This window comes from Schistocerca americana, chromosome 11 (assembly GCF_021461395.2).
Source record: "Schistocerca americana isolate TAMUIC-IGC-003095 chromosome 11, iqSchAmer2.1, whole genome shotgun sequence".
Taxonomy (NCBI): Eukaryota; Metazoa; Arthropoda; class Insecta; order Orthoptera; family Acrididae; genus Schistocerca; species Schistocerca americana.
This window is the reverse complement of record NC_060129.1, coordinates 121,502,808-121,646,986: the sequence shown is the minus strand read 5'-3', so window position 1 is coordinate 121,646,986 and position 144,179 is coordinate 121,502,808. Positions and strand designations below refer to the sequence as shown.

At 41.3% G+C, this 144,179-nt stretch overlaps 2 protein-coding genes and 3 non-coding genes across 6 annotated transcripts; 2 read left to right on the top strand and 3 right to left on the bottom strand.

The window, feature by feature from the left end:
• Positions 1-4,916: 4,916 nt before the first annotated feature.
• On the bottom strand, positions 4,917-15,369 carry LOC124554151. 2 transcript variants are annotated; one of them, XR_006968263.1, is made up of 4 exons: positions 15,237-15,369; positions 14,988-15,139; positions 7,713-7,859; positions 4,917-7,581 (listed from the first exon to the last, which is right to left on the bottom strand). XR_006968263.1 is itself a non-coding variant. In XM_047128218.1 (3 exons), the coding sequence occupies exons 1-3, from the start codon at positions 15,249-15,251 to the stop codon at positions 7,426-7,428; spliced, it is 318 nt and encodes a 105-aa protein (XP_046984174.1). In that variant the 5' UTR covers positions 15,252-15,369; the 3' UTR covers positions 4,917-7,425. The 2 variants fall into 2 exon arrangements, 1 of the variants encoding a protein (XP_046984174.1); XM_047128218.1 differs by lacking the exon at positions 14,988-15,139.
• Positions 15,370-45,983: 30,614 nt separating this feature from the next.
• Positions 45,984-46,058, top strand: Trnal-caa. The gene has a single exon. It is a non-coding gene; the product is annotated as a tRNA-Leu (tRNA).
• A 4,868-nt stretch (positions 46,059-50,926) lies between these two features.
• Positions 50,927-51,001, top strand: Trnal-caa. Its single transcript has one exon. It is a non-coding gene; the product is annotated as a tRNA-Leu (tRNA).
• On the bottom strand, positions 50,963-130,622 carry LOC124554149 (zinc finger protein 62-like). The gene is made up of 6 exons (XM_047128217.1): positions 130,090-130,622; positions 120,104-120,184; positions 109,305-109,379; positions 109,149-109,223; positions 100,814-100,851; positions 50,963-52,179 (listed from the first exon to the last, which is right to left on the bottom strand). The coding sequence occupies exons 1-6, from the start codon at positions 130,129-130,131 to the stop codon at positions 51,162-51,164; spliced, it is 1,329 nt and encodes a 442-aa protein (XP_046984173.1). The 5' UTR covers positions 130,132-130,622; the 3' UTR covers positions 50,963-51,161.
• Positions 110,360-110,434, bottom strand: Trnat-ugu. The gene has a single exon. It is a non-coding gene; the product is annotated as a tRNA-Thr (tRNA).
• Positions 130,623-144,179: the final 13,557 nt, after the last annotated feature.

Here is a 144,179-nt window from a genome sequence, read left to right as displayed (position 1 = left end):
AGTCCTACTATACGTGGTCATCACAGATACTATTACTTAAAAGTTTCTGAAAGTCATCAAAAAACTTGTGATCCTTTCAAAAAACACAAACAGTTAAATATTTGAGGTCAGTTTGCTTGTCTAAAACATTAAGTGCTAAATTAATCTATATGAATCCAAACCAAAAATTGTGCATAACATGTTGTAAGATTTGTGAACAGAAAACTGACATCAGTAATAGAAATTAAAGTGATGCAGATGGCCCAGAGGTGACATTTCATGAATCAGTACTAAACAGTCTTCTAATCTAAAACATTAGAAAAGTAACTTCTTCTGAAAAGCCTTCATTCAATGAAAATGCCTCACAATTAACATGCACTCATCCTCAACAAAATTCTTTTGTAGAAGCAGTGTATGACAGGTGGTACTTTGCCTTTGTCAGAAATGTATGTGATGAAGAAGGAAATGTTGAACTACTTTTTCTGCACCCTCCTGGTCCAGCAGTGTCATTTTTTTGGCCTGTGAAGGAAGACTTGTTTTGTTCCTTTGAAAAACACTTTATGTGCTGTTGGTGTACCTAAATCAACATTATGCAAAAACGTGTTACTTTCATGAAAAGATATGAAGTTAACAGAATATAATTTGTCACAGTGGAAAAAAATCAGAGATGCTATTAAGAAGTTTCATAGTTTCAGGGATCTCCACTGCTGAACATTTACATTTTAAATTAACATTAGTGTGGCTAGAATAATTGTTGTTTAAATATGCTAATTTGACACCCTAAATAAAGTTTACCTGTGTAATGAAAATGTTTCAGTTAAATTTATAACTTTTGGCTCTATTTTCATGAGCCACCCTTGCTATAGGTTGTCATTTTACACAATCTGATTTGAATGATCTTCTGAACAATGATGTGACATGCGTTAAATAAACATCCAATATCTACCAAAACTCAGGGTGCCACTGCTTTTTTCTTTAAAAAAAAATCAGTTTCAACAAAAATAAATCTTGTATCAACCGTCAGAAAGTGTTTTACATATTTAAAATTCATTGTCGTGAGAACAGCTTAAGTTGATTTTCTATATTCCCATTAGTCAAGAATACGTATTAATTTTTTTCCCAATAAAGATACATCCCTTCTGTCACATCTCGGAAAATATGGTGTGTGATGAAAATAAGATGTTATTTTTGTATGAAGTAATGCAACCCAAATGACTAACTTTAGTTGCAGCATTTAAATTTGTAAAAAAATTCCAGTTTTTCCCCTCAAATTCATGACGTGGAGAAATTTTGCACTACTGCCATGCAGAGTAACACGTAGAAAAAGTGCATGTCATCTTATATAGAATTTTTTTTTCCTACGCAATACAAAGTATTGTGATTTTGCATTTGTGTGCCCATTTGAAAAACCCAGTAGTAATTTTATTTTATAACAGTGTTTACTGTCCTGTTATTGTTATTTAAGATCAATTTTAAGTTCCCACCAGGGTGGAGAAATGTGACAAGCATTTTTCAAGGTGTCTAGTTTTTCCAGAACTTGGAAAGTGAGATTAAAACTTTCTGTATTGTTTTTTTTTTTTTGTAACTTTAGTGCTTAAATAATTACATGCCAGTTTAAGTATGTGCATCTCTCAACTTATGAAAAAGAATCCAAATTGAAAGCTTCATAAACACCTGAGTTTTGGGCATTTATTTAGATATGTACTACTTTGCATTAACGTTCTTGCAGAACCCAGTTATTAGAATATCACTACATTTAAAATCCAATATAAAGAAATTTTTAGTCTGAGGACAAAAAGATTTTGCAGAAGGTGTTATAAATATGACCAAACATGCAAAGTGTCACGAAAATCAGAGATGAGTGACATGACCTGCGTGATTTGACATGTAATGGCCCTGAATTTGTATTTTGTACACAGCTTTAGGCTCAGAATGTTGGTTTTCAACAAAATAACACTTTTCCTAATTCATCTCATGCTTCACATTTTTCCACAATTTGCACGTCTGCAAAATATTACCTTATATAAGAATGTAATAATTTATGCCATCAATATTACAAAGTATTTAGAAATGAAACAAAAAAAAAAAAAAGAATCAAAATTTGGTTTTATTGGACAAACAATATGATTACAGTTTTCATTAAAAACATGGTATACATCCATAACACAAATTTCAGATGTTACACTGCTCATCTGTACAATTTATTATGGTGTGAGACATGCCACTTTATTTACAAAAACAAATACATTTGTAGTTTTTTAAGAGTTCATTTACACAAAAATAGTCTATAGTAATAAGTACAAAAAAATTCTTGTGTGTTTAACAGTTACAAGATTATTAAATTTTAAGTATTAAGTACCACTTAGCTACATAAACCAAATCCACGTAAGCTTACAGAATGTACTTAGTCCCGTTGACTTCACTAGAGAAATCAAGTGACACCATGACCACACGAAGTTTTACTTCACAGACAAGACAATTTGCAATGTGAAGAAAATTTAATACAGATTAATGAGCACAAACAGAACCTATGGATGTGAACCTTTTCCTTGCCGAGTCTGAATCCCAATACCAATGCAGTACAGAACAGTGACACAAAGCACTGCAAGTTAATTTGCTAGATATATACAAAATGACTTTCCTATGTTTTGCCTGACACTCAATGCAAAGATGTGGTGTTTAGTGGTTGGATTTTTCTTTTCCTTGACCCTCCTTTTAAGTTGATTGTATGAGTGCCAATTTATGAAGTTCTACAAATTTCCAAGAGATGGAACAATCGTCATCCACAGTTAATGGGTTGGGTGCCAGTTTTTTAGAGTTGAAGGTAAAAACTATTAAGGATGCATTTCCCTTTTGGAAAAAGCTATTTACATTATTTCACTTGGACGCACTTGACACTTCTGTCTTAGGAACCAGGTTATCTAACTGTAGAAAATGGGAGTGCATTACTTCTTGTGGTGACATGTTACATCATCTGTTGTTACAGAATCATTAAAACTTAACGGGGCACAAATTTTGGCAATATCCTTGCATGAAATTTTGTTGGTTCATATCTAATTCTTGTCTGTGGGGAATATATTAATTTTTATGTTGCGATGCGTACTACTAGCCAGCTGCATCTTTAAGGATAATTAAAGAATATCAATGTGTGTGTGTGTGTGTGTGTGTGTGTGTGTGTGTGATCCACAGGACTAAATGGTTGAGGAACTGCTTCTGGAAGTAGACACACACACACACACACACACACACACACACACACAAATGGTGTTGAAACATTACTGGATTTATGGTCTTAGCAATAGTTTTCTCTCTAACCTCATTCCAGACTGCCAGAAAAATCCTACCATTGAAACATATATCCCTGAGCCTGCACAGAAAGATGCAACAATGCCATGGTGTCATATGCTTTAGAAATTGACTTTTGTACTGAATCAGTGCAAGTAGTAAGTTTGAGTATTTTGTGTGGAAACTGTAGTGGAACATAAATGAGTGCCAAACCCTCACTTGTTGCAAAAGAGACAAGAAAGCCCTGTAAACATTACTAATTTTTACATAAATCCTACATAAAATTTAGTTGGAATGGTCAGTCATTTTTCAGTAATGGGAAATGAACATGGCACATGTGCATATGTATCTGTTTCCTGTTACAATTACATACACACGTGTGCATCTGTTTTACACGAAAAGTGTTGTTGTTTAACTTCTGATCGAACATATACGAGGGTTATTCCAAAAGTAAGGTCCGGTTATAAAAAAAAATCAAAACTAAAATGTTTTTTTCAAAACAATTGTTTTATTTACATTCCTTACATCTTTATCTATTTTTCTATATAACTTCCATACTTATTTAAACATTTGTCGCATCGTTCAACAAGCTTTTGAATGCCCATGTTATAGAAATCGGCCGCCTGTGACGATAACCAGTCCTTAACTGCTTCTTTCACTTCATCATCTGTGTTGAAGCGCTTGCCGCCGAAAAACTCCTTTAAGTAACGGAGCAGGTGGAAATCACTTGGCGCCAGGTCCGGACTGTAAGGAGGATGGTCCATCTGTTCCCATCCAAATTTCTTGATCAGAGCTTGCGTTTCATTTGCAGTGTGGGGTCTGGCATTGTCATGCAACAACAAGATTCCAGACGACAAAAGACCACGTCGCTTATTCTGGATTGCACGTCGAAGTTTAGTCAGGGTAGCGCAGTAGGCGGCTTTATTAATCGTTGTTCCTCTCTCCATAAAGTCGACTAACAATACTCCACGTCTATCCCAGAACACAGTCGCCATAACCTTACGTGTTGAGATTGTCTGCTTTGCCTTGACCTTGACTGGTGATGACGTGTGACACCATTGCATTGACTGACGTTTAGACTCTGGAGTGATGTGAGAAACCCATGTCTCATCCCCTGTGACAACATTGTCAAAGACTGTCACCTTCCTTATGATATCGCTCCAAAAAATCAAGAGCAAAAGCCATTCTTTTCATTCGTTGGGGCTCAGTAAGCAGCCTGGGAACCCAACGGGCACACAATTTGTGAAACTTCAAATGTTCAGACACAATTCTGTACAAAGTTGTTCTACTCACATTCGGAAAATGCATGTCTACGTCTGTAATAGTGAATCGGCGATCTTCACGAATTTTTTTGTCAACCGCATTGACCAAATCGTCTGAAATCACTGATGGTCGGCCACACCATGGTTCATCGTGCACATTATCCCGTCCTTCATTAAAAGCTCGCACCCACTTGCGCACTTTACTGTCGCTCATTATGTTAGGACCGTACACTTCAGTAATCTGCCGATGGATTTCCGCCGCTGAATTGTTTCTTGCAGACAAAAACCGTATCACTGCCCTTACTTCACAATCGGCGGGCTGATCAATTGTCTTAAACATTGTAAAGTGACACTGTGAACTACACTCAGCAACAGTAACAAAGCGAATGGCAGCGTTTGACGCGCAAGGCTTGCCGGGAGTCGGCGCGCATGCGTGTTTTGTCATTGGCGCCAAATTTCAATAGTTACGGCGAATCGGACCTTACTTTTGGAATAACACTCGTATAAAAACAACACTTTTTAACATTAAACAGGTGCACACATGGGTCGCTAACTCTAATATGAAATAGGCACTTCTGCACAGGCGCCATGACATTTTCATTACCCATTACTGGAAAAGTACCATACTGAATCGTCAAACACTACATACAAAGTCTTAGCTATAGCATTAAGGAAACTCTCATGCCAACAGTGGTGACAGTTTTTACTCCTGTATATTTACATGTAGCTTTCTGTAAAATTTGATCAGATCTGCTTTTTAGGAACCATTCAGAGTTTTACGTCTCTTGTATCAACCTTCAGTAATGACCATTGGTACCACCTATTATGTATTTCTCCAATAACTCTGACAATGTTTGTAATAAAGTGTAATAATAATTATTATTATTGTTATAAGAAATAAAGAAGAGCTTTTTGGTACTTCCAGTCTTGCTTCATGCTACCAATACCATTTAACAAAAAAGTATCAGTAGCAGCACAATCAGCACACAGTTGGGTATCTACTTTAACTATTGATGGTAAAATGTATTTATGAGGGTATGGCAAGTTGTGTAACCATGACTTTCATTTTGGTTGGGAAGTTCTTCCAGTTTTAAATTTGCTGTACTACCACATATTTTAATGTAAAACTGAAAAATCTCCCAATGTAAGTGATTGCTGTAGACACTTAACTCACCATACTCTGATCAATCCATTTCATTTTTAAATCTATATGAACATCCAGAAAAGCAAAAGGTCAAATACGTGTTTCACAAATTCTGCCTCCATTTAAATGAGTGTTCCTACATTTTTGAAGATGATGTCGCTGTTAAAGGAAGACGATTTTCTGTAGGGTTCGACAACCTTCCAATATGTTCCACATTTTTAAGTGCCTCTAACACTTTTTTATCGTGTCATTGTCACAACTGTATGTGAGAGTTATAATATTCCGACGTCTCTCTCTTGCCTCTCGAAACAGAGATGAAGGAGAAGCTGATGGTTCAGGAATGTTATGCTCTTCATTCATAGCATCATCACTGCTGGACTCCTCTAATTAACGCAGTGCAGAATCAGTCTGTGAAATACAGCTGCCACTTGCACCATACCCACATGTCCTATCCAAACAAATTAACGGGCTATTTCTGTACTTTTCATTTACTTTGTCAAAACCCCATTGAGGATAGAAAATAAAGATGGCACAAATGTTTACACATATATTTGTGCTTTTGGTAATCTTCACATGTACAACTTGGTTCCACAAAGTTTACAGTATACCTAAGATCTTTTGAAGTGTCGCTTTTCACGGAAAAAACACCCTCACTTATTACTGACACTGACTCTTTACTGAAGCTTTCTTCTGCAGAAGAATATCGTTTCCACACGTGTGTTATATTTTCCTGTGTCTTTCCATGCAAAAATGCAGGTACAACTTCATTGTTCTTTCTAATAACAGAATTCATTTGGCAATACTTTTTCATGAGGCCAGGAATGAAACTATTTACTAATACCTTCTTGTTCATTGTTTCAGCACCGTTTGTGGTTCTAATATTGGCAAATGTGCCAATATTCTCGAAAGCTCTCACCCACTTTTCAGCAACTGAGAGCCATTGATTTTTAAAATAAATAAGTGGCTTGGGGTTCCTACGAAAAACCTCATGAGTCTCTAACATTTCAACATTGAGTCTGAACTGTTCCTCAGATGGAGACGCTGCAACATAGCGCCACAAGCTCCAGAACAGACTCCTTATCAGTTCCTACAGTTAGATTCCCTCCCTTTTTAACCCATCGCCCCAAGCCTGTTCCCTGTGAAATGAACACAAGTACACTTTTGAAAATGGAAATATTTCTTTAATTGCTGCTATCTCGGACTCTGAGAAATCAGTAACCCAGTAGGTTGGGTTGAAGTCTGTATTCCACCTCTTGAAAACAAGTAGCGCTTCAGCAATTGACCTTGTATCTTCTACCTGAATAAAGAAAAAACCTACCACTAAACAGCATCTGTTTGCCTTTACTGTGACAAAAAATAAAGGAATGTCATATTTTGTTGTTTTGTAGGTGGCATCAAGCAAACATACATCTCCATATTTTTTTAACATATCCTTCTGCCATGCACTCTCGTAACAAAACAGCAATGGCTGTATTTCTCCATCAACATCTGAAAAAGGTCTGAAAAAAATATTGTCACCTCTATATTCTTTCTGCCACTCATTAATCTGCATTTGCAAAGCCTCTTGGTCAAATACACTTTTCTTCCATTTCTTAAGGGCCCTGTATACATGACTATATATTGTGAGATGTTTGGGGTAAAATGTAGTGTTCATATTATCTGGCTTGTGTGGTCCTGTGAAGGTTATGTTCACAAATCTTTCAAGATGCAACTTTATTATTCTCACAGATGTAGTTCCATCTTCAACAACTTTTGCTATTCCACAGCTAGCAAGGGATGTATGTCTCCACTTGCTTTTATGCTTTCTGTGCTGTGGGTATGGTGGTCTGGTGGTGACGCCCTCACATAAAAGCGAAGAACACTTTCAGGCTTATTGGCTGCCTCCAAAGCCTGTTTTAAACTGTGGACAACCTTTAACACAAAAATTATTATAATTAACAAGAGACAACGCATTAAGTACAAATAGTTTGTGGAGCAATAGACTATTTCTAGAACAAATTACATAAAAACATCAAATTACAGAATAGAAACCACATACTTACTTTCTTTTTAATTTCACGATCATCTACTGATTGAACAGAATAGCCTGGATACACTTTAACACATTTAATTGAAAAAGTGGCAGGGCAATCGCTCTTTTTCGTATCCATAATCAACAATCTCTTTTTTGCTGGGTTAACATGGTCAGCCTGAAAGTATAAAGAATATTAAATATAACTTCAAATGCTACATCCAGAAGAGTCACATACAGGGTTTTCTCTAGGCCAAAATAATTTGAATTTTACAAGAAACCTAACCGTGAACCCTCGATTAAAAGGTACATAAAACTATATGAACAAAGTACTCTAAATCACAATCAATATTTAAATCTCAGACTTAAGTATTGTTGCCTAACACTTTTAAACTCACTGTACCAATGTACACACCAAATGTGATCTCTCCCCCCCCCCCCCCAAATGCGGTAAAAAGCTAATATTAAAATTACAAAATTGTAGAAAATATGAAACACATAACAAACTGTAACAAGAAAGGAAAAGAACACTGAAATATTCAAACAGTGACATCACACCCAATAGTACTACAGGATGGCAGATAAAAATAATAACATGATAAGACAGGAATATGAATCATCAGTGTAGAGGCTATGCTTTAAATGTTATGGCATGTACATAACCACTTCATAATTACTCATGGCATCGTTTTCTGGAGTACTGTACAGATGGTACAACCAATATTTAAGTTATGAAGTACGGATACAAAAAAGAGTAGTGCTCTGTTCAAAACTGCTGAGAGTTCCATGCCAGTATATCTTTCGTACAGTGATCAAGGTTTAAAATGACAGTACCCCAATCAGTCAAAATCTGCAGGTTACTTTCAAAGTGCAATAACCTGTAAGCCTTTAAGGGCTCACTTTCATGATCTATGCTTCATAACACTTCATTTCATATAATCACCGTCATAATCACTGTATCACGTGTCTTGCATTGTACTTTACAAAACTTTTCGACAATTTAAGCAAAACAATTAGTAGGGTTTTTGCTACACCTATCAAGTTTTGGGACGTGCAGTGCCTTTTGCTTAAAAGTTAGTGAAAATTTACCATAAAAACATTTGGCACCTCATATGGACTACACTGATGAAGGTATAACATGACTTGTTAATATGTGTAATGCCTGTGATCCACTGTAGTTTCAAACTGTAATGTGAAATCTTTGTAATTACTGCAGAATCAAATACTTCCTACAGAACATCTTTCATACACAAAGATGAAATTAAATCCGACCAACACTAAAATCTTAAAAATCTAAGGCAAATGCCAAATTTGTGTCCTGCACACAGTTAAAGGCTGTAATAAGCTTCCACAATTAGACCAAAAATACACTCCTGGAAATTGAAATAAGAACACCGTGAATTCATTGTCCCAGGAAGGGCAAACTTTATTGACACATTCCTGGGGTCAGATACATCACATGATCACACTGACAGAACCACAGGCACATAGACACAGGCAACAGAGCATGCACAATGTCGGCACTAGTACAGTGTATATCCACCTTTCGCAGCAATGCAGGCTGCTATTCTCCCATGGAGACGATCGTAGAGATGCTGGATGTAATCCTGTGGAACGGCTTGCCATGCCATTTCCACCTGGCGCCTCAGTTGGACCAGCGTTCGTGCTGGACGTGCAGACCGCGTGAGACGACGCTTCATCCAGTCCCAAACATGCTCAATGGGGGACAGATCCGGAGATCTTGCTGGCCAGGGTAGTTGACTTACACCTTCTAGAGCACGTTGGGTGGCACGGGATACATGCGGACGTGCATTGTCCTGTTGGAACAGCAAGTTCCCTTGCCGGTCTAGGAATGGTAGAACGATGGGTTCGATGACGGTTTGGATGTACCGTGCACTATTCAGTGTCCCCTCGACGATCACCAGTGGTGTACGGCCAGTGTAGGAGATCGCTCCCCACACCATGATGCCGGGTGTTGGCCCTGTGTGCCTCGGTCGTATGCAGTCCTGATTGTGGCGCTCACCTGCACGGCGCCAAACACGCATACGACCATCATTGGCACCAAGGCAGAAGCGACTCTCATCGTTGAAGACGACACGTCTCCATTCGTCCCTCCATTCACGCCTGTCGCGACACCACTGGAGGCGGGCTGTACGATGTTGGGGCGTCAGCGGAAGACGGCCTAACGGTGTGCGGGACCGTAGCCCAGCTTCATGGAGACGGTTGCGAACGGTCCTCGCCGATACCCCAGGAGCAACAGTGTCCCTAATTTGCTGGGAAGTGGCGGTGCGGTCCCCTACGGCACTGCGTAGGATCCTACGGTCTTGGCGTGCATCCGTGCGTCGCTGCGGTCCGGTCCCAGGTCGACGGGCACGTGCACCTTCCGCCGACCACTGGCGACAACATCGATGTACTGTGGAGACCTCACGCCCCACGTGTTGAGCAATTCGGCGGTACGTCCACCCGGCCTCCCGCATGCCCGCTATACGCCCTCGCTCAATGTCCGTCAACTGCACATACGGTTCACGTCCACGCTGTCGCGGCATGCTACCAGTGTTAAAGACTGCGATGGAGCTCCGTATGCCACGGCAAACTGGCTGACACTGACGGCGGCGGTGCACGAATGCTGCGCAGCTAGCGCCATTCGACGGCAAACACCGCGGTTCCTGGTGTGTCCGCTGTGCCGTGCGTGTGATCATTGCTTGTACAGCCCTCTCGCAGTGTCCGGAGCAAGTATGGTGGGTCTGACACACCGGTGTCAATGTGTTCTTTTTTCCATTTCCAGGAGTGTATTATTGTCATCAGGAGAGTTCCAAACTCTATTAAAGAGCTACTAAATATTATTGATCCAACTTGTGGTTAAGTATCACATTTAGTTCTGTTCAATAGAACAGTGTCAAACTATCCTAATAAACAACTGTTTTAAGCCAACATATGCTGAAAATACACTCCTGGAAATTGAAATAAGAACACCGTGAATTCATTGTCCCAGGAAGGGGAAACTTTATTGACACATTCCTGGGGTCAGATACATCACATGATCACACTGACAGAACCACAGGCACATAGACACAGGCAACAGAGCATGCACAATGTCGGCACTAGTACAGTGTATATCTACCTTTCGTAGAAATGCAGGCTGCTATTCTCCCATGGAGACGATCGTAGAGATGCTGGATGTAGTCCTGTGGAACGGCTTGCCATGCCATTTCCACCTGGCGCCTCAGTTGGACCAGCGTTCGTGCTGGACGTGCAGACCGCGTGAGACAACGCTTCATCCAGTCCCAAACATGCTCAATGGGGGACAGATCCGGACATCTTGCTGGCCAGGGTAGTTGACTTACACCTTCTAGAGCACGTTGGGTGGCACGGGATACATGCGGACGTGCATTGTCCTGTTGGAACATCAAGTTCCCTTGCCGGTCTAGGAATGGTAGAACGATGGGTTCGATGACGGTTTGGATGTACCGTGCACTATTCAGTGTCCCCTCGACGATCACCAGTGGCGACTCTCATCGCTGAAGACGACACGTCTCCATTCGTCCCTCCATTCACGCCTGTCGCGACACCACTGGAGGCGGGCTGCACGATGTTGGGGCGTCAGCGGAAGACGGCCTAACGGTGTGCGGGACCGTAGCCCAGCTTCATGGAGACGGTTGCGAATGGTCCTCGCCGATACCCCAGGAGCAACAGTGTCCCTAATTTGCTGGGGAGTGGCGGTGCGGTCCCCTACGGCACTGCGTAGGATCCTACGGTCTTGGCGTGCATCCGTGTGTCGCTGCGGTCCGGTCCTAGGTCGACGGGCACGTGCACCTTCCGCCGACCACTGGCGACAACATCGATGCACTGTGGAGACCTCACGCCCCACGTGTTGAGCAATTCGGCGGTACGTCCACCCGGCCTCCCGCATGCCCACTATACGCCCTCGCTCAAAGTCCGTCAACTGCACATACGGTTCACGTCCACGCTGTCGCGGCATGCTACCAGTGTTAAAGACCGCGATGGAGCTCCGTATGCCACGGCAAACTGGCTGACACTGACGGCGGCGGTGCACAAATGCTGCGCAGCTAGCGCCATTCGACGGCCAACACCGCGGTTCCTGGTGTGTCCGCTGTGCCGTGCGTGTGATCATTGCTTGTACAGCCCTCTCGCAGTGTCCGGAGCAAGTATGGTGGGTCTGACACACCGGTGTCAATGTGTTCTTTTTTCCATTTCCAGGAGTGTATTTTCTGTAAGTGACTGTGCTTTTCATGTACCAGAAAGTAGACATTGGAGGAATCTTTTATTGAAAACACAGTAAAGAAATATGTTACAGCCTATTATCAGCCATTATTAGGCACATGAGCAACAGATGTGTAGCCATATATATTTATGCAACCATAAGCATCATATTTGTTTTAGTGACTCTCTCTCTCTCTCTCTCTCTCTCTCTCTCTCACACACACACACACACACACTCACACACACACACACACACACACACACGATTGCAAGAGTTCCATCCTACATGGACGGCCAACAAAATGAATTAGTATGGTGTAATGTAACAAAAAATCAGAAAGTTTGCATTATACAGAGATGTGGAATAGGAACTGGGATATTTCAGCCAGTATCTGCGTGCACAATGTGGGGTGAAGTGAAAGGAGTCTGAACTGAAGAAGTAAATGAGACAGAATCGAAAGTACAAAAACCCCTTCCCACTCATCACCCGAGTAGGGCCCTATTTACAGAAGGAACTGATAAGCTCTCTGGTGGCTAGATGGCCAGACTGCACAGAACAGACACTTTAGGCTGCTTCTTTCACCCCATGAAAAATAATATCCATATTTTAAAATATGGGACCTGATAAAACTTCTGACATCACTCTCTCTGCACACTACCACTGTCTACTACTAAGCAAGTTAGTATGACACCTCTCAACACCAATAGTCTTGATGATATAAGACACTGCCTCTGTTCATTATGGGCTTCCTTCTTAAATGCCAACAAAGATAATTGCATGTAATTATTATGAATCAACCCAGGTCACTAAGAGCAACTTTAGGTACATCAGAAATTGAAGCCTTCCAGTAATACTCTGGAAGGAACTTTAGCACAATTGTGAATTTTGAAAAAGCATTTCTCATAAACTATTGGAATTTTGAGTTCTTTTCCTGTGCTTGCAGAAAAATAATTATGAATTAAACATGGGCCCACCTTTTAGCATACACAATTATTGTTTTAATATCCAAACATTTATCACAACAGTTGTGGCACCTTCAATGGTTTATTTCTTGTTATCTACTTTCTGTGTGTCCTGCATCCCCCAACCAAAATGCTGGTGGTGGTGATGATTGGATTGTGGGGCACTCAAATGTGTGGTTATCAGTGCCCACACAAATTCCGAACCTTTGCTCAGCCCAATCACACCACTTTCAAGATGAAATGATGAGGACAACACAAACACCCAGTCTTCTCGAGGCAGGTGAACCAAAATGATACACATGTCTAAATTAATACACTTGTCTTTAGACCCATGGCTGATTTTGGTTTGTCAGTGACAGGAGATACACACAAAATAAATAAAAGAAACTGCTGAGGACACCACAACTATGGTGATACATATTTGGGTATTAAAGCAATACAATAATTGTACACTTTCAAAAAAGATGGACCTATCTTATGTGTAGTACCTCATCTTTTTCGTGTTCAAATGCCTTTCTAATCCAGAAGTTGTTTGTATTAGGCCTAGATCAGTTGCTAGAGAAGATGTGCAATACACTCACTACCTTTGTGATGGTGACTCTGAAGGTTTTAAGTGTTGAGGTTGCTAAACCATATGGTGAAACCAAAAAACTTGAATTTATAGGACACATGCAGAAGAGAATGGGAGCAAGACTTCAGGAACTCTGCAAGGACTTGCCAGGAAAAGAACACTCTGATAGTGGAGGGATTGGTAGACAAGGCAGACTCATGAAATCAGAAATACAGAATGAGGATGTTCATGAGAAACAGCAAAAATGTCGGTGAGGTGAGAAAAGAAATTTCAGCAACTCTTTTTCACTGAAGATCCACAGCAATAACTCTGCCAAAAAGAAAACACTTCATGGTGTTAGTATACTAACTGTGAAGCACATGGACAAAGACTCACACATGCATATCATGCCAGAAACTACTATGGTAGAACTAAAGCCAACATATGGAGATCTTTCAAATACTAAACTCCTGGAAAAATATTGACATGGCAAAACACAGAATGCAAATGAAAGCTTCAGTTGTTTCATTTGGGAATGCTTGCTAAAGACTATTTTCGTTGGCATATCAGCTCTTCAGATAGGTCTGAAGGACACAAATATGTTGGAACGACTTAGTAATGAGCAGATTAACAATGAGCAGACCAGGCATCAGAAATAGGGACAACATGAAAAGTGGGCTGCTACAAGTAGACAGGCAATGTGTTGCTGAAGCAGAAAAAGCTGCTGAAAGCCTGATAAAGGAGTCCACAACAAAAAAGAAAATTAAGAATGCTATATGAGATGAAAAGGAACTCAGAATCAACAAAATTATGGAGATGGAATGTTTTGACGTGTTATCATAAAGAAGAAAATGATAAATCTTCAGTTTCAATTTCACACAAACAATGTTTCTGCTTAATTAAGCATCTATCATCTCATCCACTATTACAATTATAAAAGCTAAATTTTGCATGAACAATTATATAGTACTTGGGTACAGTGAGAGTCATATTAATCAACAATGTATTAAATATTTTATCCTGGAAAATGTCATTTTTTTAAAGAGGGGGGAAAACTGACTTCTAAAAATACTTTTTAAAGTTAAACAAAACAAAATATTGCAAGAAGTTAATAATTAAAAGAATACATGTATTTTGACCTTTATTTTGGATACTATGGAAGTACAGTGTGCCTAAAATAAAAATTGCATGTAATTAGGTACATAAGATGAAAATCCTTTTCATTCCACAGTTTCTAAATTTAGTCACATAGGGGTCACATTAAACTAATTAGGTGATTAAATTCTGGTTTCAATATCAATTTTTGGGATTGTTCTATTTCAAAATAATAGCAAAAAATACCAACCATGATGCCCCTAATTCATTTGTATTTATAGTAAATGAATATAGCGGAATTGTAGCCAAGTAATGTAGCTTAAGAGCATTAGCCCAGATGTACATGTGTGTGTGTGTGTGTGTGTGTGTGTGTGTGTGTGTGTGTGTGTGTGTGTGTGTGTGTACTTCAAAGGATCCCTACATTGGATAAACACGTATACAAATAAAAATAAGTGAAGACAATTTCATATAACTTACCAGGTGACTTGGAACAACAGTCTCCTTTTTACTGTAATATTAGGGGCCCAGGGTGCATTGTTGGTAGCTGGAATATTCCACCGAAAACGGATATCCCATAAATGGGATTTCAACTTTACCCTGAAATTGCTGGAAGAAGATTCGTGGGTTACCTGGAATAGAAACAAAAGTTTTCTAAGAAAGTTAACAGAAAATGCGACAACACTTATTTCAGTTACATGAAATACGTTGAGACACTAATTTACTTACTGGTGGCGGTTTCATGCAATTTTTGGCGATGGTGGCTGCTCCTTACCGAGTATGAATACCCTATGCACTTAAGACTATTCTGTAGTCTTTTGATCTCTTCCTCCGAATCACAGTAGCCACAGCATTTGCCGTCGTTACCAACGAGTTAAAATTTCATAGAGTGGCTATAGGTCCGCCATGTTTGAAGCAAATTGAAGTTCTGTCCGCCATGTTTTCTTTAGTCAAGGCCTTCGTCTGCTGTGTCCCGCCCCCTTGTAACTGCGTTTAACTTACGTGAAATAGCCCATACTAGCTTTATTTTTTCTAAAACAAGCTATAGACAACAGTGATTTCTGTGTACACTGATAACAAAAAGTGATGTTTTTGTCGAAATATGGCTAAACTTTTCGATGTAGATAACACTACAAGATAAATCAAATAAATCCGTCCATCCACTATAACGTCACTTGTTGCCCATAAATTAATGCAATTAGAGCAGGTACCACCAGAATATTATGGTGAAACTTATAAACATGCTGTGGTTAACTATTAGAAACAGTAACTGGCGCAGAAATGAGATATTTTTGTCGCTATTTCAAAGTAAACAGTCAAAGCCTCAAGAACCACTACACTGTGAATGAGAATATTATTGAAATATGTGTTACAAGTAGTTAACACACACATAGTAATTCAATAATAATAATAATAATAATAATCTACAAGAAAAGTAAAATAATTTATTTACATTTAATTTTTACAATGTTTTAACTGACATTCGAATTTTGTCAGTCTTTTCACTGCCCTTTAAATAAAATAAGCTTGGTGTATAGTTGTCTCACAGCTTTACCCCTCTGCTCAGAAGATTTTGAGTTGCATAAGTGATTTATTCGACATATAAAATAATGCTTGAGCAGCAGTTTTATCAGTTTAACATAATGGGTTTCTTCACCAAATTCAGTTTCTGTAAAAAGATGTTCATTTTTTATAAGTAAGGAGCCTCTCACCAATTGCAACACTTCTGTCTGGAACCTCAACAAAATGTTTTTCTGACATTTTTAGGATTATGTCATTATTTCTGAAAACCTTCTCAGCAACATTACAAAGTTTAACATCATTAGCTGGATTGATTAAACTGGTTTTCACATCTTTCACTGCAATCAATCCAGTTCTTTTAGCCTCAATAGAAGCAAAAATAACTTCTAAGCAGTCAGTACAGTTAATTTTATTGGTCACCTGTCTCACTATAGTTCCAGCTATGTTCTCAATGACACATTCAGAGTACATATTCAGTGAGGCATAATCTGGCACATAATCATGGTCTACAGCTGCAGGGCTTACCTTAGCAAAAGGAAATGATGGAATGGTAGCAGGAGGTAGCATACTAGTATTTGATTCTTGGCAATTCCCATTTTGAGAACCTTCTATCTGTGCAATTAAGTATTTCCTGTATGCTGATCTAAACTGCACAACATTTGGGTTATTTCTGTTTCCTCCTCTACTACAAATGCTGGAGAAAAATAATTCCAAGTTATCTTGACTTGATCTATGGGTCAAAATATAATTGAGCTCTGCATTTTCTTTCCAAACATACAATTCTGCAATTTACCTTATGCTCATTAAATTCAGCATAAGTCCATGCAGAGGCATTTTTCTGTTAGACAGAAATAACTGGACTTCCATCAGAAATCTTTAAAGACTTGAAATAATTAATGTATCCATTGATCCTTTTAGAGATTGTGTCTCTGTTCCCTCTGAAAATTGGTGCCTTAGTGCCCTTGCCCATTGTGTGACAAGAATTTAATAAATCAATGGCACTGTCTAACATTTTGATATATTTAACTGTTGCCTCACACCCATAAAATTCTTTAATGCCTAAATCTTTGCAGAACAACATGGCATTTGCAACAGAATTGCTAAGGGTTTGTGCTGCCAAAGCCACTTTCATCTTTTGAGTATGGTACAGAATATGCTGCCTCCTAAGTTTGTTTCCAGCATGCAAACCTTCCCTTTCATGCAAGTCCACTAACTTTTAAAAATATTCCCATTTAATTATGTTATCACTGCGTGAAATGCTACCATCTAACAAAAAATTATTTTCTGCAAGTAAATTACGTGCCAGCTTTAGCATGTGAGCTGTGTCGAACATGCAAAATACCCTCATATCATTATTTGAAGGGTGGGGAAACCAACACTGTGCTCCCTGTTCATCACATCTGATCCCTAAATTTGCCAGTAAAGATCTATTTGTGGCACTACCATCGCAAACCATAGCTATTGTAGTAACATCAGTGTCTTCAAGTTTTTGGAGATACTGTTGTACCAAATTTAGCTTTACAGTAGAAGATAGGGCGTGAACTAAACAACAACCCACAGGAATTTTCCAATTTCTATTTAGCGCTGTGACCATGAACACAAGAGCCTCTTTTGCTGCCTCACTATCATCACTTTCTATGCCACCCTCAAGAAAATCAACATAGACTCTTATTTTTTCCCCATCGCAAACAAGGTCCTTCTTAATAGCCATCTCATCAAACATCAATGTTGCAAACATTTGGGTTGTGCATTTCTCAACTTCAGAGGCAATTTTAGTGAAACACTCCTCAGTAAAACCTGGATGGCCACCCACTGACATTGCCCAACGGCAAAGCGTTCTTGGGTGAGGTAATTTCACAAATTTTCGTAAGTATGTATATGCCTTGTCAGAATAAAAGTGTAGGGTCAGGGCAAATTTCCTTATTTGCTGAGAATAATGGCATACTTTACCACTGCACTGAAGTTCCAATAGCTCCTTCAACAAACCAACTACATGTTCACCGTTTAAAATATCAGAAACTGAACTACATAGCCTTCTTCTCAAACCAGCAACTAAAGTCTGTAACTGCACTATTCTTCTTTTGTGTCGTACACTAAGTTGCTTCATTTTCTTTATCCGCTTTTTTAGTCGCACATTCTCTGCTTGTACTCTGTTATATTGTGTTTTCAACTTCTTAGGGCTTGGTAGATAGTAATTGTGGTCAGCAGAAACAGATGTGGGTCCAATAGGCACTGAAAGAATGCAGTTACATCATAAGTTTATAACAGAGTTACACCATAAGATTATAATAGAAACTAAGTAATTCAAAGTAATAAGAACGTACAGTAAAATTAAATTACTGACTTCCTTTGTGCTAATGATGTCACATTAACAACACTCTTGCAAATAGTCGAAAGATTGGTTTTTGGGTTGTGGTCGTAATACTTTATCTTTTTTTTTGTAAATGTGGTGGAAAATTAAAGATAGTTGGTACTGCTTTTGACAAAAGGCGCCTCTGGACATTTGCGTGGTGCATATATTTCTCTTCAAAATGAGCTGAACAGAGGCAACTGGCTGTAGTAGAAAACCAGTTTTGTCACTTCATATTTATAACCCATCTTTTTGTAATCTCCTTATCTTTTAAAGGAAATCTGTAATCAACGATAAATAAATTACTTTGCTGCATTTGCCTTATGCATAATTATAGTTCCAATGCAAATGACTCTTTAATAAACATTAAAAACGTGTGTTGTATTTCGGTACTAATAAACTTACTTATAATATTAAATATTTGTTGTTTTATCGCTGCGATTTGTGCAGTTGAACGCTGAATACACTGCAGGCATGTTGACTTTATATTTTGTAACTAAAAATTCAACTAGAAAAGTTAAATATTGCAGTAATATCACAACAGTTGACACACTTCCAACACAAGCAACAGTAACACTTTCGTAATGTTTTGACTAAGGAGAACATGGCGGCCGAGTTAGTGTTGGTTGCCGCTAGGAGCGCTGTAACTAGTATCTCAGCCACTCTATGAAATTATAACTCGTTGGTCGTTACCGACAGCGAAATCTTTCAGATTATCTTGAAGGATCTGTTCGAAAGCTTTCTCATCTCCGTTAGAGCCCATGTTCAGAACGACGTTCACGCGAGCAATACCGGACACGCGGACAATGAAACCACACAAACAAATAGCAATGCAGATCGAAGATGCACACAACAGTCGATGTATACAGCATTCACACAACAGTCGATCGGACAACTCGTGGCACATGCGATGACGCGTGCCTACGTCACGATAACGGCGACACGAGCCAGGGATAAAACGATCGCCATGTTTTCCGGACAGCGTTTCGAGCTGACATCTGTCGGCGACGTCGAGCAACACTGCAGGACGTAACGGCTGTGTACTGGATCTCGCAATAAGCTGTTCAGCAGGAAAATGCTTAAAATAAGAAAGATGTCCTTACTGATATCAATTATTTGTTTCTAGTTGCTTCAGGAAATTGGAATAAATGTTCATACCTATGGTCAACTTGTAAGGAATGTACTTCACACCCAGCAACGTTCTTGTTAATGTGTTTCTTATATATGGCAAATCGTTACGTTGCATTCGGCAATGCGCAGCAAACAAGAAAAATAAATCAATTTTTCATCCTAGTTTCCACGCCTGCATAACGTCCACCACCCTTGACCCAATGGTGCGCCTTCCTGTTCCCCCATTTAACGAGCACCGCGATATCTCGTTTCTAAAAGTCAACCTCGTAGTTGCACTGTTCACATACCTTCTATTTTGGACAGGTCGGAAGTTTAGTTTTGGAAACCCCCTGGCTTTACAGGTCAGCAGCCCCAAGTCATTTCCAATCTCTTGTTTATTTTCTTTTGCAACTCATCATCTTCAGTTATTATAAATAAGACACATTCGTAGCTAGTTATGAGCTTCATCAATTCGTTGTTGTACGTTACTTTAGTCATGTTCTAACTGAATTTCGGGTACACACTCAGTGTACTCCAGTTTTTTTTAAACTAGATGCCGACAGCATAGCGTAGCCAACTGTTAGGCGCCTGCGCGTGCTCAATATTGATTGATAATAATAGTTTGTCAAACCTGCAATATACTGAAGTGACCTCACATAATCAATAATACTGAAAAAAATCCTCAGTTGACAGCCTAGTTTTACAAGCTAAGATGTCGAACACGGGAAAGGAAGAGTGTGTGTTGCAATTATATTACCTACAGCTTCCAAGCAATGGATGACAGATTAAAAAGACGAAATGGGTGTGAGAATGGTTGAAAAAAGGGCCGGCTGTCCCGGTGTTAACTTACGGATAACCAGAACCATGGACCCAGAAGTTTTGTCTCTGGTGAGTCCTGCACCATACCGGTACAACAAGTTACTAATGTTGAGACGAGATAAATCAGAGAAGCAACCTACGTTAACGAGAGAGTCAGTCTCAGTTGACGAGAAATTACGAGTAACAAAGAGATTTCTGGCGATATGTAGGTCATTCGAATGCTCAGAGTCTAGTTCTGTAGTAGCAGCAAACATAATTACTAAAATTTTAGGGGAACTTGTGAAGCAATTATATCTGCCCAACAGGGATACGTCTAGGCAACAGACGTAAAACTTTTTTTTTTCATTTTTAATAATTTCGAGAAACTGATATGCATTTCGCAGATTTCTTACTAATCATTTCAGATATATGACGTATTTTTGTAAGAGAAAGGGCTTTTTCGAACTGTTATGTAATTCATCAACCGATACTATACTAAGGTAAGAAGTGACGTAGAGAATCAATCATGCGTTGACCATCCTAAAGTGGTATACACAGTGATTACATTCACATCGGTCTATTAAAATTGTTCTATGTTAAAAGATCACTTCAAAAATTGAATTTTAGGTGTGATACGAACAAAGGCGAATTGAAAGCAAGCAAAGAAAACTAATTCTGAGTGGCCAATACGTGAAGCTCTGTCAACATCTGAATATAGAATATTGTCAAAACCGTCAATACTTAACCTCACAGTTTCAGTATGTATTAACAATACCGAGAATATTTTGAAGGCCATCAATACAGCTCATCAGTGTACGGGCTTTCAGACGGTCAGTATAGTGACGGTTTGACAGTATTACTGGACGTGTGAGGGCCCCTGAAGGGGCCTGCTTCACATAAAATTATGTCCGGTTTTTCTTCGTTTCACTCAATGAAATTCGCTGCACCAATGACTACTTTACATCATAAAGTGGTAGATAAATTACTGTTTTCGGATCAGCTGGTTCAGGGTCAGCCATCTCCCGCTAAAGTATTGTTACGATGATAAAACGACGTAGAACAAAATGAATCTTTTACTTAATGGCGTCAGTCCGGTCGCCGCATTTAGCTGTGGCGTGTCAGGCTCACAGACAACAGAGGCAGGAATTTACACCTGGCTGGCTCCACGTAGTGTCGAGCAGCGTCGCCAGAGAGCTTGTGGTGATGGTGAGCCGCAGCGACAGAGAGCAGGCAGGAACTACAGAGCGGACTCATTGCGTTCACACACGATAGAGGTGGGCCAAACGGTTATTCTGGAGTAACCGTTATCGTTAACGGTTATTAATAACTGCCAAGTTATTTTTCGCTAGCGAATACCGAATAGGCCGGTATTACACTATCAAATTTCTTTGTCCAATATCTTTGTCAAAGATATTTGATAGAGTAATAGGGACTTTGTCAAATGTCGTCCAATATTTGATGAAATCTAGGGCCTCGCTGTATATTTGATCAAAGAAACCGCTTGTCTTCTGTTCACTGCAATGTCACACTGCAAGTCACTTGTTACCACATGGAGCGCTAGCATCGCTGCAGCGTACTGTCACAGGCGTCTAAAGCTAGCAAAATGAGGGATGCTCAACTACCTGACCTACTGATAGATGGCTCTAGCGTCAAGCTACCGCTAGCTTTAGACGTCTGTGTCTGTATGCGCCACAGAAATAGGTGCCCATTTAAGACAACAGAAACCGTACTTATCAGTATACCTTAATTTAGCTGCTAACGACTCTTCACTGGCAGTATCCGCCAAAACCACAGTTATCCTATCTTCTCTGGTGATGTAGTTATTTTTCATAGCTGTGAATGTTGATTCGTCGCGAATGATGTTGCCGATCCTTTGCTTGAATCTATTCCGAGTGATTTTGTTACATTTTTAGTTCCCTTGCCCGTCAAAGTATTTCTTCTCCAATAGTTATCACATATCATTTTTGTGTGTGTGACGGTCTTGATCCATATTGTAATACTTCAGTTATAATTACAATGCCAAATGTCCTTAATGACATTGTAGCGGAACGACTACAATTTTTGGCTAGTAATGTCGAAGTCCTACGTTTAGTACCCAGTTAGTACTCATTGAATTTTTTTATCTGGTGGAAAGATCTGGAAGGAGGTTCCTTCCGCCTTGGGAAACCAACAGAAAAGCTACTTGAATATAAAAGGAGCGAAATTGACGCGCAAATCGCTAACGTAACGGTTTATGTCGAAAGGCTTGCTTCAGGATTCGTGACACATTTGTTAACAGCAGAGGCATCAGCCTTTATTTTTTCGGGTTGGCGAGTGAGATGCTCTATGCATTACAACTACAGATCTTATTCTTTCCAAGATTCCAGACCAGTTCTACAGAATTTAGGTCGAAACTGTGTGGCGGAACTAGGAAGGGAACCTTTCCTTGCAAGATTTTTTCACTATAGTTAGGGTCAAGCCTGTTCTGCGCATCTACGTCACGCATTCTCCGACAACCAATATGCGCTCAGCACTGTTCTCAGATCTCTACTGTGAAAGTGGTTGCCATCGTGAGCATTAAACGCGACCGTAGCGAGTTATTTGGTAAACTTTTATTCCATTTCTTGCGAGTTGTCATTTTTTTCCTTTATTGAGTGTCGATTCCCCCTAAAGGGGGCGGGCTGGCAGCAGCTTATTACGCCGCTCTTCAGCCTACAGAATTTGTTTTAAAAAGATGAAGATAATAAAAAAATAATAACAGTTGGCGATAAAATCGGTGACTTAAAGGTAAAATGGCAGAAAATTCTGGAGCTTAAACATAAAACACAGGGTGGATGATGCTAATAAAATACACAGGAAGCAGAAAAATAATAGACAGACAATTAAAAAACATGGCGACAGTCTGGCTTCTGTTCGTAAGAGATATAAAAAGCACACCCAGCGACAGCATGATTTCTGTTTGCAACACTGTGGAAGGACACACAACACTGAACGAGTTGTTTTTTTTTTTCTTTATTGTGATTTCATTCCAGGGCTGTCAGCAGCACAATCCGCCGCTCTTCAGCCGAGTGACACGACAACTAAGACAAGAATAAAATAATACATACATAAGGAGCTAAAAAAGGGGAACATAAAACAGAGTAAGGGGAGAAAATGGAGGTAAAAAGACATGGACATGTAGACGTTCATGGGGGACAGTTAAAAAAGTCACCAGAAAGTTAAAAAATACAGTTGGCGATTCTTAAAACACAGAGAAGACACTGGATGCTCATGCACAGGTTAAAAGTTGGCCACAGTATTAAAAATACTACGAAACAACACACTTAAAACCCACTTGGAGCACATACGACGAAGAATAAAACTACCAGGTGGCACCTGCCGAAGGAAAGGTCAGAGAAGATGGAAAAGGAGGGGAGAGCATGGGGCAGCTGAGGAAGTGGCGGGATGAAGAGAGGAGGGGCAACCGTGGGTTCACGAAGAGGCAGGAGACACGTGGGGCGGGAGAGGAAAAGGGAAGACAGGGCAGGAGGGAGCGCAGAGACACTGAAAGAAGGCACAAGAGATGGACGGGGAGTAGGAGGGGAAATCCGCTCGGGAGGAGGGAGGGGGAGGAGAGGGAGCCCGCAGGAGGAGGCAGGAAGAGGGGGTTAGAGTTGGTAGGAAGGGTAGATGTCAGGGCAAAGCTCATCATCCGGGAGGAGTAGACGGTGGAAGTTGTGTTGGGAAAGGAGATGGAGGGTGTGGAGATGGAGAGAGGGAGGGACACAACGGTAAAGGCGCGGCAACTGGTTGGGGGTGGAGAGGAAGGGAGACACCAGGGGGTGAGGGGGATCAAGGCGGCGGACAATATAGAGTGTGCGGATGTGTTCAAGGGAAAGGAGAAGGTGGGGGAAGGGGATGAGGTCATAGAGGATGCGCGTGGGGGACGGAAGGCGGATGCGGAAGGCGAGGCGGAGGGCATGGCGTTCGAGGATTTGGAGGGCTTTATAGAACAGGGAAGGGGCGGAAATCCAAGCGATGCTGGCATAACAAAGGATGGGGCGAACGAGTTGTCACGGTCGATGGTAGAGATAAGCAACAAATTCGCACAGGCAAGTGAGAATCATAATTTGCAGCAAACACGCTTTTTTCTAGCGCAGAGCACGTGTATGCGCTTACGGCAATCGTCGCTTGAAACCGGCAAACAGTGCAATCCCCGTCCATATCTCGATCTGCGCGAACAGTTATCATTCATAGATCAGACTGTAGAATAAGCAGGAGTTGGAATTTCCTTGCCGCTCCGTATTACAGGCGCCACAAAGGATCATGGTAACGTGACCATAGAGTCATCTATCGTTTGATCCTGTAGTTGAGCGTGACCCGAGACACCTGGACTCGCAAACGATCATGGAGGCTTGACGCTACAGCCATCTATAGGTAGGTCAGGTAGTTGAGCATCCCTCATTTCGCTATCTTTAGACGCCTGTGCTTCAGTTAGGGTGACCATACGTCCCGATTAATCGGGATTGTCCCGTTTTTTGAGGCTCAAAAATTTGTCCCCACTTTTTTTTAAAAACAAGCAATTTGTCCCGATTTTCAAGGATTACTTTCAGACATTTACAAAGTACTTAAAATATTCTCTGAGTGTCGATTTCATAAAATATCAACTGACATTCCGTACGTTGGTACCCCCTGATAATGTACAGCTTAAGCACTATAATTGTTGCGTACCCTTATTTTCTTTGCATCCTTCCAAGACCCAGGCAATCATCGTAGGTCGTACCACTCGCTCCTTCCGGCTCCTGGATTTCTCCCCTACTGTCTGCGCCCATCCTGTCCGCCTCACCCACACCCTCACCTACCTTGGCCTCACCATTGACCGTCACCTCACCTGGATCCCTCATCTCCGCTCCATTCAATCCAAAGCCCACAACCGCCTCCGACTCCTCAAACTCCTCTCTGGCCGGACGTGGGGGTTGCACCCCTCCACCATCCTCCACACCTACAAATCCTTAATCCGTCCCATCCTCTGTTATGCCAGTCCTGCCTGGATATCTGCCCCCCCCCCCCCCCCCCCCCCCAAATTCTATAAGTCCCTCCAGATCCTTGAGTGTCATGACCTCCGTCTCGCCTTCCGTCCCCCACGCGGATCCTCTATGATCTCATTCCTTTCCCCCATCTGCTCCTATTCCTCGAACATATCCGCATCCTCTACACCTCCCGCCGTCTTGAACCCCCTCACCCCCTGGTTGCTCCTATCCTCTCCCATCCCCGCCCCCTGCCACGTCTTCACCGTTGTGTTCCCCCTACCCTCCATCTCTCCACCCTACATCTCCTTTCCCAAGGAGGCTTCCATCAACTCCCCCTCCCGGACGATGCCCTCTCTCCCTCCATTTATCCCTCCTATCAACTCTGATCCTCACCCCCCTCCTTTCCTCCGTCCTTTCCCTGGGCTCCCTCTTCCTCCCCCCTTCCATCCTGTTTTTTCTCCCCGCCCACCCCCCGAGTCCTTTTGCATTCACCTCCTCTGCCTTCCCCACTCCCTGGCACATCTGCTCAGCACCCCCCACCCCTCTTATGGGTCCTCATTCTCCATTGGCTTCTTTCCCCCCTCCCACCCTTCACTTTTCCTCTCCTTCCCCCCCTTTTTAATTTCTCCATCATCTGTCCAGTTTCCCCCCCACCTGCTCTCGGCTGTGGTATGTCATATTTGTGCCAACTTTTTAGTGCAGTGTTTAAGTGAGTGTTCAGTGTTGTGCGTCTTTCCACAGTGTTGCAAACAGAAATCATGCTGTTGCTGGGTGTGCATTTTATATCTTGCGAACAGAAACCAGACTGTCGCCGTGTTTTTTGACTGTCTGTCTGTCTGTTATTTTTCTGCTTCTTGTGTATTTTCTTAGCATCATCAACCCTGTGTTTTTATGTTTTAAGTTCCAGAATTTTCTGCCATTTTAACTTTAAGTCACCGATTTTATCGCCAACTGTTATTTTTTATTATCTTCATCTTTTTAAAACAAATTCTGTAGGCTGAAGAGCGGCATAGTCAGCTGCTGCCAGCCCGCCCCCTTCGGGGGGAATTGAAATTCAATAAAGAAAAAAAAAAAGAAAAAAAATTTCGTTGCTTTTGCTTTCCACTGTTGTCAGCACTCAGTATCAGTTTCGTGTAGTGCTAGCACGTCGTGGCGATGCCGAAACGAAAATCAAAGTTTTCGGAAGAGCTTCAGAGGAAATTCCCTTGCTTCACTGCTACAGACAATGACTGTTCAGCAAAATGTGACGTACGTAACTGTGCCGTATCCGTGTCTCGTGGTGGTGCTGCAGATCTCAAGCACCATGTGGAATCAGAGAAACACAGGAAGAATCTTCGATCGGCAGGTTCCTCGCAAAAAATGACGAGATATTTTGTAACTTCAAATACACAGGAACAGAAAAACGTAGCTGCAGCAGAAGGAACCCTGTCATTCCATGTTGTTAAACACCACCAAAGCTATCGTCCTAATGACTGCAGTGTTCAACTAAACAAAAAAATTTTTCCTGATTCTAAGATTGCAGAAAATGTTTCGTGTGGAAGAACAAAGTGTGAAGCAATTATCAACAATGTTATAACTCCGCATTCCCAGAAACAGGTAATAGCTGCTGTAAACAGTGCAAAATACTTTTCAATGTCTACTGATGCTAGCAACCATGGGCATCAGAAAATTTTTCCTGTGGTAGTTCAGTATTTTTCTGTAAGTGAGGGCAGACAAAATTACTTGAGCTTGATGAATTGCAGAACGAAAAGTCTGAAACAATTTCCAATTATCTTTCTCATGTTGTACAGTCATTCAGTATCTTCTCAAAGTGTGTTGCATTTGGTGCAGACAATACTAACTGTAATTTTGGGGGGTTTAATGAAGAAAGAGGGTAATAATGTTTTCACACATCTGAAAGAAAAATTAAAAAACTCTAACATTGTTGGCATAGGTTGTCCAGCACATATTGTTCATAACACACTTCAAAGTGCTTGTGATGTTTTACCTGTTGACATTGACTGCATTGTCATGAAGTTGTACAACCATTTTCATATTCTACTCGTGTTGCAGAACTCACTGAATTCTGTGAATTTGTTGGTGTCACTTACAAAAATTTAGTTTTCTTTTCCAAAACAAGGTGGCTTTCATTGTTGCCAGCCATACAAAGGATCTTGAAAATGTATGAAACTTTGGAATCTTACCTTTTGTCACAGTCAAACTCAAAGTGCCCTGTAATCTTAAAGAGTTTTTTCAGTGATCCTACAAATGAATGTTATTTACTTTTTGTACATCCACAAATGAGTGTTTTCCAACAATCCATTCTGAGCATTGAGAAACAGAATAATTCCATATATGAAGTATTACCAGTCTTAAATAAAGCTTTGACAAGTCTAAATTCAAGGAGACATGAACATTTTGTACCACTAAGTGTAAAAAAAAACTGCTGAATGATTGTGATGATCAGTCTGTTAAGAAATTTGAAATAGCAGTATCAACGTTTTATTATGCTTCAGTAGACTATTTATCCTCATGCTTACAGGGAATAGCTGAGTTTTCTGTATTCTCATGGATGATGCTCACAGAACCACCAGAATGGCCAGTAGTTGAAAATAATGTGGCTAAATGAAAAGGGAATTCTAGTAAATGACAGCCTCTTATTTGATGAAATAGTTCATATACAGTAATTTATAAAACAAAAAGTGGAAACAGACAGTGAACAATGGAATGAGTTGATGGCACATGAAAACTGATGTAGGTTTTTCAGATGAACAGTTCAGAGAATCGCTTATAAAGCGCAGTACTTCTTTTCACTCCCTGCCCACAATGCAAATGTTGAAAGAGTTTTCAGCTTACTATCGTCACAGTGGACAGATGAGAGGAATAGATTTACGGTGAGATGCGTTATTTTACTGACCTGTTTAAACTTCAGTAAATACAGTTGCACTGACTTCTATTCATACCTATTGAGCAAACTTGAGTTGCTGAATGAAATTTCATCTTCGAAGAAATATGATTGCAGTGTGGAATCCACAAAACCATAAATTTCTTGTGTTCACTAAGAACTTTCTTTGTAGTGATTGTTACTGTGTCTTTCTAGATTGTGTGTTATAAATGTTACATTTCTTAATAAGTAAATTTCTGAAAATTTGAAATGTACTTCTTTCCAGTCTTTCCATTCTTTGTTTGGTTTTGTTCACACACACACACACACACACACACACACACACACACACACACACACACATACACACAAATATCAGTGAAGGCTATATTTGCAGAGGAAGAAGAGATGTTAGCATTAAAAGTGATATTTAACAAGAAATAAAAATTGTCCCACTTTTTGGCCAAGAAAATGTATGAACGTCCCACTTTTTTCTGAAGAAAATATGGTCACCCTAGCTTCAGTGCATTTTTAAGGAGCACTCACACCTTCAATACTGCTGTCAATATATCGACAATGTGCCAATGTACTGACCGTCTGAAGGTGAGTATTGGCGTACTGTCAATACCGGAAATATGTACAGAGCTTACCGTGTTTCTCGAAACAGCTGCAGAGTGATAGCTTGTATCAGAGAACTACTGTTTACATTTGCACTTCGTATCATCCTTGAATCCACGTCGAGAGAGTTAGGTAGAGAAGTGAACAGACAATTAACGTTGCAGTAATCCTTGTCAATGGAATCAAAGGTCACTGGCATCGATGGGCAAGAAAATGCTTGATGGATATCAGCTGTTATTAGACATTTATCACTTGCAATATCGGGGAGAAATAGAAGATGTGAAAAAGAATATTAACATAATGTGAACAGATATCCGCAAGGGGCTGAAAAACTGAAGGATTACAAGAGGTCGGGTTTTGGAACGTCAGACTTTTAATTATACACCAAAGTATTGGACAGAGCTTCGCATCCTCACTGCCACAAGGGGATACGTGGCATCGTAATAATTGAGTTTTGTTTTTCGATTTTATCATTACAAGTAAGTTGTCGCATGATTCAGGTCTCATACGAGAGTACAGAGGAGCCAACAAAAATATAGACACTATTCAGTGGTTAAGTTAATATCGTTGGAACAGAATGACATTTCGTTGCAATTTTGCGCCGTAGTGTAGTCCATCGTTTCGTCAACAGGTCTTGAAGTGGTACTGGAAATACAACGGCAATGGCATAATGTGTGCAGAACTCAACCACCAATATGTACAGGAATTTACTCCAGATGAATTTGAAGCTGATGGTACTGTTCAGGATGTTCTACATCTACATGACTACTCTGCAATTCACATTTAAGTGCTTGGCAGAGGGTTCATCGAACCACAATCATACTATCTCTCTGCCATTCCACTCCCGAACAGCGCGCGGGAAAAATAAACACCTAAACCTTTCTGTTCGAGCTCTGATTTCTCTTATTTCATTTTGATGATCATTCCTACCTATGTAGGCTGGGCTCAACAAAATATTTTCGCATTCGGAAGAGAAAGTAGGTGACTGAAATTTCGTAAATAGATCTCGCCGCGACGAAAAACGTCTTTGCTTTAATGACTTCCATCCCAACTCGCGTATCATATCTGCCACACTCTCTCCCCTATTACGTGATAATACAAAACGAACTGCCCGTTTTTGCACCCTTTCGATGTCCTCCGTCAATCCCACCTGGTAAGGATCCCACACCGCGCAGCAATATTCTAACAGAGCACGAACGAGTGTAGTGTAAGCTGTCTCTTTAGTGGACTTGTTGCATCTTCTAAGTGTCCTGCCAATGAAACGCAACCTTTGGCTCGCCTTCCCCACAATATTATCTATGTGGTCTTTCCAACCGAAGTTGTTCGTAATTTTAACACCCAGGTACTTAGTTGAATTGACAGCCTCGAGAATTGTACTATTTATCGAGTAATCGAATTCCAACGGATTTCTGTTGGAACTCGTGTGGATCACCTCACACTTTTCGTTATTTAGCATCAACTACCATCTGCCACACCATACTGCAATCTTTTCTAAATCGCTTTGCACCTGATACTGGTCTTCAGATGACCTTACTAGACGGTAAATTACAGCATCATCTGCGAACAACCTAAGAGAACTGCTCAGATTGTCACCCAGGTCATTTATTAGATCAGGAACAGCAGAGGTCCCAGGACGCTTCCCTGGGGAACACCTGATATCACTTCAGTTTTACTCGACGATTTGCCGTCTATTACTACGAACTGCGACCTGCCTGACGGGAAATCACGAATCCAGTCGCACAACTGAGACGATACCCCGTAGGCCCCTGAAGTAAATGTCTGGCAGACAAAAATTATCAAGTCCAGCTTCCAACGCTGTTGTATTCCTTTACTAGGTCACCTCAAAAATCTATGAAGCAAGGTGCACGTGAAAGTGGGTCAAGACAATCAACTGTATCATGAATTCTGAAGGCTGAAAAGTGGAAAGTGTGCATTACAAGGTCGCTGTGCGCATACGAACGAGGACGACCCAGATTGAAGGACGGACTATTACGAGTGGTTCGAAGGAACGTTTCGCAAGGATGAACGGGGATGGTTATCTGATCTCATGAGGCACAATTCAAACAGAACGGTACTGTAGATCACTGCAACTGCATGTACTACGCTCCTGAAAATCCACACATTCACGGGGACAAACATGTTAACCTACCGGGTGTTAATGTGTGGTGTAGTCTGTCATCAGACAGTTTGATTGGCCCATTGATTGAAGCCACTGAAACTGGTGAGGTGTATCTTCATATGCTGCAAACATCAATTATACCTACCATGGGAGAAGTGTTTCCAAATGAAAGATTTTACCTACAACAAGATGGCGTTCTCCCTCAGTACCACAGAACCATCAGACCCTACGAGGATGAAAATCTACCTGGACAAGGGATAGGTGGAAGAGCAGCTGTTGAACCCCACCTTCGACCTCTTGACTTCTACATATGGTGACCTCGAAAAATGAAGTTTATCAACAGAAGCCAGCTACACTGAATAAGACACAAGCAACCATCGAGGCATCCTGTTTAGCTATCACACCCACGACACTGAGAGCCATAGTTTGGTCAACAGTTCAGTGGAATCAATGTTGTTTGGCTGCTAATGGGGGTCAAATGGTTCAAATGGCTCTGAGCACTATGGGACTTAACATCTGTGGTCATCAGTCCCCTAGAACGCTTTCTCCTGGTTTGAAATGTTGTCTTCACGAAATCATATCACAAATTGAAAATTATGACAATATTATATGACAGTTCTCTATACAGGGTGTTACAAAAAGGTATGGCCAAATTTTCAGGAAACATTCCTCACACACAAAGAAAGAAAATTTGTTATGTGGACATGTGTCCGGAAACACTTGCTTTCCATGTTAGAGCTCATTTTATTACTACTCTTCAAATCACATTAATCATGGAATGGAAACACACAGCAACAGAACGTACCAGCGTGACTTCAAACACTTTGTTACAGGAAATGTTCAAAATGTCCTCCGTTATCGAGGATACATGCATCCACCCTCCGTCGCACGGAATCCCTGATGCGCTGATGCAGCCCTGGAGAATGGCGTATTGTATCACAGCCATCCACAATACGAGCACGAAGAGTCTACATTTGGTACCGGGGTTGCGTAGACAAGAGCTTTCAAATGCCCCCGTAAATGAAAGTCAAGAGGATTGAGGTCAGGAGAGCGTGGAGGCCACGGAATTGGTCCGCCTCTACCAATCCATCGGTCACCGAATCTGTTGTTGAGAAGCGTACGAACACTTGGACTGAAATGTGCAGGAGCTCCATCTTGCATGAACCACATGTTGTGTCGTACTTGTAAAGGCACATGTTCTAGCAGCACAGGTAGAGTATCCCATTTGAAATCATGATAACGTGCTCCATTGATGGTACATACTGACGAAACTAAAATGAGCTCTAACATGGAAATTAAGTGTTTCCGGACGCATGCCCACAAACACGCAGTGCCTCTTTTTATATATATATATATATATAAAGAGGCACTGCGAGGTGCATGGCAGAGGGTACATTCCATATATATATATATATATATATATATATATATATATATATATATAAATAAAAAGAGGCACTACGAGGTGCATGGCAGAGGGTACATTCCATTGTATTAGTTATTAAAGTTTCTTCCCGTTCCATTCACTTATGGGTGTGGGATGACCGATTCTTTGAATATCTCTGTGTGTGCAGCAATTATTCCAGTCTTATCCTCATGATCTCTGTTTGAGCGATATACAGGATGTTACAAAAAGGTACGGCCAAACTTTAGGGAAACATTCCTCACACACAAATAAAGAAAACGTGTTATGTGGACATGCGTCCGGAAACACTTAATTTCCATGTTAGAGCTCATTTTAGTTTCGTCAGTATATATATATATATATATATATATATATATATATATATATATATATATATATAGAGAGAGAGAGAGAGAGAGAGAGAGAGAGAGAGAGAGAGAGAGAGAGACGTGGATGCATGTGTGAGTCTCATTAAAATATATTGAAGATTTGACAGTATATTACCGGTAGTGAGAGTGTTATTCTGAGTAAATATTGAACATTTGAGGGCCCTTGACTTCGCTGGGGGAATACTGAAGTTTCTTGATCTTGACTAGTAGACCTTGCGTTAAAAATGTTATATTTTCATAGTTACTATTGCATGTTTTTACTACGTTTCGAGGATATATACACTCATCAGTCAGGACATTATGGCAACCTACCTAATAGCCGGTACGACCACCTTTACCACGGATAACAGCGATGATGCGTCGTGGCATAAAACCAATGAGGCCTTGGTAGGTTGCTGGAGGCAATTGACACTGCATCTGTACAAACAAGTCACCTAATTCCCGTAAATTCCGGAGAGGGGCCCAATGAGCTCTGACGCCATGTTCAATCACATCCCAGGTGTCTCCGTTTTTCTTCAGATCTGGGAACAGGGCGGGTGGGTGGCAACACATAAATAGGAACTCGCCACTGTTTTCCTCGAATCACTCCATTACACTCCTGGCCTTATGACATGGCGCGTTATCTTGCTGAAAAATGCCACTGCTGTCAGGCTCTGAGCACCATGGGACTTAACATCTGAGGTCGTCAGTCCCCTAGAACTACTTAAATGTAACTAAGCTAAGGACATCCGTGGCCGAGGCAGGATTCGAACCTGCGACCGTAGCAGTCGCACGGTTCTGGACTGAAACGCCTAGAAGCGCTCGGCCACCGTGGCCGGCCTGCCGTCAGGAAACATGATTGTCATGGAGGGGTGTTGTCACGGTGCCTTGCATGGGCTCCACTGGACTCAAAGATTTCCACGTGAATGTTCCCCAGCATAACAGCGCTGCCACCAGCTTGTCTCCATCCCGCAGTACAGGTGCCCAGGAGCTGTTCCCCTGGTAGAAGAAGGATTTACTCCCTCCCATCGGTATGATGAAGAAGATATTGGGATTCATCAGAGAGTGCAATACTCTGTCAATGTGCCTACATCCACTGCTGACGGTCGCTTTCCCATTTCAGTTGTAGTTGCTGTCGTGATGTTAACAGTGGCACATACACGGGCCATTGGCTGCGTAGGCCCAGCATCATGAGTGTTTGGTGTGCTGTGTGTTCAGACACATTTGTACTCTGACCACCCTTAAAGTTTGATATTGCTTTCACCACAGTTCATCACCTGTCCTGTTTCACCAGGCTGTCCAGCCTACGACGTCCGACATCTGTAATGTGAGGTAGCCGCCAAATCCTGTGACAACTGGACGTGGTTTCACCTTGGTTTCGCCATGTGTTGTAACCACTCACCACTGCTCTCCTTGAACACCTGACAAGTCGTACAGTTTCTGAAATGTTCGTGCCGAGCCTCTAGGCCTTCACAAACTGCCCTCAGTCAAACTCAGATAGATCATGCGCCTTCCCCATTCTACACCTGCACAGCACGCTCACTGAAACTACACTAATGGCCATTAAAATTGCTACACCAACAAGAAATGCAGATGATAAACGGGTATTTATTGGACAAATATATTATACTAGAACTGACATGTGATTACATTTTCGCACAATTCGGGTACATAGATTGTGAGAAATCAGTACCCAGAACAACCACCTCTGGCCGTAATAACGACCTTGATATGCCTGGGCATTGAGTCAAACAGATCTTGGATGGCGTGTACAGGTACAGATGCCGGTGCAGCTTCAACACGATACCACAGTTCATCAAGAGTAGTGACTGGCGTTCTGTGACGAGCCAGTTGCTCGGCCATCACTGATGAGACGTTTTCAGTTGGTGAGAGATCTGGAGAATGTGCTGGCCAGGGCAGCAGTCGAACATTTTCTGTGTCCAGAAAGGCCCGTACAGGACCTGCAACGTGCATTATCCTGTTGAAATGTATGGTTTCGCAGGGATCGAATGAAGGGTAGAGCCACGGGTCGTAACACACCTGAAATGTAACGTCCACTGCTCAAAGTGCCGTCAATGTAAAAAAGAGGTGACCGAGACGTGTAAACAATGGCACCCCATACCATCACGCTGGGAGATATGCCAGTATGGCGATGACGGATACACGCTTCCAATGTGCATTCTCCGCGATGTCGCCAAACACAGATGCGACCACCTTGCTGCTGAAACACAACTTGGATTCATCCGAAAAAATGACGTTTTGCCATTCGTGCATCCAGGTTCGTCATTGAGTACAGCATCGCAGGCACTGCTGTCTGTGATGCAGTGTCAAGGATAACTGCAGCCACGGTCTCCGAGCTGATAGTCCTTGCTGCTGGAATCGTCGTCGAACTGTTGGAGCAGATGGATGTCGTCTTGCAAACGTCCCCATCTGTTGACTCAGGGATCGAGACGTGGCTGCACGATCCGTTACAGCCGTGCAGATAAGATGCCTGTCATCTAGACTGCTAATGATACGAGGCCGTTGGGATCCAGCACGGCGTTCTGTATTACCCTCCTGAACCCACTGATTCCATATTCTGCTAACAGTCATTGGATCTCGACCAACGCGAGCAGCAATGTCGCGATACGATAAACCGCAATCGCGATAGGCTACAATCCCACCTTTATCAAAGTCGGAAACGTGATGGTACACATTTCTCCTCCTCACACGAGGCATCACAACAATGTTTCACCAGGCAACGCCGGTCAAGTGTTGATTATGTCTGAGAAATTGGTTGGAAACTTTCCTCATGTCAGCACGTTGTAGGTGTCGCCACCGGCGCCAACCTTGTGTGAATGCTGTGAAAAGATAATCATTTGCATATCACAGCATCTTCTTCCTGTCGGTTAAATTTCGCGTCTGTAGCACGTCATCTTCGTGGTGTAGCAATTTTAATGGCCAGTAGTGTACATGCACTGTGCATGTGTCTGACTAGCAGACATTCCTTACCAGGTGACACTGCTATCGGTGGATGGGTTTATACCAGTCTTAAGTCGTTGGCCATAGTGCTCAGGGTGGTCAGGGTAAATCTAGATGCTCAGGTGAGACTATTAATTGGTTCCAGTTCTAACAACCCTACCACAACAAAGGTCAAAATTTAATAATAATTGTGGTGTTGCTCACCCTGCTAAATACTGCATTTTCGGGCAACAACAAAGTTATATTATGTGGCACAGTTAATAAAGTCATTTCATGTAATAATGAATAAACTAGGCATTCATCTTTTCGTGTTTCCCACGCTGGTCTCGTTGTAAAATCATGACTCAATCGTCGAAAATCTAGGTGGTGATGATTCCAAGCTCAGATGCAAAGAGGCCTAGGTTTTATTCTGCTATATTCAAAAGTTTTATAGATGCGCTTCACAAACTATTCTTGAAGATTACACTTTTGCAGGACAAAGGTGATGTAAAAAAAGTAATCAGCACTCCAAATTTAAGTTACACTTCCTTTTTATTGCTTTTGTTGCAATATAACGTAACACACAAAACATCACTTCACAATACAAAACATACTTGAAAACATCTGCCTCACTGTTAAAGTTCACATTTTTATAAACTGGCTACAGCATGCGTCTTTCCAACATGACTTCCAAGACTTGACTTTCTCAAGGTCCGACTCTCTAACTAACTGCTAACCGCTTACGCGCCCAAAAATCACAGTTACAAGTACGTCAAAGATCATATTGACAAAAGCAAGAATACACATAAGAATAATATCATCCCAATATAAACATATTGATGTATCAAAATACCTCTACATTAATGAAATCAAATATGTATGTTGTCTCAGAAATATGTCACCTACTTTACAGAAACACAGTAGAATATTGCTGGTATCGAGAGGTTGAGTTGAGGTGCCGTAATGGTTACGTAATTCAAGTACCATTACACAGTCATGATGTACAGAATACCAGAATTATTTAACTAAGTCTCAGCCTAGTTAGAATGTGGACCAGTTCTGTAGTATAGGTGATACATGTACATTTTTGCCGGCCAGTGTGGCCGTGCGGTAAAAGGCGCTTCAGTCTGGAACCGCGTGACCGCTACGGTCGCAGGTTCGAATCCTGCCTCGGGCATGGATGTGTGTGATGTCCTTAGGTTAGTTAGGTTTAATTAATTCTAAGTTCTAGGCGACTGATGACCTCAGAAGTTAAGTCGCATAGTGCTCAGAGCCATTTGAACCATTTTTTTGTACATTTTTGAAAGTGGCCAAAACATGTCTCTACTTACGTGCTCAAGCATGGCCGTAAAAGGGAACTGAGAGTAAGTATGGGTCTGTTACTAAACAGTTTAGACAAAAAGAGAATAGAAGCTTTCAAAATGTGGTGCTACAGAAGAATGTTGAAGATAAGATCACGTAGCTAATGTTAAGGTACCGAACTGAACTGGGGACGGACGAAATTTGTGGCACAATTTGACCAAAGAGGGGATCAGTTGGTAGGACACATACTGAGACAACAAGGGACTTCCGACTTAGCATTGCAGGGATGCGTAGGAGGTAAAAATTGTAAAGGGAGACCGAGAGATGAATACAGTAAGCAGATTCAGAAGTTACTCAGATGCAATAGTTACTCAGAGATGAAGAAACTTTCACAGGATAGAGTAGCATGAAGAGCTGCGTCAAACCAATCTTCAGACTGAGGACCACAACTACAACAACAATGGCGGTAGAAGCTGAGCGATATGTTTTTGGATTGTACCATATTTAACTTTTAAGAAATCAAAATATCATATTTAACCTTACCTCTCAACAAGCTAAGTTTCCTGTAATGTTTAATTTAAATATGAGAAACTGATTACGTGTTTCTCAAAGAAAAAAACTATGAAATTCCGCTTCCTCGACACGGATCTTTTCTCAAAATTATGACTCCACAAAAGAACAAATAAATAATGCAGTGAACAGCACATTTCACATTGAAACTTCCTGGCAGATTAAAACTGTGTGCCGGACCGAGACTCGAACTCGGAACCTTTGCCTTTCGCGGGCAAGTGCTCTACCAACTGAACTACCCAAGCACGACTCACGCCCCGTCCTCACAGCTTTACTTCTGCCAGTACCTCGCCTCCTACCTTCCTTGGAAGTCGTGCTTGGGTATCTCAGTTGGTAGAGCACTTGCCCGCCAAAGGCAAAGGTCCCAAGTTCGAGTCTCGGTCGGGCACACAGTTTTAATCTGCCAGGAAGTTTCATATCAGCGCACACTCCGCTGCAGAGTGAAAATCTCATTCTGCAAACATTTCGCATTGTTTATAATAAGCTGTTTTCAGATCAACTGGTATTCAAAAAGAAGCTCAAAAATTCTAAATTGCATCGAGCTGGTCCTGTGTGTGGTAATGTCAAACCTGGACCCTTGACCCTACTTGCGATGTTGCCGAACTGTGCTTTACATTGTCTACTAGAATCGCTCAGTGATAGTAAACGAAAATGCAGTATCAGCGCAGCCTATAGTCACGACACACTCTGCTGCGAAATTTGTTGCCGTGCGACAACTGGTGCGACACTAACGCTTCAAGTGGTGCGAAAGCGCAGTCCCATGCATCGTCAGGGTAATATTTATTTTTCATCCTTTTTCTATGTGATGTGCGAAATATCTATTTTATTATGTTGCCTCCAAGTCTTTGTGTAATATCGGCAGCCGTGTTCTATTGCAAATTAAATGTAAAAAAAATCAAATCTTACTAATTCAGTGACATAAGCTACAACTTACACATGAAGAAATACCGGGTGTACATAAAGTCTGGGAACACTTTCATTCATTTATTGCACAAGAACCCAACATTGTACAGATATCATACATATGTCATACTGAAGAGAAACCCTAAAAGGTGTTTCATGTATACCGCCACATTAGTTCGGTAATTTGCCGATAGTCAGCGCTAGTCGCAAACTTGGTGAGTTCATGTGTGGAGCGAGCTTTCTGTGTGTTGTTCGGCAAAAACAAGTGTTCTACATTTGTTCAACGGACGTTTAGAACCAAGTACAGTAACAAGCCACCAACAAGGAAGCCTATTTACCACTGTCACAACAAATTTTAATTTCTTGTAGAACCTTAACATACATAGGATAAGCTGACATATCCATTCCATTAAATAAAAGAGACACCTACCACTATTGGCAAATGTAAATATAAGTTATGTACATTTAAGAACACTACGTCTCCATCCCATGTCAATATACAATGTGGGGACAATTGTGTAGGTACATGGTGAAAGACCCCTGAGTACGGTAAAGTTAAAATTTATTACAGAATGAAACAGCAATAACAACAGAATCGAAGACCAACTATAAGCTTCGGCAAAGACATTGGTTACGAATGCACAATAAAGTGTAGACAAGTGACCATAAAACATCATTCACTTTTTTGTATGTGATTTTGTTTCACTCTCTCGTATGTAAAAGTTTTGTTAAGATGTACTGCTCCGAGTATGATGAGCTATGGGTGTTTTGTATCATAGGTGTTTCTGAATAAGAGAAGACTTAATAACAGTATTAAGTAATTTTATTAAAGTGTAACAGAACCAAGTTAAGAAGAGTACCTTCATATTTTATATCATCTTGAGAGGCACTTGTGTTCCCTGGAGTTGGCTGCCTGCATCTACAATTGAAGTGGAGGAAAAGAAGTCCACAGTCATATTTTGTAAAATTAACAGAAGGAGAAACTTTCAAAAGACAACAAATATAATTAAAATGTATACAGTGATGGACATAGAAAAGGGAATGCAAGGTAAAGTGAGTGAACAATAGCACAATTTCGTACGTGCAGAATTATCAATCAATTCCTTTAATTTTTCCTTTTAATTACATATTTTTTATTACAATACCGCTTCTTTGACAAATCTGTGACTAAGTAAGAGCGAATTTGACAGACAAATTTCCTCTTTTACACGGGTTTTTAAAAGTTTCATTCTCCATTCGCAGAAATTTGATGTAATCATCGGGTTCTAAGAGTAATATTTCTTTTAGTAGATATTCATCGGTAAATCACTATCTCACTTTAACTCATTCCCTGGACCATCGTCTTGTTTTCCTCTTCTTCTTTAAACACAGTGTGAAAATCAATCCCAGGACTGCTTTGTCTGCATTTGTGGCCATTCTCACTTCTGTCAAAATATTCACAAACATGAACAGTGCCTGTTCCAAAGTGAGGTTAAACTGACAAACTTTGTGTGGGTACTGGCTCATTTGACGATTCTCCGGCTAGACGAGGCCTCATTTGACAAACGGGGTTGCCCGTTTACGGAAGCCTCTGTGCTATCAGCTAGCTGTGAGGGTGTTCTCCCACTGCAGCAATGGTAAACTCCTTTGCAATTAAGCTGTGCACCACTGGGTAATTTCCAAGAATGATTGCCTATTGAAGTTGGAGGGCTCCAAATGATACATATCGAACGTACGATAGTAAATCGATTGTGGAAGTTTCGTGACGCGTCTTATGATCAATTATTTCTGATCGTCATTTTTATCAGTTTTCCGTTGTTTCTTCAGTTCGTGCACACTACATTCCCGCCGTAATTATTTGTAATTTGATTGGGAAATCCACAAGGTTTTCTATTGATAGCGAGTGTAATGTGTGCCTCTTCTCACATTTCTTCTGCGGATTGTCTGACATGCAAAACTCTAATTCCGTGCATATCCAGGATATACAAATGTTTGAATTTTTGCCACAAATATGGACTTCTGCCGGTCGAGGAAAGCAGGGACTGTGTTGACTGCGGTGCTGCGAAGTCTGTAAAACTTCATAAGAGAAGTGTGGGCACAGATTCCGTTGCAATTTCATTGCGGACTTTGCGGAAAGCGAACCAGCATCAGTAAACATACGTGGTTCGAGTCCTCCAAATCATTGATTCAGATGAGCGTAATGTCGTGCTGGATTCGAGATTACACGTTGCAAGCCACAGAAACTGGCTTATCGGCAAATACCGTATGTGACTATTTTGGGTTTTGCCGAGAAGTGTGTTACGTGATAGTGACAAATGACAATGTGCCAATTGGTGGACCAAATAAAATAGTAGAAGTAGACAAATGTCATATTGCTAAACGAAAGACCCAGAGAGGACGACCTTCTAAAAGTGAAGTAGATCATATTTGGGTTTTTGGTGGGATAGAAAGTGTGTCCTGCAAGTGTTTCGTTGTGAGGGTAATGTCCTGAGACAAGGCGACTTTAGTGAGTCTCACAAAACACTTCATACTATCTGGAACAAAAGTCGTGCCACACACTGAAAGCTGAAGGGTTCGACCACAAATTCGTGAGCCACTCTTTGGAGTTCGTCTCTTCGAATGACGCCAGTGTCCACACCCAGAATATAGAACGGCTGTGGAAGTCTGTCAAGTCTACCATAAAAAGTACAGAGGGACGAGATGTACTTCTTCCAGTACCTGTACTTCCACAACTTGCGTTTGCAGGAAAATGTCGACGCACGTGACACTCTGCCGATATTCCTGCGCGATATTGGCAGAGTTTACCCCGGCTACGGGGAAAAAAGGAATTACCCCTGTACCTTATACATCACACGGACTGTTACGAGACGATAACACCGACGACGAGTAAGGTAAGTCGTCTCCTTTGAATTTACAAGTGCTTCTTTTGTGGTTGCTGTAGTGAGAAATCGAAACATAACACACGCCACGAGACTTCTATAATCGATTTACTATCGTACGTTCGATATATATCGTTTGGAAATCTCCAACTTCGATAGGCAATCATTCTTGGAAATTACCCACCACTGGGTGGGAGTCAGGGAGGGTGTCCTCAGCAAAGCCGGGGACTGGCGTTGGGCAGTCTCACTGCAGCCACAGTTCTTTTGTGCTGGCAGCAGGTGTCGGAATCAGACTGCCATATGTCAGAACGATGGTGAGCAGAGGTGCCACTGAATTAACAGTTCTGTATGGAACCACTGGCTCAGGTGTAGTATCGACTATCTCTCTTGAGGCCCATAGACAATGTCTATGAGGAAGAGTTGGTATCTGTCAGTTGTGTCCTTAGAAGGTCTTTGCTTTTATTAATATATATATTTGAAGACTTCAAATATGTCTGCTTGTGTCTGTATATGTGTGTGTGTGTGTGTGTGTGTGCGAGTGTATACCCGTCCTTTTTTCCCCCTAAGGTAAGTCTTTCCGCTCCCGAGATTGGAATGACTCCTTACCCTCTCCCTTAAAACCCACATCCTTTCGTCTTTCCCTCTCCTTCCCTCTTTCCTGATGAGGCAACAGTTTGTTGCGAAAGCTTGAATTTTGTGTGTATGTTTGTGTTTGTTTGTGTGTCTGTCGACCTGCCAGCACTTTCATTTGGTAAGTCACATCATCTTTGTTTTTAGATATATTTTTCCTACGTGGAATGTTTCCCTCTATTATACACTCCTAGAAATGGAAAAAAGAACACATTGACACCGGTGTGTCAGACCCACCATACTTGCTCCGGACACTGCGAGAGGGCTGTACATGCAATGATCACACGCACGGCACAGCGGACACACCAGGAACCGCGGTGTTGGCCGTCGAATGGCGCTAGCTGCGCAGCATTTGTGCACCGCCGCCGTCAGTGTCAGCCAGTTTGCCGTGGCATACGGAGCTCCATCGCAGTCTTGAACACTGGTAGCATGCCGCGACAGCGTGGACGTGAACCGTATGTGCAGTTGACGGACTTTGAGCGAGGGTGTATAGTGGGCATGCGGGAGGCCGGGTGGACGTACCGCCGAATTGCTCAACACGTGGGGCGTGAGGTCTCCACAGTACATCGATGTTGTCGCCAGTGGTCGGCGGAAGGTGCACGTGCCCGTCGACCTGTGACCGGACCGCAGCGACGCACGGATGCACGCCAAGACCGTAGGATCCTACGCAGTGCCGTAGGGGACCGAAGCGCCACTTCCCAGCAAATTAGGGACACTGTTGCTCCTGGGGTATCGGCGAGGACCATTCGCAACCGTCTCCATGAAGCTGGGCTACGGTCCCGCACACCGTTAGGCCGTCTTCCGCTCACGCCCCAACATCGTGCAGCCCGCCTCCAGTGGTGTCGCGACAGGCGTGAATGGAGGGACGAATGGAGACGTGTCGTCTTCAGCGATGAGAGTCGCTTCTGCCTTGGTGCCAATGATGGTCGTATGCGTGTTTGGCGCCGTGCAGGTGAGCGCCACAATCAGGACTGCATACGACCGAGGCACACAGGGCTAACACCCGGCATCATGGTGTGGGGAGCGATCTCCTACACTGGCCGTACACCACTGGTGATCGTCGAGGGGACACTGAATAGTGCACGGTACATCCAAACCGTCATCGAACCCATCGTTCTGCCATTCCTAGACCGGCAAGGGAACTTGCTGTTCCAACAGGACAATGCACGTCCGCATGTATCCCGTGCCACCCAACGTGCTCTAGAAGGTGTAAGTCAACTACCCTGGCCAGCAAGATCTCCGGATCTGTCCCCCATTGAGCATGTTTGGGACTGGATGAAGCGTCGTCTCACGCGGTCTGCACGTCCAGCACGAACGCTGGTCCAATGAGGCGCCAGGTGGAAATGGCATGGCAAGCCGTTCCACAGGACTACATCCAGCATCTCTACGATCGTCTCCATGGGAGAATAGCAGCCTGCATTGCTGCGAAAGGTGGATATACACTGTACTAGTGCCGACATTGTGCATGCTCTGTTGCCTGTGTCTATGTGCCTGTGGTTCTGTCAGTGTGATCATGTGATGTATCTGACCCCAGGAATGTGTCAATAAAGTTTCCCCTTCCTGGGACAATGAATTCACGGTGTTCTTATATATATATATATATATACATGCACAGTGTTACACCGTCCGGGTTATTTGGATACTTCCCACTGACACCAACCGATCAGAACTCCAGAGATCAATATATCCTCTCTTCCTGTTACCTACCAGGCCTCAACCTCTGCTAATTTCAAGTTGCCGCCGCTCATACCTCACCTGTCATTCAACATCTTTGCCTCTGTACTTCTGCCTTGACTGACATCTCTGCCAAAACTCTTTGCCTTTACATGTGTCTGCCTGTGTGTGTATATGTGCAGATGGATATGTGTGTGTGCGCGAGTGTATACCTGCCCTTTTTTCCCCCCTAAGGTAAGTCTTTCCACTCCCGGGATTGGAATGACTCCTTACCCTCTCCCTTAAAATCCACATCCTTTCGTCTTTCCCTCTCCTTCCCTCTTTCCTGATGAAGCAACCATGGGTTGCGAAAGCTTGAAATTTGTGTGTGTGTTATTGCATCTATCAACATCATACCAACGCTTTTGGTTGGTAAGTTACAGCATCTTTGTTGGCCCCAAAGATAGGCACAAAGTTTGGGGATTGGTGGTAGTGTCGCGACAAGAGGTGGTCCCGAGGTCTGAGCAGAGCTGCTCAAGGATGCCTTACATTTTAATTATACTTGTTGTCTTTTGAAAGCTTCTCCTTCTATTAATTTTACAAAATATGACCGTGGACTTCTTTTCCTCCACTTCAACTGTAGATGCAGGCAGCCAACTCCAGGGAACACAACTGCCTCTCAAGATGATATAAAATATGAAGGTACTCTTCTTAACTTGGTTCTGTTACACTTTAATAAAATTACTTAATACTGTTATTAAGTCTTCTCTTCTTCAGAAACACCTATGCTACAAAGCACCCATAGCTCATCATACTCCGAGCAGTACATCTTAACAAAACTTCAACATACGAGAGAGTGAAACAAAATCACGTACAAAAAAGTGAATGATGTTTTATGGTCACTTGTCTACACTTTATTGTGCATTCGTAACTAATGTCTTTGCCGAAGCTTATAGTTGGTCTTCGATTCTGTTGTTATTGCTGTTTCATTTTTTAATAAATTTTAACTTTACCATACTCAGGAGTCTTTCACCATGTACCTACACAATTGTCCCCACATTGTATATTGACATGGGATGGAGACGTAGTGTTCTTAAATGTACATAACTTATATTTACTTTGCCAATAGTGGTAGATGCCCTTTATTTGTCGATGTCTCTTTTATTTAATGGAATGGATATGTCAGGTTATCCTATGTATGTTAAGGTTCTACAAGAAATGAAAATTTGTTGTGCCAGTGGTAAATGGTCTTCCTTGTTGGCGGCTTCTTACTGCACTTTGTTCTAAACAACCGTCGAACAAATGTAGAACACTTGTTTTTGCCGAACAACACACATAAAGCTCGCTCCACACCTGAACTCACCAAGTTTGCGACTAGTGCTGACTATTGGCAAATTACTGAACTACGCTGTGGCAGTATACATGAGAAACCTTTTAGGGTTTCTCTTCAATATGACATATGTATGATATCTGTACAATGTTGGGTTATTGTGCGATAAATGAATGACAGTGTTCCCGGACTTTATGTACACCCGGTATTTCTTCATGTGTAAGTTGTAGCTTATGTCACTGAATTAGTAAGATTTGAATTTTTTTTACATTTAATTTGCAATAGGTCACGGCTGCCGATATTACACAAAGACTTGGAGGCAACATAATAAAATAGATATTTCGCACATCACATAGAAAAAGGATGAAAAACAAATATTACCCTGACGATCCATGGGACTGCGCTTTCGCACCATTTGAAGCGTTAGTGTCGCACCAGTTGTCACACGGCAACAACTTTCGCAGCAGAGTGTGTTGTGACTATAGACAGCGCTAATACTGCATTCTCGTTTACTATCACTGAGCGATTCTAGTAGACTATGAAAAGCACAGTTCGGCAACATCGCAAGTAGGGTCGAGGGTCCAGTTTTGGCATTAGCACACACAGGACCACCTCGATACAATTTTTGAGCTTCTTTCTGAATACCAGTTGGTCTGAAAACAGCTTATTATAAACAATGTGAAATGTTTCCAGAATGAGAGTTCCACTCTGCAGCGGAGTGTGCGCTGATATGAAACTTCCTGGTACATTAAAACTGTGTGCCAGACCGAGACTCGAACTCGGGACCTTTGCCTTTTGCGGGCAAGTGCTCTACCAACTGAGCTACCCAAGCACGAGTCACGCCCCGTCCTCACAGCTTTACTTCTGCCAGTACCTCGTCTCCTCCGAAAGAAAGGATATTGCGGAGACATGGCTTAGCCACAGCCTGGGGGATGTTTCCAGAATGAGATTTTCACTCTGCAGCAGAGTGTGCGCTGATATGAAACTTCCTGGTAGATTAAAACTGTGTGCTGGACCGAGACTCGAACTCGGGACCTTTGCCTTTCGCGGGCAAGTGCTCTACCAAATGAGCTACCCAAGCACGACTTGCAAGGAAGGTAGGAGACGAGGTACTGGCAGAAGTAAAGGTGTGAGGACGGGGCGTGAGTCATGCTTGGGTAGCTCAGTTGGTAGAGCACTTGCCCGCAAAAGGCAAAGGTCCCGAGTTCGAGTCTCGGCCCGGCACACAGTTTTAATCTGCCAGGAAGTTTCATACAACGTACCATTAAAGTGGAGGGACACATTCAGCAGTCAGCATCTTCAAATGAAATGGGATGCGTGTCAACATATCTTAACGTGTTACGTATGCTGGTGCAGTGACAAAGCCCACATATGGGTTTGTTTTTTCATATACACTGAATTCATCACATGTTGCATTCGCAGCATTGATGTGTGGAATACAGCAGGCTATATATGTGTAATATCTACTGTGGTGTAATTTGATAATGCACAAGCAGGCAAAAATAGCTAACTACTACATTATGAAATAACAGTTTATTTTCAAAATAAAACAACAGCCGACAATGGAAAATTAGTTTCCTCACAGAATTCACAGCAGCTATGGACCCCTGCATACACTGACTCTGGTATAGAGAAAGTTGGTTTTCATGTTGACGATTGTGCAAGTCTACTGAATTCCATGATGGGGACCAACTGGCTGCCAAGCATTCCACAGCAACATGCACAGTGGCCGTAACATTGTCAAAGTGCTCACTTGATGCAAAGCTGTCATAAGATGCACAGCAGGTTTACAGGTTATGTCCCAAAAGGTTCGAGAATAACGTTTTTAAAGAAGTTTATTGCTTTTTTAATGAAAAATATCTTATCTATGCATCACTGTAACAGTTTCGTCCAGTCCACACAGGCTCCCTGGACAGTATCACTGGGAACGTCCTTAAGACTGGTCATCGAAGCCTCTTTTTACCCCCCCCCCCCCCCCCCCCCCCGATATCTCGTGAGGATGCACCTTCAACCTTGTCTTTCATTCTCTGAAACAAAAAGAAGTCAGGGTGGTTGTTGTGTACACAGTTCCGCGTAGTCAGCGCGTACACAACTTTCCCACTAGAGCGCGCCCTGCTAAGCACAACAGCGCAGGTGCAGCGCTCGTCCATCTCCGCACTACGAGATGGCGCTGTCTTAGAGACGGACCAAATTCTGCTTCTGCCGATCCGCGTATTAATATGTAACGCAGCCAGTGAGATTGCTGCTGACGTAGAACCTTTTCTCCTCGCGGATCACACTCTCGCAGTGATACCTGAATGCTCGAGGTATTATAACGAGTGTACAGACCTCCGATCAGTCAGTCTGCATTAGTCTGTACCAGTCTATAGTCGAGTTTCAGTCTGCGCCTAATAAGATTACCACATTCCTGTACATAGCCATGAAGATAAATGTATACACACTTTGTCAAGTATCAGAGATATGTGAGAATAAGATTAACGTACCAAGACCAAAGGAACTTAAGATTATCAATTGTAAACTGCATCCAGAATCAAGTTACGTAATATCGATACCTTATTATTATTTTAATAAATGTGAGTCAAAATTAATCAAGTTCTGTTTAAAGTTGGTCACCGTCAATCTGCTACTCTAAGCGTGCAAGTGGCATTTGTATCGTCTGACCTAACGGCAGAAGATAAACACGCCACGATAAGACCATGAGACATATTGCTGACACTCGCCTACTTCGTTAGAGCGGCAAATCAAATAATCTGATGGTGTGTGTACCGAAGGTCTTACAGTACGCACACCACAGTGGTACAGTGTCTGAGGCAGTCCGTTCCTGATCAGAAACTCTTGTACAACAAGGGCAGTGTTGCTCGGTGCATTGCCGCGATGCTAAATCCTGTTGTTTGTGATGTCTCTCACCTGAGCTTTTTACCCTATCCCACAATCGGGCGAGGATCTGAGTATGAAACTGGCCATTAACTTTTGTCCTCAAGGCAGGAATTCCCTGTGAATCATACCTTTGGTGTCAAAAACGACAATGAGCACCAGCTTCGCACCAGATTTGCTCGTGTGTGCCTTCTTCGGGTGAGGTGATATATCGAGCGCCACTCACTGCTTTGTCACTCAAAAACCCATGTCTTGTCACCTGTCCTAACTCCGCCCAAAAAATTATTGTTACTTCCACAGAATTCCAATGATTTAATCGGCACTTCCGCACATGGACTTCCTTCTGTTCATCGGTCAGTTATTTGAGACCCTCTACCTGCACACCTTTCACATCCCTATTTCATCTCTCAAAATGTGATAAATGTTTTATTTCAGCATACTATAGTTCTCCGCTATCATTCTTACACTCAGGCATTGATCTCTGTTTAAAACTTTTTGCAGTTTCTCCAAATTTTTGTGAATTTTGGATGTTGATGGATACTCAAAGGGCTTGTTGTCATTGACATTTCCTTGGTCCTCATGTATCATCTAGTGTGTCATAAACTCTCAGCATTTTTTTTTTTTTTTTTTTTTTTTTTTAAGGCAAAAGTAGAATGCATATCACCCCCCAATTAAGTGCTGCATCTCAAATCTTGGAATGTCACCAAGGAACACTGTATGTGAAACGTAGTCCTCACTCTGTCTCTGTAAGGAGGCAACTGAGCCAAGTCGCATTTGTTAGCCATAACACCTTACCACAGTTTCCACAGAAAACTACATCACTCTAGCCACTGTGGTTTGCTGGAGCATTTTACTTCCAGAGTTTGAACTATGTTAGCAGAACCAACCAATCAATGTACACGATGACAAGAGCCCTGCCCAGGTACACAATACACAGATTTTGGATGTCACCCAACCCTGATCAGTTCCCATACATAAACAAATGCAAATATCGAAATTACTTTAATGCAATCTATAACAAAATTTAGCAAAATTGTTTGTAATGTAGACAGATGCCATATTTACCATTTTCAGTAAAAATAGTAAATAAAAACTTGATATAAAATAATATGAATTGTAATAAGAAACCACTACAATTGGTGGGAAGAAAAATTATAATTTAATTATGTTTGGAATGAACATTTTGTAAAATTAATCGTTAAGAACACTTTATGGTGTAAATTTTTATTTAAAAGAAGGAACATGTATTAAATTTAAGTACAGAAGTTGAATTTATACTTTGTCATGGGCACCACATCTACATCTACATTTATACTCCGCAAGCCACTTACCGGGAAGAACGACTGCCGGAAAGCCACCGTGCACGCTCGAATCTCTCTAATTTTACATTCGTGATCTCCTGGGGAAGTATAGGTAGGGGGAAGCAATATATTCGATACCTCATCCAGAAACGCACCCTCTCGAAACCTGGACAGCAAGTTACACTGCAATGCAGAGCACCTCTCTTGCAGAGTCTGCCACTCGAGTTAGTTAAACATCTCCGTAACGCTATCACGGTTACCAAATAACCCTGTGACGAAACGCGCCGCTCTTCTTTGGATCTTCTCTATCTCCTCCGTCAACCCGATCTGGTACAAATCCCACACTGATGAGCAATACTCAAGTATAGGTCGAACGAGTGTTTTGTAATCCACCTCCTTTGTTGATGGACTACATTTTCTAAGGACTCTCCCAATGAATCTCAACCTGGTACCCGCTTTACCAACAATTAATTTTATATGATCGTTCCACATCAAATCGTTCCACACGCATACTCCCAGATATTTTACAGAAGTAACTGCTACCAGTGTTTGTTCTGCTATCATATAATCTTACAATAAAGGATCCTTCTTTCTATGTATTCGCAATACATTACATTTGTCTTTGTTAAGGGTCAGTTGCCACTCCATGCACCAAGTGCCTATCCGCAGCAGATCTTCCTGCATTTCACTGCAATTTTCTAATGCTGCAACTTCTCTGTATATTACAGCATCATCCGTGAAAAGCCGCACGGAACTTCCGACACTATCTACTAGGTCATTTATACATATTGTCAAAAGCAATGGTCCCATAACACTCCCCTGTGGTGCGCCAGAGGTTACTTTAACATCTGTAGACATCTCTCCATTGAGAACAACATACTGTGTTCTGTTTGCTGGGTGCATGTTTGCTATTTACATGACGATTTAACTGTAAATAAATAAAAATTTTACAGTCAATAATGAATTAAAACAATATTTACGCTTAGGTGGTTGCCTCTGCCAAACGAGTAAACTACGTACCTGCCACCAGGGTACACTGCAGGCCAGTAAAAGTACTGGCAGTTCAGTTCAGGTAGTTACGACAGAACACTATGTGAATAGGGTTTTGTGGAAGTTTAAAGCAATAAATGTGGAAGTGAATTTTAAAGTGCTATTTGAGTTTTATTTAACAATTATCCAGTTATACAACACAAAATTAGATGCTGTAATACTCAAAATAAACAGTACTCTTTACTTTTGTTTTCAGTAGTAAGCAGATGAGACCACTAATATTACAAGAGGACTGAACATACAAGTTAGCCGGCCGGAGTGGCCGAGCAGTTCTAGGCGCTACAGTTTGGAACCGTGCGACCACTACGGTCGCAGGTTCGAATCCTGCCTCGGGCATGGATGTGTGTGATGTCCTTAGGTTAGTTAGGTTTAAGTAGTTCTAAGTTCTAGGGGGCTGACGACCTCAGCAGTTAAGTCCATAGAGCTCAGAGCCATTTGAAGCACACAAGTTACGTACTTTTGATAACAATGTGACACATTATGTTCTAAAAAAATTTAAACCTGCAAATAAGCTTCACATTCTACCTGAAGCTGCTGTAAATAATTAATTTGGTGTGATTTGACTTTATAATGGAATTCCTCTTACAGCAGTAATAATTAGAATGGGGACGTTTCAGTGTGAAATTGTAAGATGGACGGCAAGTTTATAAAACTCATCTTCACTCTGTCGGTATGATGTCTCTGGTGGTGAAACTTCCTGGCAGATTAAAACTGTGTGCCAGACCGAGACTCAAACTCGGGACCTTTGCCTTTCGCGGGCAAGTGCTTTACCACTGAGCTACCCAAGCATGACTCACGCCCCGTGGTGTAGGAAGGTAGGAGACGAGGTACTGGTAGAAGTAAATCTGTGAGGATGGGCCGTGAGTCGTGCTTGGGTAGCTCAGTTGGTAGAGCACTTGCCCGCAAAAGGCAAAGGTCCCGAGTTCGAGTCTCGGCCTGGCACACAGTTTTAATCTGCCAGGAAGTTTCATATCAGCGCACACTCCGCTGCAGAGTGAAAATCTCATTCTGGAATCTCTGGTGGTATTTCTGATAGTACGGAGGCACAAATGACGATTCAGACTCGTCCTCCGTGCAAAGTGCTTCTCGAAGACGGTGCAGTTTCAGGACTCCTCTCGCATTGGGACGCGCCCAGGTTTTTGCGAGGTCTCGCCACTGACGAACGCCTTGCCACACGCGTTGCACGCGTACAGCCACTCACCCGTGTGCGGGCGGTGGTGTACTTTCACACTTCTACTTCGCGTAAATGACTTTCCGCAGGTGTCGCAGCGGTACGGCCGCTCACCCGTGTGGATGCGCGAGTGCTGTGCCAGGTTGCTGCCGTTGGTGAACCGCTTGTGGCAGACGCCGCACTCGTGAGGCCGCTCACCCGTGTGCTGCAGCGAGTGCTGCCTCAGATTATTGCTGCGCGAGAACGCCTTGCCGCAGATATCGCAGCGGTAGGGCTGCTCACCCGTGTGCCGCAGCGAGTGCTGCCTGAGGTTATCGCTGCGCAAGAACGTTTTACCGCAGATATCGCAGCGGTAGGGACGCTCACCCGTGTGCTGCAGCGAGTGCAGCCTCAGCTGATCGCTGCGCGAGAACGTCTGGCCGCAGGTGTCACAGCAGTAGGGCCGCTCGCCCGTGTGCGTCCGGTAGTGCACCTCGAGGCCGCTGGCATCGCGGCAGGTCTTGTGGCAGATGCCGCATTTCAGCAGGTGCTGTTGCACGTGGGTCCTCAAGATCCTCTTGTCGACAAACACTTCCCGGCAGACGTCGCACGTGAAGACGTCCCGTTCGTCGGGCGAAAGCGACGGCTGCCCGGCGACACTGTCGTTCGTCGAGGGGGAGAGCCTCTCGCAACTGTCGTTTACCTGGCAGCAGTTCGAATTTGCGTCAGAGGTGTCCTTGCAGAACCCGTCACTTAACACAGTACTTGTAGTAGAATAGCTGTCTTTATGGGTATTATGCCTCTCCGAATCCACTACCTGTCCTGAGAGTAGGTGTGTATTCCTTTCATTTCTGTCACATTCTTTCCAGCTGCCACTGCGATTACTGTCACTAAACGGTATTTCGTCAGTTGTGGTGCATATGGTGGCACATTTTCCAGTAGTGCAACCATCCTGGCCTTGTGGGATAAACCTGAAGAATTGAAGAGACAGCATTAAAACATCTGGTAATGATAACACATTTCATATTCATATTAATGTAACTGCCAATGTTCAGTAGTATTGCATAACATAATAAACAACACCAATATAAAACCCGATACATATATTTCACATACAGGGTGGTCCACTGATAGTGACTGGGCCAAATATCTCACGAAATAAGCATCCAACAAAAAAACTACAAAGAACGAAACTCGTCTAACTTGAAGGGGGAAACCAGATGGCGCTATGGTTGGTCCGCTAGATGGCGCTGCCACACGTCAAACAGATATCAATTGCATTTTTTAAAATAGGAACCCCCATTTTTTATTACATATTTGTGTAGTATGTAAAAAAATATGAATGTTTTAGTTGTACCACTTTTTTCGCTTTATGATAGATGGCGCTGCAATAGTCACAAATGTATAAGTACGTGGTATCACGTAACATTCCGCCAGTGCAGACGGAATTTGCTTCGTGACAAATTACCCATGTTAAAATGGACCGTTTACCAACTGCGGAAAAGGTCGATATCGTGTTGATCTATGGCTATTGTGATCAAAATGCCCAACGGGCGTGTGCTATGTATGCTGCTCGGTATCCTGGACGACATCATCCAAGTGTCCGGATAGTTACATTATTTAAGGAAATGGGAAGTGTTCAGCCACATGTGAAATATCAACCACGACCTGCAACAAATGCTGATGCCCAAGTACGCGTTTTAACTGCTGTCGCGGTTAATCCGCACATCAGTAGCAGACAAACTGCATAAGAATCGGGAATCTCAAAAACGTCGGTGTTGAGAATGCTACATCAACATCGATTGCACCCATACCATATTTCTATGCACCAGGAATTGCATGGCGATGACTTTGAATGTCGTGTACAGTTCTGCCACTGGGCACAAGAGAAATTACGGGACAATGACAAATTTTTTGCACGCGCTCTATTTAGCGATGAAGCGTCATTCACCAACAGCGGTAACGTAAACCGGTATAATATGCAGTATTGGGCAACGTAAAATCCACAAGGCTGCGACAAGTGGAACATCAGTGACCTTGGGGGGGTCAATGTACAGTGCGGCATTATGGGAAGAAGGATAATTGGCCCCATTTTATCGATGGCAATCTAAATGGTGCAATTTATGTTTATTTGTATGCTGAAAGTTGAAGGATATTTGCTATCGTGATCCACCGACAACGCCTGACAACATGCGTCAGCGCATTGTCAATGCATGTGCGAAGATTTATTTATTTATTTAACAATACGGAAGGCGAACTACTCGCTGTTGAGAGGAATGTCGTTACACTTATTGCCAAACGCATTGAGGTTGACGGACTTCATTTTCAGCATTTACTGCATTATTGTGGTATTTACAGGTAATCACGCTGTAACAGCATGCGTTCTCAGAAATGACAAGCTCACAAAGGTACATGTATCACATCGGAACAACTGAAATAAAATGTTCAAATGTACCTATATTTTGTATTTTAATTTAAAAAACCTACCTGTTACCAGCTGTTCATCCAAAATTGTGAGCCATATGTTTTTGACTATTACAGTGCCATCTATCACAAAGCAAAAAAAGTGGTCCAACTAAAACATTCATATTTCTTTATGTACTACATGAATATGGAATAAAAAATGGGGGTTCCTATTTTTAAAAATGCAGTTGATATCCGTTTGACCTATGGCAGCACCATCTAGCAGGCCAACCATAGCACCATCTGGTTTCCCTCTTCAAGCTAGAGAAGTTTTGTTCTTTGTAGTTTTTTCGTTTGACACGTATTTCGTGAGATATTTGGCCCTGTCACAATCAATCGACCACCTAGTATGTAATTTATTTCCTCAACCTCTGCATTGCCATTTGATTTTACATAGATATTTCTCAACTTTGATTATTCTTCACAAAATTTTATCTTCACTGCAGTCTTGAATGTAGCAATGACAAAAATAAAATATGGATGTGTGGGGCAATCTATTGCTTACCTAAGTTAAATTTCAAATTTTTAATAATTTCTCAAAGTAATATGAAAACAAAATTAACTTCATAATCCAATCAATGCTAAATAAACTGATGTGGGCAACTATTAAAACCTGATATTAATGAAGTAATTTTTAATATTCGAGAAAATGAAATCTGATATAACAAATTTAAAACTAAACAATAGTAATACTACTTTGTCACAAAAAACACTGATTGTTAAGAGAAAAAAAAGGAGTACTTTACGATCTAGCAAATGATAGGAAATTGGTGTAGAATAACAAAAGCAGTTCTACAATGTAAATAGATAGATATAAAGATCTACTCACCAAGCGGTGGCAGGGGAACACACACACAAAAGGATTTAACTTCTACAAGCTTTCAGAGTCAGAGACTCCTTCTTCTGGCAGAACAGTTGAAGGGGAAGAAAGAGGGGTGAAGGAAAAGGACTGGAGAGGTTTAGGGAAAGGAGTGCAGTTCAGAAAAGTCACCCCGAACCCAGGGTCAGGGTAGACTTACCGGACAGGAAAAGCACCCAGTAAGTCTACCTCTTCTTCCCCTTCAACTCTTCTGCCAGAAGAAGGAGCCACTGGCTCCAAAAGCTTGTACAAGTTAAATCCTTTTGTGTGTTGTGTTCCCCCGCCACCGCTTGATGAGTAGATTTTTTATCTATCCATTTACATTATATGATCAATAATTGATTATTTTCATTGTTATAAAAACAATTCTATGTAATCCAAACAGTAATACGCAACAGTAAGCTAACTGTTAACTTTTTTAAAAATAGGTATATGGTGGAGGCCACTGGGCGCGCTGTTTCAGTTGATGTACAAGTTGTGGCCTCTGTGTTGCTGGGCACTCCACTTACAGCTACGGCATATGTATAACTTAGTCTTGAAGCTCCAAAATGTAAATTAAAATCCCAATAAAAATGTGTCAGCATATCACAGAATTCATGAAAGGAGAAAATACAAAAATGCAGTAAGTGAAGCAGGCAAAAAGGAATACAAACGTCTCAAAAATGAGATCGACAGGAAGTGCAAAATGGCAGGGATGGCTAGAGGACAAATGTAAGGATGTAGAGGCTTATCTCATGAGGGGTAAGATAGATACTGCCTACAGGAAAATTAAATAGACCTTTGGAAAAAAGACAACCACTTGTATGAATATCAAGAGCTCAGATGGAAACCCAGTTCTAAGCAAAGAAGGGAAAGCGGAAAGGTGGAAGGAGTATAGAGAGGGTCTATTCAGGGGCGATGTTCTTGAAGACAATATTATGGAAATGGAAGAGGATGTAAATGAACACGAAATGGGAGATATGATACTGCGTGAAGAGTTTGACAGAGCACTGAAAGACCTACGTCGAAACAAGGCCCCGGGAGTAGACAACATTCCATTAGAACTACTGACAGCCTTGGGAGAGCCAGTCCTGACAAAACTCTACCATCTGGTGAGCAAAATATATGATACAGGCGAAATACCCTCAGACTTCAAGAAGAATGTAATAATTCCAATCCCAAAGAAAGCAGGTGTTGACAGATGCGAAAATTACCGAACTATCAGTTTCATAAGTCACAGTTGCAAAATACTAATGCGAATTCTTTACAGACGAATGGAAAAACTGGTAGAAGCCGACCTCGGGGAAGATCAGTTTGGATTCCGCAGAAATGTTGGACCACGTGAGGCGATACTGACCCTACGACTTATCTTAGAAGAAAGACTAAGGAAAGGCAAACCTACGTTTCTAGAATTTGTAGATTTAGAGAAAGCTTTTGACAATGTTGACTGGAATACTCTCTTTCAAATTCTGAAGGTGGCAGGGGTAAAATACAGGGAGCGAAAGGCTATTTACAATTTGTACAGAAACCAGATGGCAGTTATAAGAGTCGAGGGACACAAAAGGGAAGCAGTGGTTGGGAAGGGAGTGAGACAGGGTTGTAGCCTCTCCCCGATGCTATTCAATCTGTATATTGAGCAAGCAGTAAAGGAAACAAAAGAAAAGTTCGGAGTAGGAATTAAAATCCATGGAGAAGAAATAAAAACTTTGAGGTTCATCGATGACATTGTAATTCTGTCAGAGACAGCAAAGGACTTGGAAGAGCAGTTGAACGGAATGTACAGTGTCTTGAAAGGAGGATATAAGATGAACATCAACAAAAGCAAAACGAGGATAATGGAATGTAGTCGAATTAAATCGGGTGATGCTGAGGGAATTAGATTAGGAAATGAGACACTTATAGTAATAGATGAGTTTTGCTATTTGGGGAGCAAAATAACTGATGATGGTCGAAGTAGAGAGGATACAAAACATAGACTGGCAACGGCAAGGAAAGCGTTTCTGAAGATGGTAAATTTGTTAACATCGAGTATTGATTTAAGAGTCAGAATGTCGTTTCTGAAAGTATTTGTATGGAGTGTAGCCATGTATGGAAGTGAAACGTGGACGATAAATAGTTTGGACAAGAAGAGATTAGAAGCTTTCGAAATGTGGTCCTACAGAAGAATGCTGAAGATTAGATGGGTAGATCACATAACTAATGAGGAAGTATTGAATAGAATTGGGGAGAAGAGAAGTTTGTGGCACAACTTGACAAGAAGAAGGGATCGGTTGCTAGGACATGTTCTGAGGCATCGAGGGATCACAAATTTAGCATTGGAGGGCAGCATGGAGGGTAAAAATCGTAGAGGGAGACCAAGAGATGAATACACTAAGCAGATTCAGAAGGATGTAGGCTGCAGTAGGTACTGGGAGATGAAGAAACTTGCACAGGATAGAGTAGCATGGAGAGATGCATCAAACCAGTCTCAGGACTGAAGACCACAACAACAACAACAACAACAACATCACAGAAGAAGAACCCACAGCCTGTTAATGCTTGATCCAAGTATAAACTATGATCACAAGAAGCATTTCATTATTAATCCATCAATTTCTGGTTCGTTGCTGGCACGGTGCAAAGTGTTCTGGGTCATTTGGTCAAGTAAATCACCCACAGAATTAATTTTTCATGTAAGTTTCCAACTTTTTAAATGTTTTAATGAAGTAGGATACTTTATAAGCTGTCATCTGCAAAAGGTTCGGTGAGATTATAGATAGGACTCGTCCTGAGGCATCAAGGAATTATCAATTTGGTAGGCAAAAATTGTCGATTCGACTTGTCGTAGAACTATGCAACATTTTTCATGCTCACACATATGACACCTTAGGGAAATGAGGAACTCTATACAAATCATTAGCAATTCCACAAACCGAGATGTTGCATAACACAACTAGCTCAGTTCAATCACAAGATCCACAGCGTCACAGACAACAGCACCCACATTCCTGCCATGTTCCTTGATATCCAGAAATCATTCAGTACAGCTCCTGCAATGTCGTTTGGTGTGCAAAATTAATTTCCACAAAAATTACATATCTTAAATTAGTCGCTAAAATTAAACATTTTATGAAACAGAGTGTGGCAAAGTTCTGTACTTAATGGATGTACAGGGGTCGGACAAAAATACGGAAACACTGCGACAAATGCACGATCGGACACGAATGCCGATGCTAGCCGAGCCTGCAGGTTGCGTTGTTATATTAGACCACGAATGGCTCCTGCACAATGTCCTCAATATTGTTACAAGCGTCAGTCATGGTCAGAACATTCTTCTGTACAGTTATGAGTGCATTACGTGAGAGATAAGTGAATTAAAACACGTGCAAATTGTTGTTTTTATGACGAGTGCTTCTGTAACCGAGGGAGCGAAGGGTTTGGTGTTTTAAGAGGCACCGCATCAAAGATTTATACCGCGTGCAGGGAAATTGGAACTGTTCGTACACTAAGTCGCAAAATAGATGAGAGTGCATGCCGAAAGTTTGTGGCAGATGACTGCTGAAGAGCATTGTGACAAAATATGAGAGGACAGCTGCAAAAGTCTCTGCTCAATTTGAGAATCTGAGATCTTAACAAAACTTCATTCTTGGTCAATCTGCTCACCAGAACTAAGTTAGATGGGCTCCATGTTCGTGTTAACAAGAGATGCATACACAGTCATGTCACTCCCTCCTGTTGTAGCCTTTTTTGCAACTGTAACCCCCTGAGTGTCATGTCACGAGAAACCCTGAATTAACAGTACATCTGGCTTCAGAGCAATAACCACCCCAGCATAGTCGTTTAGGTTTATTTTTCTTTTTCATTCGTTCAGCTGAGAAGTCACCTTAAAGTGCATTACTCCGTATGCAAAGTACCCTGCTGCATTGCACTATGCGTTACCTTGTGGCCAATTACAGGAGTCGACAAGTACATATAGTCAAATGTTGTGTTTTGCATTGCCGTGCTGTGTTGCTGGCCTGCAGTCTAAGAGTCACTGACACTCCTTTTTTCTGTTATGTTTTGTAATAGTGACACACTTCTAGGTCAGGATCAAATTACTGGAATGCGACACTAGCTGTACTGGCTTCATAAATTTGTTTGCTAACAGCAACAGGGCACTGCACGTGTCGACGGGTCCGCCATTATAAAAAATGTGGCCTAGCACTCACCTCACTCTGCTTAAAGGTCAAGAATCAATCCCACTTATTACTGAATATCTCTCCTCCTTTTTTGAAGGTTTTTACTTTTTGCAATGTGAAGAAAACAGCCTGGTTTACTGATGAACAATGTAGTATGTAATACTGCACCCTCCAATAGTCTTAAGTCACTCACAAGGAAAGCCACCTTTTTGGGAAGTGGATGACAATCTTTTGTAAACAATGCAAGTAACCATATCTGTGAAAGGGGTGAAGGGTGGACATGTGGCGACTGCTTCGTATGAAAGTTAGGGAATTTATTACGAGCTATTTTGCTCCATGTTGCGAGCTACAGAAGGAAGGCTGCTTTGTAGTTTGCCCTGGTATTGCCTGGCTAAGTGTGGTTCCCACAGTTGGACACTACTGGTGAAGCAAGTCTCAAAACCTCACCTGCTGTTCACACCCCCCCCCCCCCCCCAAGACATCCCCCCTAAAATGGCCCAGTGGATAGCACATCAAAAACTGAACACAGATCAAGCATGAAAAAAGGAAGAAGGTGCACTGAACTGTGAAAAAAGAAGCAAAAAACACACACACACACACACACACACACACACACACACACACACACACACACACCAGCCACTGATCTGTGAACAGGCTTCCTCTCCTAGTGCACATGACCCCACTAAGCCACTGGCCAACTTAGCCTCCCCTTTCCTTACGAGGTTGGTTTGATAAGTCTGGTAAAAAAAGCAAGGGGGAAAAATGTTCATTCCATAAGCAACTCGCCTTACTTCTCAACAAAGTCTCCTTTGAGGGACATATACTTGGCCCAGTCATCCTCCAGCTTTTTCGTCCCATTTGGAAAAACAGGTTCTGTCAAATACTCATTGACTACAAGTATCACTCACTCATTTGAGGAAAAATGTTGCCCAAGCAGGCCAAAGCTTCAAGTTAGGGAACACGAAGAAGTCACTGGGTGCTAAGTCTGTTGAATAGGGTGTAAACCAATTTAAAGCCCTATTCATGCACTTTTGCCATTGATATCACTGATGTTTGATACGGTGCATTATCCTGGCGAAAGAGCACTTTTCTGTGTGCCAACCTTAATTTTTTTTTAGCAATGAAAGTTTCAAACAAATCTACAATGAAGCATAACAGGGTCCAGGCATGGTTCTGCCTTTTTTCCAAGTAATATATGAGCAAGTGACCATCACCTTACTAGTTGACAAAATAGTATTTGCCTTCTTCAGTGCACTTTCATCAGACTTCGTCCATTTTTTTGACTGCCATTTTGACTCTGTTGTGTAATGATGGCTCCAGGTTTCAACAACCGTCACAAACCAGTGCCACAAGTCTTGCAGATTATAATTAAACATTGTCAAATATTGTGTTGAAATGCTGTGCCCAATGCACTTTTCATTTACTGTGAGCAATCACTGCACCCACCTCACACACAGCTTTTTCACAGCAAATTGTATGTGCAGAATATTAAGCACTCACTCGCAAGGGGAACTCCCCCCCCCCCCCCCCCCCCAAGACGTCCCCCCTAAAATGGCCCAGTGGATAGCACATCAAAAACTGAACACAGATCAAGCATGAAAAAAGGAAGAAGGTGCACTGAACTGTGAAAAAAGAAGCAAAACAGAAACAGTGAACAGTCCGAGCTCAAGCTGTGCAACACCAAGAGAACTGCAGGAATCATTGCACCGTCGTCTTGTGTTCACGGCGTTGGACTGCAAAGCAGGAGATCCATGTTCAGATCTCCTTGTGCTTCATTTTTTTTTTTTTCATGAAATTATGAACTTTCCATGTGGTCATTGACGTGTCTGCTTTCCTTCTGTTGTTTATTGTCACATTATACACTGATTATAGAATATAAATCATGTGGTAAGAATACATTATCGCTGCGAGTAAGTGTGATGAATAGCGACCTCTCACAGAAATTAAAACTGCAAGTAAACGAGTGTGTACTATGTTACAATAAAGAACTTCAGCAGTCAAAACTTCCAAAATGGAACACAAAAGTCATAACGTGATATTTGTGTAGAACACGTAGGAGGTACATACGTCTGAGGTTGTCTTCCTTATCCCTAGCTGTTGCAGACAGACATTACATCACAAAACAGACACAAATTTGAATACAATGAACAGACACATCAATGACTCGATCGGCAGTTCATTGTGAAGGGAAGAAAAAAAAAATAGGGGGCACGAGAGAAATTTGAACACGGATCTCCCCCTTCGCATTCCGACATCGCGACCACACAACAGTGATGCAGTGATCCCTGCAGATCTCTTTATGTTGCACATCTTGAGCTTGGACCATTCACTGCTTTGATTTTGCTTCTTTTTTCACACAAATGAAAACAACATGTGTTTCGAAAAAGACGATCCTGTGAAACCCAGCTCGCACTATTCGTCCACGAGATTCAGAGGGCCATAGACACGGGTTCCCAGGTAGATGCCGTGTTTCTTCTCTTCCGCAAGGCGTTCAATACAGTTCCCCACAGTCATTTAATGAACAAAGTAAGAGCATATGGACTATCAGACCAATTGTGTGATTGGATTGAAGAATTCCTAGATAACAGAACACAGCACGTCATTCTCAATGGAGAGAAGTCTTCCGAAGTAAGAGTGATTTCAGGTGAATGTCGTAGGACTGCTGCTATTCACAATATACATAAATGACCTCGTGGATGACATCGGAAGTTCATTGAGGCTTTTCGCGTATGATGCTGTGGTATATCGAGAGGTTGAAACAATGGAAAATTGTACTGAAATGCAGGAGGATCTGCAGCGAATTGATGCATGGTGCAGGGAATGGCAATTGAATCTCAATGTAGACAAGTGTAATGTGCTGTGAATACATAGAAAGATAGATTCCTTATCATTTAGCTACAATATAGCAGGTCAGCAACTGGAAGCAGTTAATGCCATAAATTATCTGGGAGTACGCATTAGGAGTGATTTAAAATGGAATGATCATATAAAGTTGATCGTCGGTAAAGCAGATGCCAGACTGAGATTCATTGGAAGAATCGTAAGGAAATGCAATCCGAAAACAAATGAAGCAGGTTACAGTATGCTTGTTCGCCCACTGCTCGAATACTGCTCAGCAGTGTGGGATCCGTACCAGATAGGGTTGATAGAAGAGATAGAGAAGATACAACAGAGAGCAGCGCGCTTCGTTACAGGATCATTTAGTAATCTCGAAAGCGTTATGGAGATGATAGATAAACTCCAGTGGAAGACTCTGCAGGAGAGACGCTCAGTAGCTCGGTATGGGCTTTTGTTAAAGTTTCGAGAACATACCTTCACCGAAGAGTCAAGCAGTATATTGCTCCCTCCTACATATATCTCGCAATGAGACCGTGAGGATAAAATCAGAGAGATTAGAGCCCACACAGAGGCATACCAACAATCCTTCTTTCCACGAACAATACGAGACTGGAAAAGAAAGGAGAACCGATAGAGGTACTCAAGGTACCCTCCACCACCACGTCAGATGTAGATGTAGATGTAGATGTAGATGTTCAGTACACCTTCTTCCTGTTTTAATGCTCGATCTGTGTTCATTTCTCACAGGCTATCCACTGGGCTGCCTCAGCACTAAATCTGAAGGGGGGGGGGGGGGGGCAAGTTCCCCTTGTCAGTTGAGATCCCAACAGTCTCAGCAATCTGAAAAATTTTTATTCAACAGTCTTACATTACCATGTCATTGATTCTGTCAACGGTTTCCTTTGTGGTGACCTAACTGGACTGCCAGAGCACGCTTTGTCTTCGGTGCTTGTCTGACCACGTTTAAATTCATTAATCCAAAGGTAAATGGTCTACAATAATGGTGCAGAGTCCGCACGAACTTCATCGAATCCTGTTTTGATTTGTGCAGCAGTCCAGCCCTTCCAATGAAAATGTCTAACAACAGCTCGAAATTCGGTTTTCTCCATTTTCAATCGCAGTCTCGCAGTCAACACATGGACCAATTCACATGGCTGTCAACAATGAACTGGACATTGTCCACTGTTGATTTTTTTGCGATCCTTCGAATAATCGAGCTTAAGGGGCTCCGGAAAGGCTCAAAATCATGAAAAGTTCAATTTTTACTTTCTTGCGTTTTCTGAATCTGCAGACTATTACCTTTTAATAGATATATAATTTATTCAATTCCGAAGACTGCAACTATTTTTAAATTTTTTTTGAAATGTGTACTACATGGGCGTGACCGACTGTGGCGCCGTTAAACTGCTGTCAAATGGTGTTATTATTAACGTCCGTGTTCATCAGGTACATTTTAGTGATGTGAGATAAAGTATGTGTTGTGGCTAACCTGTGATGGATCAATATATATCGCTGGTGTGATTGTCGATTGTTTCATGTTTATTTACTCTTTCGTTATCTCGAAAATATTCGTAATTAATTCTGTTTCTTGAGTCTCTGTTTTGTTGAAGTATAATAATGAGTAAAAGTAAAGTTATTAGAAATCCTCTGAAGGCTCTTAAGAAAAGGAGAAATGTTGGAAAGCCAAAGGTATGTGTTATTACTGTAAACAATAAAGACGATAACCAAGTGAGTGAACCTAACCTCTCAAGTACACCTGCCCATAGCAGTCAAAGTGGGAAAGAAAATACTTCACAGAAGAAGCTTGGTTCAATGAGTGAAAACTATGAATGTTTTGTGGGCGAATCGGATGTGAATGAAATATTTGATATGTCGGTTCTCAAAGGAATTTTTTCAAACTGTGTAAGATGTATTCATTGTAGTGAAGTTGGTCTGGACTCTCCATAATAAAGCACGTAGGACTTGCTAGTGAAATACAACTGAAATGTGATAAGTGTTCATACATGACCACCTTTTGGAACAGTGTTGCAGTAACTGCAACTGAAGAAAATGGTAGCAAAATCTACCAACACAACAACGAGCGATGCTTGCTTTAGACAAGGAACGCCTTCGGGCTGCAGACAGGGCTGTAAAGAGTCTAGAAATACAAGCAAGAGTAAACAGGAGGAGGAACAAGAGGAAGCTGGAGGAGGAGTTTGCAGAGGATGAAGATAATCCATCCTATGGACCTGGAATGCACTAAAAAGTTAATCCAATCTTTGTCGCTCGATTCCCAAAACTTTTATTTTCTCATACTAATTACATGTTTTCTAAGGATCTTCCAAACATATTTGTTTCAAACTTTCAGTAAATGTTACACAGTACCTTCTGCATAATTTAACACAGCCTTTTTCCAAAAACTGTATATTTTTAATATATAAATAAAAAATTGCAAAAAAATGTTGTGAATTTCCATTACAATTGAAAAAAAAAATCATCTTTAATAACTGAACTAAAATTTTGTAAAATCCCTGTGTTAAGTTGTAGCCCATATTCCAATAAATAATCTGTAAAAAGTTCAACTTCCTACCTCAAATACTTTGTGAGGAAAGATGTAATTTATAAGCGTTATTTTAACATTGCAAGTATAGGGCGTTTCGGAGCCCCTTAACAATCCTGAAGGCACAGCAAAAATGTTCCACTCTTTGGAGGAAATTTACCAGACTTACAAAACCATCCTCGTACGTATTCCATATACTGAATTGTATGCTGTTCTCTTTGAGCAAAATGCTGTTATTTCAGTGTCCACACTCGGTCCTTCCGACAAGTATTGATGATCCACACCTGTACACTATAATTCAAAATTTATTTGCTGACTAAATTTCAAAGTATACCGTACAGCTCAACGCTGTCTCTTCTGTCGGTCATGAATGTACGTAATACAATCCTACGCGAGCATAAGATGATAACAACAACGGTGTCAATTCCTCGCTGTCTCATTCTCCTCCTTGCGTTAATCTGAGTAAAGTTGCAAGCATTAAGTGATGAAATTAGTGGACTTCAAGACAAGGAGGTTGACAGAGGATGTTTGGGTCGGTACAGGGAGCACATATAGGTAGACGAAGTGGTTAACGTGATTGGTAGTGAGAAATGGGAAAGCCTGATATATATCTACATCCATACTCCGCAAGCCACCTCATGGTGTGTGGCGGAAGGTACCTCGATACCTCCGATTCTCCCTTCTATTCCAGTCTCGTATTGTTCGTGGAAAGAAAGATTGTCGGTATGCCTCTGTGTGGGCTCTAATATCTCCGATTTTATCCTCACAGTCTCTTTGCAAGATATACGTAGGAGGGAACAATATACTGCTCGACTCCTCAGTGAAGATATGTTCTGGAAACTTCGACAAAAGCCCGTACCGAGCTACTGAGCGTCTCTCTAGCAGAGTCTTCCACTGGAGTTTATCTATCATCTCTGTAACGCTTTCACGATTACTAAACAATCTTGGAACAAAGTACGCTGCTCTCCGTTGGATCTTCTCTATCTCTTCTATCGACCCTATCTGGTACGGATCCCACACCGGTGAGCAGTATTCGAGCAGTGGGCGAACAAGTGCACTGTAACCTACTTTGCACTGTAACCTACTTCCTTTGTTTTCAGACTGCATTTCCTTAGGATTCTTCCATTGAATCTCAGTCTCAGTCTGGCATCTGTCCAGCACCAAATTTCGCATGTCACTATTGGATAGTAGGTATGTACCTAATACAGCTGACGTCAAGGAATTCACAGCCAGCAAACAAATTTTGAGAAACAATGTTTGTTTCTCAACAGTGAAGCTGTGTTCCGAAACCACAGGGTCCCTTTCACGCAGCTTGCATCATCCAGGACTAGAGCTGCGAGACTGAGGACAAGTTCTCACATCTCTTCTGGCCACGACAGTCACTAGACCTCAACATTGCTGAGTCTTTGTAGTCTACTTAGGACAGAAGGGTGCACCATTGCCATCCACTTCCACCATCATTACATGAACTTGCTACTATTTCGCAGCAAGAATGATAAGAGTCCCTTGAGAATCATACAGAACCTGAATTTATCACTTCCAAGATGACTGGATGCTGTTTTGAATCCCAATGTTTTTTTTTCCGCTGCACTGGGCATGGTAATGTGTTGTGTTTTTTGGTGTTCCCATACTTTTGTCCATCTCCTGTACATATTTGAAATTTGTTAGCGATTTCTACAGAACATGTTGGCACACTTAAAGCCTTCTACACAATTTCTTTTCTACTGTAAATGAAAATTATAGCAATACAAAGAGAACTGTGTGACCGCTCAATGTCATTCAATACGATCACGACGACACCCCTCGGTCGACGTTAACACTCGTGGTGTCACTCGCCTTCATACATGGCAGTGGACGTTTGAAAATTCGTAACGCCAGCCCAATAGTCGTCAACTGATTTAAATGTTATACCCGGCTGACTCTTAATTCAATTACTGCCACAGCGGTGAGGAGAAAGAACACATCCTGGTGATACCAGCATTATGCGTATTTAGATGTTCAATTAACCTGAATGTTTTGCAATGTTCCAGCGATTCTATTTGAATTCTAAGCTGCTATACCAACAAGGACCATTTTCGCAGATAATCATGCAGGTATGTAATGGATGTTCAGTTTCTCAATGTAGTTTGTGGCACTCACACATTATACATCCGCTATAAGAACAATTTCATGCATTTACATTTTTGGTGTCCCACAATATTGGTTGGCTAAATATTATGACAATACGCTGCATACAACTTCCACAGATATTGTTTATCATGTAGTCAAGACTACGTAATGAACCCAAAATCGTGGATAAAATTGAAATGTAGTTTGTTTATTAACACTTTTCTTCTCACTAACTAAATATGAATTATGAATCGGGATTGGAGGTGATGATCCTATCCTTCTTTTTTAGTATTTTAGGTCCCCATTAATTAATATCTGGTAGTTAATAAGCGAACTATTTTTATGCTGGTGCGTTGTTTGTATCAGTTACCCCCGCAACCGTCCAACGATAAGATTCTCTTAATGTTCTGCGCTCACGCGTTTCACAATTTTAGAAAATGCAGAATTACATAAACTATAGCTTTCCGTTGCGTACAACTTTCGTGGGTTCCACGTCCATAATAGTTTCCCAAGAGTATTTTTACCAGCTAACACAAAGTTTGAATTATGTTGTCGGAATCATTTTTACTTCACCCGACAATAAACACATCTGATCACTTCATCACACGTAATGTATTTTAAACGTGCTTGAAGAGTCTTTAAATAATCTCCTTAACGAATTTCGCAGTCGCGTACCACTTTTTCATCGACTAACCCCATCGCGATAACTGAAGGTAGAGAGCTCAATAATGTGTTACATGTTCTTTTATATGTATTAAAAAACAAATGCGCCCCTATATCTTTCTGCCCGCTTGGTCTTTGCTACTTTGCTTTTTATTACTTTTCATTATACTGCTTCTTAGTAATACTGTGCAGTTATTAAAGTTTCGTATTACTTTCCCCTTTTTAATTCGTACAAAATAAAGTCTATTTATCCCAGATTTTAATTAATACGATGCTAATTGAAACGCCTGCCCGCAAAGTACCGTTATAACTGTCAACTGTTAAAAAAAGCGACAAAAGTCATGGGATGGCAACATGCACAAATAAAGATGGCAGTAGTAATGCATACACAGGGTATAAAAGGGCAGTGCACTAACAGAGCTGTCATTTGCGCTCAGGTGATTCATGTGAAAAAAATTTCCGACGTGATTGTCACCCCACGACATGTGCTCTGAACAACGAACGGTAGTCAGAGCTACGCACACGGGACATTCCATTTTGGAAATACACTCCTGGAAATTGAAATAAGAACACCGTGAATTCATTGTCCCAGGAAGGGGAAACTTTATTGACACATTCCTGGGGTCAGATACATCACATGATCACACTGACAGAACCACAGGCACATAGACACAGGCAACAGAGCATGCACAATGTCGGCACTAGTACAGTGTATATCCACCTTTCGCAGCAATGCAGGCTGCTATTCTCCCATGGAGACGATCGTAGAGATGCTGGATGTAGTCCTGTGGAACGGCTCGCCATGCCATTTCCACCTGGCGCCTCAGTTGGACCAGCGTTCGTGCTGGACGTGCAGACCGCGTGAGACGACGCTTCATCCAGTCCCAAACATGCTCAATGGGGGACAGATCCGGAGATCTTGCTGGCCAGGGTAGTTGACTTACACCTTCTAGAGCACGTTGGGTGGCATGGGATACATGCGGACGTGCATTGTTCTGTTGGAACAGCAAGTTCCCTTGCCGGTGTAGGAATGGTAGAACGATGGGTTTGATGACGGTTTGGATGTACCGTGCACTATTCAGTGTCCCCTCGACAATCACCAGTGGTGTACGGCCAGTGTAGGAGATCGCTCCCCACACCATGATGCCGGGTGTTGGCCCTGTGTGCCTCGGTCGTATGCAGTCCTGATTGTGGCGCTCACCTGCACGGCGCCAAACACGCATACGACCATCATTGGCACCAAGGCAGAAGCGACTCTCATCGCTGAAGACGACACGTCTCCATTCGTCCCTCCATTCACGCCTGTCGCGACACCACTGGAGGCGGGCTGCACGATGTTGGGGCGTGAGCGGAAGACGGCCTAACGGTGTGCGGGACCGTAGCCCAGCTTCATGGAGACGGTTGCGAATGGTCCTCGCCGATACCCCAGGAGCAACAGTGTCCCTAATTTGCTGGGAAGTGGTGGTGCGGTCCCCTATGGCACTGCGTAGGATCCTACGGTCTTGGCGTGCATCCGTGCGTTGCTGCGGTCCGGTCCCAGGTCGACGGGCACGTGCACCTTCCGCCGACCACTGGCGACAACATCGATGTACTGTGGAGAACTCACGCCCCACGTGTTGAGCAATTCGGCGGTACGTCCACCCGGCCTCCCGCATGCCCACTATACGCCCTCGCTCAAAGTCCGTCAACTGCACATACGGTTCACGTCCACGCTGTCGCGGCATGCTACCAGTGTTAAAGACTGCGATGGAGCTCCGTATGCCACGGCAAACTGGCTGACACTGACGGCGGCGGTGCACAAATGCTGCGCAGCTAGCGCCATTCGACGGCCAACACCGCGGTTCCTGGTGTGTCCGCTGTGCCGTGCGTGTGATCATTGCTTGTACAGCCCTCTCGCAGTGTCCGGAGCAAGTATGGTGGGTCTGACACAACGGTGTCAATGTGTTCTTTTTTCCATTTCCAGGAGTGTATTTAGGGAATTCAGTATTCCCAGATCCCAGAGTCAAGAGTGTGCTGAAAATACAAAATTTCATGCATCACCTCTCACCGCGGACAATCCAGCGGTCGATGGCCTTCACTTAATGACCGAGAGCAGCGGCATTTGCGTAGTATCATCAGTGCTAAGAGACAAGCAACACTGAATGAAATAACTGCAGAAATCAATGTGGGACGTATGACGTTCATATCCCAAATATGGAACCCATAATGACCACCCCTTTTTTTTGCAAAAGAAATAGAAAAATTAGTCATCCCGACAGTGACGGCAGCTACTGACAACAAAATTTACACTCTTAACAGTTTGATTAACAGGAATGTTATGTAAATACCAATGCTTATCGTAAAGAAAGGACTGAATGAAAGAATACCATATGATACAAAACAGAAACTTTAAAGAAGCCGCATCAAGCTGTAAATTCGCTGTGACTACAATGTAACTCGGCAATGGAGATGTTAACTTCACTTCTCTGTCGTACTCTTGCAATAGTAGTACACTGGTGAAGCGCTACTAGATTGTTTTAAAACTGATTTGAAGTTTAAAAGTTTTGCGGTATAGACTGCAAGTATTAGTAAGAAGTTGGACTGAAGTAAAACGTTTAGACAGATAACGGGATAGTTGATATATGTGACAGAAAAATAATGCATGTGATTACTGATACTTAATAATCACGAACATCAAAGGACACAGAAAGAGACTGATCACCGACATAAACTCAATTATTAGACTCGAGCAGGCAACACATGAATCCAATCACAAAGAACTTACAATTGCGCCATGTTGTCAGAAGCCATCGTCAAAGTCAGAATTTCTGATGCTAACAGACTCAACTCCCTGAATGAAAAATCGGTGTGTGTGCTCAGTGTAGGGACAAATAATTACGAAGAACAATAAACTTTAATTCAATTTTAATTCTTCGTGTCACCTACGTCATTTAATGGACATTTAAAGTGTATTTGTGGAATTGACTGATTCTTCTGATAATATAAAAGTGAAAGTGCTTTAGTGACATTTTAACAGTGATCAACAGAAAGTTTACTCTGAAATACAAAACATTCTGAACATTGCTCAAGGGTATATTACCTCTGGGATTATGTAGTGTAGTTGTCGAATACGCAATGTAGCGACGCCTTGACGACGGAATAATAATTAAAAAACTGCAACGTTTGAATACCCACTCTCAAACTGGGCATAAGAACTAGTCAGCAAGTTCGCATAGACAGAAAGTCTGTCGCAAACACGTAAAGGACTTTTTGTTATCATTTCAGATCAAGGGAGTCATTGCGTTACCGAGTGGTGCAGTCACTTTATTTGTAAGTGGAGAAGATCGACACACATCGAACACCACTGCTTTAATTACAAGCAAGGGCGGTGCACACACTCCGGAGTGTTGCTCCATCGAGACATTGATATCAGTTTTGAGAGAGAGAATCTGAAAAATAACCAAACCAGGCGAGGAGTTTGTTTTTCTATTAGTTACAGATTGGCGTTATTGTGATCGATGGACGGCTGTTCCACATCATCTCCACTAGGACGACCATCACCGTCAAGCCGAGACAACACGAGACACCACAGTTAGGACACCGTGGTGAAATTTAGTATTAATGCACTATGCCACTGGATGACTGATGAGAGTGCTTTTGCTAAGAGCACGTCATTGCCTGCAGTGCCTCTCCCGGGCTCGTGACCATATCGGTTGCATCCTAGATGAATGGAAAACTGTGGCCTAACCAGATAAGTCCCATTTCAGTTGGTAAGAACTGACGTTTGGGTCCCCGTGTGGTGCAGACACCGTGGAGCCGTGTACCCCAGACATCAACAAGGCACTGCACAAGCTGGTAGTGGCTTCATAACGGTGTGGTCCGTGTTTACACGGAAGCAATTGGGTTCTATGGTCCAACTGAACCGATCATTGTTTAGAAATGGTCAGTTTTGCGTACTTGGAGACTATTTGCAGCCACTGATGGACATCGAATTTTTACGGGTGGCAATGTGCCGTGTCGCCAGACCTCAAGTGTTCGCAACTGGTTTGCAGAACATTCTGGACAGTTCGAGCGAATGATTTGGAAAACCAGATTGCCCGACATGAATCACATCAAACATATAGAGAATATAACTGAGAAGTCAGTTTGCACCCAAAACTACAGCTTTTTTAAAACTCTTATTCTATGTGATTAGCAATTTCGAATTCATTATTGTTTCTTGTACACCCTAAGCATGTGATATTTGTTGCTACAGTAGCGGCCAGTACTATCATTTACACTATCTGTTCTGACTACTTACAGCGTTATTATTATACATCATTGTGTTTTTATTTTCCTGTCAATACATGTCATTGTGTTTAATTACGTCATTATGCTAGACCAAGTGTCTTATAGTTCACGATTTTCGTTTTATGTATTGTTATGTACTGCGCACACAAAAAGTGATGCTATTTATGCATGCATGCTATTCTAGCTTCAGAGCTATTTTTATTGCTTGAACAGTCAACATTTTCCTAGTACAGCAGGTCGCTAATAACACCGCTGATACTTTTATTCCATTTATCACAGGAGACCCATGTGCCTGCACTAATTCTTTATTAAGTCAGATGGACGCCCTTAGGCCCGCTGAACCACGGTATTGCAGATAGCTCCAATGCACTGCCTACCCCTCAATTATTGGACAGGTTGCCTTAGCACTGTCCGCAGGTTGCTCCATTGCCCTGCAAATTATGTAATCATCAATTCAAGTCTGCAGATTGCTCTAATGCACTGCTGAACTTATTAATCGAGTCACTCGCAGGTAGCTCATTCACAAAGCGAACTTGTACTAACACGTCACCGAATATTAGGCTCCTCGGTTGAACATAAAACAATTCATACATCAATTACTGTGAGACAATTTTCACTCACACTACACCTTTGGCACTTAACCACAAACGAACTGAGCCCCAGACAATCTTTTATTACATTTTATACAATGCCATTGTTGTTATATACACACACACTGTTGGATTCTACTGACGTAGTCCCTTATGCACTTCTCCAATAATGGACAGCTACTGTATTTAGTCGCATCTAAGCCGCACTTTTTTCCGGATTTTGTAATCCAAAAAACCGCCTGTGGCTTAGAATCGAGTGCAAAGTAAGTGCAAGTTCTGAAAAAGATTGGTAGGTGCCACCACAACTAACTTCAGCCAATGAATATATGTAGCGCTACACAGGCACAAAGATAAATACTGGCGCCAAAACCTCTGCGTCAGTAAATAAATTTAACAAAAAGGTGGAAGACGAGCTTTTTTTCTCCGCACCGAGTTTTGACCACTGCATTTTCGTACATTATCCAATGAAGTAAATACAAATTCCGTACTGTTCATCTTCAAATGTAGCAGCATTTCAATGTAATACGAAAATTCGACTGGCAGGACTGTTTGGGATGTTTGTCAATATGGCCAACTCTTCGTTCTGAATGTTTTCCTACCTGTGAGAAGAGATGGTTGCTAATAGGAACTTTTATGAATTGTGATTCACATGCAGTATTCTCTTCACCATAAGAATAATACGAATATAAACATTTTGCCATGTATTCTTTCGTGTTTGCTGCTATCTCATTTAAATCCTGTCTGCCTAATAAACTACAAAACTAGTATGAGACAACAGCAAACGTGGGAAAATATACATATCATGTCATGTTTATATTTGTATTATTCTTATGCCTAATGGTGATACAGTCAGAAATGAAACATTTTTAAATCTAAGACGACTCTAATTTCTGTGCAGAATGTAATGTACAAAAGAGGCATCTGCAAAGATTTTCAAACGGAGAAAATTTTTAGCTAAACTCTCATTCAGAACTTCTTCTATAATATGCAGTCTATTACTTGGTTCTTATTGATCATTATCAAAGAAAGCAGCAGTGTAAGTAACAACAAATAGCAGTCTCTTGCCATTGTTTCGCTAATGAGACAATTCCTCTCTTTTTTTATTGTAAGCAGCGGTAGCGCGCACAAAAGCAATCCATGCTGCGAGCGGTGAGAGGCTGTAAACACTCATTATCAGAATGCAACAAACAATGCATGACACAGCACAGTAATGCAGTTTCAGCTTACAGTGATGTAAACACCTATAACAAAGAGAATAGCACTTATCAGATCAAAGAAAAATAAGCAGTCGATTCAAACATGATGAAGCACGTGAAAAAGGAAGGGTACCCGTATAAATACGGACGGAGCGCCTGACAAATAGCAACGGCTACCTGGTAAAGCTTAACTGCTAAGCTTACAACTGGAACCAAACTACTGTAGCTGTATCGTCATTCATTTGACCTAAATTGTGTCTCATATTACAATGGACCAACTTTGTTTCGATTTGGAGGTGCGGCCTAAAACTTTTCTCTCCCCTTGAATTTCGAGTCTCAAATTTCAGGTGTGGCTTAGATTCGGGAAATTTTTTTTCCTTGATTTCGAGTGTCATTTTTCAGGTGTGGCTTAGATTTGAGTGTGGCTTAAATTCTAGTAAATATGGTATATATGCATGGCTCAGTATTTCTGCAGGGGTCTTTCAATGACTTGTCGAGTCTACATCACGTCGAGTTGCTGCAGTACGGTGGGCAAAGGGAGGTCCGCCCTGATATTAGGAGGCATCCCATGACTTCTGTCACCTCAGAGTATACAAGGACCACTGCCACACCATAGAAGAGTACTGGTTATTGTCAGGTTAGTGAGACGGTTGCTGTTCGAGATGTCAATCAGTTGTCATAATGGAGTCAAAGTTTGTGAATAAATTGAGAATTTACAGAGCTTGGATGTCAAAATTATTTAAAAAAGTACCTGTTCCATATAATGTATGAGGGGCAGCCAGATGAAAACTAAACACCTGTCACAATGGGACCCTGGTATGGCTCAATTCAAAAGTAATCACGACATGTGTAAGACATTTATTCCACTGAGAGGCAAAGAAGAAGTATTCCTGTTTCATGGAATGCGGTCGTCTGGTGACTGATCCACAACAGTGTCCACTCTTGCACTTCCTCATCTGACTGAAATGGTTATCCACATGCCCGTCTTCAAATCACCAAACATGTGAAAATCATACTGTGAACGATCTGGGGTGCGTGCAGGGTGCTGCAGTGTTTCCAAACAACATCACTGAAGCACAGCTTCTGTCCTATAGTGGTTTCACGTCCATTCTTGTGATAGCCCGAGTCCGTGTAGCTAGTGGGCGATGAATACAGGCCACATCTGCTACACAGCTTTCTCGAGGATAGTCGTATCGACGTTACAAGCTCTATGATACTTGACCGCTGGACAAAAAAACTAGGCCAGTCCACCAGCAACAAAGGTCACGACCCAATAATTGGGTGCAGCACCTGTGATGTGGCACCATGCCATTCACTACCACAATTGTGAAGTATCGAAATGTGACAACAGTGGTGCCATCGTTTGTACAGACTGTGTGGTATGGCGAGTGTTCAGTTTCCATTTGTCTGCCCTTATATGCAATGGGTCTCTCTGCGAAAATTAACCACAATTACTATCAACAGTTGCCAAGAGCAACTTCTCTTCAAGCTAAATATTACATGTATTGCTGTTCCTGCTCTTGAAATTTTAGCATACCGTAAGAATATTCAACCTAGTTTTTGAGCAAACAGCAATAGTATCTAAATTTCTGTATCGCTTTTTGTCAACACTTAGAGCAGAAGCATTAAAATGGGAGTGTGTGATACATTATGCACTTCGGTGTTATGAAATTACTGAGCTCTGATGACAGTCTTCCCTACTATATACCATCCTATGTCACTCAGCATGGAACTGACACCACTATTTGGAGACATGACTGGGCAGCCCCACTGAGTGGGGCTATCTATGGGGTGGGTAAATTTACTGTGCATGTGGCCAATGTTACGCTACAACAGGGTTGTCTGCATTTTGCACTACTACATAGTCTTCAATATTCCATGTATTTACTATGTTTTCAGACACTTATTTATCAGTATCAGCAATTGCACTTATTTGCTGCTGTTCTTGATGCAATTAGAGAGGAGGAAAAGTTACTTTCCATAGATAAATACAATGAAGCCATAATTGTGGTTCTCAGAACTGGCACTTTGTGTGTTAAAAAATATCAAGATACACAGTAATAGGGTTAATTTATGTTACCGCATGGCCATACATATATGAGATAAATGTTGGATAACTTCTGTAGCTTGAGAATGTAATGCCAATCACCCCATTGCATGCCTGCACATTTCAAGCCATATTCACCTGGAGGTGAGATTTATATCTTACCATCTCAGTCATTACTTCTGGATTTTACAGATCTGCAAACCACCGTGCTTACTTTAAAGCAGCCAAAATAAGGAATTCAGTATGATGTTGAGGACACGTAGATGGGAGATTCCGTGTAAAGTAGGGGATACTTATGATTTTTAAAAGTTTAAAATTTGGTTTATTTTATATATTGTTTAAAAATGCTGGAATTTTATTGTACGGCAACAATGGTTGGTTACCCATTATTGCTTTCCCTCCATAATTTGTAGGCATTTTTCTAAGGCCATATGTTTTTCATGTGATGCGAGTGTGAATTATTGGGGATTTTGGACCTTCATTCCAACTAACTGGCAGGTAATAATTAGTATATTAGTATATACCTGTCCTTTTTTCCTCCTAAGGTAAGTCTTTCCGCTCCCGGGATTGGAATGACTCCTGACCCTCTCCCTTAAAACCCACTTCCTTTTGTCTTTCCCTCTCCTTCCCTCTTTCCTGATGAGGCAACAGTTTGTTGCGAAAGCTTGAATTTTGTGTGTATGTTTGTGTTTGTTTGTGTCTATCGACCTGCCAGCGCCTTCGTTCGGTAAGTCACCTCACCTTTGTTTTATATATAATTTTTCCCACGTGGAATGTTTCCCTCTATTATATTAGTATATGATTATTTCTATTAAATTCACATACACTAATGTATTGTATAAACAGTATAAAATTGAAGTATGTAAATCATAGGTTGCGATAAATAATATAATACATGAACTTCCATGTAACACAAGTTTCTTTCATGTAATTAATTTTTTATATTGAGAGGAATGTAACAGCTAACTTTATCTTGTTCAGTAATTTACTTCTTTGTGTGAATGTGTAACTAATATCACTATTAAAAATTTCCCAATTTCAACCAATACTGTAAAAACAGAAAATTAAATTTGTGAGTCATGTAATTTGAGTCACTGTTATATTTTTTAAGGTTAAAATAAGGGGATGCCCTTAACAGCAGCGGAAAGACAGAAAAGGAGAAGAGAAAAGTTAAAGAGTGAAGAAAATATGAAGAATTTAAGAAGCAGCATCTGGAAGAAGCTAGAAAAAGTCAAGAGAGGCAGAAACAAAAGTTCCTACAGTTGAGCCAACAGAAGCAACTACTGTTATTAGAAGAAAGAAGAGCTAAAACTAGGGAGAGAGTTAGAAAATATATGCAACATAAGATGCAAGATCAGCGATCTAGTAAAGCTGATTTGTCACCGTATAAATCATATAGTGCCCTGGGTAAAGCCATGGCTCAAGCCACTCGTCTCTTGCCATCTTCACCACGGCATAAAGTCATCGTTGTTCGTAAGTTGTTCAGTTATGTGTGTGGAAATTCATCACCTGGAAAGTCAGAAACACCCAGTCATGGCAGCAGTCCACAAAATAGACAATTGGTAACTGGTTTCTACTGCCGTGACAACATTAGTCGCCAGTCACCATAGGACACAATAGTGATTAGAGAAAATAACGAGAAGAAGACAGTTCATATTTGTCACTTAGTCATTTCCGTCATGGAAACATATGATATATTAAAACAGGAACACCATGAAGTTCAAATTGGGAAATCTAAGTTTGCAGAAATACGGCCACCACATGTTCAGTTAAGCAGGAAACTACCTCATAATGTGTGTTTGTGTAAATATCACAGAAATTTTATTAATGCTATCAGTACCCTTCATAAGAAGCATGATAAAATTCCAGCTTACAGCAACATATTTGTATCAAATATCATATGCCTGCCACCCGGAGAGTTGGCAGAATGAATGTAACACATGTCAGAATGGTAGAGGATTCAACAAAGTCTATAAAATTGATGAGTTGGAAATTGTTAATTTATCATGGTATGTTTGAAAGATAGAAGAAAATGGCTCTAAAATTATTGAAGTAAAAGAAGAAGGCTCTACAGCTGATGTACCATATTTACTCGAATCTAAGCCGCACATGAAAAATGAGACTCGAAATCAAGGGAAAAAAAAATTTCCCGAATCTAAGCCGCACCTGAAATTTGAGACTCAAAATTCAAAGGGAGAGAAAAGTTTTAGGCCACACGTCCAAATGGAAACAAAGATGGTCCTTTGTAATATGAGACACAATTTAGGTTGAATGAATGACAATACAGCTACAGTACTTTGGTTCAAGTTGTAAGCTTAGCAGTTAAGCTTTCGTAGGTAGCCATTGCTATGCGTCAGGCGCTCCATCCGTATTTACACGCGTACCCTTCTTTTTCACGTGCTTCATCTGGTATGAATTGATTGCTTATTTTTCATTGATCTGATAACTGCTGTTCTTTTTGTCATAGGTGTTTACGTTACTCTAAGCTGAAAATGCATTATTGTACTGTGTCATGCATTGTTTGTCACATTTTGATAATGAGTGTTTACGGCGTGTCACCGCTCGCGGCATGGCTTCCTTTTGTGCGCGCTACTGCCGCTTACGATTTAAAAAAAAAAGAGAGAAATCGTCTCATTAGTGAAACAATGGCAAGAGACTGCTATATGTTGTTACTTACACTGCTGCTTTCTTTGATAATCATCAACAAGAGCTAAATAATAGTCTGCGTATGATAGAAGACGTTCTGAACGAGAGTTTAGCGAAAAATTTTCTCCGTTTGAAAATCTTTGCAGACGCCTCTTTAGTACATTACATTCTGCACAGAAATTAGAGTCATCCGTGCTTCATTTCTGACTGTATCACCATTAGGCATAAGAATAATACGGATAAAACGTGACATGATGTGTATATTCTTCTGCGTTTGCTGTTGTCTCACTCTAGTTTCCTAGTTTATTAGGCAGACAGGATTTAAATGAGATAGCAGCAAACACGAAAGAATACATGGCAAAATGTTTATATTCGTATTATTCTTATGGTGAAGAGAATTCTTCATGTGATTCACAATTCAAAAAGTTCCTGTTAGCAACCATCTCTTCTCACAGGTAGGAAAAAATTCAGAACGTAAAGTTGGCCATATTGACAAACATCCCAAAGAGTCTTGCCAGTCGGATTTTCGTTGTTGTGTTGTTGTTGTTGTTGTTGTGGTCTTCAGTCCTGAGACTGGTTTGATGCAGCTCTCCATGCTGCTCTATCCTGTGCAAGCTTCATCTCCCAGTACCTACTGCAGCCTACATCCTTCTGAATCTGCTTAGTGTATTCATCTCGTGGTCTCCCTCTATGATTTTTACCCTCCACGCTGCCCTCCAATACTAAATTGGTGATCCCTTGATATCTCAGAACATGTCCTACCAACCGATCCCTTCTTCTAGTCAAGTTATGCCACAAGCTCGTCTTCTCCCCAATTCTATTCAATACCTCCTCATTAGTTATGTGATCAACCCACCTAATCTTCAGCATTCTTCCGTAGCACCACATTTCGAAAGCTTCTATTCTCTTCTTGTCTAAGCTATTTATCATCCACGTTTCACTTCCATACATTGCTACACTCCATACAAATACTTTCAGAAATGACTTCCTGACATTTAAATCTATACTCGATGTCAACAAATTTTTCTTCTTCAGAAACGCTTTCCTTGCCATTGCCAGTCTACATTTTATATCCTCTCTACTTTGACTATCATCAGTCGGATTTTCGTAGTACATTGAAATGCTGCTATATTCGAACATGAACAATACGGAATTTGTATTTACTTCGTTGGATAATGTATGAAAATGCAGTGGTCGAAACTCGGGGTGGAGAAAAAAAGCTCGTCTTCCACCTATTTTTTTTAATTTATTTACTGACGCAGAGGTTTTGGCGCCAGTATTTATCATTGTGCCTGCAAAACATACTTGCGTAGCGCTACATACATTCGACGGCAGAGATTAGTTGTGGCGGCACCTATCAAAATTTCTCAGAACTTCCGCTTACTTTGCACCTGATTCTAGGCCACAGGCGATTTTTTGGATTACAAAAACCGGAAAAAAAGTGCGGCTTAGATTCGAGTAAATACGGTAGTGAAATACCTAATTTCCGTAATTCCTTAGTTTCTTCTTCATTGCTATACAAAGAAAGCTCAGTCTGCATCTTATTATCAGCAAAGGAAATGCTTCTGAGCAAAAATTCTAAGTAGTTTACATTTCTGAATATTGATTTTGCTGAAAATTAAACTTGTGTTTATCAAGATGAGGTGTAAAGTGCACACTGGGCACAACCAGTATTGTCACTGTGCCATTCAGGTTCTCATTACCCAATTGTTGTTGTTTCAGACAACTTAAACCATTCCAAGGATACTGTGATTGCATATATTAGCAAGGTATTGTCAACTGTGCCTGAAAATGTGAAGGTAGTTTCAATCTGGTCTGGTGGCACTACCTCATAATTTAAAAACAAATATATTACTGCTGCTGTACCTCAACATCAATCGTTCCACAATGTGTAAATCTATTGGAACTTTTTTGCTACATCCCACGGTAAAGGAGCTGTAGATGGAATTGGTGCAGTTGGGAACGGCAAGTGTGGAAGGCAGTACGAAGGCGAAAATTCATAGTAGGTGATGCATCAATGCTCTGGCAGGATTTTCATATGTAAAACTTCATCTGGCTCAAATATTTTCTTTAGCACCACCTGTACCAAACTTAAAAAGCACTCACTGCTTTCACTACGAGAAAGGGATACCAAAAATGTCTGCTGTCTCCAAAAAGTTTCCCCGCTGCAGATCACCATACTGAAGTGACTACAGAAGGTGTAAAAATTAGAGACTGGTTCAAAGTAGAATAAAATGGTAAATTCTATGCAATTTTTGGAAACACTTATCAGTGCAATGGAGCATGCTGGTCACTACTTAAAATGGCCTGCAAAATGTGATGAAATACTGTGCACACATGAAAAAATTATAAAGAAAATTAATCCACCTGATGTTATCAATGCAAGAGGATATTTTCAATTCTCTGAATTTTAATTGAATTTACAGTTTATTTTCGGAGATGTCATGCTCTTGCAATTTTTCATAATGTTTACAAAATGAAAACTTTATCTTATTTGGTAAATAATGTCATATTTTTATTTCTCCGTTCATAGGAAAACCTTTTTCCAACAATAAGTAGCAAGTAACATGAGTCACATAACATTGAGTCATGCAGTTTTTCAATGTATTACAATATTTTACATGATATAAATATTTTTAGAAATCTGTAACTGTGTGATTTGAATGTCAACCTAATTTGCATATTCTGTGATAAAAACCAGATCCATACTCGTAGTAGTTTGAGGACACTTTTGACCTAAATTGCACATTAGCAATAGGATGTCCCAAATATGTAACACGAGTCACAATATAAATTACTTTCTTGTTCTTTAATTTTAATGGTCTTCACTTAATTCAACATCTTTGTCTGAATAACACAATGTATGATGAATGATTTACAAAATAAAATACCCATATATATAAAATTCTCGTGTCACAGTGTTAGTTGCCATACTCCTCCGAATCGGCTTGATCGATTCTGATGAATAGGTCGTAATCTATTTTTCATACCCCTAAGTGATAAGGGTGGTCCACCCCAAAAAAAATTTTCTTATTTTTTGGGCAGAACTTTTTATTTTTATTTTTTTTATGATGTGGCATTAAAAAATACACACAACCCTAAATTTTCACCCTTCTACCACCAACCCTTATTTTTTAATAGCGATTTTAGTAATTTAATAATTTTCATCCCCAGTTTATAACTGATCAATTATCACTTGATCAGTTATCCCCACCAGGTGTCTACCGGTGATAGCCTTTCACCAACCCTTATTTTTTAATAGCGATTTTAGTAATTTAATAATTTTCATCCCCAGTTTATAACTGATCAATTATCACTTGATCAGTTATCCCCACCAGGTGTCTACCGGTGATAGCCTTTCACTGTTCGATAGATTGGTAATTGAAGAAAACGTACCAAGAGCAACGACTCAAATATCCCTCTTTGAATCGACGTAATTAGACTGCGAAGTCTAAGTCGGTGGCACATGTCATTCGCCAAACTGACATTTAGGCCTAGCACACACGCATCGATTTAAATATATCGTACAATCAAATTCTTCTAGTGGGACAAAGAAGTTCCTATGCTCTCCTTTGTTCCTCTAAAAGAATTTAATCGTACAATATTTTTACATGCAATAAAAATCGATGCGTGTGCGCTTGGCCTTATTCATAATGCTGGCGAATATGTTTCGACACGAAATTGCCGCTATGTTTGTATGCTCATGGATGAGCAGTGTATCGGCTGCAATTGTTAAATCCACGTGATCTACCGTAGAAATGCTACAACTAATTGTGGTCGATACTGCCAGACTTCCCCCTAAGCCTTTTCTCACTCCCTACACAGCTTTCGGCCATTATTATTATTATGTCACGAGCTCCCGTCAACAACAGCTATAGTGTTACACGTATACATTGTGTTATACATATACATTATTCTTACAGACTAGAAATAATTTATATGGAAAAACAACATTTGCCAGGTCAGCTATAACATATACAGACTTTCAGAGGCGGAACGAAGTTCACTGGGTATAGCTAGTAGGTTTATAGATTGATAAAAAGACAACATAATTAACCACTGATTTCAAAATGTAACATGAGTCACCATGGATTCTCCTGTTTCAATGAATGAATTAAGAACACACAGGAATTCAAAACTGAACTATTTTCACCCTAGAAATATCGCAAAGTGTGACACACTGCTAATTTGCTGAACTTAATAGCTCCAAATTTAGTGTTTTTTGGGATACTTGGACTCTGATGTAAGAAAAAGGAAATGTGCAATGGAGTGGCCTATAAAGTATGGGACTAGGGTCAACAGAGGCGTCCGGTCCCACCCATCAGCTTTGACCCATGACATGCGGGTATTTGGTGTATGACGTCATGACGGCACGGAGTTTAGTTTATGAGTCTGTTGTGTTTGTAGATGTCGTCTTGTTGCGGTTGGTGGTGTCCTCTGGTGGTAAATGGAAATGTCGTGTGGCTAGGGCCTCCCGTCGGGTAGACCGTTCGCCTGGTGCAGGTCTTTCGATTTGACGCCACTTCGGCGACCTGCGTGGTGTATGGTCTGCGTGTTATGAGGTGTATTGGGTTCATTTGGGTGTTGGTGCTTGAAGTGTGCATTTATCGGTCGTGACTGTCACAGAAGAATTGAAATTAGTTTCAGTGAGTTAAGAATCAGGTTTCCGTTGTGTTTATGTTATTGCAGTGTCGTTTGATGTTATTGGTGTGCTGTTTTTCATGTGGTAAGTAATTTAATTCAATTTGTGACTTCTTTTGTTAGGTATGGATATGACTTCTAAGTTTAATAGTGCGCCTCTGCGGGCTGAAATGGGGGACGACATGTTGTCTGTCATTAAGTTTCTGCAACTTTTTGGGCTTGTGGCGGAGACAGTGAGATGCGGCGTATGCAATATGCGAGTTGGAGGTTGTTTTGGTTGCGTTTCTTTTTTTTTTTTGTGTGTATGTATGTGTGCATGTGTGTGATTGGGGTGCCTTCCCTAGTGTGCAGCGCCGGAACTTTTTGAGGTAAGCAGTCGCTTTTTTGGGTCTACTGTTCGCGTGTTATGATGTTCGATGGGGTTTTTGTGTGTTGTTGGGTCAGTGTTATTTACTGCATGTGTTGGTGGTTGATGTTTTGGTATCAACAATTGTGGTTGATTTATGTATCTTATTGGAAGTACTGAATTTCAATTTTTTGGTATCATCAGTTGTATTTGAGCTACATAGGTCACAGGAAGTGACCGATTCCAATGTGTCGTCGTAGCTATGTGTGTTTTGGTATCGTGTGCTACTGTTGACCTATGTAGGTCAAGGGAAGTGTCCGATTCCAATTTTTGTTGTTGTAAGTGTTGGTTTTGTGGTATCGACAGTTGTGGTGTGATTATAATTTTTGGAACAGTTGGTTTCTATTTTGTGGTATCGACAATTGCGGTTGAGCTATGTACGTGAAGGGAAGTGACCGATTCCTGTCGATATTGTTAGTGTAGCAGAATTTGGGTATTTTGTGGAGTTTTTATGTCATCATTTTGTGTGGTTTCGGATCGTTGTGTCTGTGTATGTGTTTATATTTAGTTTGTCCCCACCCAAAAAACCCCCAATTTCCCGTGGTGCTCCCGTTTGTTTGATTATGTTTTTGGAGGGAGATGTGTTTGTTGGTTTTATACGTATTTCCATGTTTGTCGTCGTGTTTATGTAATGATGTCATAGGCGCCATATTGGAGACGTTGAGAATAGTCATTGCCGCCATACTGGTGACGTCATGGGTCAAAGCAGACAGGTGGAATTGAACGCTTCTGTATTACCCGGGACTATTTTCCATGGGTATCAGTTTTTCCATTTTAAGCTGCTGTGTGGCATCAATAATTTCAATTTATTATCATACGTTAAATTATGAAAAATCATTGTATGAAGTGCGTCCAGAAAGTATTGCAATTTTTTTAACGAAAAGATTTATTGCAGATATCATTACATATTCTTCAAAGCCATTTCTTTTGGCATCTACACATTTTTTCCACCAGCTCTATCATGCACAGGAAGGGTTTGACAGCAACCTCAGCAAGGGCCCTCATCACGGGATTTTAGACGGCTATGATCGGCCCAAGATGGATTCCTTTCAGGGCGGTCTCGATCCCCGGGAATTTGGCCGGAGGCGTGCCTGGACATACAAATGGAGAGGGGGTGGCACGGGTGGATGGGGGTGGGGTGACTGCACCAGTATTGCCAAGTTATGCTTCACAAGGTACCCACACATGTGCAGAACACGGAATGTTGTCGTGTTGAAGCTCCCAGGTAATGGCGATGTACTTTGTCACACTGATGACCCTTTTTCACAGCTTTTCCAGCATATCAACGTAGTAGGTAGCATCCACAGTTTGGCCTCGAGGAACGAACTCTTTGTGGACCACGCCTTTGGCATCGAAAAAGGCAACTGGCATCGTTTTCACTTTCAACTTCTCATTCTCACTTCTTTGGGTCTTGGGGATCCTGAGGTGTGGCAATCGCAGCTTTTAAGTTTTGTTTCTGGGTCCTACGTGAAATGCGTTGCATCCCTGGGACAGAAGGTTTAATTTCCACACATTTGAGAAGTTCAGACACAACAGTCATCCGGTGATTTTTCTGATCAGTCATCAGAAGCTTGGGAACCAGCTTCCTTACATGTAATTTATAGGTCACCAGTTTGGGTACAATGGTTTTGGGAATGTTGAGAGTTTCTGCAATCATCTGGACACTCATAATAGTCAGAATTTAACAAATCGTGCGTACAAGCCAAACTGTCATTGACTGTGCTGGTCGATGACTGTCTAGCGTATTCGCCAACCACCTCTTTCTGGTCTTCCTTAAAGACTATCGACCACTGCAAAACTCGCAAATATGACAGAGCACTGTCCCCATAATCTTGTACAATCCATTGGTGGGTCTCCACAAGAGATTTGTTCATTTTAGAACAAACTTTATTGTATGTAAATGATGGAAGCTGTACTTTATTGTACAACATTGCTCGAGTGACAATTCCATCACGTGTCATAATACAGTGTGACGAAGCAAGCTGTGATATTTTTACTTCCCCTCTAGTTTTGCCATCTGCCTCCTTAAAATTCATTTTTTAATTAATTACCATTAACATATGTGGGTATAATCTACATTTTCATAAAAGAAAAAGGTTGTCCCTCAGTTTTCAGAATATAACACCAGATCTAATTTTGTGCTTAGTTTTATGTATTTAATTGATTTTCTAATTTATTTCAACTATTACTAGTTAGTATCTTTTATTATAGGGCGAAATCAGTAATTGTTTCGTAACTTAAATTCTATTGTTGACGTATAAACAAATATAAATTCTGCAATAATTATAAACGTTTGGAAGACAAAATGCTAGTAATCTTAAAGCATCTATTTGGCTCTACTTGAAAACACGTTAGCAAAGCCAGCCTTTCATTAATTGCAAAATAATTAACAATTTTGTCGAAAGTATTGTTTGCGAAACTATATATGTTAATTTCATTATTTAAACAAATTATTCGGCTTAATCTTTGTAGTAGAAGAAACTGTTAAAAGGAACCAATTTTTCGATGTATTCAGTTAATTGAATGAGTTAAGTTTTAATTGTAATTTCTGTAAGTTTAACTTCGAACAATGTGTAGTTTCAGTATCTATTATTGTGAGGATATACAGGGTGATCAAAAAGTCAGTATAAATTTGAAAACTTAATAAATCACAGAATAATGTAGATAGAGAGGTAAAAATTGACACTCATGCTTAGAATGACATGGGGTTTTATTAGAAAAAAAAAAAAAAAAAAACTTTCACAAAATATCCGACAGATGGCGCGTGAATGATCTCTTGCGCACGTCGTTTGGTGATGATCATGTGCTCAGCCGCCACTTTCGTCATGCTTGGGCTCCCAGGTCCCCAGACCTCAGTCCATGCGATTATTGGCTTTGGAGTTACCTGAAGTCGCAAGCGTATTGTGATCGACCAACATCTCTAGGGATGCTGAAAGACAACATCCGACACCAATGCCTCACCATAATTCAGGACATGCTTTACAGTGCTGTTCACAAGATTATTCCTCGACTACAGCTATTGTTGAGGAATGATAGTGGACATATTGAGCATTTTCCTGTAAAGAACATCATCTTTGCTTTGTCTTACTTTATTATGCTAATTATTGCTATCCTGATCAGATGAAGTGCCGTCTGTCGGACATTTTTTGAACTTTTGTATTTTTTTGGTTCTAATAAAACCCCATGTCATTCCAAGCATGTGTGTCAATTTGTACCTCTCTATCTACATTATTCTGTGATTTATTCAGTTTTCAAATTTATACTGACTTTTTGATCATCCAGTATAAGGGCGCAATTTTTGGTCAGGAGACAGTCAGTCCACGGCCAAGTTTCAGATGAGAAACCTGTGTTGGTTAGATCAACAACAATGCTTCAACTTAACAGTGAAAGAAGTGTAACACAATTACGCCATGTGTTAAAACAATTACAGTGTCTAATCAGTACATACTTGATTATTCCAAAAGAACTGAATTATGTGGTTATGTTTTTACTGCTCATAGATATTCAACAGTAAACTATTGTAGCAGTATGTGGATGTTCACTAGAAAACTATTAATGAGGCTTATCAAAAGTTAAACAATAGTGCACTGGCCATATTAAATGTGTATGTTGGGGGGGGGGGGGGGGGGGGTGTTGTGAAATGCAAATGTGAATCTGTTAGCTACATCATTTACAGTAGACAGTACTGCACTTTCACCCCCTATTTTTTCAGCCAGTATGTCAACACCGAGGACAACAAATGAAGAAAGGAAAAAGGCGAGTCATCACAACAGGCACTAATAGTGGTGTACAGAGAGAGAAATCCAAATGCTCCAACTGCTCGGAGCACACTGTTGAAGGCACTGCTTTGGAAATGAGTGTCTGCTCCCCAACCTAACTCAACCGTCCACTCCCCACCCTGTGGACACCTATAATATCCATAATTTTTCCACGAATATATACATCTACATTAATATTCTGCAAGCGACCTGACGGTGTGTGTCAGAGCGTACTTCTGGCACCACAAACTGATCCCCTTTCCATACTCCATTTGCAAATGGCATATCAGAAGAATGACTGTTGGTCAGCATCTGTATTAGAGCTAATTTATTGAATATTCTCATCTCACAGAGTTGGAAAAAAAATCCAGTATTTACAGGGATTGCAAGAGAACAGTATTTCCTGTCAGGCTAGCACTGCTAAACCTACAATTCCATACAGTTGCTGATGATATCCTAGAAATCCTACAATATTCTGTAACAATGAATAAATGGTGTGTTCCGAGACTCCAGGAAGGGCCAAGTGCACCCCCTCCTACCTCCAGCCTACGGATACCGACGCCTAGCTACTGCACACATATTCATCAAGCAGCTACAATGCAACTTTTTGAATGTTATGACTGGCAGCAATTGAAAACATGATGTCTTACTGAAGAAATAGTAAACAGCCAATCAGTCACAAAATGGAAGGTTTATTTAACTCTTCACACTCCGTACAGACAAAGGGTGGCTCCACGGACTCTCATTTAAATCACCACCACCCACACAAAATTGGGCCGTTTCTTTGTACAAAAAATGGGACTGCTGATCAACAATAGGGTATTCATTAAAACAAAAATTGTGCTTTCAGTCAATATTACAGTATAAAACTTTTCAATTTATGAAATTTTTTTAAACACTCACCAGGGTTGAGAGCTGGATTTCGTGTGTATGTTTCGCAGTAATACACAGTTTCATGCCTGCCACCTTTCTTTTTTGCTACTGAACACATTGCACAATCCTTATGCTTGTTCCCAGGAAGCTTGTTGATAATGTACAACTTTCCATTCACGTGTTCCTCATCAACTGAAGTCAAACTATGTCCTCATTTCTCCCCAGGACTTCCTTCTTCACCAACTAAGTCTCTTTACAGCACTTTTATGGAATACTTCATGAGACAGTTTTTTCGAGTTGTTTTTCTCACCGTGATTCTTGTATTGAAGTAGCTGTTTACAAGTTCTATCTCCAACAACCGAAAGTACAGTTTTCGCCATCACTTCAGACTTTTTATTAAAAATGGTCTCGTCAATCAACTACCCGCATCTTCGAAGTATAATCAGTGATCACACTTGGTTTCATCATAGCTTCCCTTTCCTGTCTGTTTCTCCGTTCTTAGTGACACTGAGTTATTTGTTTTTGTAGAAAGCATGAGAACAGGTTTATTGTGCCATGCCAGAACCATCATTTTGTTATAGCAGAGGCATTTTATTTCATGCTTCTTCTGACCCATAACTCTTTTCTTGATTGCAGCAGAAAGGTTTCTGCGACTGGACTGGATCGTTCCTGTAAGATGCACATTCTGGTTCAATAGTTCAACAGCTGATGCAACACCTGTATAAAAACAGTCAATGTACAAATGATACTTTGATTGCCCAGTAGCATTTTATAACATTAGCCAGCAACTGAAGAACCATCCTCTTCGAAAAATTCAAGACTGTTGTTCCAGCGCCAAAACAGGGTATCAAACTGCAAATATAACTGTTTCATGAATCCGAAATCACATAAACTCTGAGTCCCCATTTTGATGCATTTTCAGGACACTACATTTTGAATAACACACGACTCTTGAATGATACTTTGATTCATCAGCAACTAAATACTTATATGGTTGACAAATTCTGGGAAACTTGCAAGACGAATAATCCAACACATTCTTCACTTTACTCAGACATGATCGAACCTGAGTGTTGACATGTGTAGCACACACTGGACCAGAAACACAAAGTGCCCAGAAAATTTGCATATATAGCCTGAAAAGAATTCAGACAATTGTAAACATTCTCTTGGGGGGAAGGGGGGGGGGGGGGGGCAAGGTCATTCAAGTTCTTACACTTGTGTAATGCCGTACTCAGTAGCACACCATGGAAGCGTTTCATTTCTTCCTTGGAAATATTTCTCCAGTCCCACCACACAGGATGTTGTGCAAGTGATGTCACTTCACATATTTTGGCCATAGCATACCTGTTCATTTCATCTTCTGTTTATTGAAATAGGTTGTCTGTAAAAATTAACGGAAAGAAATCAGCCAGCAATGACGGAACATTAACAATTTCAGTGATAAAACAACACGTTGAATCGTCAAAAGAAAAATCTGTAAATTCGGAGACATTTTCGCTCCACATTTGCTACGAATCTTATGCTGAATCACTATAAAGATGCACATTTTTCCCAGTTTTCATTGTCATCTGCACTAGAGTTGTTTAGAAATGAACCGCTCTCATCATCAACATTACTCTCACTATCGTTGTCACTTAGAGATTCCTCTAAAAGCTGTAAAATCTCTTCCTCAGAAAGAACTGAACATGAGGAATTAGCCACTGCGAACATGTGAACTTAAGCGAAATAACTCCAACATTCCTTTCAACACAACTGCTACAGTTTGACACCGAGGTTTCCCTGGATGGCAATACTAAGCACATTTAATACCTAGTACTGTCAGAATCGAGAATTGAGCATGTGGGAGCCGCAAAAAAAAAAAAAAAAAAAACCTGTCGAATGAGGCTCATGCAAAACAAATTTCACAATGTCGAGCACCACTCGACGTTTGAGTGGAAAGGGTTAAATCTCCTGAGAATGGTTTCAATGTTTATAAAAACATGTTCTTCAGAAGGAAATAACTGACATGTTGCGGCAAAGGTACATGAAAACATGGCTGAAAGGTGTCTGCAGTACATAAAATTTCAGCTTGATTATAAATTAAAATGTGCCCAACATGGTGGTTTTCGTTTAGTATTACCTCAAAAATGTACAGGTAGTGCAAGTGTAACGTACACAATGCTTGTGCTTAGGAAAGATTCCGACAAGAGATGTCACTAGTAGTATGAGTAACGAGGGTGCACAATAATGAATGAACCTTTATCGTGCTAAACTTGCTTGAAACATTTTTTGAAAAAGCTCATGCTGTGAACATATTTAAAAATAATAACATGTCAACAAATAACAAGTTGTCATGTGAGTAAGTTACTGTGGTAAAAACAAAATAATGTACAATGTGAATAGTGCAAATAGAAACAATAGTAAAAAGAACTGGAAGGGGGGCTGGAGAGGGGGGGGGAGGGCGATGCATGTAAAGGGAGGGAAAGAAGGGGTATGGAGAGAGATGGTCGTGGTAGTGGATGGACGGAAGATGGTAAAAGTGTATAACTCACATATACTACCTTTCTGAAAAACTGTGAACATCAAACCTCTTGGAATACATTCACAACATAACAAAGAAAAACCCAAGTACCATTACCATTAACAGGTGAGGAAAATGACATATCCTATAGTCATATGGAAAATCAAGCCTTTTCCCTGCTACTTCAATGAAAGAAGTGGTCTGAAAGTATCTAGCAAATTTCTATTTTTGAGTTGCAAAACAGATCCATCTCTGTGAGTAAAATGTTTAAAAATCTTTAATTCTTCTACTAGGTCATACCTGTAACCTTTATTTTCTTTATGCAAAAGTACCAAGTTTTCTAGTCTCACGATGTGTGTTGGACAAGAAGCAGAAGTTCCGCGAAGGTAGAACTGTACACATTTTCCCCCGCTTTACTTACCAGATCCTCTTTATATCTTACTTTAAATGATCTCCCTGTCTGTTCTACATAATAGTTGGGGGCAATCGTTACATGTAACCTTACAAACACCACAGTTTGTGAAACAACCTTCTGTGTTCTGATAGAGTAGGTTACTTTTTGTCTCAGGCTATTTATTACAGAGAAAACAACTTTTCAGTCATATTTCTTACTTAACAGCGGACTTATCATGGACAATACTTTTGCTAGAAAAGGTATAGTAAGAAGCTTGTTACTCACTGTTGTAGGTAATTTGTTTTTTACACAATGACCTATTTTAGATGGCAACCTATTATTTGTTGCCATTTTACTAACTTTAAATATGTACACAGCTAAATATGATCTAGTTTTTAATGTCATGATTTTAATTTTAATGTTAAAAGCAAGTTTAGAAAGAAAAAGTTTCATTCATTATAGCGCACCCTCCTGGAACATTCTCCTAGTGCCCTGTTAGCCAGGAGCTTTCCTTAGCTCAAGGGTTGCGTGTGTGATGCTAGAGCTCTAGCTGTACATTGGTGAGGTAATCCTAAATGACAACCACCATGCTGCACTTATTTTAATGATTATGGAGGTGAAATTTCATATTTTACTGACACATTGTTGAGACAATCACCTCAGTTCCTGAGTACACTCAAGTCATGGTACATAAAACACTCCCACAATACTACAGAACAAGCTCTGGCCCAAACTACAACCCTTCACACATGATGCGAGACCTCTTCCAGCCAACAATGCACTCTGTACCTAACCTCATCTGAGAGGAGGGAAAATCGCAACCTGTCGAGTCACAATATGTGCCTCTGGTCAGCTACTGGCTAGTTTGTGTTTTTTGGCTCACTGAAGGCATCCAACTCCGTGTACTGATTTGAGCAACGGCCTTTTATGCTGTGGTCAACTCCTTATGTCGACTGTGTGACAAAGCAAGCTGGGATAATTTTTACTTCTCCTCTTGTTTAGCAATCTGCCTCCTTAAAATTCATTTTTTCATTAATTATCATTATGATAAATGAGTATAATCTGCATTTTCATAAAAGAGAAAGACTGTCCCTCAGTTTTAGAGAATATAACACCAGATCTAATTTTGTGCTTAGTTTTAGGTATGTAATTGATTTTCTAATTTATTTTGACTATTACTAGTTAGTATTTTTTATTATAGGGCGAAGTCAGTAATTGTTTCGTAACTTAAATTCTTCTTGACATAAAAATATAAGTTCTGTAATAATTGTAAACATTTGGAAGATGAATTGCTAGTATTCTTAAAGTATATATTTGGCTCTAGTCGAAAACATGTTAGCAAAGCCAGCCCTTAATTAATTCCAAATTTAATTTCCAGTTTCATTAAAAGTATTGTTTGCGTAACTATATATGTTAATTTCAACATTTAAACAAATAATTCAGCTTAGTCCTCGTTGTAGGAGAAACTGTTAAAAAGAAGGAAGTTTTTGATGTATTCAGTTAATTTAATTAGTTAAGTTTTAATTGTAATTTCTGTAAATTCGAACAATGTGTAGTTTCAGTACCTATTATTGTGATGATATACAAGGGCCCGATTTTTGGTCACGAGACAGTCAGTCCACGGCCGAGTTTCAGACGAGGAACCTGTGTTGGTTAGAACGACAACAACACATCAACTTAACAGTGGAATAAGTGTTACACCAATAGGCTGTGTGTTAAAGCAATGGCAGTGTGTGTTCAATTTATTTGAAAGACTATGAACAGTGTGGTGAGGGTTTTATTGCTCACAGATGTTCAACAGTAAACTATTGAACCAGTATGTGGATGTTCGCCTGCAAACTATCAATGACACTTATCAAAAGTTAAACTATAGTGCACTGGCCATGTAACTTTGGGTTGTGAACAGTGAAAGTAAGCGACTGTGAAACACAACTGTGCATCTGTCAGCTACATCATTTACAGTAGACAGTAGATGTACTTCCACAACCTATTTTTCAGCCAGTGTAGCAACCAGTACGTCGATTCGAGGACAACAAACGAAGAAAAAAAATGAAGGCGACCCGTCACAACTGTGTGCAGTTCTCTTAACAATATTTGCTCAGAAACTGGTAGAGATAGATGTGCATTCACTGACAGCAACAATTTCTGTCATGTATGGAACCGATTGTCACTGACAATACACAACACTCATCTCTGGTCGTTGTCTGTTACGATATTTTTGCAACCACTGTTCTTACAAGGGAACCTCCCCATCGCACCCCCCTCAGATTTAGTTATAAGTTGGCACAGTGGATAGGCCTTGAAAAACTGAACACAGATCAATCGAGAAAACAGGAAGAAGTTGTGTGGAACTATGAAAAAATAAGCAAAATATACAAACTGAGTAGTCCGTGGGCAACATATGCAACATCAAGGAGAGTGTAAGCTCGGGAGTGCCGTGGTCCCGTGGTTAGCGAGAGCAGTGGGGAACGAGAGGTCCTTGGTTCAAGTTTTCCCTCCAGTAAAAAGTTTTAATTTTTATTTTCAGACAATTATCAGAGTTCAGCCACTCACACATAATCAATTTCGCTCTCCAAAATTCCAGGACGTGTTCAGATTTGCTTGGACATATGCAGGATTTGACGGTCTACACAGGGAAAAATTTGAAAACGTTAAAAACATATGTTTTGACAGAGCACAGAGAAAACTGTGCGACTGTGAAACTGTTGCATTCATTTGTTGCAGTTTATGTGACACACTCTTATGTTTTCATCACTTTTTTGGGAGTGATTATCACATGCACAAGAAAACCTAGATCGGGCAAGGTAGAAGAATCTTTTTACCCATTCGCCAAGTGTGCAAGTTAGGTGGGTCGACAACATATTCCTGTCATGTGACGCACATGCCGTCGCCAGTGTTGTATAGAATATATCAGACGTGTTTTCCTGGATCAAATGTTTTCGGTTCCCATTGGAGAGGCACGTCCTTTCGTCTACTAATCGCACAGTTTTGCTGTGCCGTCGCAAAACACAGGCCCTAAACTTATTACAGTGAATAGAGACGTCAATGAACGAACGGACAGGTCATAACTTGCAAAAACAAAGTAAGTAAACTTTTCGCTCAAGGGTAGACTTGAACCAAGGACCTTTTTCAAGGCCTATCCACTGTGACAAATTATAGCTAAATCTGAGGGGGGGTGCGATGGCGAGGTTCCCTTGTTAAGACATTAGATGGCTCTGATCGGTTCACCATTCCTTTTTGACACATTGGAGAGCCTATGTCAATACACTGACTTGTACCCAGGACATAGTAATACATGTCCCTGGTGTACAATAGGAATTGAAACACTTGAAAACAAATAAGTCACCAGGTCTGGAGAGACATTCCAGTTCAGTTTTACATAGAGTACTCTGCAGTATTGGCCCCTTACTTAGCTTGCATTTATCACGAATCTTTGACGCAGTACAAAATCCTGAGCAACTGGAAAAAAGTGTTGGCAACTCCTGTTTAAAAGAAGGGTAAAAGAACAGACCTGCAAAATTACAGACAGATATCCTTAATGTCAGTTTGCTGCAGAATTCTTGAACGTACTCTGTCTGAATATAATCCTCAATACGAAAATACTTTCATCCACAAATCAGCACGGTTTTAGAAAGTGTCGCCCGTGTGATATGCAGCTTGCCCTTCTCTCACTTGCAAATGGTGGATGAAGGGCAACAGGCAGATTCCACATTTCTAGATTCCCGTAAAGCATTTGACACTGTGCCACACTGCAGACTGCTAACGAAGGTCTGAGAATACGGAATAGATTACCAGATATGGGAGTGGCTCAAGCATTTCTTAAGTAACAGAACTCGAAACAATGTCCTCAATGGCAAGTGTTCGTCAGAGACGAGGCTATTGTCAGGTGTGCCTCAGTGAAGTGTGATAGGACCACTGTTGTTCTCTATTACACAACTGATTTGGTGCACAGAGTGTGGAGTTGTTTGCCGGTGATGCCGTGACATAAGGGAGGGTGCCGTCATTGAGTGACTATAGGAGGATGCAAGATGACTTAGATAAAATTTCTAGTTGGTGTGATGAATGACCGCTAGCTTTAACCCTTTACTACTATGGTCATTCACAGGAACACAATTACTATGGAGGGGTCTCACAGACTGCATTTTTCTGTTTTATATATCAAACCAGAATTTTGCTGAATATATATAGTTTCTTGACTTCCAGTCATTCATTACACTTCTTAGAGGTGGCTTTTGTAGAAATTTGATTTTTTTTAAACACTGCGGTATTTTAAACACTTCGACTATTAAAACAAAGCGACATCTGGAGTATATTTTTATTTTATGAGTTACGAAAATAACAGCAAATAGTTAGCTGTCTACTCACACACAGATTTTCATCAGAGGAATTATATTACAAATTGGCAATATAACTAGGTGGAAAAATCCGACATGACATACGATAAATTGTGTGCGAGGTCAGCTTTCAGTTTACGACTCACTTTGAAATGCAGAGCGAATATTTCAGTCCGTAAGCCTACGAATGAAGAAACTTTGCCACCATTTTACTTCTAAAATTACAAGTAAAAACTAAATACTTGTTCTCCTGTGCCACTGAATCATACTTTAGTCAATTTCCACCTGCAAACACTTCACGCAGACCTTCCTGGAACACTCCAAACAAATCGGAACACCACACTGTTGACACGGATACCTCGTTTTCCTCTTCAGACGAGGAGGGCAAAAGGTGCAAGTTTTTCGATTTTCGAATTCTTCTTTCGGTGTCTGAGGCTCGTCTTGCAAGTGAAGACGTCTGTCTCACATAACACACGTTGCACAGAAGGTCCAGCTTTCCCCGCCATGGAGAGACAGTAGCATGCAATAAAAACGCGGCACACAAACACTGTGCTACGTCTGTGAGACCTCTCAAGGCTAATAATTACAAAACAATGAGCAGCAACAATGCAAGAATGCTGGTACGTGTAGCTTGACAGCCAATAGGAAGGTACATGGAAGAGTCCATTTGGCTTTGCAGGGGTGTGAGAAATATCTCGACACAAAAATTAGTAGCGGTCTGAGAGACGGTCGATAGTAGTTAAGGGTTAAATGTAGAAAAATTTAAGTTAATGCAGATGAGTAGGAAAAACAAACCTATTATGTCCAGATACAGAACCCACTCTGTAATGTCATTTAATATCTGGTTGCACCGATACGAAATGGAACGAGCATCTAAGGATTTGTAGTAGGGAAAGTAAATGGTCGACTTCAGTTTATTTGAACACTTTTAGGAAAATCTGAGTCCCTATAAAGTACACCACATACAAGTAATGCTCGATTATTTGCGATCTGCGCCAAGTTGATCGAAGGAAGACAGCAATGCAATTGAGGGGTGGACTGCTAACTTTGTTAACGGTAGGTTTAAACAACACACAAGCATTGCAGAGATGCTTTAGGGTCTCAAATGGGAATCTCTGGAGGAAAGGTGATGTTCTTTTCAGGAAACACTAGTGAGAAAATTTAGAGAACCAGTATTCGTAGCTGACTGCAGAACGATTGTACAGTCACTAATGTACATTCTGCACAAGGATCACAAAGATAAGACAAGAGAAACTGGGGCTTGTATGGAGGCATATAGACAGTCTTTGTCTCAGTTTATTTCCAGCTGGAACAAGAAAGAAAATGACTAACAGTGGCACAGGGTACCTTCTGCCATGGACCGTACGGTGGGCTGCAGAATATGTACGTAGATACAGATGTAGAACAAATCGGGCAACTTCATTCACAGTGGGGTCACGACCCCACCCAGCGACAGTACTCCCTCTCTGCCACTGTGTCACGTCTCCACTGTGGCTCGTCTTGCTGCCCTGATTCTGTACAATCAACTGGCACAGCTGGAGGGTCACACGACCATCTAGTATCAATTCTGCACCATCTGATGCACTCCAAAGAGAGCAGTGCACTATTTTAATGAGGTGAATAACACAGGGCGATTCAAAATAAAGAACTTCAAATCTTTATTAAAGACATGTACGTAGTGTAATGTCTCTTATTACATCCAGATCCAAGTAATGATAATGAAACTTACATACATCATACCTTGGACACTTTGTACCAGGAGCACAAGGGGGTCATACCTGTCGAAATTACGCCTTTTCGACTTTTTGCAACAGATCGTAGAGATTCGTCTCAAAATTTGGTAGAAAATCCAAAGAAATTCTGGTCGTAGGTAAAGTACACAAGCGGCAAGACGCAGTCAATACCTTCGCTGCGCAGTGCCGATGGTACTGTTACCGACGACTGTGCCGCTAAAGCGGAGTTATTGAACGCAGTTTTCTGAAATTCTTTCACCGGGGAAGACAAATGGAATATACCAGAATTTGAAACACGAACAGCTGCTAGCATGAGTTTCTTAGAAGTAGATACCTTAGGCGTTGCAAAGCAACTCAAATCGCTTGATACAGGTAGGAAGTTCTGGTCTTACGTTAAATCAGTAAGTGGCTCGAAACAGCATATCCACACAATACGGGATGATGATGGCATTGAAACAGAGGATGACACGCTTAAAGCTGAAATACTAAACACCTTTTTCCAAAGCTGTTTCACAGAGGAAGACCGCACTGCAGTTCCTTCTCTAAATCCTCGCACAAACGAAAAAATGGCTGACGTCGAAATAAGTGTCCAAGAAATAGAAAAGCAACTGGAATCACTCAATAGAGGAAAGTCCACTGGACCTGACGGGATACCAATTCGATTCTACACAGAGTACGCGAAAGAACTTGCCCCCCTTCTAACAGCCGTGTACCGCAAGTCTCTAGAGGAACGGAGGGTTCCAAATGATTGGAAAAGAGCACAGATAGTCCCAGTCTTCAAGAAGGGTCGTCGAGCAGATGCGCAAAACTATAGACCTATATCTCTGACGTCGATCTCTTGTAGAATTTTAGAACATGTTTTTTGCTCGCGTATCATGTCATTTCTGGAAACCCAGAATCTACTATATAGGAATCAACATGGATTCCGGAAACAGCGATCGTGTGAGACCCAACTCGCCTTATTTGTTCATGAGACCCAGAAAATATTAGATACAGGCTCCCAGGTAGATGCTATTTTTCTTGACTTCCGGAAGGCGTTCGATACAGTTCCGCACTGTCGCCTGATAAACAAAGTAAGAGCCTACGGAATATCAGACCAGCTGTGTGGCTGGATTGAAGAGTTTTTAGCAAACAGAACACAGCATGTTGTTATCAATGGAGAGACGTCTACAGACGTTAAAGTAACCTCTGGCGTGCCACAGGGGAGTGTTATGGGACCATTGCTTTTAACAATATATATAAATGACCTAGTAGATAGTGTCGGAAGTTCCATGCGGCTTTTCGTGGATGATGCTGTAGTATACAGAGAAGTTGCAGCATTAGAAAATTGTAGCGAAATGCAGGAAGATCTGCAGCGGATAGGCACTTGGTGCAGGGAGTGGCAACTGACCCTTAACATAAACAAATGTAATGTATTGCGAATACATAGAAAGAAGGATCCCTTATTGTATGATTATATGATAGCGGAACAAACACTGGTAGCAGTTACTTCTGTAAAATATCTGGGAGTATGCGTGCGGAACGATTTGAAGTGGAATGATCATATAAAATTAATTGTTGGTAAGGTGGGTACCAGGTTGAGATTCATTGGGATAGTGCTTAGAAAATGTAGTCCATCAACAAAGGAGGTGGCTTACAAAACACTCGTTCGACCTATACTTGAGTATTGCTCATCAGTGTGGGATCCGTACCAGATCGGTCTGACGGAGGAGATAGAGAAGATCCTAAGAAGAGCGGCGCGTTTTGTCACAGGGTTATTTGGTAACCGTGATAGCGTTACGGAGATGTTTAATAAACTCAAGTGGCAGACTCTGCAAGAGAGGCGCTCTGCATCGCGGTGTAGCTTGCTCGCCAGGTTTCGAGAGGGTGCGTTTCTGGATGAGGTATCGAATATATTGCTTCCCCCTACTTATACCTCCCGAGGAGATCACGAATGTAAAATTAGAGAGATTAGAGCGCGCACAGAGGCTTTCAGACAGTCGTTCTTCCCGCGAACCATACACGACTGGAACAGGAAAGGGAGGTAATGACAGTGGCATGTAAAGTGCCCTCCGCCACACACCGTTGGGTGGTTTGCGGAGTATCAATGTAGATGTAGATGTAGATGTAAGTCTTCAGGTCCAGATTGTATACCGATTAGGTTCCTTTCATATTACGCTGATACAATAGCTCCCTACTTAGCAATCATATACAACCGCTCGCTAACCGATAGTTCTGTACCTACAGATTGGAAAATTGCGCAGGTCGCACTAGGGTTTAAGAAGGGTAGTAGGAGAAATCCATTGAACTACAGACCTATATCATTGACGTCGGTTTGCAGTAGGGTTTTGGAGCATATACTGTATTCAAACATTATGAATCACCTCGGAGGGAACGATCTATTGATGCGTATTCAGCATGGTTTCAGAAAACATCGTTCTTGTGCAACGCAGCTAGCTCTTTATTCGCACAAAGTAATGACCGCTATCGACAGGGGATCTCAAGTTGATTCCGTATTTCTAGATTTCCAGAGAGCTTTTGACACCGTTCCTCACAAGCGACTTCTAATCAAGCTGCAGCCCTGTGGGGTATCGTCTCAGTTGTGTGACTGGATTCGTGATTTCCTGTCAGGAAGGTCGCAGTTCGTAGTAATAGACGGCAAATCATCGAGTAAAACTGAAGTGATTTCAGGTGTTCCCCAGGGATGCGTCCTGGGACCTCTGCTGTTCCTGATCTATATAAATGACCTGGGTGACAATCTGAGCAGTTCTCTTAGGTTGTTCGCAGATGATGCTGTAATTTGCCGTCTAGTAAGGTCATCCGAAGACCAGTATCAGTTGCAAAGTGATTTAGAAAAGATTGCTGTATGGTGTGGCAGGTGGAAGTTGACACTAACTAATGAAAAGTGTGAGGTGATCCACACGAGATCCAAAAGAAATTCGTTGAAATTTGATTACTCGATAAATAGTACAATTCTCAAGGCTGTCAATTCAACTAAGTACCTGGGTGTTAAAATTACGAACAACTTCAGCTGGAAAGACCACATAGATAATATTGTGGGGAAGGCGAGCCAAAGGTTGCATTTCATTGGCAGGACACTTAGAAGATGCAACAAGTCCACTAAAGAGACAGCTTACACTACACTCGTTCGTCCTCTGTTAGAATATTGCTGCGCGGTGTGGGATCCTTACCAGGTGGGATTGACGGAGGACATCGAAAGGGTGCAAAAAAGGGCAGGTCGTTTTGTATTATCACGTAATAGGGGAGAGAGTGTGGCAGATATGATACGCGAGTTGGGATGGAAGTCATTAAAGCAAAGACTTTTTCGTCACGGCGAGATCTATTTACGAAATTTCAGTCACCAATTTTCTCTTCCAAATGCGAAAATATTTTGTTGAGCCCAACCTAGATAGGTAGGAATGATCATCAAAATAAAATAAGAGAAATCAGAACTCGAACAGAAAGGTTTAGGTGTTCATTTCTCCCGCGCGCTGTTCGGGAGTGGAATGGTAGAGAGATAGTATGATTGTGGTTCGATGAACCCTCTGCCAAGCACTTAAATGTGAATTGCAGAGTAATCATGTAGATGTAGATGCAGATGAAGTTCAATTACCGCAAACAATGGTGTTGCCGTGTTCTAAAACTAAGTCTGCATATGAAGGCTTACAAGTTGTAGGTACTGCAGCAACTGTGTCTCGGCAACCGTAACAGGAGGTAGGAATTTTGCATTCCAGTTCTTCAGGATACAGTATACGACAGTTTTTCCAAACAACTCATCTGTTTGGACAAATAAACCTTAGGTAAAGTAAACTGCCATGTAGGAATCTGGGGGTCACAAAATCCTGGTGCTGTCGTCGAGTGTGAAAGAGACTCACAGAAGCTGAATGTGTTTTATGCTGATTCTGTTCACAAAGTTCATGGACCTCTCTTTTTTTGCAGGGGATACTGTGACAGGAATGGCATACCTGGAAATGCTGCAAAATTGGTTGTCTCCTCAACTTTACGAAAAGTCCAACAGTTTTATTTTTAAGCACGATGGTGCACCAGCTCACTTTCACCTTATACCAGTGCCCCACAGCGACTGAAAGAAGTAGACAACAAAATTTCGTTCATCACTTTTGGCCTCCTAGGTCACCAGACCTCAACCTTGTGATCTTTTTCTGTGGGTATACATAAAAGACTGAGTCTTTGTCCTGCTTAGGGCAGCTACTCTTCAAGATCTGAGGAATCAAATTGTTGAAGCTGTCAGTTCAATAAACAGGGACCTGTTGATTTGTGTGCAAGATGAAATGGACTACAGTTTCAATATTTCTCGAGTAACATACAGTGCTCGCATTGAGTGAACGGTATAATGTGTGCGCGAACACATAGCTTTGAACCTTTCTCTGTTCAGTACCACGTGCGATGTGTTTCTATCTTTCACAGTTTGTCTGTAATAAACAACTGAAATCTGTCCTTTCTTTTTTAATCGAGCTATATATTGTCCGACGAGGCTATTTTTGTGACAAAAGGCAACACTGTACAATGATGAAAAACGTACTTTCTAATAATTTCATGGCTGTGTCGACTAAAAGTTACCTCCTGTGAAGAGAATTTCCTGTGTCTTTCAAACAGAGTTCATCTTACCTTGCATTGCCCACTGCTGTATCTGCCGATTCAGGTTCCTGGAACAGTTTTAATGCAGAATTAGCTAACATTGATCTGCAAAGCAAGCAAACTACATTGACACAGCACTGCACAACCAGAGTACGGTAACCAATTACAAAACATTATGATACTCCTACTTGTGGTTATTACCACAATCTTCGTTTCTCTACTGGTACAGATACACCCCCCCCCCCCCTCTCTCTCTCTCTTTTTTGTCCGAGTTTCTTTGAGAATTGCATCATACTGCTATAGGAAACTGATGCCCAGGAATGACCTTCACACCTGTACGTTTGGAGAATATCGAAAAAGGGCACTCTGTATGTGTGTGTGTGTGTGTGTGTGTGTGTGTGTGTGAGGGAGGGAGAGAGAGAGAGAGAGAGAGAGAGAGAGAGAGAGAGAGAGAGAGTGGGGGGGGGGGGGGGGGGGGAGTTTTCTGAGATATTTGCTGTTCCAGTGTGTAAAACACACAAATGCCAGTAACCAGTAGTACTGCTAACAGGCTTACACAGTCGAGCACTCACAATGCTGCACTACCCAACACAGGAAAGACTGCTTCTACTACTGCAATGCAAGTTATTTCTTGGGTAACCCAAGAACATTTTGCAGCAGCCCGTGCTAAGATCTGGGAATACCAACTACTGCTTCTTAGTCTACAAGGTGCTTCTGGGAAGTTCAGTGAATGGCATCAGGAAATAAAAGAAAAAGAGAGTACCTTTACGGGTCTTCGAAGTAATCACCGTTAGCTAAAACAAGCTTCTGTCATCGGTTGCAAAGCTGTTGGGAACTGTGGGTAAATGCTTCCAGCGGAATTACTTTATGCACAGTTGGCACACCTTGTTGGATATCTGCAACATCTGCAAATGTTAGTGAAAATAGCGCTTACATTGTCTTTGCTTATCTTTGACTGTTTTGATCTCATTCTCAAAGATAGGTGCCAACTGTATGCAAGAATCAGCTGCACTTGTTCGGTGTTGCCTGGGATTGTGCGTGCCGATCTGAATGTGGGTCGGTCTCAACACTATCGTCTCCATCTTTAAAGCATTTAAACCACTCAAACAAACACTTTTAGTCACTCCTTGAACACTGTACACTGACACTCCATTCCACGAGTCCCCGTCACCGTTTTCCCTAATCTGAAGTAAAACCGCGTGTTAAAGCACTGCTCCATTTTGCAAAGACACAAATGCTTGGATGCTTGCAGATAATCAGTGGCTGTCTTTGAAAATGAGTTGGAATTAAGCAAACACAGTGTAAGCACTATTGTTCACAAACATTTACAGACATTGCAGATATCCAACACGTGACCACAATGCTTCGAGCAATTCCATAACAAGTGGTTACTGACAGTTTCCAACAGCTATACAATTGGCGTAGTGTGTTGTAGCGCGTGGTGATTACTTTGAACACCAGTAAAAGTATTTTGTTTGTTATTCTTGTTTCCTTTATTTTCTGAGACTGTTCACAGAGCTTTTGAGACACACCTTTTACTTACGGCTTAATGAAACTTGTCAAAAGTGATATGTTTCTCTTTCAAACCAATAGCTCAGTGCATAGCACCAGTAAAAACAGTAAGAACAAATTTATATTTACATGTAAAATCACTTTCATCCAGAAAGGTGCCCATTATTAAGCCACATACATTTTTAACAGCTTTGCCATCAATTGTAAAAAGGATCGCTAGCAATAAAAAATAGTGCAAGAATAGCCTAAAGGATTTATTGGTTTCCAACTTGTACTTCTTAACAAAAGCAACTGATGTACTTACAAATTATCTCTTTTACTTATAAACTATGTTGTTTACCTAAGCCTTGCAAAGTGTTTTAGTTCTGATAGTGCTTACCTACAAAAGCCAGGGAATTATCTTATGCACGTTAATGTGGAAATGTTTAAACACTTGTGGTAAGATTTTTCGTGTGTAAATGAAAAATAATACATAATTATTTTTTTTACAATTTTTCCTCGGCCTTGATAACCACCTTCCTAATGAACTGTGGAAGTTCTTCTTCTGTAGATACGCATTACATATTTCTGTTTTTATGAAATGTAAGAGATGACACGTACATTGTAACTTACTCTATTGCAGGTAAACAAACAGAAATAAACTATTACAATGTTAGTCAGAAAAATTTTAAGGGGCTCTCTGGAAATGGACTTTCCCTTCATTTTAGAGGAAAAATCCAAAGAAAAAGTGACGGGCCCCCCACCTCGCTCACTCGTCTTTTTATTGTCTCTTATCAACATACCAACACTTTCGTTTATATATATAATAGAGTGAAACATTCCACGTGGGAAAAATATATCTAAAAACAAAGATGATATGACTTACCAAACGGAAGCGCTGGCAGGTTGATAGACACACAAACAAACACAAACATACACACAAAATTCAAGCTTTCGCAACCAACGGTTGCTTCATCAGGAAAGAGGGAAGGAGAGGGAAAGATGAAAGGATGTGGGTTTTAAGGGAGAGGGTAAGGAGTAATTCCAATCCCGGGAGCAGAAAAAAGGACAGGTATACACTCGCATACACACACATATCCATCCGCACATACACAGACACAAGTAGACATTGAAAAATGTCCATCTCCTTTAAACCATACAACAACCGAATCTTATACCTTTATTGTACAATGATTCCCGGTCATAACAACAAAGGGTGCCATACACATAAAATATGACTGGCTAATGTCCTGGTTGTACACCTCGTTCACTTGAAATGTGCAATAAGCAATCACAACACTACTATTAAAACTCTTCAGACCTGCAACAGCTTTGACTGTATCACCAGGATAACGCACAATTACAGCAATGATTCAACTGTTACCATGAGAAGCTGCATCATTGTTTATAACTGTAAAGTTCACAACACACCTGCAAAATGCGGACGGGCCTTGCTGGATCACTTGTGCTCCCACTTTACTACTCGTAATAACTTAAACATTATCTGGAAAGATGGCGTCAGTCATCGTGCAGCTTCGTATGCAACAGCACTTGACGGTGAACGGAGATGCCACATTATAGGATGAGGTTTAGGAGCAGAATGAGATTTTCACTCTGCAGCGGAGTGTGTGCTGATATGAAACTTCCTGGCAGATTACAACTGTCTGCCAGACCGAGACTCGAACTCGGGATCTTTGCCTTTCGCGGGCAAGTGCTCTACCGGCTGAGCTACCCAAGCATGACTCATGTCCCGTCCCCACAGCTTTACTTCTGCCAGTATCTTGTCTCCTACCTTCCAAACTTTACAGAAGCTCTCTTGCGAACCTTACAGAACTAGCACTCCTGAAAGAAAGGATATTGCGGAGACATGACTTAGCCACAGCCTGGGGGATGTTTCCAGAATGAGATTTTCACTCTGCAGCGGAGTGTGCACTGATATGAAACTTCCTGGCAGATTAGAACTGTGTGCCGGACCAAGACTCGAACTCGGGACCTTTGCCTTTCGCGGGCAAACCAACTGAGCTATCCAAGCATGACTCACGCCCCGTCCTCACAGCTTTACTTCTGCCAGTATCTCATCTCCTACCTTCCAAACTTTACAGGTTATGCCCCATTGTACCAGTTATTAGGGTTTCTTCCTGTTCCATTCACATATGGAGTGCATGAAGAATGATTGATTGAATGTCTCCATGCACGCAGTAAATATTCTAATCTTAGTCTCACGATCCCGATGTGAGCGAGTGGGAGTGTAGTATATTCCTAGAATCAAGATGTAAAACCGGTTCTTGAAATTTTGTTAACATGTCTGTCTTCAAGAAACTGCCAGTTCAGCTCCTGCAGTATCTCTGTAACACTCCCTCGTGGATTAAACGAACCTGTGACCACTCGTGCTCCTCTCCTCCGTATACGATCAATAACTACTGTTAGTCCTATTCGGTACGAGTCCCACAGAACTGAGTAATATTCTAGGATGGGTCGCACGAGTGATGTGTAAGCAACCACCTTTCTAAACTGATTGCACTTCTTCAGTATTCTCCCAAGAAACTAAAGTTTACCACCTGCTTTACCCCAATGTCATCATTCCATTTCATATCCCTACAGAGAGTTACTCACAGGTATTTGGAAGATATGACCAATTCCAATGGTGACTCAGTGATATTATAGTCATAGGATACTATGTTTTTTCATTTTGTGAAGTGCACAATTTTACATTTCTGAACATTTAAATCAAGTTCCCAATCTTTGCACCACATCTAAATCTTATCAAGATCTGGCAATATTTATGCACCTTCTTTCGGATAGTTCTTCATTATAGATAACTGCATCATCTGAAAAAAATCTGGTGTTACTATTGTCTGCACGATCATTAATATACAACGCTGTGAGTTGTTCTATGCTACGATCCTTTACACACTTTACTACACAGTTTAGAAGTGGAATCTGCAAAGTCAAACACAAACGATAAAAAAAATTTGCCACAAGAAACACTTCCTGCCACCGTACAAACAATGCTCAAAGTGCACGCATAAGTTCACGGTAAAAGAGGCAAATGTGGCAAAGAGTAGAGTTACAGCTTAATGGAAGCTTGAGATTCTATTCGGTAGAAAAAAGACTCATCATATGCCGCAAATGCAAGATGACACCCTACTTCTGAGCACTAAATTCTGGGAAATGACCTCATCTTGGATTCGGAGGTATACGATCAACAATAATAATAATAAATAATAATAATATTGATAATAATAATAATAATAATAATAATAATGATTTAAATCCAAATAGAGGTGTTTTGCAGGATATGCTTCCTGCAACCACCCTAGAAGGTAAACAAAGACAGAGGATGAGATGGTCAGATGAAGTTAATCGACACCTCATGTTCTGTTATTACCAAGCAACAAACCTAGGAACCAACACAACTGGATACAGATCACAAGTATACACAACATTTATTACCAGATACCCGGAATTAAAATTTTTAACAGAACGACGACTAGCTGATCAGATCCGTGTAATAATAAAAAATAACAGGATACCCCAGTCAGAATTAGGAAACATCAAACAACAAGTACAACAAATACTGGAACAAAATAATGTGCAATTAGAAGAAGAAGAAGAACAAGAAGAAGAAGAAAATACAGTAATGGACTCAAACATCCCAGAGCAAACAAACAAAGAACGACACGCATCAATTAAACAATCAGAGGAAAACGAAATCTTAAGACAGCCACCAGCACAAGCACAAATAGAACATGAAGTGACACACATGTTATATATAGAAGAAAAATTTCAGTTGACATATATAGAATACAAAGACACAAATACAGACATTAGACCATTCTTGCAAAGACCGCCAAATAACCCACAAGTCGAAACAATAATAAAAGCTATCAACACAATCATACACAACAAAATAAATGAAAACACAACTATGGAAGAGTTACAACTACTGGTTTATATAGGAGCACTCACTACACTAAATATACACACTAGGCAGAGATCAGAACCAACCAACACACAGAAGAAACCCACAAAACCAGCATGGCAACACAGGCTACAGATCAGAATAGAAAAACTGAGAAAGACATCGGACAGCTAACACAATTTATAAGAAATGAAATGTCAGAAAAAAAACGAAAAAGGTTAGGTAAAATCTCACAACAAAAAGCGATAGAGCAATTAGATGAAAAGAAACAGAAATTACAAGCATTGGCCAAACGACTTAGAAGACACAAAAAAAGTGAAAATAGAAGGAAACAAAACCAAACATTCAACACAAACCAAAAGAAATTTTACCAGACAATAGATAACACACACATTAAAACAGACAATCCACCAAACATAACAGACATGGAACACTTCTGGAGCAACATATGGTCAAACCCGGTACAACATAACAGGCATGCACGGTGGATACAAGCAGAAACAGACACATACAAGATGATACCACAAATGCCTGAAGTGATAATTTTGCAACATGAAGTCACCCAAGCAATTAATTCTACTCACAATTCGAAAGCCCCTGGAAAAGATAAAATAGCAAATTTCTGGCTAAAGAAGTTCACCTCAACAGATTCACATCTAACTAAATTATTTAACAGTTACATTGCAGACCCATACACATTCCCTGATACACTTACACATGGAATAACTTATCTGAAACCTAAAGATCAAGCAGACACAGCAAACCCATCAAAATATCGCCCCATAACATGCCTACCAACAATATACAAAATATTAACTTCAGTCATTACACAGAAATTAATGACACATATAACACAGAACAAAATTATAAATGAAGAACAAAAAGGCTGCTGCAAAGGAGCACGAGGATGTAAAGAGCAACTGATAATAGATGCAGAGGTGACATATCAAGCTAAAACTAAACAAAGGTCACTACACTATGCATACATTGATTACCAAAAAGCTTTTGATAGTGTACCCCACTCATGGTTACTACAAATATTGGAAATATACAAAGTGGATCCTAAATTGATACAGTTCCTAAACATAGTAATGAAAAATTGGAAAACCACACTTAATATCCAAACAAATTCAAATAATATCACATCACAACCAATACAGATTAAGCGTGGAATATACCAAGGAGACTCATTAAGTCCTTTCTGGTTCTGCCTTGCCCTGAACCCACTATCCAACATGCTAAATAATACAAATTATGGATACAATATTACTGGAACATACCCACACAAAATCACACATTTGCTATACATGGATGATCTAAAACTACTGGCAGCAACAAATCAACAACTCAACCAATTACTAAAGATAACAGAAGTATTCAGCAATGATATAAATATGGCTTCTGGAACAGACAAATGTAAGAAAAATAGCATAGTCAAGGGAAAACACACTAAACAAGAAGATTACATACTGGATAACCACAGCGACTGCATAGAAGTGATGGAAAAAACAGATGCCTATAAATATCTAGGATACAGACAAAAAATAGGAATAGATAATACAAATATTAAAGAAGAACTAAAAGAAAAATATAGACAAAGACCAACAAAAATACTGAAAACAGAATTGACAGCAAGAAACAAGACAAAAGCTATAAATACTTATGCTATACCAATATTGACCTACTCATTTGGAGTAGTGAAATGAAGTAACACAGACCTAGAAGCGCTCAATACACTTACACGCTCACAATGCCACAAATATAGAATACATCACATACATTCAGTAACAGAAAGATTCACATTAAGCAGAAAGGAAGGAGGAAGGGGATTTATCGACATAAAAAACCTACATTATGGACAGGTAGACAATTTAAGAAAATTCTTTATAGAACGAGCAGAAACTAGCAAAATACACAAAGCAATCACTCATATAAATACTTCGGCTACACCACTGCAACTTCATAACCACTTCTACAGCCCTTTAGATCACATAACATCAACAAACACAAAGAAAATAAATTGGAAAAAGAAAACACTACATGGCAAGCACCCGTATCATCTAACACAGCCACACATCGATCAAGACGCATCCAACACATGGCTAAGAAAAGGCAATATATACAGTGAGACGGAAGGATTCATGATTGCAATACTGGATCAAACAATAAACACCAGATATCACAGCAAGCATATTATTAAAAATCCCAATACCACAACAGATAAATGCAGACTTTTTCAAACAACAAATAGAAACAGTAGATCACATCACAAGCAGATGTACAATACTAGCAAATACAGAATACCCGAGAAGACATGACAATGTAGCAAAAATAATACATCAACAACTTGCCATACAACATAAACTAATAAAACAACACGTTCTCACATACAAGTATGCACCACAAAATGTACTGGAGAATGATGAATACAAATTATACTGGAACAGAACCATTATAACAGATAAAACAACACCACATAACAAACCTGACATCACACTTACCAATAAAAAGAAGAAATTAACATAACTAACCGAAATATCCATACCCAATACAACAAATATACAGAAGAAAACTGGCTGAGGAAGTCAAGGACTAGTGGCATCAGGATAAAGTTGACATTATACCAATTATACTATCAACTACAGGAGTCATACCATACAATATCCACCAGTACATCAATGCAATATAGCTACATCCAAACGTATATATATAACTACAGAAATCTGTAATTATTGATACATGTTCAATTACCCAAAAGTTCCTAAATGCAATGTAACATATACCGTACAGTTAAAAGGAAGTCACGCTTGATCAAGGTCTGCGTCACTTTCGATTTTTAACCAGACATAACGTCTGAGAAAGGAAAGAAATAATAATAATAATAATAATAATAATAATAATAATGATTGTTCAAGAAAATTCTCAGAAACACTATAGTCCCAGCTACCCTACCTCCAATATGCGCCACTCAGATGGCCGTGTTTTGGCGTGAATCCCATCTTCCTCTACAGCTGCATTCTCAGGCCCCTGTAACAGAACCCACACCTTAATGGATTGACCAAGGAGAGGCAATGCGCCCACATACCTTTCAACAATGAGGAGACCAACCTGAGCTTCATTCCAGTCGTCATCCTTCACATCATCTTCGACCCATTCCTGTTTGACAGCCACAAACTCAAACATCTGCAACACAAATAAATTGCTACTTATTTATTAATACATTTATTTCATGTGGCAAGGTAGGTACCTTATCACCCTCTCTTACATCTAACTAGACACACTTAGCAAGTCAACATTACAATATGTATAGTACATGTGCAGTATACACTGATAAGCCACTACCCACCACGACACTGGATTCCATGAGGTGGTGGTGGTGTGGGCACTTGATGAAGTAACAAAAATATGTAAGCAAACTAGACATGGGTGGGGAATCACCCTAGTTAAGATATGGGCGGCAAATGGGGGAATCCACCAAGATAAGCAGTTTTGACAAACGGCAGCTTATTATTACACAGAACCTGTGAACGAATATCTTGAAAATGACAAAGGTGATCGAATGTTCACATGCTACTGTCGTGGACATCAACAGAAAGAGGTAGGACAGTGAAACTACTACTTGGCGCTAAATGGTTGACCGTCCACGACTCTTCGAAGGGTTCAGAGGCTTGTCTGCTCTGTAAAGTAGGATGGGTGGTAATCTGTGACAGACCATCTCTACTTGTTCACATGTTGACCCAACAGCATCTTCAATTAAAATTGCATTGGGCACAGGACCATCAGGATTCAACTGTTGATCAATGGAAACATGTCAGCTCTTAGCACGAATCACATTTTTGCTACACTGGTTTGATAGTCGTCTCCACAGATGCCGTCACCGAGGTGAACGGCGGCTCGACACATGCAGTGTGCCATGGATGCAGGCTGGTATGAGGAGTATTATGCTATGGGACACATTCTCCTGTGCTTCCATGGAACCTGTGGTAGTAATCGAAGACATGCTAACAGCTAACAAGAAGGTGGAATATGTGCTTTTGGACATGTCCGAAAGAACAGATACCATCGGTGACCGTGCATCTTGTTAGGATGAAATTACAATGAAATGAATACCCCTAGCTGCATACAGGCATTGATATAAGTCAACAGGGACAGTTGAAAATGTGTGCCCTGACCGGGACTCGAACCCGGGATCTCCTGCTTACATGGCAGACGCTCTATCCATCTGAGCCACCGAGGACACAGAGGACAGTGTGACTGCAGGGACTTACGTCTGGCATGCCACCTGTGAGACCTACTTTCCCAACTTATTTGATGCTTCCAAAACGGTCGACTCACAAAAAGTGATGATCTGGTGCGGTGTGTGGGGTATCAAAGTCGTTTGACCTTTTTTTATTGATGGCACGTTAACGGCCAACAGTTATCTGAGGTTATTGGCTTCCCTTGTTGTTAACGGAGGACAGGACATTTCCGGAATTATTCTAGCATGATGGAACCCCACCACATTATGGGCACAATGTGCGAGCATACCTGGATGTGCAGTTCCCTCAAAAGTGCATTGGTCGTAGGGGTGCTGTGGAGTGGCCACCACATTCACCAGATTTGACTCCTTTGGATTTTTATCTTTGGGGTCATGTCAAAGCACTGGTTCATTCTGTGAAAATACGATATTTGCATCATCTAAAGCAGCACTTTGGTCAAATTCACCCAGATGTGTTGGTCAAAGGTCATCAGGACTGGGTTCGGAGGATAGCATTAACAATCCAACATAATGGACAACATATCGAGCCATTCCTATGACTGTTGGTCGTCTCTCGGGACTCTGTAACATTGGTGTAATGTCTCTTCGGCACATAACACACATGCTGCCGACCGTCCCACCGCTGCCACATGTAACTGGCTATAGCCCAAGAATGAATAAAGCTATGTTTAAAATAACAATGGAATTGTTTTTCTGGTGAGATTCGCTATCTGTTTGATATGTCACACGACCACATTCCCATTTGAAATTTTGGAGTTCAATCCAAGATGGCGGATTTCAAGATGGCCGCCATGTTGGTGGCATAGCCTATAACGTTTCCCCCTTCCCGTTCCTCGTGTGTAGGGACTCTGTTTCCTTGTCTGCTACTCCATTTGAATTTTATGAGGGCGTTTCCAGACTTTTGGACCACCCTGTATATAGTTAAAGGCTCACTCGCCATTTGACCATCTGCTTCTGTGCGGATGCATAAACAGTGCCCGAACTCTCACGGGAATCGGCAGTAACGCTGCGAGTAATGAGTATGATGGGCAGGGGCACTATGAATATGGTGCAGGACAATAAGTTGCGAATGTGGGTCTCACGGGAGGCGTGCCAGAGATAAGCCCCTTCAGTCGCACCATCCTCTGGGTTCTCGGTGGTTCAGATGGATAGAACATATGCCATGTAAGCAGGAGATCCCGGGTTCGAGTCCCGGTTGGGGCACACATTTTCAACTGTCCCCGTTGACACATATCAATGCCTGTATGCAGCTAGGGGTATTCATTTCATTGTAACATGCTAACAGCTGCAAACCACCTGTATCCCTTCATGATTGACGTCTTTCCCAGTCACAATGTCATCTTTCAGCTGTATAATTGTCCGTGTCTGGGAGCCAGAACTGTTCTACAGTAGTTTGAGGAGCATTATAGTGAACTGACACTAAAGTCTCAGTGACCAAATTCGCCTGATATAAATTCTATTGAACCCATCTAGGTCACCATCGGGCGCAATCACCGCACACACAAACGGCGGTTCATTATTTATATGAATTACATGACCTACATACCTCCACAAACCAAGTGACAAACTGTCGGGTCCCTGATACGAAGAATTAGTGAGGTATTTCATTCCGAAAATGGACAAACAAGCAATTAAGCTGGTGGTTAATCAGTGTATAGTGGTCACAACAAGAATAATTAGTCGACACGAAGAAAAGAAGGCAGTGGTTGAGAAGAAAGTGAGACAGCCTATCCCCAATTTTATTCAATCTGTACCCAGAGCAGCAGTATAGGCAACCAAGGAGAAAGTTGGGAAGAAAATTAAATTTCAGGGAGAAGAACTGCAACCCTTCAAGCTTCCCAATGACTTTGAGCTTCTGTCGGAGTATGAGGATCTTGAAAAGAAGGTTACATTACGAGATGAATATTTAAAAAACTAAAACAAGGGTGATGGAAAGTAGTTAAATTACATCAGGTAACACTATAACGCTGCGAAAATTAGATTAGGAAATAAGATACTAAAAATACTTCATGAATTCTGTTATTTGAGTAGCAAAGTAACCGATGATAGAAGTAGACATGATATCAACATAAAAAAAAGCACTACTGTAAAAGACAAATTTGTAGACATTAATTATAAACATAAATGTGGGAAAACCTTTTCAGAAGATATCAGTCTGGATTGTAGCCTTGTACAGGGGTGAAATGTCAATGATAAAAAGATCAGACAAGAAAGGAATAGAACCTTTTGAGAAGTGGGGCTACAAAAGAATACTGAAGAGTGCATCTATACTGTATTTACCCAATTATACAGTGAGGTTCTTCCCAAATTTGTCATTCGAAAAATATGGGCTCGTCTTATATTCACAAATTAAACTACTGCTGTTCAGGTCAATGTTTTTAATTTGTGTAACAGACCAATAGAGAGGTTGTCTTACATTTATAGAGGAAGTTTCATACAAATTTATTTTGAAGAATTCCAAATAAAGGGCTTAGCAAACAATACTTACATTCGAACAGACTCGAGATTATACGATAAGCCGAAGTGCTCGATACGGTATTGATCTCGCTCGATCAATCACGTGGCATTTGATTCACATTGCTAGTGCAAGCGAGATGCAAGAAACTGTCACCCAGCTGCTACAACAATCTAATGCTCTGCTTAAAAATTGACAGTTTTGTGGAACAGAAAATTCTATCAACTTACAAGCTTTTGTTGTATATGAGCAGGTTTGAAATATAAGTCTGGATATACACTATGTGATCAAAAGTATCCAGACACCCCAAAAAACATGTATTTTTCATATTACGTGCATTGTGCTGCCACCTACTGCCAGGTACTCCATATCAGCGACCTGAGTAGTCATTAGACATCGTGAGAGAGCAGAATGGGGCGCTCCGCGGAACTCATGGACTTCGAACGTGGTCAGGTGATTGGGTGTTAGTTGTGTCATACGTCTGTACACGAGATTTCCACATTCCTAAACATCCCTAGGTCCACTGTTTCCAATGTGCTAGTAAAGTACAAATGTGAGAGGACACGTACAGCACAAAAGCGTACAGTCCGACTTCATCTGTTGACTGACAGAAACCGCTGACAGCTGAAGAGGGTCATAATGTGTAATAGGCAGACATCTATCCAGACCATAACACAGGAATTCCAAACTGCATCAGGATCCACTGCAAGTACTATGACAGATATGTGGAAGGTGAGAAAACTTGGATTTCACGGTCGAGTGGCTGCTCATAAGCCACACATCATGGCGGTAAATGCCAAACGACGCCTCACTTGGTGTAAGGAGTGTAAATATTGGATGATTGAACAGTGGAAAAACGTGTGGCGTGACAAATCACAATACACAGTGTGGCGACCCAATGGCAGGGTGTGGGATTGGCGAATGCCCGGTAAACGTCATCTGCCAGTGTGTGTAGTGCCAACAGTAAAATTCAGAGGTGGTGGCGTTATGGTGTGATCGTGTTTTTCATGGAAGGGGCTTGCATCCCTTGTTGTTTTGCGTGACAATATCACAGCACAAGCCTACTTTGATGTTTTAAGCACCTTGTTGCTTCCAACTGTTGAAGAACAACTCGGGGATGGCGATTGCGTCTTTCAACACAATTGGACATCTGTTCACAATGTTCGGCCTGTGGCAGAGTGGTTACACGACAATAACATCCCTATAATGGATTGGCCTGCACAGATTCCTGACCTAAATCCTATTGAACACCTTTGGGATGTTTTGGAATGCAGACTTTGTGCCAGGCCTTACCGACTGACATAGATACCTCTCCTCAGTGCAGCACTCTGTGAAGAATGGGCTGCCATTCCCCAAGAAACCTTCCAGCACCCGACTGAACATATGCCAGCAAGAGTGGAAGTTGTCATCAAGGCTAAGGATGGGCCAACATCATATTACCGATGGAGGACACCACGAACTTGTACATCATTTTCAGCCAAGTGTCTGGATACTTTTGATCACATAGTGTATGTTTTAATACCATGTACCTTCATTTACTTTTTAAGTAAAGGTAACATTCAAGGCCAAAAATTTAGTCTTTCAAAAACCTTTACATGACTCTGAATCAATGACAATATTTCATTTGGTAATGAGAAACTAATGATTTACCAGGTGCATTACTAATGAGAATTCTGCCGCTATTCAAGAATACCAAAAAAACTGGTACAGCTGTTACTCAGCTTTAGAACGAAGTGGTGACATACGGATGAAATGAGAAAGAAAATTAAATGTCTACAAATGGAGTAAATCCAATTAAACTGGCTGCAATTGTTATGGCAAGAATACATTACAGCAGAAGCACCCATATGAGGATAATCCCAACAGACATGACCAGATCGTGGGACAAGCAAAAGTTCGACAACTGGCCTGAATCGTAACTGCAATGTCTTATACACTCCTGGAAATGGAAAAAAGAACACATTGACACCGGTGTGTCAGACCCACCATACTTGCTCCGGACACTGCGAGAGGGCTGTACAAGCAATGGTCACACGCACGGCACAGCGGACACACCAGGAACCGCGGTGTTGGCCGTCGAATGGCGCTAGCTGCGTAGCATTTGTGCACCGCCCCGTCAGTGTCAGCCAGTTTGCCGTGGCATACGGAGCTCCATCGCAGTCTTTAACACTGGTAGCATGCCGCGACAGCGTGGACGTGAACCTGACGGACTTTGAGCGAGGGCGTATAGTGGGCATGCGGGAGGCCGGGTGGACGTACCGCCGAATTGCTCAACACGTGGGGCGTGAGGTCTCCACAGTACATCGATGTTGTCGCCAGTGGTCGGCGGAAGGTGCACGTGCCCGTCGACCTGGGACCGGACCGCAGCGACGCACGGATGCACGCCAAGACTGTAGGATCCTACGCAGTGCCGTAGGGGACCGCACCGCCACTTCCCAGCAAATTAGGGACACTGTTGCTCCTGGGGTATCGGCAAGGACCATTCGCAACCGTCTCCATGAAGCTGGGCTACGGTCCCGCACACCGTTAGGCCGTCTTCCGCTCACGCCCCAACATCGTGCAGCCCGCCTCCAGTGGTGTCGCGACAGGCGTGAATGGAGGGACGAATGGAGACGTGTCGTCTTCAGCGATGAGAGTCGCTTCTGCCTTCGTGCCAATGATGGTCGTATGCATGTTTGGCGCCGTGCAGGTGAGCGCCACAATCAGGACTACATACGACCGAGGCACACAGGGCCAACACCCGGCATCATGGTGTGGGGAGCGATCTCCTACACTGGCCGTACACCACTGGTGATCGTCGAGGGGACACTGAATAGTGCACGGTACATCCAAACCGTCATCGAACCCATCGTTCTACCATTCCTAGACCGGCAAGGGACCTTGCTGTTCCAACAGGACAATGCACGTCCGCATGTATCCCGTGCCACCCAACGTGCTCTAGAAGGTGTAAGTCAACTACGCTGGCCAGCAAGATCTCCGGATCTGTTCCCCATTGAGCATGTTTGGGACTGGATGAAGAGTCGTCTCACGCGGTCTGCAAGTCCAGCACGAACGCTGGTCCAACTGAGGCGCCAGGTGGATATGGCATGGCAAGCCGTTCCACAGGACTACATCCAGCATCTCTACGATCGTCTCCATCGGAGAATAGCAGCCTGCATTGCTGCGAAAGGTGGATATACACTGTACTAGTGCCGACATTGTGCATGCTCTGTTGCCTGTGTTTATGTGCCTGTGGTTCTGTCAGTGTGATCATGTGATGTATCTGACCCCAGGAATGTGTCAATAACGTTTCCCCTTCCTGGGACAATGAATTCACGGTGTTCTTATTTCAATTTCCAGGAGTGTATATGTATTACTTGCTGTAGTTACATATGACCTGCACCCTAGAAGATACTGCCATCCACGTTTCATTGTTGCTCAAGCACAGCCCTACGGAAAGTTGCAGGAAGAACAGTGACCCCATTTGGCTGTGAACTACAATGAGTGCAGGAAGGGAAGTGTTGAGCAGGCAGCAAATTTTGTCGTACTGCCAACTGTGGGAATTTATACAGCGTGATTTGGCTTTTTATGAAAATCTGCCATCTTTACATTGCTGTTTTCCTGAATTCTTTTGTGCTCTGAATCGACCTGATATTAAAACTGGACAAATACTCAACTTCTGCAGGAGATTGCTTAGTCTGGATTGGTCCCAGTGACGTTCTTACATGTTTCCGGCAGCAATGTTGTCAGTGTTCACCACCAGACATGATTAGAGACATATCACCCACTGGTTTTACACAAACAATGACAGAATGGTTGACAGACGATAGGTTTGGAAGCAAGACACTGCAACATTCTCACGTCCATACAGAAGCAAAATCTGCTGTGTAACTTACTGATGTGTTTCATACTGAGAGTCTTGCATATACCAGAGCTAACCTTCAAAACGGGAAGTTGTGCATCAATAAGTATGATGAGACGAAACATCATTTCATTCTGTGTTGTGTATTCTCTTTCCCAAATGTTCATCAGTTTCACTAATAGGAGGATGACCAAAGAAAATAAATGAAACAATGGAAAATCCAGGATGGAATAATGACAATATTATCAAAAGGACGGATTAATGTCAATATTATGAAAAGGATAGTTCCTACTCACCATATAGTGGATATGCTGAGTCGCAGATAGGCACAACAAGAAACTTTAGTTTTTTTGTTGTGTCTATCTGTGACTCAGCATCTCTGCTATATGGTGAGTAGCAACTACCCTTTTCACGAGACTGTCAATATTCCATCCTGGATTTCCACAGTTTGAAGAGGACAGACTGCTGCTTGTTATACAGGGTGTCCCATTTATCTTGACCACCCTAAATAACTGTTTGTCCACATACAAATTACAAAATGTTTCAAGCAAATGTTCTTTAGCCATCAGGGGTACACCAATCAGCAAGATCACCTTCGTTGTAGCTTTGTTTTTTTTTTACAAAGATACGAACAGCGATATGACTTTTTTAAATGGCATCCTGTATTTTTCATTCGGTAATTCATTTCCTCTCCTGAAGACCTACTTAAAAATGTATCACAGTGTACCATTCACTGAAACACAACGTTATTAATTACATAACACAACATTGACATTGACACTCCCAGCACTTAGTGCAGGCACTCGGGGTAATGGAAGACATCCACGTGCTGACGTTCACAGAGCACAAGTGTAAACATAAGTAGAATGCGCAACCATCATTCCATAAACCATCATCAGTTGAAGAGTTGTGCGAGTAGAATGTACAACAATGAAGAGAAGGTAGAAATGCTACTCATCTATGGGGAATGCAAGTTAGCAGAACAGTAATTGCAATACTGTATTCTTATGTATGGGTACATTTAGTACAGTAGTTCAGTCCTTTTTAATGCTGTTGTGTAGAGTAGGCATACAGTAAAGGCTGTCCTCCTTACAAACTGCATCGACGTAACGTTTCTTTTATTGTTGTTGAAGGTATGCAAAATGCTATGCAGGCAGCAGAAGTGTACAGATAGCAATATCCTGACAAGAAGCCACCGTCCCAATGGATATTTTCTCATCTTGTTGCGACGCTTCAGGAAATGGGAAGTTTCAATCCACGACAACGCAACCGTTGCAGCACTCGCACAGACAAAGCTGCCGAAGTCACTGTTCTCGCTTCCATTTCTATGAATCAACATGTGAGCGCACGACAGCTTGAAAATGAAATAGACATTCCTAAAACCAGTATACATCGTATTCTTACACGTCACCGGTTTCATCCTCACCATGTACGCCTACATCAAGAATTACATGGGAATTATTTCCAGAATCGTGTACAGTTCTGTAAGGGGGCACAGCAGCAAATCCTCGCCAACCTGAACTACTTCTCCAATGTTCTATTTACCGATGAATGTTACTTCTCAAACAAAGGACAGGTAAATACAAGGAACGTGCATTATTGGTCCAGTGACAACCCACAATGGCTCAGACAGGTGAGACATCAGCGTCAACGGAGAGTTAACGTCTGGTGGCAGATGCTTGGTACTACAATTATTGGCCCTTATTTCATCAATGGTAGTCTAAACGGCACAGTGTATGCCAACTTCCTCAGATGAATTCTTCCTCCTCTTCTGGATGAAGTGCTGCTAAGAACTAGAATGCTTATGTGGTATCAAAATGATGGATGTCCAGCACATGGTGCCTTGCGTGCACATTGTGTTCTGAACCGAAGGTATCCTGCCAGATGGAGTGGTCAAGGACAGGCAGTTACTTGGTCTGTTAGGTCTCCTGATTTAAATCCTCTGGACTTTTTTATCTGGGGATGAATTAAATCACATTGTCTACAGCAATATTCCAACCCAGGAAACATGCAGGAATGCATTGTGCTTGCGTGTAATTCTCTTCAGCAGGCAACACTGGGAGCAGTAAATAATTCACTCATTCATTCATTCATTCAACGAGTGCACCAGTGTATCGGTGTTGAGGGTCACCACTTTGAGCACCTTTGAATGTTCGAGTCCTGGGCAATAGTATAGGAGAATCAAAGTCAATTTTGTGTTACGTTTTTACTTGGTTTTCATTTGTTTTTTTGACAACTCCAGCAAGTGGACGAGTTTGTGATCCCGGGCTCAAAGTCAGTGTTGTATTATGTAATTAATAGTGTTGTGTTTCAGTGAATGGTACACTGTGATGCATTTTTGGATAGGTCTTTAGGAGAGGAAATGAATTACCGAATAAAATATGCAGGGTGCCATTTAAAAAGGGCATACCACTGTTCATATCTCTGTAAAGAACAAAGCTACAATGAAGGCAATCATGCTGATTGATATACCCCCCCCCCCCCCCCCCCCCCCGCGCGACAGCTAAAGAACATTTGCTTGAAACATTTTGTAATTTGCATCTGGACAAACAGTTATTTAGGCTGGTCAAGATAAATGGGGTACCCTGTATAGACGAGATACAAGTCACAGAGAGGCACAACGTAGACTGCTACTCACTATACAGAGGAGATACAGTGTCACGGAGAGGCATAAAATAAAGAACGCTACTCTTTTTGTTGTGGCTATCTGCAACTCAGCATCTCCTCTATATAGTGAATAGCAATCTGCCGCATCCACAATATTAAAGAAAATAAACTGTGAGACTTTCTACAAGCAGAACAGTGTCACTAAGCGTTCAATGGTTTATAAAATATTCCACTGCTGCATCACCCGTTTTACGTGTACCAGGTGGAAATTTCGCTCTTTGTTTTGATTGAAAATAAAGTGAACCAAGTGATGGTGGTGATCTTCAGTGAAACATGTTCGTGTGAAATTGGAGAAAAAATAGTGTTTGCTCAATGTAGAACCCTTTCCAGAAACATTTGTTTGAAAGAACAAAGGAACAAAAAGTGAGAAGACAAACAGATAAAGATTTACTCTACACTCGAATGTATAGTGGTTTTGTGCAAGACGCAGGTTACTGGGGATTTGTTCCACAGTCGTATGACGGGAGAGGAGAAGGAGGTGTGGAAAGAGTTGGTACAGTCAAGATTCTGCATGTGTCCGATTTGATATTGCAGTTGTGGAGTGGTGGTGAGTACCTGATTTGTGAGGAGTGGTACTCAGGATACAAGTGACTAAAAAATTGCTGATGTAAATAGAGTGCGAGAAAACCATATTGGCTCCTTTCTCTTTCTTTGCCTGGAAGCAGTAACAGGAATGTGGCACTCACCTGAGTTTCTGTCACTTCCGAGACTGGAAATTTAGCAGCACACTTGTTGTGTTCTTTTGCAGCTGTGAAGCATTCGGGCCCCTGCAAAAGACATAACCTGCTGTAATGAAACACAAAAAAAAGGATGATATGTCACTCTGAAAACTCCAATGTCAAACTAACTTCATCTCCAAATGAGTCACACAGTGGTAAAGTGCAGCAATGCTACTAACAAATACACTTAACGCCTTACACGTACACACGAATATCGTGCAAAGCTTGTAAGCGTACTGAGACATACTCTGTAAAGAGGACGCAGATGGGAGATAGACATAAAAGTAACTTTAGGTGTGCCCGAGGGAAGTGTGTTGGAATTCTTGCTGTTCATGTTGTATGTTAATGACCTTGCATACAATACTAATAGTAATCTCAGACATTTCTCAGACGCTGCACTAATCTATAATGAAGCAGGACCGAGTGTCTGAATAAATCTGCACAAATATTCAGTCAGTCCAAATAAGATAACCAAGGGATGCAAATACTGTCAACTAATTTCAATGTTCAGGAATGTAAAACTGTGCACTTCACAAAATGCAAAAGCCTAGTATCCTATGACAACAATATCACCGAGTCACAGTTGGAATCTGACAACTTATGTAAACACATAGGTGTACCAATATCTGAGGATGTGGAAACAAAATACACTACGGGATCAAAAGTATCTGGACACCCACAAAAACATACGTTTTTCATATTAGCTGCATTGTGCTGCCACCTACTGCCCGGTACTCCATATCAGCGACCTCAGTAGTCATTAGACATCGTGAGAGAGCAGAGTGGGGCGCTCCGCAGAACTCACGGACTTCGAACGTGTCATACGTCTGTACACAAGATTTCCACACTCCTAAACATCCCAAGGTCCACTGTTTCCAATGTGATAGTGAAGTGCAAACGTGAAGGGAGACTTACAGAACAAAAGCATACAGGCTGACCTCGTCTGTTGACGGGCAGACCTCCGACAGTCGAAGAGGGTCGTAATGTGTAATAGGCAGACATCCATCCAGACCATCACACAGAAATTCCAAACTGCATCAGTATCCACTGCAAGTACTATGACAGTTAGGCGGGAGGTGAGAAAACTTGAATTTCATGGTCGAGCGGCTGCACATAAGCCACACATCGTGACGGTAAATGCCAAACGACACTCACTTGGTGTAAGGAGCGTAAACGTTGGACGATTGAACAGTGGAAGAACTGTTGTGTGGTGTGACGAATCACAGTACACGATGTGGCGACCCGATGGCAGGGTGTGGGTATGGCGAATGCCCGGTGAACGTCACCTGCCAGCGCATCTAGTGCCAACAGTAAAATGCGGAGTTGGTGGTGTTGTGGTGTGGTCGTGTTTTTCATGGAGGGGGCTTGCAACCCTTGTTGTTTTGCATGGCACTATCACAGCACAGGCCTACATTGATGTTTGAAGCACCTTCTTGCTTGCCACTGTTGTAGAGCAATTCGTGGATGGTGATTGCGACTTTCAACATGATCGAGTACCTGTTCATAATGCACGGCTTGTGGCGGAGTGGTTACTCGACAATAATATCCCTGTAATGGACTAGCCTGCACAGAGTCTGACCTGAAACCTATAGAACACCTTTGAATGTTTTGGAACACCGACTTCGTGCCACGCCTCACCGAACAACATAAATACCTTTATTCAGTGCTGCACTCCGTGAAGAATGAGCTGTCATTCCCTGAGAAACCTTTCGGAACCTGATTCAATATATGCCTGCGAGAGTGGAAGCTGTCATGAAGGCTAAGGTTGAGCCAACACCATATTAAATTCCAGCATTACCGATGGAGGGCACCACAAACTTTTAAGTCATTTTCAGCCAGGTGTCCAGATACTATTGGTCACATAGTGTATCACATAAGCTCAGTCACAGCTAAAGCAAGTAACATATTTTGGTTCATTGGTATGATACTAGGGAAAAGCAATAAGTTTAAAACGGAGACTGCTTAGAAGACACTAATACCACCCATCACAGAATATTGCTCAAGAGTGTAGGACCCATACCAAATTGGACTCTGAATACCTCTTTGACAATATGACGTTAAACACTAATATCCTCCTCTTCCTCCAAACAGGACTAGCAGTATATGTTCAACATGTATGGAAAAGGGCATCACACACGATTGCAGGTTTGTTTGACTGTTGTAGTTTAGATACTATATACAAGAAAGTTATTTGTTAGTAAAAGGGATTAAATATAACTAACTAGGCCAAAGCTATAACACTCGAACCTGATGGATGATGATGATGATGTTTGGTTTGTGGGGCGCTCAACTACGTGGTTATCAACGCCCGTACAATTATCCAATCTTTGCTCAGTCCAATTTCGCCACTTTCCTGGATGATGATGAAATGATGAGGACAGCACAAACACCCAGTCATCTCGAGGCAGGTGAAAATCCCTGACCCCGCCGGGAATCGAACCCGGGACCCCGTGCTCGGGAAGCGAGAACCTGATGGAATTTGAACACAGGAAATCAGAGCAAACAAAAATAACTGAGTGTATGAACAGTACCCTCATGCCATGCCCCCCTCCTTCGTCTCATGCCCCTTTGCTAATAAACATTATTGAAAAAGTGTTGGTACTGCTTGGGGTAATGTGCCTGCCTGGGTGGCTTCTACAGCTTTTGCCATTTGTCTGGCTTGTAATTTTTTTTTGGGCTCCATACCTGAAACGCAAAGCTACAGTTATTGACAAACAGTTGTAGCAGTGACTGACACCGTGTCACAGACTAGAACCATGACTCTCACATACAAATTTCCAAGTGACTAATTCACAATGTAATTCAGTTTTGTCACATATTTCCAACTCAATGTAGAAGTACGACCATGGTATCAGTTATTGACAGGAGGTTCAAAGACTGGAATACGACATAAAATTATGTAATAGTCTTACACATCACAACTTAATTTTAATAGCTGTAACTGATCGTATTTTTTAACAAACTGCTCTACATTCACGAATCAATCCAGTATAATACTATTACAAAATTTAACTTGTAATGTTACACGTCGTGAATTAAAGAAGAGCCTTAGTTTAACATTTTTCTTTGTGAAATTCTTGAAAATTGCTCACAGAACATCAACAACCACGTCACAGTTTATTTTCCTTGTGAAAACAACCGAGCATTCGCTATCAGATAGTGCACAATGTTGCCATATCGTTAGACACAAACTTCCCATATTCACACAAAATAGAATGGTTTAAATAGTAATTCACAGCATTATGAACTACACACAACTCAACAATGTGTTTCCAGAGACAATGCTCTCACTGTCAGGTTGTCATATTCAGATCATGAGGTTGAAATTACTAAAAAGTCCCCCAACAGATTTGCAGCATTTACAAAATAAAATAGGTTAAAAACATAATGGATAAATTAGAATGGCTTTACTTTCCTTACTACTTAGCAGAAATGACAAGTCTCAAAAATTGGTGCTTCTAATTTAACATCTTACCCTCTTTCCAAGCTCAACATCACACTCACCATAGAGGGATGCTGACGCCCTGTAGTCCTGATGTCAGTCAATAGTATGTTCATTGCGGATTACCGAAAGTTGCGATTCCAACCATTTACATCAGCCATTTGACAACATCCAGATGGCGGAAACATCTACTTCTAGTATATACAATATATGGCGACCACAAAGCCACTCATTACACTCAAGAACAAACATAAATAACACATGAAATTTTTGCTCCAGCAACAAAATGAAACTAATAGGACAACTGCAGGAAAAATGGAGTTTTGGACAATGACAAACTAAGTCAACAACAATAGAAATATTTACTCAGAAGTCAAGCACACAAAATTGTCAACATTCTACACAAACAAAAAATGCAAAATAGAGCTATACAGTTAAAAAAAAAAGCCCTCTATACCAGGAAGCCACGCACAACTCAAAAATCCGGTACTGCAAATTTCACTTGACCTACATAGCTCAACAACAGCCTTCAGAGCCAGGAACCCAATATGAAAAAAGAGTATAGCAAATTTCACTTATCCTATGTACCTCACGCGAAAAGCCCTCAATACCGGAGACAAGAAACCCAAACACAACTCCAAAACCAGACTGGATCAGTGGGGTATTTGTAAACTATATTAACTGGAAAGAGCAGGTATAAAATTTTGCTGGAGAGTTATTTGGTGTAGTTGTAGATAGCATTGTTTTCAGCCAACATTTCTTATTCTGACATCATGTTGCTCTCTTTTTTATTGTTAAATTTTATTAGTTGTTGAGCTTTTTATGTTGATGTGTCTTGCTGTTCATTAGTTTCAGATTTTGGAAAAAAGAAAATGATATTTATTCCTCTATTTATTGGTAAGTTGAGCATATTTACGGTTTATTAAGTTATATTATCATTCTCAAATGAGATTATAATAATGAAATTACTTAATTTCAAACCAAATAAGAACCACTGCCTTTTTTTTATTTACCCCTTAAAAATTTACAAAGTGCGGTAATTGGGTACAGAGACTAAATGAAGATTGCAAAGAAACAGGATGGTATTCTTCCATATTAAGTTATGATAAAAGCCTAGAACCTAAATTAAAAGGTGTTCAGATTGTAGTTACACTGCAAATGATCTGTCAAGGGCTACACACGATGTTATAAATGACGTTAACACATTTAGGAAAGCAGAAGCAGCCTTTGGTGTCACAAAATTAATCATGTGCCACTGAATAAAAGGGTGAAAATGATATTTTTCTGGGAGTCCAGAATGAAAGAATAAAAAGACGTTAAATCTGACCCTTCATACAGGATTTACATGATTTCATTCCATCTACTTCTTTAGATCAGATAGTATCACTGGATAAATTAGACCTTGGGCATTGTCAAAATCTTTCTACATATACTAAACCTACACTGGTCAACTGTTTATTTGCTCATGTAGAAATGGTAATGTGATAAAGAGGAACTTAGGTCATTGGTACAACAATATGTTAAACAGAACTCCATTTAAATATGATCATCCTGGTGAGGGTGGGTATAGGGCCTTTGCAAAACGATATCCCTGTATTCCTCTAAAGAAACCTGAGCAATTTCAGAAGTCCCAAAAAGAATGCTAGACATCTATTTGCAGTTTATACCTTCAACACTGAGTGAATAACTGGTATTAAATATGTAGGTCAAAAAGTGTAAACTAACACTTTACTTACAGTTGCGGCGAGTTTTGGTTTGGCAGTGACCCAACGAGGATAAAAGCTCTCGGGGAAGACGGAATATATGTTGTTCTACTGGATCACGAATCAACAACTATATTGGCCTGTGTTGTTGCAGATGACACAGCTGATCATTTATACAGGTGGTGCAGTTCAGACTCGATGGACTTTGGGTAAAACCTGTCCGGGGACACATGGTTGCTTCAAAAAAATGGATGGAAGGGGGAGCCTAAGCTTTATCAGTGGTTCACTACAGTTTTTATCCTTCATACACAACAATTTCACGCAAATCACTAATCACCCAACCAAAATGCTGTTTTGATATCTGATGGGCACACTAGCCACGTCGGTCTAAGACTAGGGGAAATGGCAGTAAGAGATAACATTCATTTAGTGTGTTTGCCGAGTCATTTACCTGACAGACTACAAACTCTTGAGAAATTTGTGTTTGGTCCTGATACAACCAAATGGGGAGAAAAGGCATAGCCACACATTTTTGTGTTTGTGTGTTCTGTTTATATATGCTAACAATGAGTACATTACTTACCACCTCAGTTTTAATGCTATTTGGTAAATTCCTTTCAAACATTGCTTATTTTGAAATGTTTAATAAATTTCTTTGAAAAATGGTTCATTTTATAATTTTTAGTGTTTGTTGGTTGAGGTAATTGTAACACTGTTTTAATCATTCAGGAAAATGTTCATAAGTAATAGAGCACTGTTGCTCTAAAGTTGAGCCAGCTGGTAAATGCATACCCAGCCCACACTTTATGAGGTAGCAGTTTCCATTTACCCCTGGCCTAATGGAGTAAATGGGAATACAGGGGGTAAATGTAAACTTATAATGATGTCAGTTAAAACCAATAGATTAATGAATCCAAGAGTAGAGTTCATATTTCAGCCTATTATATCTCTAAATTAGGGTCGACAGAAGCGTCCGATCCCACGCATCGGCTTTGACCCGTGACGTAAGGGTGTTGTCGTGTGTGGCGTCATGACGGCGCGGAGTTTGGTTTGACTGTGGCTGTCTCCAGTTCTGTTTTATCTTATTTTATTTACTTTTCTGATCTGTTCGTTCTATCCTATGAGATTTTTTTTTTTTTTTTTTTTTTTAAAAAAAAAGACAAAAAACACTAATCAGCTACTGAAGCACCTTTATCTTCTATGGGTTGCAGGTGTTACGACCCCTGGAGAGGTGGGTGGGTATTCATGCATTGCTGTCTTCACTTACACGTTGTAGCTACGCAAGGCATCTAAATTTGTTTATATTTAGTTTGCCCCCCACCCAAAACACCCCATTTCCCGCGCATGTCCCGTTAGTGTCATTAGGCTTCTTGTGGAAAGCGTGTGTGTTTGTTTTTGTTTCCGCCATATTTGTGACGTCATGGGTCAAAGCAGACGGGCGGGATCGGACGCTTCCGTATTTCCCTAAATTAAGTCATATCTAAAAACAAAGATAATGTGACTTACCAAATGAAAGTGCTGGCATGTCGATAGACACACAAACAAACACAAACATACACACAAAATTCTAGCTTTCGCAACCAACGGTTGCTTTGTCAGGAAAGAGGGAAGGAGGGGGGAAAGACGAAAGCTGATGGGTTTTAAGGGAGAGGGTAAGGAGTCATTCCAATCCCGGGAGCGGAAAGACTTACCTTAGGGGGAAAAAAGGACAGGTATACACTCGCGCACACACACACATATACAGACACAAGCAGACATATTCAAAGGCAAAGAGTTAACTCACTGGCAAACCAGCACAAACTCTTTCAATGATAACCTCACACACTCAACTAATAATGTCAAATCACTGGCTGGGATACCTAACAAACAACTTTGAAACATAAACATCCAACACAAGAATGTGGCTCACCACATACAACAGCCATCTACTAACATAACCTCACTCAAAAGGCCTGTGCCATCATGAAGTCACATGATATAACACAGTTGAAGCAGATGGGTGGAATCGTAACTTTCAGTTAACAATAAATAAAAATCTATCATTCCAGATAATGCTTTTACACTATGTTTTTGATTTCATTTTTCTTTTCTGAAACAACTTACTTCCAAAGCTATGCAATATATAATACCAACACCTTATCCCCTTTCTGAACTTATAATCTCACTCATTATAGATGCATGCTGGCTCAATCTTTTCAGGCCACGAAATGAGAAGTCACGGCAAACAAAATCGAAACAAAACATTCTCGCTGTGGTCCTGATGGCAGTGCATAGCATGTGTAGTGTTACACTACAAAACAATGTGTGAGTATTGTGTTCATGACTGGTACTGAGTAATGTATTAGCAGTATGGCACCAGTCTTATTAACTAACTTATATGCAAAGCAGCACGATCTCCGTCCGCCCATCCAGGTTTAGGTATTCTGTCATTTCCTGAAATTACTTCCACGTAAATGGCAAGACGGTGGCCAACTACCTCTCAAACCCTTGTCAAACTACACCTGTAAGTATGTACATGGCTGTTTATATGGATTACATTATTTTTGATGTTCCTAAATTGTATTACTATGCCACGTCCAATATCCTTGCCACAGTGGTACACAATGGAAGCACCCGAATCTACCTCGCTGCTTTGAGCCGTGACGCAATGGTGGGGTGGTGTGTGACATCACTACTATGCGGTGTTTCCAAGTTGGTTGTGTTTGTAGATGTCATATTGTTGTATTTGATGGTGCCCTCTGCTGGTGGATGTGGAAGTGCTCAGTTTAACACGTGGTATTGGGTTCATTTGAATTTTGATTGCCGTTATGCTAACGTGGCTTTGAGTTTAGGTAGTTGGTGCAGTAACATGGGTCGCGTAAGTGTTTCCAGTGAGTTGAACTAAGGTTTTTTTTTTTTTTTTTTATGTGTGTGTTTGGTATTTCTGTTAGGTCTGTTTGGTTTGGTGCTTGTTGTGTGGAAAGAAGTCGTAATTTTTTATTGCTTTTTAGTTAGAAATGAATATGGGAATGATGTTCGTGAGTAGGTGTTTTAGGAGACTTTTTAGCTCTGTGTGTGTGTGGGGGGAAGGGGGAGGCTTTTGTTGGTAAGTAATTTTTGTTACAGTTTTACTCTATAACTTAATCATTCTGTTGTTTTGTCTGTAGTATTTTTATGGTAGGTCGGTTCTGTTTCAGTTCATGTAGTGGGTATGGAGCATTTGAGTTTTTGAGTTGGTGAGGTTTTGGTTCCACTTTTCGGTATTGTAGGTGTTAGCTGTGGCCAAGCTATATAGGTCAAGGGAAATTTCAGATTCCACTTTCCACTATTGTAGGTATTGTTTTTTTGGTATCGATAGTTGTGGATGAGCCTTATAGGTCAACAGAAACGTCACATTCCTGTGGTTTTGTTGGCGTAGCAGAATGCAGTAATTTAATTTTCTTTATATTATTTGTTTTAGGATGGTACAGTGTTTTATTATTGCTGTGTATTTTGCTTGTCCCCACCATAAACCCCCAATTTTCCATGGTTGTCCTGTTAGTTTAATTTTATGTTTGCAGTGAAAAATTATTGTGTCACTTTTATTTTTGTTCGTGTTAGTTTGTGTGTATATGTAGTTATGTCATAGTCGCCATATTTTATACAATGGAACTAGCAGTTTCTGGCATACCGATGATATCATGGATGAAAGCAGACAAGTGGAATCAGACGCATCTGTAAAGTCGATGAATAAAACAACTACTGCTAGATGTGGAATTTCCCTTTAGGTCTATCTATGTTTGATAGGTACAGTAATCATTTGGCTTGCTTCTTGAGGTTCGTTTTCAAGAACATTTTCAATAATGTTGGATTAAATTCATTATGTGCAGCTACTGACTGTAATGTGTTAAGTTCCTAGTCATTGCCTTCGTACGACAAAAAGACGGTGGATCATTTCAAGTTAGGAATTTATGACAGCTCCTTATGTACCACTGCCATTGGGACTTCAAAGAAAATATCAAGCTAATTATATCATGCACAGTGGCATTTAAACAGGCATTCTCACCACATTCCACATGTGAATGGATTGGGATAAACTCTAGTAACAGGCCAATGGGAAGTACACTCAGCCATGCACTCATGGTTTGTAGAGTATGGATGCAGACTTCCATGGCATATTATACAGACACAAAGAGCTCCAGGCTTTCAGGTGACAGACAATGCTGAAATACTGAGACATTTCAAGACTGCATTCTGGCAAACACGATACAGCACGGTATTTCAGTAGGCCTATTTCCATAAGTCTACAAAGCTAACAGTATTTCATGTGAACTATCACATTTTCTCTATAAAAATTATATAGAATTACCAGAAGAAATGACTGCAGAGTGGAAGGTGTATTTAAATGTCACAGAAGTGAGAAACAAATGATAGTTAATTATCCAAGTCAAACTGATGTCTTGACTAATAAAAATTCTTGAAGTTGTGAGGTAGGTGGCATCCCACATCCTGATAGACTACGTAAGTCCAGTTACTGACTTAACATACTTCATCTATGACAATGGATGAAGTAGTGCAGATAATGTACAGTATATAGAGATTCTGTATTTAAAACAACTATACACATTGAAACATACCATTGTAGTCAACTAAATATTAAGGTACCAATAGAAGATATGCAGGAACTATTTAATATGTTTCAGGAATGTGCAGCTTCTTTCTCAAAGGAAGGTTTACTTTTTAATTTACTCAGCTAAACTGAGATGGCATATGCGTGAATAGCATTTTGCACTATTGTGCTAAAGGGATGGATGAATGAAAGAAAGAGAAGAATTGGAGTCCATTCTCACCTCGTCGACTGGCGAGAAATAGTTCAGAGGTTCTTCCTTCATGGCAATACTACATGGGCCGACAATCAGAATTCTCGGGCATCAAGTTCTTGGAGTCGGTTTCTTGTTCCCAGGTACTGTTGATAATCAACAGAGACTTGAAAAAACCGCACATATAGCAATACAAACACACACGTTAATTAGACTGATACGATTAATCACTATCGGAGTCACATCAGTTCACGTAACTGCTGTAATTACGAATTGCCAGTAGACCTGTAAAAATCACAATTTAATTTTGAATTTTACCGAGCACACCCATACATGAATCTAAGACGCAAAATATTGTCATGCCAACGATAAGCTTAGTATTTTTTTCACGTCTGCGTCTGCTGTGAAGCAATTGTTGAAGTTTTGCAGCATTAAACATGTTATTGCGGTATATACTTTAACCCGCACGTAGCCCACACACAAACAACTAGCGACAACGACCCATCCGCACTGGACATAAACAAAACTCCAACGTTCCTATTAATTTACAAAATTCTTCACGGCTATGCTACCTTCAACTGTTCTCTCCTTGGTTACGCCTACGCATTCTGAACCAAAACAAGCATAGCCAACGTCTGAAGCGAAGAAACATGATTAGTAATATGAATAGAGACTTCAGCTCCGTTTAATTCGTTTTGACTATGTGACGTGAATGTCCGTTTCCATCGTTAATTCGTATAATAACTGCCATCTGAAATATATTGTTTAATGGTTTACTATGACTCACGACACAACGGTTGACGCTTAATCTTTAGGCTTTTCAGAGATTGGCAACGCATCTTGTTTTTTTTTCCGCTGTGCCACTAAAAATTGTAATGATGAGCAAAAATTGAAATTTTGTAGCCACGACTGGGCTGTATAGGTCCGTAAATATTTGATAGTATAATGGATTTAACGTTGTCATAAACTAATTTCTTCGTGTACAGCTCCTCAGTTTCAATGTATCGGCTAAATCAGTGATCTTCCAGCTGTTTCCTTTTAGAGACTGTCCTGCGTGTGTTGTACTTGCGATCTCGTAATCGTGTTCTTGTTCGCAGTGAGAATAAGATACGCGCGACATATAATTCTGTCCAACTGTTTATTTAGACAAGAAGTTAGTTTTAGCTTTATTTAGACAAGAACTTATTTTTAGTTCACATAACAGCAGGAAAAACATTACGAAACATTTCCAGTGCCACGAATATTGCCAGCTTTTTGGTAACTAAGCGAGGAAACAGTAACAGTAACAAGAATACTAAAAAGTCAAACCAAATTATTAAATTCATGTAGCGCACGCTGCAGCAAGGATAAAGTGTCTCACAGCGCTCCTGGTGATAAGCGCTCGAACCCTGTTGACAAACCCCAGCCGATCAGCTGATAAACTGACATCTGTTTCGGATGACGCCCGAAGTCGGTACACCAGACCCCTTCGGGAAAGCGGAGCGCCGTGTTGGATTATGCTGGAAGTGACATCCCTGAAGCCTGCTGGGAAGTGTAAGGCCGGTATTACACTATCAAATTTCTTTGTCCAAAATCTTTGTCAAAGATATTTGATAGTGTAATAGGGACTTTGTCAAATGTCGTCCAATATTTGATCAAATCTAGGGCCTCGCTGTATATTTGATCAAAGAAACCGCTTGTCTTCTGTTCAGTGCATTGCGACATGTTACCACATGGAGCGCTAGCATCGCTGCAGCTTTCTGTCGTCTGTAGTGTTTTTAGAACCATTGCCGGTAAATACAATTGGTGTGTGCCGACAAAATTAATAGAGATGTCTGAAGCTGATGAGGCGCTTTACAACGTGAGGCACCCTGAATACAAAAATAGATTAAGAAGATTGGAGACCTAACCTGATCTAACCTAACCCAACCTAACATAACCCTCTCCTGTAGCAAGGAATCGGAGTGTTATAGTGAGGCTGTCTTCTGAAGATGTAGCAGTTCTTAAGTGAATATTGTGCTTTGTGATATGAGGATACACTTGATTGAGCATATACAGAAATGTATGCTCATCCATTCTTAAGTAATTGATGTACGACTTGACGTCTTCCACTGTAAGCTCACGTAACAAGTTTTGTTGAATGCTTTTATCGTGTCGTCGTAAAACCCACGGCTTCACCCGGATTAGATTAGTTTTTCGTTCCATAGATCCGTGCTGAGGAGATCCTCGTGGATGTGGAACATGTCGATTTTTTTAAGCTGAAATAACTATACTAATAGTATGAATAAATACAATACATCATTTGTTGTTATTAAAAATTTCGCCAATGGAGTAGAAAGAGTTGGCCAGTAGTAAGTCTTTCAGGCTCCTTTTAAACTGATCTTTATTTGTAACTAAATTTTTTATGTTTGCTGGCAAATTATTGAAGATGAGTGTTCCTGAGTAGTGGACCCCTTTTTGAACAAAAGTAAGTGCGCTTTTAAGTCCTTGTGCAGATCATTTTTGTTCCTGGTATTGTATGTATGAACTGAGTTGTTTGTTGGAAAAAGAGATATATTATTTACGACAAATTTCATTAAGAAGTAAATATACTGAGAGGCAGTAGTTAGTATACCCAGTTCTTTGAAGAGGTTTCTGCAGGAGGTCCGTGAATTTACTCCACAAATAATACGTATTACACGCTTTTGGACCTTGAAAACTTTTGTTTGACTTCAAGATTTACCCCCAAAATATGATCCCATATGACATTATGGAATGAAAGTATGCAAGCTTTTTCATTTTTATGTTGCCTATGTCTGCTAACACTCGAATTGCAAATACGGATTTGTTAAGGCCTTTCTGCAGTTCTGTGGTGTGCTCCTCCCAACTGAATTTATTATCAAGTTGTAATCCCAGGACTTTTAAGACTGTCAACCTCGTATGTATGGTTCCATTTTTTTCCCCCCACTTCTTTTCCGCATGTGCACACAATGCAATTGGAGTACGTAGAACTGCTGCGGTTAAATAACAAGTTGTTGTCAGCCATCTTGAACTTTGACGAAAAATTTGATGACAGTCAAATATATTGGACGGAATATTGGATCACATCTTTGATCAAATCTTTGGCAAAGAAATTAGTGTAATACCGGCCTAACCGTCGTCCGAAACGCATTTGCCGTTCAATTTGAACCGGCGATGGCGCCGGTGGAGGTTGCTGGGTGGCGGGCAGAGGTTTCACCTGATTGTTTTGCAGATGTGAATGTGAAGAGTCTAGAAGGACGAGCGCTGGTTTCACTCTATCAGTGGATACAGTATTCAACTTGCCACTGTCGATGATATCAATTGTTTTGTCACTTATAATGATGACACGATGTGGACCAGTATATGGCGGTGTGAATGGCGGTTTGACGCCCTCTACTCGCAACATTATGTGTATACAGGATCGTAACTCGGGGTACGAATGTTTGAGATGTACATGGCCCGATGCTTGTCGCGTCAGGCATTCTCTGAGGTGGGTGACAAACACTGGTGCATTAATATCGTCCAACGAAATCGCGTGTGGGTCCACGAACTCACCTGGAAGCCGTAGGACTTCTCCATATACCAGTTCTGCCGGTGAGGCGTCTAGATCCGGTTTATACATGTTACGGAGGCCGAGCAAAACCAGTGGTAATGCGGAGGTCCATTGTCATTCATGGCACATTAAGGCGCCTTTAAGCCGTTACTGGCAGGATGGGAACTTGTTGTTGTGTGATGCACTGCACAGCAAAATTTACTTACCAGGAAAGTACTTGGGCCTGAACAAACATAAATACACCAAAATCGTGTGAGAAATAATGTAAAGGTCTCTTATTGCACTAGTGATACTCCCAAATCTGCAAAACTCAGCAGTCGTCCGTTAGAGGCCTCTGCGTATGCAGTGCCGCATTGCACACTGACCTGCCAGTACGCCAGTAGGGACGGTGCAGTGTGACTCTGAAGTTGCGTTTTGTGACATTATTTGTGTATTGAAGCGTCAGATGGCTCGGCGATTGGTTGAGATGAAGTTACGAAGAAACCTTCTTCGTGAAGATGGCATTGATGTAGAAGACGAATCATTCGCATGTTTTCTGGTATCTATTATAGTGCAAAAATATGAGTGTAAGTTAGAAACAGATACTGTTGTAACACTAATACATAATGATGATGATAGGGATGATAATGACGAACAACTCATTGTAAACGGTAGTGCTACGGCAAGTGCGGGAAGAGGCGATGGAAGCAGGGACAGTGAATACCGACCGTCTCCCAAGAAGAGTGTTAAAGTTGCAAGTATCATCACGGGTATTGATGACAACACACTGGAGATCATGTATGATGATTATTACAGAAGAGGTTTCACACATACGACAAGCTTTTGAAAAGATTCCCTGAACTGAAGTCTAAAAGCAATATTAAAAACATTTTGGATTACGTGGCAAAGAAAAGAGAAGGAAATACAGTTTTCAAAGGAAATCGTACACTGCGGTTCAAGACCATCGAGGAGCGTGTAATGGCGAAATTCGATGAAGCGCGAGAATGCGGTTCCGCCGTTCATTATTGGCATTTACAACATTGGGCATTGAACGTAGCCAGAAATGTTGTGTGTACAAACTTTACAGGTTCACTAGGATTTATTACTAATTTGAAAAAGGAGTTTAGGATAACATCACGCCATATCACTATGCTCCGAGCACGAAAAAATAAGGATGACGAAGAAGAGCTGATTGAAAGAGCTCAAACGTTTGTTCCTGACGTCAATGAGCATATAACGAGAGAAAACATCGATATTAGTTCTGTATGGAACTGTGATCAGAGTCAGTTCAACTATGAAGTTTCTTGTGACAGAACACTATCCATGAAAGGGGAGAGAAACACTGTCGCGATGTTGCAATCAGTTAACTGTGCAACACATAGTTACACGATCAATGTTGCTATATCAATGGACGGACGATTGGCAGACAAACTTCTATATTTGCTTCCAAGAATCCAGTGGAAAGTTTGGACCCCGCGTGTCAAGGGAAATAGGAACGCGGTGCCCTCCAAATGTCGTCGTCGATGCAAGTGTGAGTGGGAAGATGACGAAACAACATCTGAAGACGTTTTTTTCTGTCAGTTTTGAATCCACATTTGTCGAGAAAGCCATTAGTACTTTGTGTCTCCTGGTCTGGACATAAGGATGAACGAGTGCTACTGGAAGCATCTGGCGGAAAACATGTAGATTTAAAAATCATTCCGCCCAAAACTACAAAATATGCACAACCTCTGGATGTGTATTTCTTCAGGCAATATAAAATATATGCCAAGAGAATAACGGACTTCATTAAACTACGTTCCAGTAATATGCAGCCGAAATTTCACGGCAGATTCTTTATTATGAATATGCATTCGGTCATTTACAATGAGTTATCTGCGGGAGTAGACAGACCAATGCTTCGTTACGCGTGGCAGAACGCTGGCTACGATATTGGTGAACCAGTGAATAACTTCAAAAGTGTCAGTGACGTGGCGTTCAACACTGATATTATAGAATGTGCAAATACGCCATTCGATCGACTTGCATTTCTTCACTGTGCGTTTTGCAGTCATTCGTATTGCTCGGAGCATTTTATTGACATTCCGCATTTACATTTATAGTTAAGATTGCTGCATTGCGTGTTTTTAGGTTTTAGTTCTTCTAAAATATTTGCTAATTTGCAAATCTTCTGCGTCTGTATTTTGCACTTTTTGTTCATTGTATTTAACTTAGTCTTGTATTGCACAATTTTTACTTACTTCCTTTCTTCAATTTTTTCGACCTTTTCCTTCAGCTTACTTGGACTTGATAGAAATGAATAATTGTGGTCTCCAGTGTAACCAGAAACGTGCACATCCACACACTTTCTACTGTCTCAACATTTCTTGGCTTTGGCTTTGGAGGTTTCCTTGCCTTGGTAACTTGGAAAAGGAACATTCAAAATTATACACACTGACATTATTTCCACACTATTTAACCTAGGCCTATATTGCACGATTTCCAGGACACTACACCTTTTTCAAATGAGTTTGAAATCCAAATACTGTCGGTATAGCACCGTCCTTCAGTTGACGTCTATTTACATAATTTTCCATGTAACAATTCTCTTCAAAATGAAGAGAGCACAGCAAATGATTTGATGTCAGTTGGAAGTTCTCTCTCCGAGTAGTAACCATCCATTTCCGATTTAGAAAATCATTTGTAAGGGCAAACCTAAATAAAAACAAACGCTCATGATGTATTATTTCTCCATGTAAATACTATATACAAGTAATAGAAAGTAACAAACAACCAGAAATGACTGACCTGTGAAATGTAACATTGTTTCCGCCTTCGTTTTTGCTTCCATTCTTACTGTTACAATTAAAAGCAGCACATGAACGAACCATGTTTACGCACTGTTTCCCTGCAAATGGCGGCTTCTATCACGTTCAATGTGGGGACGCGACACTAGCGCCAATGCGTGGTCTAGTTTTTATTTAGTAAGTCTACCGTCTCGACCACTGGCGCCATTGCTAGGCTTAACCTGGACTACCGTCGTGTCTTGGTGTGCCACTAGACCCAGAACGACACCTTCCCCGCCGCCTGCATCGAGTGCAAATAGCTACGGCGCGCTTGCAGACGAGACCACCGCCCAAGATGGCCACTCAGACAAAGAAGCTGCAGCCGTCCCCCGTTCAGATACTACAACTGCTCGGTGACAGCGATTGGCGGCTCCCGTAGCCTCTGAGGTGGCAAAAGACTGCAAAGGTTTCCAGCAGCTCATCACACAGTGGACGAGTGCAGACTTCACGTTGCGAGCTGCAGCAGGAACCCCATTGGGACTGCCAATCGCCAACATTGGAGATTATACAAGTAGTGGGACAAGCTATGTACGAGCCCAAGGGTTGCGTACATCAGGGGCAAGTATGCACTCGGGGACAGACCAGTTGTTCTCCTTTGATTGACAGGTACTTAACCTATTGTTCTGTTAAGTGGTTTTCCATGACACCCCACTTAACCTAATGTTCCCCCACCCTCTCCCACTCACCCGTCAGGAAACCCCGCCACCCCTTGCTGCTACAGGTACACTTTCAGGTCTGAGTTATTGGAATAGGTCCCCCCTCTCACATCTATCAATTTAATTGACTACTTCATTAAATTGATCAATTAATAAACCTCTCTTTTGGGAAAGTGCCACGCCCTCCCTGCCACCCCCCCCCCCCCCCCCATGTGGGAAGTTCAAATTCCACCAGGACAATGCAACCTCTACTAACTTAAGAAAATAGCGGGAAGATAGGTTACATTGACTACTTAATCAACATGATCAAGAAATTAACCTCTCTGGTGGGAAAGTGCCACATCCCCCCTGGCATGTTCCCCTGGTGGCATGTTCAAATTCCATCAGGACAATGCAACCTCCACTAACGTAAGACAATGCGAAAAGATAGGTCATGTGACAACATAATTAAATTGATCAATTAATTAATCTCTCTGGTGGGAAAGTGCCACACCCCCCCTGGTGTGAAGTTCAAATTCCATCAGGACAATGCAACCTCTACTAACCTAAGAAAATGATGGGAAAAAAGGACACTTTGGCTACCTCCACTATCCTAAGTCATTCGACTGTCACCTCTTCCTAGGAACTGGCAGGAAAAAGACTAAGTTGATCGAGCATTTGGAGGGAATTCTATTGTAGTGTATGGAATATTGTTTAAATAGTTTAAACATTGTGTGGAATATTGTTTATTTAAACAGTTTAGCGGATTTAAGGCAGTGTATGGAATATATGGAAATTGGTGGAGAGGAGGATCTCATAACAGGTAATATATATATATTTTTAATTATGAATTTGGCCAGCTATGGACCGCATACAACTTAAGACTTATGGTGTTTCTTTTTCTTCCGTTCTTCCCAGTACTTCTTCATTTTCTCGCCAACTGCTCGTCTCTGCTCATCTGTCCACACTCTCTTGGGTCAAGATTTTGCCGTATCTTCTTCATAGTTTGCGTTTTCTATAAGTAGCCTAAAGTTATTCCTGTCACGTATTATTTCTTCTGTAGCACCTATTTTGTTGGCGTCTTTCTTTACTGCTTCTATCCATCCTACGGTGTTTTTCAGCTTACTAACGTAATTAAAAATTTTCTTTGTAATTCGTGTTTCTTCCATTCTTTTTAAATGTCCATAAAATTTTAGCCGTCTCTTCCTCATTGTATCTGTGATCTTTTCTGTATTTTTGAATAGGTCTTCATTTCTCCTTTTAATCCACCTGTTTTCCTTGTTTTTCTCAGGACCTAGAATTTTTCTTAATATTTTTCTCTCTCTTTTTTCTAGTTCTCTTAATTCGCCTTTCTTATTCAATGTTAGGCACTCTGATCCATATGTTGCTTGTGTCCTAATAACTGAATTATAATGTTTAATCTTTGCTTGTATGGATATTGATTTCTTATTGTAGTAGTTTTGTGTTAATTTATATGCAAATTCCAACTTTTTTATTCTTTCTTTATTTGTTGTGTTATCCAGTCCATTGGCTTGGATCCACTCCCCCAGGTATTTGAATCTATCAACTCTTTAAATTTTTCCATACTTTGTTTTCATAAACTTTTCTGTATTATGTTTGTGTTCTATATACTCGGTTTTTTCGTAGGATATTTTTAGCCTAGTCTTTTCAGCAATCTCGTGTAACATATCAAGCATAACTGTTGCGTCTGTTCGGTTTTCAGTTATCAATGCCATATCATCCTCAAAGGCTAAACATTTTACTTCAAATTTGTTCTTTCCTTGGCCCATGCTTATACCCTTTGTGCCTCTGTTTTTTAATGTGTTTTCCCATGTTTTTACTACTTTATCTAAAACCAAGTGAAAGAGAATTGGGCACAGTCCGTCACCTTGTCGAACTCCTGTTTTGATTTTGAATGGTTCAGAAATTTCGCCTTGAAACTTAATTCTTGATGTTGTATCTGTGAGCGTTTGTTCAACAAGTCTTCTGGTGTTTTCATCTATCCCTGATTCATAAAGTATCTGGAATAGTGTTTGTCTGTCAACTGAGTCGTAGGCCTTCTTGAAGCCTACGAAAGTAACTACTGTATTTTTATTTTGTATAGCTCTCACTCTCAAAATTGTTTTTAAATTAAGAATCTGTTCTGCACATGATCTACCTTTTCTAAATCCTGCTTGATAATCTCCTATATTAGGTCCTGCTTATTCCTCTGTTCTATTTAAAAGTGCTTTAGAAAGTATTTTGTATGTCACTGGTAACAAGGATATGCCCCTGTAGTTGTTGGTGTCTGTTTTATCTCCTTTTTTATGGAGAGGGCGGATCAATGCTTGTTTCCAGTCACTGGGTATGATTCCTTTTGTCCAAATGTCTTTAATTACTTTGTGAATTTTCTGACATGCAGATAAGCCCCGTAGTTTCCACATTTCTGCCACTATCCCATCCTCACCTGGTGCTTTGTTATTCTTCAATGCTTTGATAATCTTTTCTATTTCTTCTACTGTAGGTGGTTCCGACGGTGGATTTTCATGTTGTGGTTTTTGAAATTGTAACCTGTCATTAGGCTCCTCACAATTTAATAGATTTTCAAAGTATTCAGCTAAGATTTGACAGTTCTCTTTATTGCTTAAAACCATTTTTCCATTTTTATCTTTAAAATGTAAACTTGGTGACTGGAATCCTGTTAAAACTTCTCTGAAAGTCTTATAGAAGTCTCTAGTGTTGTTCCTGTTGAAATCAGAATCCATTTCTTCTAATCTGTCTTTGTCATATTTTCTTTTCACTGATCTGATGATTTTTGCTGTCTTTTTCCTTTGTTCTTTAATCTCTTCCCAGTATTCGTGTTTCTTATTACTGTTTCATTTCTTCCATGCCTTTAGTCGATTGTCAATTGCTTCATCACACAGCTCATTCCACCATCTGTGTTTTGGTATTCTTCGTGGCTGTCCCATTTCGTTAACTGACTCTATCAATGTTTCTTTAATTTCTTCCCAATTATCCATTTTTCTTGTGTTTAGTATATGACAGAATTTGTCCTGCTTTTGCAGGAGAAATTTAGTGTTTACTCTTGGAAATCTTCTTGGTTTTGGTTTAGGTTTGTTTGGTTGGAACATGGTCTTTATTTCTGTCAGATAATGATCTGAGTCTATGTTTAGGCCCTTCCTCACTCTGACATCCAAGATTTCCTTGTAGTTGCGAGTCGTTATTGCCACATGGTCCAACTGATATTCACCTTGATTTGGATTAGGTGATACCCACGTTTTTTTCTTTCTTCCAAGTTTCCTGAAACATGTCGACATTAATATATATATATATATATATATATATATATATATATATATATATATATATATATATATATATATATATATGTATAAAAACAAAGATGATGTGACTTACCAAATGAAAGTGCTGGCAGGTCGACAGACACACAAACACAAACATACACACAAAATTCAAGCTTTCGCAACAAACTGTTGCCTCATCAGGAAGGAGGGGAAAAGACGAAAGGATGTAGGTTTTAAGGGAGAGGGTAGGGCGTCATTCCAATCCTGGGAGCGGAAGGGCTTACCTTAGGGGGTGGGTTTTAAGGGAGAGGGTAGGGAGTCATTCCAATCCTGGGAGCGGAAGGGCTTACCTTAGGGGGAGAAAAGGACGGGTATACACTCGCACACGCACACACATATCCATCCACACATATACAGACACAGGCAGGCATCTGATGGTGGGCTTGTTGCATTGCTTCAACGGGTTCAGAACACATAATCCAAACCTTTCAAAAATTGTTATTGCAATTGCTTTGGTAATTTAAATTTGCTGCTGCTGCCGCATGATATTTTTTTTTTTTTTTTTTTTTTTTTCTTTATTGTATTTCAATTCCCCATCGGGGCGGGCTGGCAGCAGCATATGCGCTGCTCTTCAGCCGAAAGACATAGAACAAAACAATAGAAGACATTTAAAAACAGCAGAGGAGAGAAGAAGGCGAACATAGATATAAAAAAGGGAGAACATCATGGAAGGCAATAGACAAAGAAAAAAACGGGGTGACTGTAAAATGGAGATAAAAAACTGTTTAAAAGTAGCACACACAAAAAGCCACACTCTGCGACGATTAAAAGAACACAAGGCACAGTATGACTGGAGCATAAAGGTGTTGACGGATGGCATAGCACACAACGTAACACTGACGGCGAACCTCAAGGCAGTACTCAATTAAAATCACACCTCTGGACGCACACGAGAAACAGCACGAAACAACACTGACGTGGCACACTGATGATGATCAATACAGAGGATCTGCCAGGTTCAAGGAGATGAGGGAGACCTGAAGAAGGGAGGGAGGGGAAGAGATGGGGGAGGGGAATGGGGGGCGCTCGGAAGAGGGCCAGGTAGGGAGGGATGTGGGAAGGAGAGAGGCAAGTATGGGATGCAGGGTCTCAGGGGAGGGGGGGATGGAGGAAAATCCGCTCTGGGAGAAGGAGGAAAGAGGAGAAGGGGGCCCTGGGGAGGGGGGGGGGGAACAAGGCCGGGTTATAGTTGGAAGGAAGGGTATATGTCACGGCGAAGTTCGTCATCCGGGAGGGGGAGGCGTTGGAAATTGCCCTGATGAAGGAGATGGAGGGTGTGGAGGTGGAGAGAGGGAGGGATACAGCGATAGAAGCGCGGCAACGGGCGAGGGGTGGAGAGGAAGGAGGAAACCAGAGGGTGGGGGGGATCAACCCTGCGAACAATGTAAAGGATGCGGAGATGTTGGAGGAACAAGAGGAGGTGGGGGAAGGGGATCAGTTCATACAGGAGCCGTGTGGGGGAAGGAAGGCGGATACGGAAGGCAAGGCGGAGCGCATGGCGTTCAAGGATTTGGAGAGCCTTGTAAAAGCGGGTGGGGGCGGAGATCCAGGCGACGCTGGCATAACAGAGGATAGGACGGATGAGGGATTTGTAGGTGTGGAGGATGGTAGAAGGATGCAATCCCCATGTCCGGCCGGACAGGAGTTTCAGCAGGCGGAGGCGGGAATGGGCTTTCTGCTGGATGGTCAGGAGATGAGGGGTCCAGGTGAGGTGTCGGTCAAGGGTGAGGCCAAGGTATTTCAGGGTGGGGGTGAGTTGGATAGGACGACCATAAAGGGTGAGGTAGAAATCGTGGAGGCGAAAGGAGCGAGTGGTACGGCCTATGATGATTGCCTGGGTTTTGGAGGGGTTCAGACGGAGGAGCCACTGGTTACACCAAGTGGTGAACTGGTTAAGGTGGGTTTGGAGGGTACGTTGAGACCGTTGAAGGGTAGGATAGAGAGCCAGGAAGGCGGTGTCATCAGCATATTGGAGAAGGTGAACTGGTGGGGGTGGCCTGGGCATATCAGCTGTATACAAGAGATAAAGGAGAGGGGAGAGGACAGAACCCTGGGGGACACCAGCCGTGGGATAAAAGATACGGGAGTTGGTGTTGTGGAGGGTGACATAGGAAGGACGGTGCGAGAGGAAGGAAGCGACCAGACGGACAAAATTGATAGGCAGGGCGTAGGTTTGGAGTTTAAAGAGGAGACCGGGATGCCATACACGGTCATAGGCATTTTGGAGGTCAAGGGAAACAAAAATGGCGGAGCGACGGGAGTTGAGCTGGAGGGACAGAAGGTGAACAAGGTTGAGGAGTTGGTCGTCAGCAGAGAAGGAGGGTCGGAAGCCACACTGGGTAAGGGGGAGGAGGTGGTGTTGAGCAAGGTGCCGATGGATACGGTGGGAGAGGATGGATTCAAGGACCTTACTGAAGACGGAGGTGAGGCAGATGGGATGATAGGAAGAGGCGGCAGAAGGGGGTTTGTTGGGTTTGAGGAAGAGGAGGACGCGGGAGGTCTTCCACAGGTCAGGGTAGAAGCCAGTAGAGAGGATTACATTATAGAGATGGGCGAGGACAGTTAGGAAGGAATAGGGGCTTTCTCGAAGGTGACGGTAGGTGACACAGTCGTGACCAGGGGCCGTGTTGCGTTTGGACTGGAGGAGAAGCTTAATGTCTTGTGCTGTGATGGGAGTGTTGACGTCGGAGGGGGGCAACTGCCCCAAGTACTGGAGACTAGGAGCAAGAGGAGCGACTGAGGTATCAGCACGTTCCATGACGGTGGGGAAAAGAGAATAATCAAAGTGGGGATCATCGGGGATGGAGAAGACCTCGGAAAGGTGGGAAGCGAAGTGGTTGGCCTTACTGAGGTTGTCTGGAAGGGGGCGATCGTCATGGAGAAGGGGGTAGTGGGGAGCGGAAAGGGAACCAGTAAGACGATGGAAGGCAGACCAGTACTTGGAGGAGTTGATAGGGAGGGTGGCATTGAGTCGTGTGCAGGTCTGGCGCCAGTTCCGGCGTTTCGTTGCTGTAATTAGGTTCCGTACGTGTCGCTGTATTTGCCGGTGGCGTTGGAGTGTATCCCTGTCACGAGTGCGGAGGAAGGAGCGATAGAGGCGGCGGGATTCACGGAGGAGGAGGACAGCCCGCGGAGGGAGAGTGGGACGGTGTGGGTGGATGGTTTTAGTAGGAACATGGGCCTCCACGGCGTCAGTAATGACCGTCTGAAGGAAGGACGAGGCGCGGATGATGTCGTCAGGATGGCGATAGGTAAGAGGGTGGCTTTCGACCTGGGTGGAGATGGAGTCCCGGTAGGCATCCCAGTTGGCACGGCGATAGTCATGGACGACCTTGGGAGGGGGTGCAGGTTGCGGAGCTGGAGGGGGGCGGTTTGCAGACGTTATGGTGAGAAGGACAGGGAGGTGATCGCTACCTGTGGGGTCAAGGACGGCGACAGTGATACGCCCAAGGAGGTTGGCGGAGGCAATGACAACATCGGGGGTGGTGTTACTTTCGGGTCGGGTGTGCTGGGGAATGGGAACAAGGTCACCCTGGATTGTGGAGAGGAACTGATGCCACCGCCGAAGGGCAGCAGGAGTGCGGCTATGGACGTTGAGGTCGGCCGCATGATATTTTAAATTTGCCATATATAATAAACACATTAGCAAGAACGTTGCTGGGTGTGAAGTACATTCCTCACAAATTGACCATAGATATGGACATTTATTTCAATTTCCTGAAGCAACTAAAAATAAGTAATTGATATCGGTTAGGACATCTTTCTTATTTTCAGCATTTTCCTGCTGAACAGCTTATTGCGAGAT

Bases quoted from the DNA above. Each gene is read 5' to 3' on its own strand.
- LOC124554151 (XM_047128218.1), bottom strand. The intron at 7,582-7,712 runs GTAAGTATGTGG...TTTGTGTTAAAG, and splicing joins ATCGTGAAATTAAAAAGAAA to GTTGTCCACAGTTTAAAACA.
- LOC124554149 (XM_047128217.1), bottom strand. From the start codon at position 130,131: ATGAAGGAAGAACCTCTGAACTATTTCTCGCCAGTCGACGAG. The intron at 109,380-120,103 runs GTGAGTGCCACA...TTTGTGTTGCAG, and splicing joins CGGAAGTGACAGAAACTCAG to ATGTTTGAGTTTGTGGCTGT. The intron at 100,852-109,148 runs GTAGGGTAGCTG...AAACTGTTCCAG, and splicing joins CTGAGTGGCGCATATTGGAG to GAACCTGAATCGGCAGATAC.